Here is a 116,927-nt window from a genome sequence, read left to right on the forward strand (position 1 = left end):
AAAAAAAAATCAGATTTAGTGAACACAAATAACAGTGATGTAAGAAACACCATAAAAGATGTGGTGTGACAAATCCACAGGTTATTTTTGGAGGTTTTCCTGGGGAATCTGCTGGGATCAAGCTGGGGTTGACAGACACACTCCCATTTGCGTTTTGCCCTTGCAGTAGCAAAATATTCCCCAAAAAGGAAGGTCAGGCCACACTCACCAGGAGAGAGCAGCTGAGAACGGATGTGCCACAACATTTCTCCCCATTTTTGACCTTTAAAGCAGCTCCTTTGTGCCCAGAACCCATTAACCCTTCGTGGCCCAGCACAGCAGCAGGACCCCCCTCGGGAGGGCCCCCACCACAAATTCCCTGATTTTCACACAGCTGGGACACAGCCCAGCACCTCCTGCCCATGGCCAGCAAACAGCCCCAGCCGTGCTCTGTGCAGGAAATGTGATTCCTCTCGGATCCGTGGCTAACACGGTCAGGCCGTGACCACGACGTGCTGCTCCTGCAGCTGGATCCAAATAAAACCTCCCAGCTCAGAGCAGGGGCACAAACGCAGCTCCTGCTGCTGTCACAGGTGCTGCCCGCTCGCTGGGACAGCAGTGACACCAGCAGGGCTGGCAGGGACAGGGGGCACTGGGGCCACGGGGGGCTGACCTGGAACAGGGGCTGGGCACAGTTCGAGGGATAAAGTGGGGTTTGAAATAAATAGAGGAAGTTAAAGGCTGGGCAGAGTTAAAGGAATAAAGTGGAGTTTAAAGTAAATAAGGGAAGTTAAAGGCTGGGCAGAGTTAAAGGAATAAAGCGGGGATTTATTAAAAGGCCTTAAAAGGATACACCTTGGGCAGAACAAGAGCTTGGCTGAGGTTACGCCCAAGACGGACTCTGAGTCATGGTTTTTCACCCTTTTATAACTTTTGGTCCATTTCTATATCGGGGCTCACTGTCCAATTCCAGCTCCAGGTTCTACAGTCCCACTCTGCCAGTTTGCTCTCCTTCATTCTCTGCTGTTTGCACTTTTTGAGCCTTTTGGGCCCTTTTGTTGTTTACACTTTTTGGGCCTGAAGCTGCAGCAGCACCCTTGGTTCTGGGGCTGGAAAATGATTGTTCTGTGTGCCTGAGCTGTGAGGAGAACTTGCTGACACTTTATATGGAGTTCAGGGTTGCCCAACATCCTTTGGGGAAGAGCCTTTCCCTGATCTCCATCCCAAACCCTCCCTGACACAGCCTGAACCTCCCCTGGCTGCTCAGGAGCAGCCCCAGGAGCCAGGGCAGGGACAGTGAAGGATGCACCAGGCAGGATCCAATATCCAAGAAAATGTCTTTATTGTACACGTTGGCTTCTATTGCTTGTATCCCCTCCCCAGCCCCATGTAGTGCAAAAAATTCAGAGAAAACAGAGTTCCACATAAATAAAGGTACAGAGAAATCAAAGTGACGACGCTCGGACATGGATCTGGACCAGGTGTGCCCAGCAGGGAGGCCCAGGGAGCCCCAAACCAGGGCAGGGGCTCCAGCCTGGCCCTGCTGGGGAGGACCCCAGAGCCCGGAGCCCCCCGGTTTTGGGGATGCTCCTCTGCTGGGAGCTCAACAAGGAACATCTTGGGCGAGACAGCACGGACTGAAACTGGCAGGGAAGCCACAGAGTTGTTCTCCTCCCCTCAGACAGCACAGACAGACAGACAGACACAGACAGGCGTCCCCTCCTCCTCCTCCTCCTCCTCCTCGGCAGGGGACGGGCAGCACCAGGAGCGATCCCACCCTGGCACGTGCCAGGGCAGGCGCTGACACCTCGTGTCCACACAGTGTGGGTCGGGGGGCTGGGGACCCCCAGAAGGTGCTGGGGGGTTGTTTTTGCCCTTTCCTGCATAGTTTGGGCAGCACAGACAGGAGGTTCCCTCTCGGCCGGGTTCCCATGGGTCGGGCTCAGTGGGATATTGCTCAGGAGCCAGCCAGGGGACACAGGAGCCACTCTGCCCTGTCCCTGCTCCTCAGGAAGCAGCATCTCCTGCTGCCTGAGAATTCAGGCCCACAGGAACCACAGGAGTGAAATCTGAGCTCTGTGAGTGAGAAATGGGGAGCAGGGGGGGGAAAAAGGAGGAAGGAACGAGTTCCAAACAGTTGGACCATATTTCCAATGCTACATTTGAACATTTGGGCACATTGAGGTACCAGTGGTTGAGTCGTTCCTCTCTGGTGTGCAGAGCACCTGAGCTGCGCCTCAGCTCACGGCTCACACACACAGCACACCCTGAAACACCACAGCACGGGGCCCTGGCTCTGGACAGGCCTCACAGTGCTAATTTAGCCAAGCTTTAGCTCATTAGAGGGGTTGTTTAATTGCCAGGGAGTCGCTGATTGGAAAGGGTCCCTCCCGTGCTGCTTTTGGCATCTCACACATGCACACACCCCACCCATCCAGAGAGAACCTCCAGGGCACAGGAATCATCTCCTCAACAGACGAGAGAAGGAACTGCACCCCTCCTGCTGCCTGGAGAGCAGAGGGATGGGGAGTACCAGGGCAGAGTAAAAAACAAAGGGATATGGAGTCATATTAGCGTTCAAATAAAAAAAGGCAAATAAAAAAATTAATACCCAAAAAAGTAATGCCAGGCAATCCCTCTTGTTCAGAAGGCCGGACTGTTCTTCCTCCAAGAACTGATTCCTTTCCACAAACCCAGAGTCTGCTTTGCAGAGAGGGGAACAGCAAACCCAGGGAGTCCCAGTCCGGAGCCTGGGCCAGCAGCGATGGCAGCGGTGCCACCAAGGTCCCTGCGCCACCACGCTCAGCTGGGACCCCGGGGGAGCCCTGGGGGGCTCAGGAGCCTCCCCACACTGCAGGGCTGGGCCTGGGCTGGGCTTCTTCTCTTGCTGTGGTTAAGGCATCAAAGAGACGCCCTCGGAGCGGGGCAGCGTCCGGAGCGGGGCACACGCCTCGGGCTGAGCTGGCTACAGTGACATTCAGAGTGGGGGTCACACACTGTCCTCCGGGGCCACCACAGGGCTGGCAGTGCCACCACAGGGCCCCACAGGGCTGGCAGTGCCCGGTGGCACGGCTGGAGCACGGCAATCCCAGAAGCAGCAATGGTTTGGGGTCCCCCTTGCCCAGAGGAGCTTTTGGGGGTGCTGGATGAGTCTGGCTGCAGGCAGAGCCCCCTGTGCCCTGCCGGAAGCACAGCTGGTGGCCCCATGGGTGTCCCCAGAGCCCCCTGTGCTCTGTGCCCTCCTGGAAGCACAGCTGGTGACCCCATGGGTGTCCCCAGAGCAGGCAGAGCCCCCTGTGCCCTGCCGGAAGCACAGCTGGTGGCCCCATGGGTGTCCCCAGAGCCCCCTGTGCCCTGCCGGAAGCACAGCTGGTGAGCCCATGGGTGTCCCCAGAGCCCCCTGTGCTCTGTGCCCTCCTGGAAGCACAGCTGGTGGCCCTGGTGGCCCCGTGGGTGTCCCCAGAGCAGGCAGAGCCCCCTGTGCCCTCCTGGAAGCACAGCTGGTGGCCCCATGGGTGTCCCCAGAGCAGGCAGAGCCCCCTGTGCCCTCCTGGAAGCACAGCTGGTGGCCCCATGGGTGTCCCCAGAGCCCCCTGTGCCCTGCCGGAAGCACAGCTGGTGGCCCTGGTGGCCCCGTGGGTGTCCCCAGAGCCCCCACAGGGCCCGGCTGGCTCAGGCGCTGTCCCCAGGCCCCGGGGCACGGCCGGGCTCGCTGTCAAAGGCTCGTGGAGGACACGGAGAGCGTGGGCGAGGAGGGCGGGGGGAAGTTGAGCAGCTCCAGCACGGCCACCCCCACGCTGCTGCGGCGGGTGAACATGCACGAGGCCGCCACCCACTTGTTGGTGCGCGGGTTGTACTTCTCGATGGAGTTGAGGCTGGAGCTGCCGTCGTTGCCGCCCACGGCGTAGAGCCAGCCGTCCATGGCCACCAGGTCGTGGGTGCTCCTGCAGGGAGAGCAGGGGGTGAGGCTGGGGGTGCTGGGGGGGCTCAGCATGGCAGGCACCCCACAAACAGCCCGTGGAAATGAACTGTTGGGGCACCAACAGGCAGAGCACAGCACAGAGCCACTGATGTCCCCCTTCAGTCTGAGACTCTCATCCAAACTTCATCAAATACCAAACCCCATCAAATACCAAACCCCATCAAATACCAAAACCTCATCAAATACCAAACCTCATTAAATACCAAACCCCATCAAATACCAAACCCCATCAAATACCAAACCCCATCAAATACCAAACCCCATCAAATACCAAACCCCATCAAATACCAAACCTCATTAAATACCAAACCCCATCAACTACCAAACCCCATCAAATACCAAACCCCATCAAATATCAAAACCTCATCAAATACCAAACCCCATCAAATATCAAAACCTCATCAAATACCAAACCTAATCAAATACCAAACCCTCTGAGCCCAAAATCCTCGGGATTGCAGATCTTAATTCCTCCCACAGCCCAGCAGCAGCATCTCGGTGGGCTCAGCCAGCTCAAGCCCTGGTTCTTTACGGCCACACAAAGTGCAGAGGATAAATCCCTGTGCAGAACATCCCTGCTGTGCCCTCCTGGCTATCTCTGCAACCCCTCTGATCATGGCACGAGCGTGCTGAGCCAGCCACAAACCCCGACACCCCAATGTGCCTGTGCTTTGTGGCACAGCAAGGTGAGATCCCCGCTCCTGAGGCTCCACAGGGCTCAGCCCCTTCCTCACCTGCGGATGTTCATGGGGGCCACGCTCTCCCAGGTGTTGGATTTGGGGTTGTAGCGCTCCACGGAGTTAAGGCAGCTGGTGCCATCATTGCCCCCGGCCACGTAGAGCATCCCCTCGAGCACGGCCACACCTGCACTGCTCCTGCGGCTCAGCATGTTGGCAATGGGGCTCCAGGTGTTCATCTGGGGACAGGGAGCCCATCATTGCCACCCCACACAGCCGTGCCATGTTGGCAATGGGGCTCCAGGTGTTCATCTGGGGACAGGGAGCCCATCATTGCCACCCCACAGAGCCCTGCCATGTTGGCAATGGGGCTCCAGGTGTTCATCTGGGGACAGGGAGCCCATCAGCCACCCCACAGGGCATCTCCCACTCATCCCTGCCAGGTCAGTCCTGCTCTGGCCACAGAGTCCTGCCATGAAAACCCTTTTGGGGGCATCACTTTGTTCCTCCCCGCTGTCCTGCAGTTGGCAGCAGCAATCTCACAGCCTGGCTCAGAGAGCACAGCAGCAGCTGGCAGGAGCCATCCCAGGGGCACAGAGATGCCCGTGCCAGGCCACCAGTTGTGCCCCAGCTGAATGCCAGCCCAGCCTCAGGGACTGAGCTGTATCTATTTCCAATCTGTGTGAGTGCAGCTGGGGCTTTGCAGCTCAGGAAAAGCCTCCAGGACCTTCCCTTTGATCTCTCTGCAGTGACCGACCCTGGTGGGCAGAGCTGTGTCCCCAGCCTGCCACACTCCCAGCCGAGCTGGGAACAGCTCAGGGCATGGACAGGACCCTGCTGCCCTCAGAACCACGGGCAGTGGGGCCAGGGGCTGTTCTGGTATCCAAACCTCACAGGGAGCTCTCACAGAGCAGCTTTGGGTCACTGTGCTCAGGAATCCACCCTGGCTGCTGTGTCCCTGCTGATCCCCCTCCATCCCCCAGCCATGCACGGTGGCTTGAGGCCTTTCTGAAGAGGGGAGGAGCACAAGAGTCACCCAAACCTCCCTCCCACACTTACCTGGGGCTCGTACTTCTCCACCGTGGCCAGGTGTGACGAGCTGTCGTAGCCCCCCACTGCATAGAGGTTGCCTTCTGCAAAGACAGAGAACAGCATGAGCTAAAAACACATCCCTGTCCCACTCACAACGCCACAGGTGCCATCTGGGGTGCCCACACAGGTCCAGGCTGAGCCTCAGCACAGGTGCCATCTGGGGGTGCCCACACAGGCTGAGCCCCAGCACAGGTGCCACTCTGGAGGTGCCCACACAGGCTGAGCCCCAGCACAGGTGCCACTCTGGTTAAAATTAGGGAAGTTACATTTCGATAATTAGCACGGACTGAGTTATAAGAATTAAAAATACTTTTTAACACATTGTTAAAACAAGGAGAAGAGAATTTACTTTCTTTTAAAGCTTGACACAGTTCTTTTATATCACGGTGAGAAAGACTTTCAAATCGTGGATTTACATCATCACGATTATACCTTACAGGTAATGCAAAGAGTAGTTTCTTTGAATTTAAATATTTTTTAAAATTTTGATTAATATTAGACTAATTAGGTAATCGTAATGGAGGGTCAACTTTTAATTTAGATTGTTTTTTACTTTTTTTTTCTCAGTACTATTGTGTCTGAATTGGAGGAGCAGGTAGTATTACTATTAGCTGTTTTGGGAGTTCTTGGCAGAGGTGTTGCAGAGGGGGCAGAACTGGAGCAGAGCAGCACAAGGAACCCTCAGGAGCCTGCCCAGGACCCCCCAGCCCCCTGGCAGCACCCACCCAGCGTGGCCAGGACCCCCTGGCAGCACCCACCTAGCGTGGCCACGCGCACGTAGCGCCTGCGGGTGCTCATGGCAGCGATGGACGTCCAGGTGCCCGTCAGTGGGTCGTACCTCTCTGCACTGCAGGGACACAGGGACAAAGGTGGGACACTGGGAAAGCCCAGGGCAAAGCTCCTGGACACAGGGAGCTCTCACAGATTGGGGACAGACAGGGGAAATGCAGGGGGAGCTGCCACAGGCTGGGTTCTGTTGGGGCCGAGGGATACAAAGTGGGGAGAAGGAGGTGTGTCACAGACATCTTTTCATTAAAAATCTTTCCTTAAGATTTTTCCTCCTGAGAAGCTGAGAGGCCTCAGGAACAAAATGCAAACAATGATTATCTGCTGCTGTGGAATGCAACAGGTGCATCTGTGATTGGTCTCATGTGGTTGTTTCTAATTAATGGCCAATCACAGACAGCTGGCTCAGACAGAGAGCCGAGCCACAAACCTTTGTTATCATTCTTTGCTATTCTATTCTTAGCCGGCCTTCTGAGATGAAACCTTTCCTTCTATTCTTGAGTATAGTTTTAATGTAATCTATATAATAAAATAATAAATCAATAAATCTGAAACATGGAGTCAGATCCTCATCTCTTCCCTCACCCTGAGACCCCTGTGACCACCGCTGTCACAGAGGTGAGCTGTCAAACATCTGCTCAGGCTCAGGAGCAGGGAGGATGCAGGCAGGCATCCGTACCTGTTGAGGCACGAGGCCCCATCGTACCCCCCGGCAGCGTAGAGGAGCCCGTGCAGGGCTGCCACCCCCAGGCAGCTCCTCCTGGTGCCCATGGACACCTCGGGCTGCCAGCAGTTGGTGACAGGGTCGTAGGACTCCACGGTGGCCAGGTCAGAGGTCCCGTCGTAGCTGCAGAGGGGGAGAAGAGGCTGCTCAGGGAAGCTGTGCCTGCCCCTGGATCCCTGAAGTGCCCAAGCTGGACGGGGTTTGGAGCAAACCGGGATGGTGGAAGGTGGGATGAGATGAGCTGTAAATTCCAACCCAAACCAGTCTGGCACTCTGAGGGAAATGGGCAGTTCAGGAGGGGGCACTGCCCATGAGGAATGCCCATGGAGCAGGTCACTGCTGTGGGGTCAGTCCTGCTCCTGCCATGAAAACCCTTTTGGGGGAACCTCCCTTCTGTCCTCCCCTCTCTCCCACAGTTCCCAGGAGGAATCTCAGCTGCCTGCCCCAGAGAGCCATCCCAGTGTCACAGACATCTTTTATGGAAAATCCTTTCCTTAGGATTCTTTCTCCTGAGAAGCCAAGAGGCCTCATAAATGAAATGTAAATATTGATTATCTGCTGCTATGCGGTGCAACAGGTGCATCTGTGATTGGTCCATGTGGTTGTTTCTAATTAATGGCCAATCACAATCCAGCTGTCCAGACTGTCTGAGTAAGGCACAAACCTTTATCATAATTTCTTTTTCTATTCTTAGCTGGCTTTCTTATGAAATCCTTTCTTCTATTCTTTCAGTATAGTTTTAATATAATATATATCATAAAACAATAAATCAGCCTTCTGAAACACGGAGTCAGATCCTCGTCTCTTCCCTCATCCTAAGACCCCTGCGAACACATCCCAGGGGCACAGAGATCTGCATGATCAGACAAGGGGCTTTTCCAGAGCCACCCCAGACATCCAGGACCACTCTGCCCATCCATGCCCCCGTCCCCGTGCCCCCTTACCCGCCCACGGCGTAGAGCTTGTTCCCGATGGCGGCGACGCCGACGCGGGCGCGGCGCGTGGACATGGAGGCCACCATGTGCCAGCGGTCCGTGCGTGTGTCGTAGGCCTCGCAGTCGCCGTGGATGGCAAACAGGCTCCCTCCACCTGCTCGGGGAGGGCCAGTGTTGGAACTCAGGGCATCCCTCCTGTCGGGGTCTCTGGCTGCTCACAGTGACCCCAAGAAAAGCTGGAAAGGCTCTTTTCCCAGCCTGGTGCTTGAAGAAGGAGTCAGAGCTCTTAATTTCTCAGTCTCAAGGTTGTTTATTGTACCTGATCAATAAAATTCTTTCTCCTGCCCTGCCAAGGTCCACTCAGCAAGACAGTCAGAGGCACTGTGCCTGCCCCCGGGGCGGTGTTGTCTAACATAGGTGATAGGTATTGGAAAGTAATTGTAAATATTGTACATGTAGTTTTTAGTATAAAAAGATAACACATCCCTGGGGGCAGGCACAGTGCCTCTGACTGTCCTGCTTAGTAGACCTTGGTTGGACAGGAGAAATAATTTTATAGATAAGAAACAATAAGCAAACTTGAGAATTAGAACAGAAGAGCTCTGACTCCTTTGACCGCTGGGCTGGGAAAAGAGACTTTCTAACGCATCTGGGGGTCACTGTGAGCAGCCAGAGACCCGAGAGCTGAGGGGAGCAAACACAGCCCAAGCTCCCGGGCTGGGGCAGGGACTGGGGCAGGGATTGGGGCAGGGATTGGGGCAGGGATTTGGGGCAGGGATTGGCAGGATTGGGGCAGGGTTGGGCAGGATTGGGGCAGGGATTTGGGGCAGGGATTGGGGCAGGGACTGGGGCAGGGATTGGGGCAGGGATTTGGGGCAGGGATTGGGGCAGGGACTGGGGCAGGGATTGGGGCAGGGATTGGGGCAGGGACTGGGCAGCGATTGGGCAGGGACTTGGGGCAGGGATTGGGGCAGGACTGGGCAGGGACTGGGGCAGCGATTGGGGCAGGGACTGGGGCAGGGATTGGGGCAGGGACTGGGGCAGGGATTGGGGCAGGGATTGGGCAAGGGGACTGGGCAGGGATGGGGCAGGGACTGGGGCAGGGATTGGGGCAGGGATTGGGGCAGGGATTGGGGCAGGGATTGGGGCAGGGATTTGGGCAGGACTGGGCAACTGGGGGCACTGGGCAGGATTTGGGCAGGGACTGGGGCAGGGATTGGGGCAGGGACTGGGGCAGGGATTGGGGCAGGGACTGGGGCAGGGATTGGGGCAGGGATTGGGGCAGGGATTTGGGCAGGGATTGGGGCAGGGACTGGGGCAGGGACTGGGGCAGGGATTGGGGCAGGGACTGGGGCAGGGATTGGGGCAGGGATTGGGGCAGGGATTGGGGCAGGGACTGGGGCAGGGATTGGGGCAGGGACTGGGGCGATCAGGGATTGGGGCAGGGATTGGGGCAGGGATTGGCAGGTTGGGCAGGATGGGGCAGGATGCGGATTGGGGCAGGGACTGGGGCAGGGACTGGGGCAGGGATTGGGGCAGGGATTGGAGCAAGGATTGGGCCAGGGATTGGGGCAGCAGCAGGCCTTACCCACAGCGAAGAGCACGGTGCTGGCGCCCTCGCAGCGGCGCGGGCGCGTGCGGCTGTTGCCCAGCACCCCTCTCTGCTCAGGCATCAGGTGGTACTTGAGCGCCTCGATCAGCAGGTCCTTGCACTCCGAGTGGTGCCGCACCAGCAGCTCCGTGTCCACGTGGCTCATCAGGAAATCCCGGCTCAGCAGCGGCAGCCGCACGCACTTCATCAGCTGGGGGGACAGCAGAGCAGGGAGTGGGACAGGGGCACTGCAAGGGGACAGCTGAGAGCAGGGAGAAACTCCTGGGGCTGCCCCATCCCTGGAACTGGTCAAGGACAGCTTGGAGCAGCCTGGGATAGCCAAAGGTGTCCCTGCCCATGGCAAAGGAATGGGGGAACTGAAAGGGGACAGGCTGAGATCAAGGAGAAACTCAGAGCATGGCCCTGGGGCTGCCCCATCCCTGGGAGTGCTCAAGGACAGCTTGGAGTAGCTTGGGATAGCCAAAAGCGCCCCTGCCCATGGCAGAGGGTTGGAATGAAATGGGATTTAAGGTCCCTTCCCACCTGGACTGGAAGTGGTAGGAGAGGGACCTGCTGCTCCTGCCCTGTCCTGCCGCTTCCTCCAGCCCAGGATCTTGGAGATGGTGGGCACAAGCAGCCCCCTTCCAGCACTCTCATCTTTTCCCAGCCCACTCTGAGCCCTTCCCAGCCCACCCTCAGCCCGTTCCCAGCACCTCACCCTGGGCACGTGCTGTCTCCTGCTGTCCACGTCGTGTTTGACCCAGCTGAGCACAGCCCTGTACACCTCCTCCTCCGAGGGCACGTTGAGGCTGTCGCTGGAGATGAGGTCCAGCACCTGGGGAGGGCAGAGCTGCTCGGTGTGGAGGCACTGCCAGCTCCCAGCACAGCGAGCAGCAGTGCCAGGGGCACAGCTCTGCCTCCTGGACGTGCTGGGGGCTCCAAACAGCGACTGGGTGCCCCAAAGGCAGCAGGTGCAGCTTTGTGGGGACATCTCTGACCATTCTCTCTCCCTGGCTCTTCCTTTCCCCTCACTGTGGCTGAGGCTGCTGCAGTGCCTGACAATTCTCCCTGATGTCAGTGGCAGCAGGGAGATGACTCTACTGGCGTTTGTCCCTTCTGTATTTCCTGGGACAGACCCAGCAGCCCTGGCTGCTCCCAGCACTGTCCCTTCACCTGCCAAGGGCTGCAGAGCTGCAGCAGGGGCAGATGGGACCCTCCCCTCATTGTCACCTCCCCCTGCCCTGGGGATGGGTGACAGAAACCCATCCCCTCAGTGCACATCCCTCAGGCTTTATCCTCACACACAGAGCAGGACAAGCTGTGCTGCACCCTGACCTGCACATTGCCAGCAGGGCCTCTGGCACAGACATCTTTTATGGAAAATCCTTTCCTTAGGATTTTTTCTCCTGTGAAGCTGAGAAGCCTCAGGAATAAAATTATCTGCTGCTGTGGAATGCAACAGGTGGATCTGTGATTGGTCTCATGTGGTTGTTTCTAATTAATGGCCAATCACAGTCAGCTAGCTCGGACTGTCTCGGTCAGTGATTTATCATTTCTTATAATTTCTTATTCTATTCTCAGCTAGCCTTCTGATTAAATCCTTTCCTTTTAGTATAGTTATAATATCTATCATAAAATAATAAATCAGCCTTCTGAACGAGGCGTGTTCGCTCAATAACAGCTGCTTGTAAGGAGCTCGCTTGGATTTTGGGAGGGCAAACTTAAATTCATTTTGCTTGGTTTTTCTTGCTAGACCATGATGCAAACTTAAATTAATTTTGCTTGGTTCTTCTTGCTAGACCATGATGCAAAAGGCACAAGGGTTGTTTTTTGCTGTTTATAGCTCAGTTTTCATTATTATTTCATCTTTCCCTTACTGTACGCAGTCTCAATCGTGCCAATGGCGTCTTTGCATGGAGACAACACTCTCGTCTGTTCCCTCATCCTGGGACCCTGTGAACACCACTGTCACAGGCCTCACCTGTTTGAGGGGCAGCAGCATGAACTCCTCAGTCTTGGACACCTCCACGAAGTGCTGGAGCACGTACTTGTGGGCAGACTTGAGCAGGTCGCTGCACGAGTGGGTGTCAGCAAAGCCCCGGATGCCCAGGCAGTTGGAGGGGTCCAGCTGGCTGAGCAGGAACTTGCAGCAAGCATCCCTCACACCATTGAGCTGAAGCAGGCTGGCAGCAGGGAGAAGGGTCTGGCAGGGTGGAAAAGAACGGGGCAAAAGGGAGTTCCCAGGGCAAGGAAACGATTTCACCCTCGTCCCACTGCGAGGCACGAGCAGAGCAGGTTTAGTGAGTGAGCACCTCCAGGCACAGAAAGGACAGAGCACTCCTGGTTTCTAACATGAAGAACAGCTGGGGAGGACACCTGTAACACCCCCAGGGCCAGGAGAAGGGCAGGTGCTCAGGAACAGGGCTGGGAACTGCACAGAGCTTTAAGAAATAACCTCTGGGAAGGGAATCAACTCCCTGAGCACTGCCAGCCCCAGAAAGGACAGAAAGGACAGAGCACTCCTGGTTTCTAACATGAAGAACAGCTGGGGAGGACACCTGTAACTCCCCCCAGGGCCAGGAGAAGGACAGATGCTCAGGAACAGGGCTGAGAACGGCACAGAGCTTTGAGAAATAACCTCTGGGAAGGGAAGCAGCTCAGCTCCCTGAGCACTGCCAGCCCCAGAAAGCACAGAAAGGACAGAGCACTCCTGGTTTCTAAGGCGGAGAACAGCTGGGGAGGACACCTGTAACACCCCCCAGGGCCAGGAGAAGGGCAGGTGCTCAGGAACAGGGCTGGGAATGGCACAGAGCTTTGAGGAGCCACCTCTGGGAAGGGAAGGGAAGGAGCTCCCTGAGCACTGCCAGCCCCAGCTGCCACCACAGCACAGCTGGCAGAGCTGAGCAGGACAGAGGAGTCCCAAAGAGGAAAATGTGGAACAGAACAGCTTTGTGGAGCAGGGGGAACAGCTCCTACCTGCACATTGCCCTCTCCCACCACGATCTCAGCCGTGTAGGCGTACTGCACCAGCTGCTCCAGCGCCTGCGGGTCGATGTCGTGCAGTGTCACATGGGTCTGGCGGCTCTCACTCATCTCATCTGGGCCAAAGGACACCCAAAATGAGCAAAAACCCCCCAGCAGGGCTGTTCCCCCACAGGAGGATGAGTGGGAGCAGCTGCATCCACCTCTGCATCCCAGCCTAGGGAGGGTTTCTGTCCAGCTCTGGGGAATGGGGAGCAGGACTGGAGGGGGACACCAGGGTCCTGGGCAGGGAGGGACACCAGGATCCTGGGCATGGAGCTGTGGGCAAAGGGAATCAGGGAAGGGAGGGGAATGGAGGATTAAACCATGCATGGAACAAGTGGTTTGTTTCTGGAAGGTTTCCTGCCCAGCTCTAGGGATTGGGGGGCAGATCTGCAGGACGGGGGACAGGATCCTGTACAGGAGGGGGACACCAGGATCATGCACAGGGGCAAAGGGACTCAGGGAAAGCAGTGGAATGAGGAATATTCCTGCTCTTGCTGACACATGAAAGGGCAGGGCAGTGAGAATGGGAAGGGGACAGAGCAGGGAGGGGATTTGGAGAGGGGAGGGATTTGGAGAGGGGAGAGCTGCCAGCCTGTCCCTGGGGAAGAGAGGACTCTACTTGCTTGTGAACATGGCGTGGAAGTAGGGGCTGCACGACGCCAGCACCACCTTGTGGGCCTTGATCTCCTTGGTGGCCACGTGCAGGACGATGTCGCAGAGCAGCCCGCGCTGCCGCATGCGGTTCATGCACACGAAGGCGTCGTGGTAGTGGCGTTTGGAGTTGTGGGAGATGCTGTGCCCGTCGCGGTTCAGCAGCTGCACTGCCCCCTCCATGGCTGCGGCGGGCACCGGCGGGGGCAGCGCCCTCCCGCCGCCTCTGCCAAAGGGCAAACAAAGGGTTAACGGCGGCAGGGGGCTGCAGGGTGGGCGGGGGTACAGGGGAAACGGGGGATTCGGTAAATGGGCTCCAAAGGAGTCACCTTGGGCGGGGCAAGAGCCACAGCCAAGGTGGAGCCAAGGTGGACCCAAAACGGAACAAAGATGGGCACAAGGTGGACCCAAGGTGGATCCAAAATGCACCCCAGATGGACACAAGATAGACCCAAAATGGATCCAAGGTGGACCCAAGGTGGATCCAAAATGCACCCCAGATGGACACAAGATAGACCCAAAATGGATCCAAGGTGGATCCAAGATGGACCCAAGGTGGACCCAAGATGGACAGTGTGTCACGAGTTTTCAGACTTTTATAAGTTTTGCTCCATGTCCATATTGGGGTTCATTGTTCAATCCCAGCTCCAGGCTATGCAGTCCCACCCTCCCAGTTTGCCCCCCTCAATTCCCTGTTTGCACTTTTTGGGCCTGGAGCTGCAGCTTGGTTCTGGGGCTGGAAAAGGATTGTTTTGTGTGCCTGAGCTGTGAGGAGAACTGCTGACACTTCACATGAAGCTCAGAGTCACACACCAATGCAGCACGGAATGAGGAAAACATGAAAGCTCAAACTTAAGGCATCAATGCAGGCTCTAGCCCTGGGTGATCCCTGTGGGAGCCACCACAGCTCAAGCACCCTGTGCTGACAGCGACCCTGACAGCTCTGACCAGGCCCTGACAGGGAAATGTCATCTGCTGCAAACAAAGAGGGGAAATTCAGGCTCAATATGGGGAAGGAATTCTCCCCTGTGAGGGTGGGGAGGCCCTGAATGGATTTCCCAGAGAAGCTGTGCCTGCCCCTGCATCCCAGGCCAGGCTGGATGGAGCTCAGAGCCCCCTGGGATGGTGAAAGGCATCCCTGCCTATGGAACCAGATGATTTTCACACTCCCTTCCAACCCGAACCATTCAGTGCTTCTAGGAAAACAAACGCTGCCTGCTCAAGGAACATTTATTCACGCAGAGATTTCCTCCCCCTGCTGCTGTTTGCATGCACAAGGCCTTTGTGCTGGCGCTGGGGGGGCGAGCAGGGATGACTGAGCAGCAGGAGGAAGGAGGGGGAGGCAGCACAAGCAGCTTGAACCCGTCCCGAGGCTGCCAGCTGCCCCCGCATCCCTGCGGCGAGAGGATCCCCTCGGCCCCCGCTCCTGCACGCCTCCAGCAGCATCACCCTGAGAGCCCCAAAATAGCAAAGCAGCATCGTGGGCCTGCTCAGCACGGCTGCAGCCCGCCCTGCCTTTCTGTGGAGCAGTCATAGTGAGAGGATCCCCTCGGCCCCCGCTCCTGCACGCCTCCAGCAGCATCACCCTGCCAGCCCAAAATAGCAAAGCAGCATCGTGGGCCTGCTCAGCACGGCTGCAGCCCACCCTGCCTTTCTATGAGCAGTTATAGTGAGAGGATCCCCTCGGCCCCCGCTCCTGCACGCCTCCAGCAGCATCACCCTGCCAGCCCAAAATAGCAAAGCAGCATCGTGGGCCTGCTCAGCACGGCTGCAGCCCGCCCTGCCTTCTTATGGAGCAGTTATAGTGAGAGGATCCCCTCGGCCCCCGCTCCTGCACACCTCCAGCATCACCCTGAGAGCCCCAAAATAGCAAAGCAGCATCGTGGGCCTGCTCCTGCTCAGCACGGCTGCAGCCCGCCCTGCCTTCTTATGGAGCAGTCATAGTGAGAGGATCCCCTCAGCCCCCGCTCCTGCACGCCTCCAGCATCACCCTGAGAGCCCCAAAATAGCAAAGCAGCATCGTGGGCCTGCTCAGCACGGCTGCAGCCCGCCCTGCCTTTCTGTGGAGCAGTTGTAGCACGTACGGAGGCCGGGGGAGGAGTGAAAGATGAATAAACATCCTTTAGTTTCCTGTGCGGGGAGAGAACCTGCAGTGCCCTTTGCTGCTGGCATCACCCCGGTGCCATGAGGTCCCTGCTGCCCTCCAGAGGGACAGCAGGGTGGCACCGTGCCCTCAGGGTCCCTGCTGCCCCTGGCACAGGCAGGGCCTGCTGGTGCCCTCCAGAGGGACAGCAGGGTGGCACCGTGCCCTCAGGGTCCCTGCTGCCCCTGGCACAGGCAGGGCCTGCTGGTGCCCTCCAGAGGGACAGCAGGGTGGCACCGTGCCCTCAGGGTCCCTGCTGCCCCTGGCACAGGCAGGGCCTGCTGGTGCCCTCCAGAGGGACAGCAGGGTGGCACCGTGCCCTCAGGGTCCCTGCTGCCCCTGGCACAGGCAGGGCCTGCTGGTGCTCTCCAGTAAGAGCCCAGGAGTGTGGTCCTGTCCCCCAACATCCCATTTTGGGAAGCTGCAGCATCCCTGAGACATCCCATCTCCTAATTGCCATCTGCTGGCTGAGGTGCCCACAGAAAACAGGGTTTTTGTTATTTACATCCCTGCCTGGGCTCCAGAGGGGCAGGTTGAGCTCCAGAGGGGCAGGCACAGAGCCCAAAACATCTGTGGGCTTGATTATGAGCCATGAAAAAATTTACCAACCTTAGATGAAGATCAGCAAGCCACAACAGTTTAAGTAGAATAATAGTGAAGTTATCACGGGGTGAAAAAGCAGATTTTGGGGTTTTTAGAATGGGGGTTCAAGGGGGCAAGATGGAGGGAACTGGGTGTGTCCAGCCTTTCTCCTTCTTCTTCTTGGCCTCCATCTTCTGAGTGATGGTGGCACTTTTGGATTGGTTTAGAGTAGGAGCTCACTGTCCAACATAGGTGATACGTATTGACAAGGAATTGTAAACATTGTACATGTAGTTTTTAGTATAAAGACATAACACCACCCGGGGGCAGGGAGAGTGCCTGGAACTGTCCTGCCAGACAGACCTTGGCAGGACAGGAGAAAGAATTTTTTATAGATAAGAAACAATAAACAACCTTGAGACTGAGAACTGAAGAGCTCCAACTCATTCTTCAAGTGCTCAGGGTGGGAAAAGAGACTTTCAACATTTCTTGGGGTCATTCTGACAAGCTAGAAATCCTGAGACTGCTCCCTGTGCCCTGTGCCACCTCGCTGGCATCGCCAAGCATCCCTCATTTCCCTGGTAAAACCCCATTTGCAGGAAATGAGGCTCTGTGGGGTGTCACTAATGGGGAACACCGGGGACAGAGCAGCAGAGTCAGGGCTGCACGGGGGGCAGGCAGCACAAACCCATCCTGTGGGCAGCAGCAGCAGCACTGCACGTGTCCCCACGGGCTGGGACGGATGTGCTGCCTCCCCTGGAATAACTCTGAGCTTGTGGCACACAAAAAAACCCCAAAAAAACAAGAAAAGGAGGCGTTTGTTTGTCTCCTCTGCGCCAGAGCGTGGCCGTGCATAACAGCTCTGTTAATTAATGCAAATGATCCCTGCCCAAAGGGAGGCCTGTTCTCCGCACACAAAAACACCATATTTTGCTGGGAGCGAAGAGAAGTGTGCAGAGCAATAAACAGAGCATCCTCCAGGGAGAGGCTGCGAGGCTGCCCTTTCCCCAGGAAGGAATGCAGAATGGCTTTTTGTGGGCAGCCTGGAGGGGCATTCTGTGTCTGGCTAAAGAGCAGGGCTGGGAGGCAGCAGGGCCACATCCTGTGCAGCTGCTGCCGTGGTGGGGACAGGGAGCAGGGCACAGCCCCCCTGCCCTCGGGCCTGGCACAGAGCCAGGCTCCAACCCATCCCCTCCATCCCTTTGTGCCTCCTCCCTGCTGGAAAAGCAGCTCCCACTCAAGGGAGAAGGCACAAAGCCCTCGGTGGCACTCAGTGGCACTCAGTGCTCTCGGTGGCACTCAGCAGGAACCCAGCATGGCACAGCAGCACAAACAGCTCTGCCAGGTGGCACCGTGGGGCCAGGCCCCCCTCCAGGGCTGGACCCCCCAAAATGGCACAGCCAAACCCCACCTGGGATGGAGAAAATGCCTGGATCCCTGGGGAGGCAGAGCATCACAGTGCAGCAGCATTTCTCCATCAATAATCAAGTGCCAGGGCTGTTTGCACAGCCACAGCAGATCTGCACTGCCCTTACCCCTCAAACTGGGATATCCCAAATTATTCCTTCTTCCAGAGGGAAATAATAATAATAATTTCTATTTTGCAATTATAAAAATAATTTATATTTTACAATTTATTACAAAATAAATTTATTACAAAATTGCGCTGCCACCTTTCCCACAACCAACCCCAGCAGGGAGGATGGATGGGAACCATTCAGCTGTGCCTGTCCAGGAGCCAGATGCCAGGCAGGCACTGAACCCAGGCAGCTGTCCCCTGCAGGATGTGTCACCCAGTGCCACTGACACAGAGAACCAAACGCTCTGGGGTCCAGCCCTTGCCCAGCCTGCAGCCAGGGAGCTCCCACAGGCACTGACAGCATCAGCAGCTCCTTGTGAGCTCAGCCTGGAAAGCTGAGCCTGGGAAAGCGGAGCCTGGGAGAGGCAGGGCTGGCAAGCAGCAGAGGGAGGGAGCTGCTCTGGCACCAAGGGGATGCTCTGAGCTGCAGATCCCCATTGCTCCCCACAGCAGAGTTTTGCACCTGTGCAGAGCTCAGGGCTGAGATTTTGGATGGAAGTGGCAGCAAGGGAGCTGTTCCTCCTGGAACCAGCCCTGCCCTTGGGAGGGAGCAGGAACTGGGGAGCTGGCAGTGCCAGGGAAGCCGGGGACACAAGAACACACAAATGTGAACAGCAGGGGCAAGGAGCACAGCCTGGCCCTAAAAACCCCTCCAAAGCTCCTAAAAACCCCTCCAAACCTCATATCCTCCATCCCCTGCAGCTCCCTGGCACGGCTGTGCTGCCTCAAGGCAGGGCAGGGCAGCACAGACAGCGCTGACTCTGCAGCACTGAGAATCCCCAGCTCCCAGGAGGGCTGGGGCTTTTTTATTTTTTTTATTTTTTTTTTTTTAATGAATTAGGCATAACTGACACGCACTGAATCCTCCTGTCTAGACATCTGCAGAGAAGTGACAAGCTGCCAGGGAGGATGTGGAGCCTCAGCAAGGGGGTGGGGAGGACAGGGAAAAGCTGCACTCAGCTGCCAGCTCCAGGCACTGCTGGCTCCAGGCAAGGAGGGCTCTCGGCACCCTGACCTGGGCACGGCCTCCCAGCCCCTCCTGTAATCACCACACTCTCCTAATTACAGCCTGGCTCCTCGTTATTGCCTGGGGAGTGTTGTTGGGAAGCTCCAACTGCTCTCAGTCACCCCAAAAACTGATCACGAGGCAGAGGCTCAATGCCTTGGGATATTCTGATATATCAGGGGGATGAAGAGCACCCTCACCATCCTCATCTCAGTGCCCACAACCTTGTCCTCACCTCTCCCAGGCAGCAGCTCCTCCAAACTCAGCTTTTGTCCTCAGCTCCAAGCAAGGCTCCATGCTTGAGGGGTTCCGAGGCATCTGCGCCAAGATTTGGGTCATTTTCAAGTGATTGCTGGTGAGGGTCAGCACTGAGGAGGTTTGGGACTGCTCAACTCCCGGGCTGGGGAGGAACAAGGAGTGGAAATGGATTCCTGCCAGAAGGTGCAGGTGCCAGCTGCACGGGGTTGGACTGCAGCTCCCAGAGCCCAGCACAGAGCGCACCACAAGCTGAGCAGGACGAGCCCTGTGGCTCTGAGAGGAGCTGCAAATGTGGGTCATGTCCTGATTCCCCTGCCCAGCGTCCCCAGCAGCAGAGCTGGGCACAGCTCTGGTCACCAGTGGGCATTGCCTGGCTCAGCCCTCTCACACCAAGGGGAAGGGACGGTTCCCAAAGCCTCCTCCAGCCCACACAGACCAGCCCAGCCCTGCACCTCCTGCTCTGAACCAGCTCTGAGCTTCTCTGGAGCAGTGGGAAAGCCTTTCCAAGGCAGGAAACAAAAGGATTCCCTCCCATCTCCTGCCCAGCAGCAGCACAGGCCACATCCCCAAACACTGAGCTATGTGACACCATGGCCTTGAGCTCAGTGGCACAACGAGGGCCTGCCAAGGCCAGCAGGCCCCAGCCCTTGGGAACTGCAGCTGGAGGAGCTCAAATTCCTGTCCCTGGGGAGCCACATCCTCCAGGGATGGTTACAGCAGCCCAGATGGAGCCTCTCAGGCCTCCCAAACCCAGGCTGTGCCCACACCCAGGAGGCAGCACTGGGGCTTCAGTGGGGCTGCTGAAATGGAGCAAAACAGGGCCCAGAGCAGCTCCCCAGCAGATCTGGACGTGGTGTTCATGAAATACAGCAAAGAATGGGCCCAGAGCAGCTCCCTGGCAGATCTGGAGCTGCTGTTCCTGACATGGAGCAGGGAATGGGCCCAGAGCAGCTCCCTGGCAGATCTGGAGCTGCTGTTCCTGACATGGAGCACAACAAGGGTCCAGAGCAGCTCCCCAGCAGGTCTGGAGATGGCTGTTCATGACACAGAGCAGGGAATGGGCCCAGAGCAGCTCCCCAGCAGCTCCCCAGCCCTTCAGAGGACGCCTGCTCTGATTTCCAGGCCGTCTCCAGCACCAGGCTGGCACAAGGCAGCAGGGCAGATGGTCACTGTCTGTGCTGGCAGAACAAAGCCCACCCAGTGCCACCCCCACGGAGCTGCCCCGGGCTGGCAGCAGGCACAGGGACCCCCCCAGCCCCCCGAGATGCCCGGGAGCTGCTCCCTGTGCATGCTGGGCTCCCCAGCCAAGGGAGCAGGTGCCTGGTCCGCCTGCCAGCGCCTGGTGTGCTCTGAATTAGCTGCTCTCTGCTGTGATTCATTAATCACTCAGTGCTCAGGAAGGAAACTCGCATCTCTACACCCAACATCTCCCCGGGTCTTACTCACTGCTCTGCTGAATAAAGGATTTCCAGCAGATGTTCGCAGGCCAGGGAGAAACTCGGGGTGCAGAGGGAACGGGGTTTGCTTTGAAAACCAAAAGGTTTTCATCCCTGAGGGGTCAGTGAGCCCCAAAACACCAAACCCGTAACAAACCAGCATGAGTGAACCCAAAACACCAAACCTGTAACAAACCAGCACCAGTGAGCCCCAAAACACCAAACCTGTAACAAACCAGCACCGGTGAGCCCCAAAACACCAAACCTGTAACAAACCAGCACCGGTGAGCCCCAGAACACCAAACCTATGACAAACCAGCACCAGTGAACCCCAAAACACCAGATCTGTAACAAACCAGCACCAAACACGAAAGGCACCCAGAAACACCCCCGTGTGCTGAATCACCCCAGAATCACCTCCAGCAATGCAGAGCCCCCCAGAAAAATGCTGTGGGACAGCAGGAAGTGACAGCAGAGCTGCACAGAGAGCCACCAAAGCAAGGCCACAGCTCCTGCGGGCTGGCACAGCGCAGGGACAGTGCAGGGACAGCCAGGGACAGCCACCCTGTCCTTCCCTGCCGAGGTGCAGGGCTCTGCTCCCCGGAGAGGGAGGTTTTGCTCAGCCAGCAGAACCAGCCCAGCTGCCAGCCTGGCCTGAGCTGCAGGACCAGCTCCAGCTCCAGCAGCACAGCGATGCTGAGGCTCAAGGAGAGCCCTCTGCCCCGGCAGCCACTGCAGAGGCCACCAAAAAGCTGCGTCCCACAAGTTTCCAGGAAGGAAAACGCCTCTCCCCGTGCCCTTCACTGCCAGCCCCGAGCCCCCGAGGGCAGGGGACACCCCGGAGCTGCGGCTTTCCCATTTCCAACGGGATCCGGCAGCACTTGGCAGAGGGCAGACAGGGGAGGGCACAGGGATGCTGCCGGCCCGGGGTGATGCAGAGAGAGCGGCCGGACGGGCTGGGGAGGGCACCGGCCGCTCCGAACCCCTGCAGATGTTCGGGAACCACAGCGGTTGTGCCAAACCCTTCGGAAGGTGCGGCGGGGTACCCCGAAAGCAAACTCGCTCTGCCAGGAGGGATGTGCAGGGGCAGCGCCGGCAGTGATGGAGCGGCGGCTCCTCCGGGGTACCCCCATCATCCCCGGGGACCGCTCCGGTGTGCCCCCATCCCGTTATCCCTTCGGTGTGCCCCATCCCCGGTGTTCCCCCATCCCCGGTGACCGCTCCGGTGTGCCCCATCCCGTTATCCTTCCGGTGTTCCCCCATCCCGTTACCCTCCGCTCCCGCTCCTCCCGCGGCCCGGCCCTGCGGGAAGAGGGACAGCGAGAGAGAGAGAGAGAGGAGGAAGAAGAGGGAGAGGAAGAGGCAGCCGGAGAGGAAGAGAAGCGGAGGCGCGGGCGGCAGGGCCGTGCCCCGGCGGTACTCACGGCTCCGGGGCGGCCACGGCCCGAGCCGGGCGATGCTGCGGGTCCCGCTACACCCGCAGCGGCCCCGCGCCGGGGATTCGGGGCGGGCCGGGGGCGGGCAGGTGCGGCGGCGTCTCCGGGGCTGCGGCTTCCTCCGTCACCCGGAATAACCCCGCGGCGGCCCGGCCCGGCCCGGCCCCGCACGTGTGGCCGTGGGTCTGTATGTCCGTGTGTCCGTGCGCGGGCCCAGCGCTCCGAACCCAGCGGCACCGGCCCCGCTGCGGGCCCGGCACCGGCACCGGCACCGGGGGCGGGGCCAACGGGCGGGGGCGGGGCCAAACGGGGAATGAGGCGGGGCGCTAAGCAGAGGCCACGCCCCCGCCACCGAGCGCCGCACAAAGGGTGAGGGGCGGGGCTAATTCGGAGGCGTGGCCAGTGCTGGTGGGCGTGGCCTGAGGGGTGTCCCGAAATAATTTATGCAGGGAAAGAGTTTTGGGGTCATGGAGAGCAACCTGGGGCCAAGAGCACCGTGTCACCACCCAGAGCACCGAGTGCCGCCTCCAGGGATGGGGACTCCAACACCTCGCTGTGTAGCCCCTGCCAAGGCCTGGTCAGCCTTTCCAGTGAGAAATTCCTGCTGGTGTCCAACCTCAAACCAGCCCTGGTGCAGCTTAAAACTCTGTCCTTGTGTCCTGTCACTTGTTACGTGGGCAAAGAGACTGACCACTACCTGCCTACAGCCTCCTGTCAGGTTGGTGTGCAGGGTGAGAAGGTCCCATCTGAGCCTTCTTTTCTCCAGGCTCAGCTCCTTCATAGAACATGTGGTGCAGACCCTTCCCCAGCTCCATTCCCCTTTGTCAGACACACTGCAGCCCCGCAGTGTCCTTCCAGTGGACACACTGCACCCCAATATCCTTCCAATGGACACACTGCACCCTGATACCCTCCCAGTGGACACACTCCAGCCCTTCAATGCCCTTCCAGTGGACACACAGCATCCCAATGCCCTCCCAGTGGACACACTGCAGCACCCCCTGTGTTCTCCCCAAACTGAGGGGCCCAGAACTGGTCAGGGCACTCGGGGCACGGGCTCTGCAGTGCGGAGAAGGGAGACGATCCCATCCTTTCCCTTCCCTTTCTTCGCTGGCCCCGATCCTGCCCCGGAATATTCCCGGGACAGAGGGATCGCCGGGCGGGGCGGGGCCAACACAGAGGGGCGGAGCCAGTGTTGTTATGGGGCGTGGCTAAACATGAGAATGAACTAAAATTACATATTTGTGGGCGTGGTCTTATCGCCCCGCCCCGGCCGCGCTGCACGCCGGGACCGGAAGCGGCGGCCGCGTGGCGGAGGCAGCATGGCGGCCCCCGGGAGGAGGTGAGCGCGGCACCGGAGGGGAGCCGGGAGCGGGTCCAGGAGGGGCCGGACACGCCGGGATGGGCCTTCCCCTCACACACGGTCCTTTTTCTCCCCTCACACTCTTTTCTCCCCCGCAGAAAACTGGAGGAGCTGAGCCTGGACGAGTTCCTCGCTGCCGGCTCGGACTCGGAGCATGACGGAGGCTGGGAGGATGAGGAGGAGGAGGAGGAGGAAGGCGGCCGAGCCCTTAATGGCACTGCGAGGCAGAGGCGGCCGAGCGGGAAGGCGGCCCAGGGGCTGCAGGCACGGCCGGGCAGGTGAGAGGCGCTCAGCCGGGACAAAAGGAGATTTTTCTGCTTTCCACAAGTCCCTGACAGGAGGGGACAGCCCCAGGCGGGGCTCTGCTCCCAGGGAACGGCCTCAGTGTCACCAGGGCAGGCTCAGGGGGGTCATCAGGAGGAATTTCTCCATGGAAAGGGTAGTTAGGCATTGCCAGCGGCTGCCCAGAGAAATGATGTGGTGCCCATCTCTGCAGCTATTCTGAGGAACTGAGAAACAGATTTGTGATGGGTTTTCCATGTGTTTTCATCTATCCCACTGCAGTTTGGTATCTTGCTGTCAAGATTTCTTAATCCTTAATGAAATGTTTTTGTCACAGCCTCAGCAGAGCTCCGAGCAGTGAACAATTAATGAACAATTAATGAACCATTCCTTCTGTCCCAGCAGGAAGAAGGGAACGGCGTCAGAGCACAAGGACCAGCTCTCCAGGCTGAAGGACAGGGACCCCGAGTTTTACAAGTTCCTGCAGGAGAACGACCGCAAGCTGCTGGACTTTGATGCCTCGGACAGCTCAGAGGAGGAGGAGGCTCTGCACAGACCCCCTGACATCCTGGAGGTACCTGCTGGCATCACACACCTCAGTGCCATGGGCAGTGTTTGTGTTCCAGTGCCAGCCCTGAGTGATTTGGGTTGGAAAGGGCCTTGGAACTCATCCAGCTCCAGCCCAGGCTGCTCCGAGCCCTGCCCAGCCTGGCCTCGGGCACCTCCAGGGCTGGAGCAGCCCCAGGTTCCTGTGGCAGCCTCACAGGGAGGATTCATTCCCCATATCCTGGGCTGTCACCCCTTCAGGTGTTTATTCCATCTGAAGCATCCCTGCTTGGCACGGAGTGCTGGGGGCAGCACTCCCAATCAGCCCTGCCTGCTCACAGTGCTCAGTGAGAGCTGGGGCCAGCCAGGGCTTGTGGAAACCCTTCATCATTGATTCAGGCCCTCCTGCTGCTCTCTCTAGGAAGCCAGTGACGAGGATGAAGATGATGAGGACGAAGAGCAAGAAAAAGTCAAAAGGAAGAAAGTTTCTCTCATCCATGTGAGCTTGAAGATGGTGGAGGAGTGGAAGAAAGCTGCCCAGGTGAGCAGGGAGTGGGAGCACACAGCGCTGGGGAGTTCTCCTCCCTGCCTGTAAAAGGGCCAGCTTGGGGTTTGTTCATGTGGCACAAAGTTTATTTATTTATTTGTTCGTGTGGCAGAAAATTTATTTATTTATTTGTTCATCTTGCACGAAATTTATTTGTTCATCCAGCACAAAAAATTATTTATTTATTTATTGGTCCATCTGGCACAAAATTTATTTATTTATTTATTTATTTATTGGTTCATCTGGCACAAAATTATTTATTTATTTGTTCATCTTTCACAAAAATTATTTGTTTGTTTATTTATTGGTTCATCTGGCACAAAATTTCTGTCCCCAGCCCCCAGAGCTCTTGTGCCTTCAGCTTGACTTTGGGCTGTAAAATTCGAGTGCTGCCATCCCATGTGAGGAGGAAGCTGCAGAAATGTGGCTCAGAAGAGGCCAGAATGATCAAATTTGGGTTTTTTACCCTCTGGCAGCAGCTCCAGGAGCTTTCTTAGTCCCATCTATTCCCTCAGCACTCTATTTTCTTCTCTCCCCAGAGGAATCTCACCCCAAAGCTCTTCCATGAGATCACCCAGGCCTACAAGGCAGCTGTGGCCACCACCAAAGGGGACAGTGGTGGTGACCCCAGCAAGTTCCAGGTGACTGACACTGCAGGTGAGGGAAGGGGAATCATCTGGGGGAGTTGGGATGAGCCCTGGCAGGAGTTATTCACCCTTTCAGTGCATTGAGGAGCTTGTCCTGTTCTGCTGCTCTGGGAGCTTTTCCTTCAAGGGTGGCTTTGGTGCTGTTTCCTTGGGGAGGTGGCCCCTGTGCCTGCTGATCTTTGATAAAAAATGGAATGTGAGGCAGACTGGGGGTTTCTAGAAGGAAATGCAGGAGTTCTGCCATGGAAATCACTGGTTTCAGTTCCTCAGGGTCCCTTTTTCCCATGAGGAAAGCCAGAATTCATGGAAAATCACTTACAGTGCTGTCCTGCCTTGTTTTGCCCAGTGTTCAACGCCCTGGTGTCCTTCTGTATCCGGGACCTGTTCCACCACCTGCACAAGCTGCTGCTCCCCAAAGCCCCCAAGAACAAGCTCAAGTGAGTCTGGGGGGTTTGGGATGTTCAGGAATCTGGGGGGTTTCCAGAGCTGCCTTTGGACCTGGGGAAGGGGTGCCAGCTCATCCAAACTCTGAGTGCCTGCTGCTGCTCACAGGGCTCTCCTTTGCTTCCCCCAAGGAAGAAGGAATTGATCTCACTGCTCATTTTGCTGCTGAAATCTGAGTTATTTGGGGTTTTTTTAAAGCTAAACCCAACTCTTGCTCCTTTCCAGAATGGTTCTCCCTTCCACCAGCCCCCTGTGGGGAAAGCTACGACTGGACATCAAAGTTTATCTTGGCTGTACCATAAAGGTAAGAAACATGATCATTTTCTGTTTGTGGGTCACTCTGTGCCTTGCTGGGCTGTTTTGGGGTGAGGCAGGTGGGGTTTGCCCCCCTGAGATTTGTGTTCATTGTTTCCCTGGGTTGTTTTGGAATGATTTGGTCCAATTAACAATTTGGAGCTTCAGAGGATGCTTGGGTCAGAGTAGGTAAGGCAGTAAAGAAGGATTGAATTAACATTCTGGCAGCTCTCTCTGTTTTAATTTGTCTGGCAGATTAATATTTAATAGGCTTTAAAGGAGTTTTCAGTGTGTGTTCCTGCATTCTGCATCATTAATTCAGTTTTTGGTGCTGTGATCTCTGCACTTGAGGCAAACACTGAGATGTTCTCTTGGTGATCTCACATGAGGCATCTCTGACTGTGATAATGTTCCATCCCACCCATGCAAGATTTCTGGTGTTTCAGGGATGATTTATGGATTATTTCTAGAGGAAATTCCTGCCCCCACTTAATTTTATTTTGAGATTGCTTTGTTAGCATCCCCAAATTGGAATATTAAACCAAACCAGCACTGATTCTTCAGCTCTGAGGGAAGGGATGCCAGGAGTGACAACCAGGAGCTGCTGCTGTGCCTCAGCTGGGAGCTGGCACAATGACTTAGCAGAAAGAGCAATTGGATCAGGAGAGCTTTTTGCTTTTTCTTTTTTTTTTCTTTCCCCTCAAGCTGTGGTGCCTCTCTCCAGCAATAAAGCATTGCAGACAGGGAAAAGCTGGAGATGCAGTCCCTGGGAGCAATCCCTGCTCCAGGGCTGCCTCCTGAGAGCCCTCAGCCCCAGCCTTCACCACTGTGGGTTTTCTGGCACCATTTCTGAACAAAATCTTCTCTTTTTGGTGTCCTTGGCCAAGTCTGCTCAGTCCAGAATCCTTGCAGAGCGAGGAGGCAAATAAAATGTGGACAAAATGCCTGTGCTGCTTCCAGCAGCTGGGGCTGCATCAGGCAGAGCCTCTCAGAGTCACCTGGAGCTCACCTTGACTCCAGATTGCAATCTGGGTTTGCTGCAGTGAGCTGAGCTGGACAAGCTGCACACACACAGATTTGGTTCCTCACATTTTGTCAGAGCCTTTCCTTGAGGGAGAGGTGACCCAAATACCCAAAGAGCTCCAGCTTCCCACCCAGAAATCCTGGAGAAATCCAGCATGCTGCCAGGCAGCTCAGGTGATGTTTCCTTGTGCAGACTGAGGGGGAGTTGGGCCATTCTGGTGTCCTGCACTGCAGATAAATGGGATTTTGCAGTGTCCACGAGGGAGATGCTGTGAGAGGAGCTCAGGGGCCATGAACCATGCAGGGACGGCAGCCTGAGCCCCCAATCCCAGGCTGAGGGACCTGCAGGGCAGCTCTCACCCTCTGCCCTGGCCATTCTGTGTCCTGCACTGCAGATAAAGTGGAGCCCCCAATCCCAGGCTGAGGGACCTGCAGGGCAGCTCTCACCCTCTGCTCCTGCCCTGATCCAGCTGTGGGGTTTGTGTGAGCTCCTTCCTGGGCGAGCAGTGTTGGGAACCAGTGAAATGCAGCTGGCACAGGAGGGGGACAGCCCTGCCTGCCAACTGGGGGTGTTTTCTCTCCTCCACAGCTGCTGTCCTGCCTGACAGAGGCCTCAGTGGGTGCAGCAGTCCTGCAGCACGTCAACTCCACAGTCCCATACTACCTGTCCTTCCCCAAGCAGTGCCGGGCCCTGCTCAAGGTAAGGGCACAGCTGGGATGTGCCATTGGCCTCTGAGGTGCTTTTCCCTCCTTCAGCTGAACATTTGTGGTGTTTGGGCTGCATCCCCTCCAGGCAGTCCCCTGTAGTGTTCCCTGCTTTGCTGCTGTTCCTGCAGAGCATTCCTGCCTCTCTGCAGGTGCCACGGGGTGATGCCAGGCTGAGGTGGCTCTGGGGGTGGCTCTGTTTGATGCTGCTGCTCCCCAGGGAGGTGTTTTGGGAAGCTGCTTCCTCCTCCCAGATGGAGGAATCGCTGCCAGGCCCTGGGAATGCCTGTGCTGGGGGTGGAATGTTTCTGTGGCAGCTCAGTCTCAGCTGCTGAGCGTGAGCAGCAGCACAGGAGGTGTGGGGGACACAGGGGCAGCAGGGTGGCATTGACTGCAAACTGCAGCTCTGCTGGCAGCCAGGGAGCCTTTGGTGCTGGAGATGGCTGGAGCCAGGCAGGGCTGGAGGCTGGCACACCTCCCAGCTGCTGCAGGCATTTCTGAGAGGGCTTTTCCAGCCCTGCACTGAGCCCCCTCTCTGTGCTGGGCTCTTCACTGGTGCAGCTGAGCTGGCTGGGTGTGGGGGCACCAGGTGCTCCTGGGGGAGATGGAGTCACTCAGGGGAGTTCAAATGTGTGTTTAACCACACAAATGAAAGCTATGTATTGTTTAGAGATGCTGGTTTTGGACAGGTTCCTTTATTGATCATGGAAGCATCAGCCTGGGCTGTGTGTGTGGTGTCCCAGTGAGAGTGTGAGGACAGGAGGGCTGCCAGTGACTGGCTGACAGCACCTTGTGTCACCTCTGTGTCACCTCTGCTGGGAAGGACAGAGGTTCAGGCCTGTGTGTGGCTGCCAGGAGCTCTGTGTGCCTTCACTCACCTGTCTGTGTGGTTTGTCCCAGCAAGCCATCACTCTGTGGAGCACAGGGGAGGAGACAGTCAGGGTCCTGGCCTTCCTGGTGCTGAACAAGATCTGCAGGCACAAGAAGGAGGTTTACCTCAGCCCCCTGCTCAAGGTAAGCCTGGCTTTGCTGAGCTCTGCACCTTTTCTTCCTCAGGTTGTGTGCAAATACCTCAGAGCCTTGAGCTGCAGCTGAGCAGGTGCAGGAGGTGATGCAGGCAGCCTGCAGAGACCCAAACAGGGCAGAAATTCTGTCAGCTCAGGGTGATTCCTGCTTCCCACTGCTGGCAGCCTGCAGAGACCCAAACAGGGCAGAAATTCTGTCAGCTCAGGGTGATTGCTGCTTCCCACTGCTGACAGCCTGCAGAGACCCAAACAGGGCAGAAATTCTGTCAGCTCAGGGTGATTGCTGCTTCCCACTGCTGGCAGCCTGCAGAGACCCAAACAGGGCAGAAATTCTGTCAGCTCAGGGTGATTCCTGCTTCCCACTGCTGGCAGCCTGCAGAGACCCAAACAGGGCAGAAATTCTGTGAGCTCAGGGTGCTTGCTGCTTCCCACTGCTGCCCTTGCTGCTGGGGGCACAGACACTGAGCAGGGGGGTCTCTGGTGTTGATGAATCTGCACCCCCAGGTTCCTGGGTGCTGCCATCCTCCTGAGCTGCTCTGGCCTTCCAGCTGGGTGCCCAGGTGTATTTTCCTGCCTGCCACAGTGGCACTGAGCAGGAGAGCTGTGCCCAGCCATCCCCAGTGTCCACATGGCCTGGCCAAACTCACTCCTGTCTCCCCTGCAGAAGGGACAGGCTGGGTTACTCCTTGCTGTGATCAGAGCAGCACTCCAGCCTTGGTTTGGTGTTAAATATAAGTAAAACCTTACAGAAGAAAGGCCTTGTACAACCTAGTTTAGGCCTTACTAAGAGAGTATGAGTATTCTGATGGGAACTTATCTAGCTGAGCTAGCCTGATAAGTTCCCATAAGAATAAAATCCTATAACAGTGAAAATCTGCTTATTCTCCTAAAAAAGAATTCCAAGGCTGTAACTGTTAGCAGCACCTGTAAAAACTGTCCTGAGCCATTAAAAGAAAAATGCAAACAATATCTAGAAAGAGACACAAGCATGCAACCACCTCTAGTGAAGTAAGCAATCAGACAAGGTAACAACTAGTTACCAACCAACTAGAATTAGGAACAATACTTGTAGAAAAGTCTGTAAATTCAGACTATACTTTATATTTTTTATTTATATTAAATTATATTATTTTTATATTAAATATAAAAAATATTAAAAATTATATATTAAATTATATTTTTTATTTATATTAAATATTATTATATTAAATATTATTTATTTAAAATGCTTTGTATTTATTATTTATATTAAATAATAATATCTATTATATATAATTATATATTAAATATTTATCATAAATTTTCTTCTTAATTTATAATTAGTTCATTTCTTTCACTGCTTGAAGAAGAGTGTGCCTCATCAGTCTCTAACCTGAGCTCACAGTGACAGTTTGGTCACACTGGGAGGGGCAGAGGAGTCCCAGAATGCTTTTTACTCCTATTTTACACCCTCCTTTCTCATCCTCTTCCCCTGGCAGCAAATGTACATTGCCTTTGTGAAGAACTCCAGGTTCACCTCTCCCAACGTGCTGCCCATGATCAACTTCATGCAGAGGACACTGACGGAGATGCTGGCCCTGGACAGCGCCACGTCCTACCAGCACAGCTTCATCTACATCCGCCAGCTGGCCATCCACCTGCGCAGCGCCATGACCCTCAGGAAGAAGGTGGGCACCCTCCTCATCTTCATCCTCATCCTCATCCTCCTGGGGCTGCCTGCAGCGGGGCTGGGCACAGTTACAGCATAAACAGGGATTTATTGCTGGGCACCTTCCTCATCCTCATCCTCCTGGGGCTGCCTGCAGCGGGGCTGGGCACAGTTACAGGCATAAACAGGGATTTATTGCTGGGCACCTTCCTCATCCTCATCCTCCTGGGGCTGCCTGCAGCGGGGCTGGGCACAGTTACAGCATAAACAGGGATTTATTGCATGGCCTTGGCAGGGTACACCACGGGCAGGACAGGAGCCTGAGGGAGGCTCTGTTAGTGTGGAGGAAGAAATGGAAAATATTAATCACAATATATCACAATGTACAGCAGCCTCTGGTACGAAACAAGCAGGTAAAGCACCTGTGGGTAGGGTTATGGAAACCACAAAGCCCTGAGCTCCAGGCACGCTGCAGCTGCCAAAGGCATCCCAAGGGGAACACAAAATTGCCACAACATGGCTGCCTCTGTGGCTTTTTCCTTGGAAGCAGCCTTAGCCCTAGGCTGGTTTTACTGCCTAGGCCACTCTGGGGTGATGCAGATCCCCAGCAAATTCTAGGGCATTTAATGGACTTAACAAAGCAGCCCAGAGCATTGGGAGCAGCCCTGGTTTCAGGCACCTCCAGTGTGACCTGGGAAATCTGAGTCAGATTGCTAATCCTGGATTTTGTCCTGTTTAGCAAAACAGACCCCACAGATTAATTGCTGAGCTGCCCCCAAACAGGGCAGGGTTGGTGCCCAGCTAAATCTCCTGGCCTGTCAGACATGGGGATAAATAAGCAGAGATAAATGAAGTCTGGGCTGCAGATCCCCTAATTGGATTGCACTGGCTCCTTACACCCTCAGTTGTGGCCCAGACAAGGAGTAAATCCATTTGATTTCACAGCTGGGGGGGCTCGTGGCCCTTCAGATGGGCCTGGCACCACCAAAGTGTCCAAATGCAAGCACTAAGCCTGTCTGAATGGGCAGGGCCGGTGCTGGAAGGTGATTACAGAGCAGATTGCTCGTCTGCTCTGTGCAGGAGGAGCTGAGAAAATCTTTGTGGTGCATCCCAGTGACCTGGGGAGAGCTGGCACAGCCCTGCCACGTCCAGCTGTGCCTTGGCTCAGGGCCCTGCTGCAAGGTTTGCCCCAGAGGCTGCAGTTAAACATTCTGTGCCTGTCTCAGGGCTGTGCATCATCCATGCAGGAGAGATGAGCTGGGCCTTGGAAATCTGGGAAAAAAAAACACAAATGGGGGCTGAGGCACCTTGTGAGTGCAGTCTGCTGTGGTTTGGGCAATACCTGCAGAGCTGCAGGACTGAGGGAAGGGTTTCCTTCAGGGACTCCTCCTCCAGCTGGGCTTTTATATTTTATTATTATTCAGGATTCCCCAAAAGTGCTGGGCTGATATTTGCTGCATTGCTCAGCTCAGGATTCCCTGTCCCTGGCCATCCCAGTCCCTGCTGTGAGGTTGGGAACTTTTCCTTCTCAAAGCAGCCCCACTTGAGCACAGCAGCCTGGTTTTATTCACTTTATTTCCTTCAGGCACTGGTACCAGTGAACTTGCTGTCCTGGGGATGGCAGCTCCAGCGTTGTTTTTCCTCCCTGGGCAGGGAGCAGAGTGAGCACCTATCAAATGCCACATTTTCACAATTTTTGCCTTTATTTTTCCCCCCTTTTCCTGCAGGAGAACTTCCAGTCAGTGTATAACTGGCAGTACATCCACTGCCTGTACTTCTGGTGTCGAGTTCTCAGCACCATCCACCCCAGTGAGGTCATGGAGCCCCTCATCTACCCCTTGACACAGGTCATCATTGGCTGCATCAAGTGAGTGGGGTTCCTCATTCTTTTTGCTCTGCTTTGGTGTGTTATTTTACACTTCTGTGATTTGGATTTAACCATGAATGGTCTTTCAATTGAAATTTTTCCAGCCCAAGGTGTGTGTGAGCAGCTGTTTAGGGGGTGACAGAGTTGTGGTGTGGGTTATTCTTTCTTCTCTATACAAGAAAAGTCTCAGCCTGAATAACCTGGGCAGATTATCCTTGTAACTGCGAGGAAAATGATCCAGAAAATCCTCATCTGCAGCTCTGTAAATGCATTTAGAAGCTGCATTTTTGGTGCCTGTTTGTTGGGACTGGAAGAAGTGGGCCACAGTTGTTTTCAGGATGTCTGCTGAGAATTCCCTCCTCACATCAGCTCACATGGATGAAATGTTTGTGCTCTGAGGTGCCTGTTAACATTAGCATTGAGGGAATTTGGGGATCTCTGGTGATCTCCCAAATCCTGTTAGCTCTGCTAACCAGATTCTCAGCTCTAAAGCCAGCTCTGGAGGAGCTCCCCACGGTGATGGAGATAAGCAGATTTAAACGATCAGATAAGAGGATGCAAACATCCCCCTGGCACCCCTGCTCTGGGATGGATGCAGGCACCTCCCTCCCTGCCCAGCACATCACCCAGGGGCTGGGGCCAGGGCACGGGGTGAGGCCCAGCAGGGTTTGAGCAGCTTGGCATGAGCTGCAGGAACTGCCTGGCGAGGCTCTGGGGGTTTGGGAACCCCCCAGGAGGTTTGGGGTCACTCACTGTGCCCTTCCAGGAGCTGAAGGAGCTGCAAGGGAGATGGAGAGAGGATTTCCAAAGCATGGAGGGACAGGACACAGGGAGTGGCTCCAAACTGAGACAGGGGCTTCAGATGAGAGAGCAGGAAAACATTCCTGCTCCTGAGGGTGGGCAGGCCCTGCAATGGATGTCCCAGAGCAGCCGTGGCTGTCCCAGCCCTGGCAGTGCCCAAGGTCAGGCTGGACAGGCCTTGGAGCAGCCTGGCACAGTGCAAGGTGTCCCTGCCATGGCACTGGGTCAGCTTTAGGTCCCTTCCAACCCAAACCATTCCCTGATTCTGTGATTCCAGCATTGGGAAAACAGAGTCAGATCCCACCTGGATCCCCTCTGAGCCAGGCTGGGCTTGGAGGAGGCAGAGTGGCAGCTCTGGGGACTGTGGCTCTGTGGGACAGACCCTGTGCATTTATTTAATATTTTTATTTATTATGTTTATTTTTATTTAGTTTTATTTACTATTTTATTTCTTTTTATTTAATATTGTAAACATGTATTTTTATTTAATATTTTTATTACTTTATTTAATTTTTATTTTCATTTAATATTTTAATTTTAATTTAGTTTTAGTTAATATTTTTATTTACTATTTTCTTTTATTATTTTTATTGAATATTTTAATATTTTTATTTTATTTATATTTAATATATTTATTTTTATTTCTTTTTATTTAATATTCTTATTTTTATTTAATATTTTTATTATTTTATTTTGTTTAATATATTTATTTTTATTTGTTTTATTTAATATTTTTAATTTTATTTAATATTTTTAATTTTATTTAATATTTTTATTTCTTTTAATTTCATATATTTTTATTTATTTAATATGTTAAAATTTATTCTTAATATTTTAATTATTTTTAATTTTTATTTAATATTTTTATTTCTTTTAATTTCATATATTTTTATTTATTTAATATGTTAAAATTTATTCTTATTCAATATTTTAATTATTTTTAATTTTTATTTAATATTTTCATTTCTTTTTATTTCTCTGTTTCTGCTGCCCAGGCTGGTGCCAACGTCTCGGTTCTACCCCCTGCGCATGCACTGCATCCGTGCCCTCACGCTGCTGTCGCAGAGCACCAGGACCTTCATCCCCGTGCTGCCCTTCATCCTGGAGGTGGGTTGGTGCCCGCTGCACGCCCCCACAGCAGCTCTGGGGTCCCCCTCCCTCAGAGCCCTGGCAGGAAGCGCCACCATTGCTGAGGAAATAGAAAGCAGAAACTGGAATTCAGTTTTTACGGTGTGGGAGCTGTGCCTGGAGCCGCTGGGTGCAGCATGGCCCCCCAGGCACAGGGGGAATTCAGAGCTGCAGGAATTCCCCAGCCCCATCCTGCTGCTGTGGCCATCTCTGGTGAGGGCACAGTGGTTCCTGACTGCAGACAGCGGGAAATGGAAGGAGAAAAACACTTCAAGAATGAAAAAAACTTACACATATCTTCCTGAAGGAGGCCTGGGAGCTGAGAAAATGGAATTGCTGCATCCCAGCTCCCTGCCCACTCCCCACGTGGCAACTGGGAGTGCCAGAAATCCCTGAATCCCTCTCCTTCCTGCCTGTCCTGCCCTCAGTCTGCCTGTGGTTTCCTGGTGAGGTTTTGTGGCCGCTGGTCCCTCATTATCCCCTCCCAGCCTGCCCCCAGGGTTCCTGGACATCAGTGGGGCTGTGCCCAGCCTGGCTGCCAGCCCTCAGCGTGGGAGCCACCCTTCCTCCCTGCCCTGAGGCCCTGCCACCTCCTGGGCACTGCCAGCGGCCCTGGCTGCCCTCCCCTGCCTGCCTGGAGGGTGCCAGGGAGCCCCAGAGGCTGACCTGGGGATCAATAGCTCTGTTTGGGCACAGAAATAACTGTGCATAACGAGGTTTGTGCCATCGATCCCCCAGGCAGGGGCTCTTTGTTTGCACTCCTGTCCCTCCCTCCCAGAGAACCTGGATTGACAAATAAAATGTCAGGAATCAATAGCAGCCTCCTGCTCCTGTGGCCTGGGGGCACTGCTGTGACCTGAGCAGCCTCTGCCTCCTGTCAGCCTCCCTGTGCTGCATCCCCACCACGGGGATGGGCTGCTGATGGATCTGCTGCTGCTGCTGCTGCTGCCACAGGGAGGAGAAATGGTTCCCTGCTCTGGAGGGCAGTCCCAGAGTGTTGGGGCACTGGAGAGAGGAGCTGGGGCTGCTCACCCCTCTGTGAGTGCCAGCAGATGTCATCAGCTGGTGGCTTTTTTATGTTTAAATGACATTGGAGCCTCCCCTGATGGCCCCATGGGAGCTGCCTCAGAGCCAGTGCTTGGAGCAGGTGTCCTGGGACAGTGATTTCAGTGACAATAGTGAATTGGGTGTGAGCATCCCTTAGCCTTGCTTTGGAACTCTCCTCACCTTCAGGGACAGCTCCAAACCCCACTCCAGCTCTGGGGTGCAGCCTCTGACCGTGACAGAGTGGGGCTGAGGAGCAAACCCCAGCTTCCTGTGCCCTTGCTTGTGTTGGTTTCCTCTTCACACCCCAGCACCTTGCACAGCCAGGGCTCCACAGCCTCAGCTGGGGCTTTGTTTGCTCCCTCCCCGTCCCTGCCTGGGATGTTTGGGAAACCTGTGGGGCAGTGAGCAGGAATTGGGGTTCCTGGGTTGTTTTCTTGGCTCTGCCACCACCTGCCCTTGGCTGAGTTGTGTGCTGGTTGATTTGTGCTGTGATCACCTTTAAACTCTGTTTTTCTTCCTCTTTCAGGTTTTCCAGCAAGTGGATTTCAACAAGAAGCCAGGACGGATGAGTTCCAAGCCCATCAACTTTGCTGTGATCCTGAAGCTCTCCAATGCCAACCTGCAGGAAAAGGCCTTCAGGGTGAGTGGGACCTGGGCTCCCTGTCCCCAGAGGAACGTGCCCCATGTCCCTGTCCCCAGAGGAACGTGCCCCATGTCCCTGTCCCAAAGGCTGGACACACCTTTCCCAGGCTGGGTTTGGGTGCTGTAGGAATTCTGTGGGGTTCAGGTCGTTCCCAGTCCCGTGATTTGTGTTTCTCCTGCTCAGGATGGGCTCATTGACCAGCTCTATGACCTGCTGCTGGAGTATCTGCATGGCCAAGCCCACAGCATTGGCTTCCCAGAGCTGGTTCTGCCCACTGTCATCCAGGTAAGGGGCAGGCACTTCTGGGGGTGCCATGAATGTGCACAGGGTGGGATGAAGTGATTTAAACTAACAGTGACCTCAGGATGGCCCTCAGAATGACGGGAGAGTCACTTACCTCTGCTTAATTTTAATTTTAATTTGTATTTGCGTTTTGGGGCAGAACAGAGGCATCCCATCCAGTTAGGCTGGAGGCAGGGGAAGGTGCTCTGGAGTTTGCCATCTGTTGGGAGCCAGAGGCTGCAGAACTGCCCTGGGATGGGGCTGGGATGGGTAACTCAGCTGAGTTCTTGGGCATTCAGAGCTGTTGCTGTGGGGTCTGGGAGCAGAACCTGCTCTGTGCCCCAGCTTTTCCTTATGCTCAGCCTCCCCGAGGTGCTCTCCACAAGATGGCAATCTTCCCTGCCAGTCTGGCATTCCCAATCTTCCCTTCCCAATCTCTCCTTCCAGTTTTCCCTCCCCATTCTTCCCTCCCCTCTCAGGCTCCCTCACCTGGAGCTGCAGACAGCCCAGCTCAGTGTGCCACTGTTGGGATGTGTTCCCTCATTCCCTCTGCTGTAACTCAGGGATGGCTGCTGTCACATCCTGTGTGGGGACACGAACCTGTGCTTGTCCTGCTGTGTGCCACCAGCCCCTGCACACCTTGGGGTGTCCCTGGTGCTGGGGGAGCCCTGGCTGTGCCCCACAGGCGGGTTGGGAAGCAGAGTCCCTGCTGAGGGCTGGCATCTATCAGGGGCTGGCATGTGCCAGGCTCTTGGCTGTGTGCCCTGGGCTGGCACAGGGGCTGCCTTGGCTGCTGGGAGCTGGCAGAGCAGCTCCTGAGCCTGTGGCTGTGCCTGTCCCCCCTGTTGGCAGCCCTGTGCTGCAGCCAGCAGCTCTGGGAGCTGTGCAGGGCTTTGCTGCATTGCTGCATTGCTGCCTGGCTGCTCTGCCCACAGCCCCGAGGCGTCTGCCAGGCTGGGGCTGCCCTTGGCTCCCAAAAGCTGCCTGGGGAGAGGATTTTCTCCTGGAGAGCTTCCAGCCCAGCGCTGCTTCCATCCGTGTGTGCCCAGCCTGCCTCCCTCCCTGCTGGGCTGCTCCAGCTGCCAGGGGCTGTGTCCCTCCTCCTCCTCCTCTTCCTCTTCCTCTTCCTCTGCTCTGGGGGGAGCTGGGCTGAGCTTCCCAGGCTCAGCTTCCCAAATTCTCTGCTGCAAGGCAGGAAGCCCTGGCAGATGAAAGGAGAGCCAGTGGGGATGGGAAACACTTCAAAGCTGCTGCTGCTGCTGCTGCTGGCCCAGGGCTGACCCGTGGGCTCTCTGCCTGCAGGGGCTGGGGGGAGAGCCCCTGCCCTGCCCTGCCCTGCCAGCAGCTCTCCTGTCCCCAGCCCTGTCCCCAGGGCAGTGTCCCTGTGCCAGCAGGGAGCTGGGCAGGAGGTGCTGCCCTTTCCTGCCCTGCCAGCAGCTCTGCTGTCCCCAGCCCTGTCCCCAGGGCAGTGTCCCTGTGCCAGCAGGGAGCTGGGCAGGAGGTGCTGCCCTTTCCTGCCCTGCCAGCAGCTCTGCTGTCCCCAGCCCTGTCCCCAGGGCAGTGTCCCTGTGCCAGCAGGGAGCTGGGCAGGGTTTGGCTCCCCTGCAGCACTTCCAGTCAGAGCAGCTGGGGTTTTGCTCTGTGGGTTTCAGGCTGGCACTGGGACAGAAGCAGCCCCAGTAATGACAGGGCTGGGCTGGGAAGCCTCAGTGCCATGTCCACAGACACACGTGGGTGTGCTGAGTGCTGCACTCTGCTGAGATCCCCTTGTTCCATTTGGCAGAGCAGGGAAAAGCACACACAGACCCTGATTTTCCCCTCTCTGTCCTTTATCCTCTTCTGCTGCCCTGGTTGTGTCCCTGCCTCTCCAGCCAGGGCTGAGATCTCGTTGGGTTCCATTAATTTCTGTGCAGGGGTGGGACTGTGAGGGGAGCAGGGATGGAGCAGGGGCTGTGCAGGGATGGAGCAGGGGCTGTGCAGGGATGGAGCAGGGGCTGTGCAGGGAGCACACAGCTCCAGAGTGCCCTGGCAGAGCCCAGGACTCTGCAGGATTTCTGGTGACACTTGTGCAAGGGAAGAAAAATGATAATGGATGTGGCAGCGGATGGAATGGCTCTGGGGCTGCAGCTGGGGGATCAAGTGAGATAAATCCAGTGACAAATGCGTCTCTCAGTGGAGATAAATATGCAGCACCTATAAAAAATAAATATTTTAGGAAGGGGGGGTGAGGGCAGGACAGGCTTCAGCAGCAGAGGGATTGTGCTGATGGTTTCTTTGTGCTTTGGGGCAGGCAGGGAAGGCCTGGGTCTGCATTCCCATTTTTCTGGGCTGGTGCTGTGCTGGCAGCTGGGGTGTGCTGGAGGGACAGGGACATCCCTGCCATGGCTTCAGTTCTTCTGTCCCTTTCCTCCTGCAGCTGAAATCCTTCCTGAAGGAGTGCAAGGTGGCCAACTACTGCAGGCCCATGAGGCAGCTGCTGGAGAAGCTGCAGGAGAACTCAGCCCACATCTGCAGCAGGAGGCAGAGAGTGACCTTTGGAGTGGCCAGCACGGCTGCTGTGGTGAGCCTGGGGACAGTGTGGGGATGGCATGGGGACATGGGACAGCCTGGGGACAGCATGGGGACATGGGACACAGGGATGGCATGGGGACATGGGACAGACACTTTTCCACTTCAGCCTTTGGCTCCCTGTGTGTTCCCTGCAGTCCCCAGGCCTGGGGACAGTTCTCAGTGCCACCACTCCTGACCCAGCTGCTGCCTCAGTATCTGAGGCTCAATTCACAAATGCACTGAGTCCTGCTGGCCCCCACATTGCCCAGGAGCTGGGAAAGGGTCCCCACCTTGTGCCCCTGGCTGCCTGTGCTGGCTGGAAAGTGCCTGGAAACCCTTGGAATGTGTGTGTGTGTCCCTTTGTCCACAGGAGCAGTGGGAGAAGCAGCTGAAGGAGGAGGGGACGCCCCTGAGCAGGTATTACACACAGTGGAAGAAGCTGAGGGAGAAGGAGATCCAGCTGGAGATCAGTGGCAAGGAAAGGGTGAGCAGCAAACCCTGGGTGTGACCCTGGGGACAGCAGAGCCACAGCCTGGGGACAGCCAGGGGGTGCTGGGATAGGGGACAGCAATGGGGACAGGGGGACAGCCCAGAGTGGGGCCAAGCTCCTGCCCCAGACTGGCCCTGCTGCTGTGGGGGGACATTGCCCTGCTGCTGGAGCAGCTCTCTGCAGATTTGGGGGGTTTTTTCTGTTCAGAAAGGCAGATTTGGGGGTTTTTTTGCTGTTAAGAAAGGCAGATTTAAGGGGTTTTTTTCTGTACAGAGAGAGGCAGATTTGGGGTTTGCTGTGTTCAGACAGAGGCAGATTTGGGGTTTGCTGTGTTCAAAGAGAAGCAGATTTGGGGTTTGCTGTGTTTAGAGACAGATTTGGGGTTTGCTGTGTTCAGAGAGAAGCAGATTTGGGGTTTGCTGTGTTCAGAGAAGCAGATTTGGGGTTTGCTGTGCTGCAGGCTGCCCTGCAGCCCTGCTGGTGAATGGGGCTGTTGTGTGCCTCGGTGGGGACTGGTGCCTTAATGATGCAGCTTTGTGAGCCCCAGCAGGAGAGGGAACACCATGAGGCCCATTAGGGCTGGGAAAATCCATGTCCCATTAGCAGCCATTGGGGAAGAAAGGCAATAACAGGAGAAAAGAAAGGCAGAGCCTGGCTGGGAGCTGCAGCCTGCCTCAGACAGCAGCTCTGACCCTGCCTGCCCAGTCCATTTGCTTTTCCCAATGCTTTTTAATGGGATGGGGACTAATCAGCTTGGTGAGACCCTGCAGATAGCAGCCCTCTAGCTGGGGATTAAAAGGCTGGCCCCCAAATTAGCTAATTAGTGCTTGTGTGTGATGAGCACAGGGCTGTGGGCTGTGCCAGTGCAGGTCTCAGTCCTTTGGGACCACTCCAAAGGGTGGAGGTTTGGAGTGGAGTTGGGGTTTGGAGGGTTGGGGTTTATTTTGTGCCCATCCTGAGGGGTCTCAAGGGGGGAGTGTGCTCAGGTTGTGCTGATGTCCCCCAGAGCTGCCTTTGGAAATGGGGATTTTTCCCTGTGGGAATGTGGAACCCCTGCTGCCAGGACAGGAGCCTGCCTTGTGCCCAGAAATGGGGGCAATGATGGGAATTGTGGAAAATGCCTTCACCCCTTGGTGGGGCTGCAGCATAACCAGCCTGGGGCTGCCCCATCCCTGCTCGTGTCCAGGCCAGGCTGGGGGAGGCTCTGGGCAGTGCAAGGGGTCCCTGCCATGGAGCTGGGGGACATTTGGGGTCCTGTCCTGCCCACACCATCCTGGGGCCCTCTGACCAGCCTGGGGTGGGTGCCAGCCATGGGGGCAGCAGCCTGGCAGTGCCCCTGCTGCATTTTGCTTCCCAAATCTCCTCCCTGGCACCTCTGGGCTGTTTTTAAAGCCAGCCCTGAGCTGCTCCCAGCACAGACAGGGAGGAGCAGAGGCCTCTCCCCTGTGGCAGCAAGAGCAGGGGGAGGATGATGATGATGATGATGATGATGATGATGATTTAAAATGAGGCCCCTGCAATGGTGGAGGGTGATTTGTTCCCTTCCCTGCCATCCCTGCTGGGCAGTGCTCAGCCCCAGGATCAATATGGCCCAGCTGGGGACCATAACCCTGAGCAGGCTGGGGAAATGGCTGCACTTGGCTGCAGGAGCAAAGCCACAGCTCCATCTCAGGGTCTGCTGCTCCTGAGGTGCCCCATGGACGGATACCCTCATCCTCATCCTCATCCCTGCATGTGCCATGAGCTAAGGCAGTTTGTTAGGGCAGGATCAATGCAGAGCAGAGCTCTGTGAGCCTCCCTCACCCCTGGGACCCTCACAGGGCTGTGGCTGGCAGCTCACAGCCCCAGCTGCTCTGGGCAGAGCCAAGTTCTGCCTCTAAACACAGCCTTTGGCACTCAACAGCACAAGTGAGGGCTGCTCCTACGCTGGGGTTTGTTTGCTTTCCAGCTGGAAGACTTGAACTTCCCAGAAATCAAACGCAAAAGGCCGGACGAGAGGAAGGAGGAGGATAAGAAGGAATTCAAGGATCTCTTTGAGCTGGACAGTGACTCTGAGGAGGAGAATGGTGGATTCTCTGTGAAAGGTACAGGGCTGGGGCTGGGCTTGCCTTCTCCTTGTCCACAATCCCCTTTTCCTTGTCCACAATTCCAGTTTCCTTGTCCACAGTCCCATTTTCCCTTTCCACAATCCCTGAGCAGGTTCTGTGCATGGCAGGGGCTCCCACCAGCACGGGGACCTTTGCTCCTGTCCCTGCTGCCCTTCTGATTTATTATTTTATTTTATTATTCATTTTATCCTGCCTGATGCTCCCAAGGAGCCCAGAAATCCCGGAGAGCAGGGGCTGGTGTCACCTGGCTGTGACCACGAGAGGGCCACAGGAAATTGTGCAGCCTGCCTGGGAAGCTGAGCAGAGTTTGGGATAAACCTGGGAGTTCCTCTGGGGTTTGGGATGTTTGGGATGTCCTGGGTGTGTGAGAAGGGCAGGGAGGGAGGGGAATCTGCAGCCCCTCCTTGGTGCTGTGGATCAGGGGAGGTTCCTGCTCTCCTGTTTCCAGCTGGATTTCTGGCAGAAAGGGAAAGCTGGGAATTAGGAAAGGCTCAGGAGGAGGCGCTGGGCCCCTGCAGCACAGGGAAGTGCCTTTGGGGGGATATCAGTGAGAAATGAGGGGAAATCTGCCCTTGGGTGAGTCTGGCCCTCCTGAGCTCCTCCTTGCCTGTGCTGCTGCTCGTGTCCACTCACACCCTGAACCCTGCAGGGAAGGGCACGGCCTCAGATGACAGCTCAGAAGCCAGCAGCAAGGAGTTTGGGGAGGAGGATGATGATGAAGAAGGAAATTACGAGGTGGAGGAGGACGAGGAGGAAGAGCTGGAAGAGGACAGCGAGGCAGAGGGTGAGTGGGGATTCCTGACAGCACCAGGGCTTTCTGTCCTGCCAGGGTGCCAGGAGGGGCTGCACCGACCCTGAGGGCAGAGCTGGCAGCCCTGAGCTGCAGGGAGCAAAGGGTTAAAGTGCTCCCAGCCCCCCCAGCCCCTCTCATCTCTCCTCAGGGCCCTCCTGCCCGAGGCTCAGCCCGGCCTGGGGCACACAGACCCTGCAGGTGCCACCCCAGGGTGCCCTCACCCTTCACCTGGGGCACAGGGGCCTGGGGTAACCCTTTCCTTGCTGGGGAGCTCCCAAATTTCCCTTGGTTTTCCAGCCCAGTGGGGGCACTCTGGGCTCCTGTTCGTGCCCCTGTGGGGCACTTTGGGCTCCTGTTCCTGCCCCTGTGGGGACACTTTGGGCTCCTGTGCCCTCCTAGGCACTATTGCTGTGCCCAGCCCTGCAGGGCTCTCCAGGATGAGTTAATGAGTGCCTGGCATTAATCAGTGACCCCTGGCAGGCAGGATCGCTGACCCTGTGTCTCTCCCCAGCAGAGGAAGGCAGGGCAGGAGCCCAGGATGCCCAGGATGCCCAGCGTGCCCAGGGTGCCCAGGGTGCCCAGCAGAGGCGGAGCTGCCCCCGGGGCCTGTCCCGCTCGGACCTGCAGCAGCTGGCACAGGGAGGGGAGGACCTGGTGCAGGACCTGGAGTTTTCTGACGAGGACTGAGCTGCCCAGCCCTGTCCAGCCCGAGCCTGCAGCACCTGCAGCTGCTGTCAGAGCCAGGAGCCCAGCTGGGACCAGCCCCACATCCACAGCCTGGACTTTGCAGCTCAACGTGGACTTCTCCAGCTTCTTCTACCAGTTCTGCTTTTGGTACCAATAAACCCGAGGCCAAGTCAAGGCCAGTACAAACTGCTCAGCAGAGGGAATAAAACCCCATTAAAATCTGCTTTCAATAGCACAGGGTTCACTTCCAGCTCCTGCTGAGTGGGCTGAGCAAGGGCAGGGTGAGGGTTTGTCCAAGGTTCCCCCTCTCTGCCCCAGCAGCCCCCCAGATTCAGCTGTGGGGCCACCCCCAGACCCTCCTGGTGCCCAGAGTGCCTTAAGGCCTGCAGAGACTCTGCCAGAGCTTTGCAGCTTCCCTGGAAGCCTTGATCAGTTCAAGCTGCCCCAAGTGTGCTGCAGAAGGAAACTTTCAATTAAAGTTTCTTGGGTTAGGGACGTGCAGGCATGAAGGAATAAAGAAAGGCAGAATTGATAATGTAGGAAACACTGCCCAGGTGAGAACTGCACCACTTTAACTGTAAAAAAAAAAAAAAACCACTTTGTAGAAGATTTTAACTTACCTGTCATTCCCAAAGAGAAAGGAATTCCCTTTCTCTCCTGGCTCTAACTTGGCTGCCTTCTGCCAGCTGGGAGCCAAGCCTGGATGGGATTCCAGGCAGGAATGTGGAAAGGAAGAACAGAGACTGCTTGGGTAAAGCCAGGTACCATCTGTAAATTAAGTGTTTTTCTTTTTTATTTAAATTGATTGCTGGAAAGCATTTTTATCGTGATGTGATGGATAATGAATTTTTTTTTCCTTTTTTTACAATATAAAGAAGCTAAAGTACCACCAAAGCTATTCTGTAAGAAAAACGGCAGCACGTGCAACGTTTAAACAAAAAACAAACCCAAAAATAAAAGGGGATGGGGGGGAGGAGAGGGAGAGAGAGAAAAGTACCACATGTGATTGTTGCTCACAACTGTACAAGTCACGGGAGGTCACCCCCAGCAGTTCCCAGCTCATTCACAGTAGTAAAAACTCTGCCCATTGCTTCAGCCTGGCCCCCTCCCCTGCAGCCAGGGCTGGGGGGGCCCAGGGCTCGGCCTGGTGGTCCCCAGCAGCCAGATGTGCACTGATCCACCTCTGGAGCACGCGGCCAGATGTGCACTGATCCACCTCTGGAGCACGCGGCCAGATGTGCACTGATCCACCTCTGGAGCGAGCGGCCAGATGTGCACTGATCCACCTCTGGAGCACGCGGCCAGATGTGCACTGATCCACCTCTGGAGCGAGGCTGCACACACAGGAGCCTCCTGCCCCAGAGCAGCTGCTGCTCCTGGACCCAACCATCCCAGTGAAATCCATCCACCCCTGCGGGGCTGGGGCACGGGCACCGGCCCCTCTCTCTGGGCACTGCCAGGCCCCTGTGCCAGGGCAGGGTGGCTCTGTACCATCCGCACGAAGTAAACATGGACGGGAACTTGCCTTTTGTCCTTTTGTTTTTTTGTCTTTTTATCCTTTTTGTCTGTCTTTGGTATTGTTTTCAAAGTTGCTAGAGATGCATAGAACACCTGAATGAGGAAGTGAGCCCGGTTGCAGGGAGGAGGAGAGCTTGGCTGGGGTGCCTGTGGATGGGAGTGTTTGCTCGAGGTACCGGGGGAGCAGCAGAGCCCGAGTTCCTGAAGGCAGAGAGCAGCCTGTCCGTGCCTCCTGTGCAGGGCTCTGCAGCTCCACTGAGCAGCGTGGAAGGGACAGCAACGCTGCCTCCATCCTCCAGCATCCCTCTCTTCACTTGGCGTCGTCCCACGACAACATCTTTGGATCATTTTCCTTCCTTCCCTTTCAATCTTTTTTTTTTTTTTTTTTGACAGTTCAGAAATCTCCGTGGTTCTTCTTTTATTTTCCCCAAACAAATAAAAAAAAAAAAAAAAAACAAACGCATCCAAAATAAACAACCACCCAGAAGAGACCGTTCCTGCGGCGGGGGCGCTGGGCCCCGTTAGGACGGGGGCTTGGTGGTGTCGCCGAGCAGGGCGGCGTTGCCGTTCTCCTGCTTCGGGGAGCCCCGGCTGGGCGCGGCGGCGCCGCCGAAGGGCGAGGCCACGCTGCCGGTGGAGGCCGGGCGGAGCTCGCCCGGGGCCGCCTCCCGCTCCGGGGGCCGCAGCCCCGGCGGCTGCAGCGGCAGCGCCAGCGGGAACCCGGCCATGCACAGCACCCGGCCCAGGCGCTTGGCCACCTGCGGGGAACGGGAAAACACAGCGTGAGGGTGGGAGAGGGCAGCGGGGGAGCACCCAGGGGTGCGCAGGACGCCAGCGCTGGGCTCAGTCCCGAGAGAAGAGTTCAAACAGCCCTGGGTGTGTCCAAAGGCAGCCTGGACACGGCTTGGAGCACCCTGGGACAGTGCAAAGTGTCCCTGTCCATGGCAGGGCTGGCACTGGATGGGACTGATGCTCTATGGCGCAATTCCATTCCCAGTGCCCCTGAAAACCAGAGCAGGCACGGTTTGGTTTCCTCCTCTCCTTTCCTCAAGGATTCTGTCCTGCAGCCCTGCTCCTGTTCCTGGGCACGGCTGGAGCCCCAGCGCTGCCCTGGGTGTGCTGGGACAGCCCAGCTGAGGGGCCCTGGCTCATCCCTGCCCTTTCACCCATGGACACTTCACAGGGCCCTGCTCTCCCTCTGCCCAGGGCACAGCACTGCAGGAATTGCCCGTCAAAGGGCCAAGGCAGGGAGGGAAAACAAAACTGCTGAACCTCTCCCTGCTGCAGCAGCTCCTGCCTCCCTCCCAGCACCTCCACAGCTGCTTCCCATTTGAGCTTAACCAAAACCAGGGGCTGCTGCTGGACCCAGACAAGTGGGACATTATTCAGGGAGCAGCATCGGGGCTCTGCTCCCCCCGTCCAACCCCCAGCCCTGCCTGGCTATACAGCTTTAAACACTATTGATGAAATTGAAGGCATTTTTCAAGCTCGTATCTCACATTCCCCCCGCCCCAAGCCCCATCTCCGAGCTGTTCAGGGCTCTCTTGTTTTTTAAGGAACATAAGAGTTTTATTTCCTCCTGAATTGACCCACGGGGAACAATTGCCCACAGACCCTTTTTACGAGCCCCCTCATAAACAGGGAGGGCTGCAGGGAAAGCACTAAAGTCTCTCATTGTTTGTTCCAAGGCAGCACGAGCAGCGTGGGCTGGGGAGCTGTGCCAGGGCTGGCACTGCCACGGCCCTGCAGGACAATCCCAGGGCACACAGCACAGCACGGGCAGCAGGGAAAGGATCCAGCAGGGATGCTCTGGGTTTGAGCCCCCTGAGGGACTGGAACCAGCCCATTTAGAGCTTCCCACTGCATCCCTGGTACTCCCTGCCACCACTCATCCTGGACTAGCTATTTCTGCCCCTGGGCAGGGAATTCTGTCAGTGGTTTCTCCCTCAAACAGCTGTGACAGCTTTCAGGTGAGGCTATGGAACATTTTCAAGGACAAATAAAGCGTTCTTGAAACAGAATTGCAACTGAGTTATTGCTGAATAAATGACATTCCATAAACCACGTTTCTGGACACCCCAGGGACAGCTTCACCTGTTCGGGGAGAGGAGATTTTCCTACCTGTGACCTGATCTTCAGGGCAGGTCCCAGCTTGAGCCCCATGTTGTTCAGTAAGTGCTCTTCTGTCAGGAGGGGCAGGGTCTCCCCATCGATGGCCTGCTCTCGGAATACCTGAGGGGACACCCAGGGACACACCTGAGCCACCCGTGCTGCCCTGGCACCCTGGAAAAGGTGAACTCAAAACCCTCAGAGCCTGGATTCATCCCCCAGGGGTGTTTGCAGCCTTGTACCCATCCCTCTGGAGCCAAGGGGATTTTCTGCTCTTGGACCCAGCACAACTCACTGCACCCATTCCCTTCCCCTCCTCTGCAGGAGCCAAAACTTCCCTAAAAGACTCCACAAAAAGCCTGGACTTGGGAAAAGCATCCCCTGGGGGCAGAGACAAAGCTGAATCCCAGCCAGGCCAGGGCAACTCTGAGCTGTGCTGGAGTTCCCTGAGATGTCATTCTGCAATCACAGCATTCCAGGGAATCCTGCAGGACTCTCCTGGTCTGCAATCACAGCATTCCCGGGAATTTCCCAGCATTCTCCTGGTTCTGCAATCACAGCATTCCCGGGAAGCTCCCAGGCCCCATCCCACAGCTCGGCTGGCAGCAGGCTCAGCAATCCATGAGGATAAAACCCAGGAAAGCCCTCAGGGCTCTGAGATGCAGCTCCCAGGAGGGACAAGCCCAGCTGGGAGGGACCAGACCCCCAGGGAATGAGGATGCTCCTCCTGTGGCTGTACCTGAGTGTACTCGGTGCAGCCAGACAGGTTGGACACGAAGCTGCAGACGTCCTCCACTGTCCATTTGCTGATGTCCTCCAGCGCCGGGCTCTCCTCCCCATCCAGAAACAGACCTCCCATGGTGCCTGGGGTGTGGGAAGGACGGCAGGAGAAAGGAACATAAATCATTAAAATCCCACACGGACAACAAGCAGCCTGCAATCTGAATATCTGTCTCCAGCCACACATTCATCTTTAATGACCTGTCAATTAAAGCGCTGGGCAGGGTCAATTCATAGGCCTCTTCCTCCTGGAGGTCCCTGGCTGGGGGAGGGAAGGAAAAATCCCAGCTAATGCATTTCATGTGTGCAATGCTGCTCAGCTGCGGGGGAAGCGGGGAGGGCAGGGCAGCTCGGAGCCTGCAGGAGTTTGTGCTCACAGAGCACAGAGCTCTGCCTGCCCCGGGCTCCTGGAACAGCCCTGCTGCTGGAACGTGCCAGGAATGGCAGCAGGATCACTGGGGAGCTCCTGCTCCTTTGGAATGGCAGCAGGGATCGCTGGGCAGCTCCTGCTCATTCCCATTCCCATTTCCAGGGCTGGAATCCCACCAGGGATCACTGAGCAGCTCCTGCTCCTTGCCAGGGCTCCAGTCCCACCCTGCCCAGCCTGGGCTGCGCTGTCCCTGCCAGCCCTGTCACTGTCACACAGAGGGTGTCACACAGAGGGTGTGACAGTGGCTCCCAGGGGCTGGGGCAGCCTGACAGAACACCCAGAGAAATCCCAAAGGGAGCCAGGGACAGGCACAGGGGGTGGAAATGGGGACAGGAACACTCAGGAACTCAGAGCTGCTGTGGGGGAAAGGCGAGGACACAGAACAAACCAAATCCCACAGAACAAACCAAATCCCACAAACGCCTCTTTAGGGTGGGGAAAGCCAACGCCAGCCCCTGGAACTGGCTGCTGGCTGCTGTTTGGACCAGCAGAGCACAAGGACATTTACAGGGATGAGAACATCCAGGATTCTCAGGCAGGGAGAGAGTTTATGAGGGGTGTGAGCTGCTCTGCTCAGCGCATGGAGAATGCAATTGCCAGGAGAAAAATATTTCTCCCAGGAGCCTGTCATGACAGAATGATCTGTCCTGTGGGCTGGGGGCTTCTCCCTGGTGGATCAGATGGATGCAACCCCTGCTCCTGCCCACAGCTGTGGGACAGCACAAGGGAAAAACAGATAAAGCAAAGCCATGGAGGGCAGCACAGGCCAGGGAGCAGCCAATTCCCTGGGGAATAGCCCAGGGCTGAGGGAACAGGCAGGGAAAGGAGCAGAGCCACACACAGGGCCCCACACAGAGAGGCAGGGAAAGCTCAGGATCTGCAGGGAAGTTACGGTGCCAGGGAGATGCCTTAGGGCAGCAGGGCCTGCCCAGGGAGCAGGCACAGCCTCTGCAATCATTCCCACACATTTCCTTCCCATTTCCTGCTCCCCGGGCTGTCCCTGCAGCTGCACCCTCAGGCTGGGCAGGGGACAGCTGGGGCTGCTCCTCAGAGCCACAGCCCCCTGTGATCCCTGTGATCCCTGTCCCTGTGTCCCCTCCCTGCTCTGGCAGCCCAGACAATGAGAACAAATGGGGGCCAGGGGCTGCAGGGCCGCACCTCCCATCGCAGTAATGACCTGTCAGCTCCCTGCAGCCACCAAGGGCAGCACCAGAGCTCTGCTCTGCCTGGCTGCCTGATAAATGATGCTCCGGGGCTGCAATGGACTGGGGAGCGCTGCAGCAGCTGGGGCCGGGCCTGTGGGGCTGGGAGGAACCCACCGTGCCGGGACAGGGGTCCCCAGCACAGCCCAGACAGGGCCACCCTGGCACCACAGGGCACACAGGGCCGCCCTGGCACCAGCCCACCTCTGGGCTCCATCAGCCCTGCCCCTTCCCCATCCCTGAGCACCCCCTGTGTGCCCCAGTGAGGGCTGGGGTCAGGAGCAGCACAAGGCTGCGCTAATTGCTCTCCAGACTGCAATCAATAGAAGGATTTTAGCCTCCTGCACACTCCATCCTTCACCTCTTCCAGAGGACGGGGCTGCACAGGGCCCTGGGAGGAGGAGGAGGAGGAGGAGGAGGAGGAGGCTGAAACCTTGAGGAGATGAGGTCATCGAGCCACAGCCCCAGAAAGCAGCTCTGGGAATGGAGCAGGGACAGAGCAGGGACAGAGCAGCTCCTCCTCCAGCTGCCTCCAACTCCTCATCCTCCTCAGCGGGGTGCAAAAAGGGGTTCAGGAATTGTGTGGCACAGGGGTTCAGGTGGCTGCAGCCCTGCCTGCCTGCCCTGGGTGCTGTGTGCTGCCCCAGAGCCACAGAACACATTTGTCACCCATCCCAGGACGGCTGGATCAATACAACCCTCAATATTTCAGCTGCTGAGCTCCCACCTCAAGCCCTGGTGCTGCAGCCTCCACACCGCCCTGTCCTCCAAGGCTTTGCAGGGGGGAGGATTCACTCAAAGCCTCAGGGAGAGCAGCCCCACGCTGGGTGAAACCAGCCAGAAGCCAAAGAGCCCTCAGGAAGAGACCCCCAGCCCTGGACAGGCTGCACAAGGCAGGGGAGGAGAGCAGGGAAACCCAGCCCGGAGCTGTGCTGGCGATATAAATCCAAAGTGATGATAATAAATGGGCTATTACAGCATCTCACACACGGCTGGGGGAGGGCAGCCAGCCCCAGCCCAGCTCCCCACAGGGCCAGCAGCACCGCGAGCTGAGCCCAGCCCTCTCTAATGGCCGGGAGGAAAGGCTCCTGCAGCAAGGCTGGGCAGCCCGAGGCAGCAGGAATATTCATCATCCTGGCCACCTGCCTGCCGCTGAAACATCGCTGAAAAATCGCTGAAAAATCGCTTCCTCCTTGCTGCCTGGGAGGCAGCTCTAATGAGGGATGGGCAGCCTGCTCGCAGCAGCTCCTGGCGTGGGGAACAGCACAGCATGGCACAGCATGGCACAGCATGGCACAGCATGGCACAGCATGGCACGGCACGGCATGGCACAGCACGGCATGGCACAGCACGGCATGGCACAGCACGGCACGGCATGGCACAGCACAGCATGGCACAGCACGGCATGGCATGGCACAGCATGGCATGGCACAGCACAGCATGGCACAATACACACAGCACAACCCCCCTCTCCCTCCCCGTGCGCCCTGCCTCCTGCTAATTGCTCTGCCAGGTAATCAGCTGGGGCAGGTTTGGGTTCTGGGCTGGGCTGGCTGTGAGACCCCATTTGTGCCACCCCCAGCCTCTCTCAGGGCTGGCAGTGACCTCCCTGTCTGTCTGTCTGTCCCATCCAGCGCAGCTCCCCCAGGGCCTGTGACACAGAGAGCCACCACAAAGAGCCCCTGCCCTGGAACAGGGCACCTGGGAACAAGGCTGGAGAACCCTCCAAGGCCATCAAATCCAACCTCTGCCCAATGCCCACCTTGTCCCCAGCTCAAAGCACCACGTCCATCCTTCCTTGGACAGCTCCAGGGATGGTGACACCACCACCACCTCCCTAGGCAGCCCTTCCAACACCTGACCACCCTTTCCATGCACAAACTCTTCCTTTAGAGGCAAGAGAACCTCACAAAGCAACCACAACCATGAGCAGGGGGCAGAACCCCCATTCCAGCTCCATCAAACCCATCCCTACTCAACACCACCATCTCCACAGCCTCACCTGCATGGAAGTAGGTGCCCTTGGACACTTCCAAGGATGGTGACACCACCACCTCCCTGGGCAGCCCTTCCAATGCCCAACCCCCCTTTCCATGCACAAACTCATCCTTTAGAGACAAGAGAACCTCACAAAGTGAGGTGCCCCCATTGGCAGTGCCCCTCAATGGCAGTGCCCTCATTCCAGCCCTGCCCCACGCCAGCACCTCCCCAGCCTCACCTGCATGGAAGTAGGGGCTCATGGTGTAGGGGAAGCCGAAGGGCAGCGGCTGTGGGGCGGGCAGCGAGCTTGGAGGCAGGTATTTCACCTCGGCCTTGCCCATGGCGGGCCCCAGCAGGTGGCTGGGGGACTCTGCGCTGGAGGAGCTGCAGGGCACCGTGCCGGGCGCCGTGCCCGCCTCGCCCGCCTCCTTGGCGCCCTCGCAGGCCTTGCCCGCGCCGCCGTCCTTGCCCTCCTTGGGCTCCGCGGCCGCGCCGCCCTCGCCCTTGAGCGCCTCGGCCTTGTCGTCGCCGTCGCTCTCCGAGTCCTTCATCTCGTCGTCGTTACAGTCCTGGGCGCCCGCGCGCGGCTCCCGCGGCTCGCCGGGGCCCTGCGGCTCGGCCCGCGCCTGCGAGGGGCCCTTGCGGCCTGCCCGCCGCGGCTGCTCCTTGGGCGGGGTGGTGGCGGCGCCCGGCGCCAGCGACAGCAGCGGCGCGTTGTTGTGGCGCAGCACCAGCATGGCGTTGCGGCGGGACAGCTCGTCCCGCAGCGCCTGGCCCTCGGGCACGTCGTGCACGCTGCGCAGCGCAGGGTGGTCGGGGGGCAGCCCCGGGTGCAGGCTCAGCGGGTCGGCGGCCAGCAGCCTCTGCCGGTGCAGGTTCTCCAGCTCCTTCTGGCGGATCAGCTCGGCCGACATCTCCAGCCTGCGTGTGGGGAGAGGGCATTGTGGTGAGGGGCTGGGGGAATGTGGTCCCAAGCCAGCCTTGGAGGAGCCAGGTGTGACCTCCACACCTGGCTGACATCTCCAGTCTGTGTGGGGACAGCAGATTGTGGTGGGGAGTTGGACGAACATGGTTCCACACAGCCCTGCTGGAGCCAGGTGTGACCTCCACACCTGGCCAACATCTCCAGTCTGTGTGGGGAGAGGGGATTGTGGTGGGGAGTTGGACGAACATGGTCCCACCCAGCCCTTCAGGAGCCAGGTGGCACCTGCACACAGCACAGGCCTCACTGGGACCCTGCTGTGCCATCCCCACCCAGCTCAGCCCACAGCAGGACAAACCCAGCCCTTCCCACTCCTACCTGGCCAGGTTTTGCTTCCGTAGCATCTCCTGCTGCCGTGCAAACATCTCTGCCTGTGCTGGCTGCAGGAACCCGTAACCTGGGCAGGGAGAACACTGCAGGTTATTGCTGTCAGCACTGACCCCTGGCTGCCCCAGAGCCAGCTCCCCAGGAGGAAAAGGACACCTGAGTGTCCCACCTGAGTGCTGCTTTTTGTTCCAGAGCCCAGCTATCCCCCTCACTGCCATGGCAGGAACACAGGGCCAGGAAGAGCAGCCAAGGAATCTGCTCCTCTGGCTGCAGAACCAGAGGGAAATTGGAACAGCAGCCATGGGGAGACACAGAAATGTGTGTGGGGTGTGTGGCTGCAGGACTGACTGTCCCAGCAGGCACAGGGAGACACAGAAATGTGTCTGGCTGCAGGGCAGACTGTCCCAGGCCGCCCCTCTGCCCTGCCCTGGTGTCACCTGGGCGCTCACCTGGTGTCTGGCACAGTGCTGAAGGCACCCCGAGGAAGGGAGGTCTCAAGTGGGGCCCCAGGGCGATGTGGGGAGCGTTCTGGGGCGACAGCAGAGGCGGAGGGTGGGAGATCTCCCTGCGGGAATCACAAAATAAAGCCCTGTTGGAAACCTGGAGGCTCCCAAGGGCTCGGGAAGAACATCTTGGCTCCAGATGAGCTGCATCCTGCCCCAGAGGCTCTCTCCGCCTCCTCACCCTCGTGCAGAGCTTCTAAAGTGGAGAGAAAAAAGCAAAAAGAGCAGAACCAAAAGGGGAACAAAGCAGCCAGGACACCCACACACTTCCCACCTTTGCTCCTGTGGCCTTTCAGCCGGGCTGTCCAAAGGATTTGCCCTGGCAGCTTAAAAGGGAGGGCTGAGGATGCTCCATCTGCCCCTCCCTCATCACATTTGGGTTTCTGCCTCCATTACCTCACACCTGAGAAGGAATTCTGTGCTTGGGGAGTGGGTTTGGGAAGATCTGAAAGCATCACTGGCTTGCAAAAACACCTTTCCTAGCTGGGCTAAGGGATGACCTTTAATTGTGGAGAGGAAAGCTGAAGTGAGGCAGAGGAAAGTACACACAGGAGAGGGATGTGAGCAGGAAGGGCAGTGCGGTCAGGGGGAAGGGACCCTGCTGGAGAAGGGTGGGTGAAGCCAGGCAGAATGGGCAGAGCAGATGCCAGGGGCTGGGGAGACTCAGAGAGGCAGCACTGGGTGGTGGGAAGGGGACAATCCTGGAGAGAGGCAGGGAGCACTTGCTGCAGCAGGAGAGAAGGCAGGGGGAAAAAGGCAGGAAGGGAATAAGAGCCAAGGTCTCTTCCATTAGTCAAATCTGCCCTGGGAGCCTGCAAGCAAATCTGCTTTCCGGCTGCACGTCTCTTAATTCCTTTTGATGGCCACTTACAACATTATTACCTTCAGCAGGGCATCCAGAGGCACAGCCAAGTGCCGGGCCGTTTATTTTCATTTTACAGTATCTCCCTGCAAAAATCTGCTCTGGAGGCCAAGGCACAGGGAGGCAGAAGGTGCCTGTGACTGCAACAAACACAGCACGTGCAGAGGCGCTGCTGCGGGGGGATAACAACGGGAGCATCCTCGCCATCCATGGATCAGACTGTGGGCATGGATGGTTCATGGGAATGGATCAGATTGTGGGAATGGATAGTTCATGGGAATGGATCAGATTGTGGGAATGGGTAGTTCATGGGAATGGATCAGATCATGGGAATGGATCAGATTGTGGGAATGGATAGTTCATGGGAATGGATCAGATCATGGGCATGGATAGCTCATGGGAATGGATCAGATTGTGGGAATGGATAGTTCATGGGAATGGATCAGATTGTGGGAATGGATCTGGTCATGGGAATGGATAGCTCATGGGAATGGATCAGGATCATGGGCATTGATAGCTCTTGGAAATGGATCACCTTGTGGAAATGAGCATGGATCAGCTCATGGAAATGGATCAGGTCATGGGAATGGATCAGATTGTGGGAATGGATCTGGTCATGGGAATGGATCAGGATCATGGGCATTGATAGCTCTTGGAAATGGATCACCTTGTGGAAATGAGCATGGATCAGCTCATGGAAATGGATCAGCTCATGGAAATGGATAGGCTCATGAGCATGGACAGCTGATAGGAATGGATCAGCTCATGGCCATGGACAGTTCACACACAGCCAGACAAGGACTCCTGGGCACGCAGTGGGCGAGGGGAGCCCTTCCCAGCTCCGCTTTGCCCCATTCTGTGCATCCACTGCACCGCACCGACCCGGCTGCGCTCCCCCTCCCCAGCCCCTCTATTCCCGGTGCCCCCTCCCCTCCTGCCTGCCCGCCGTCCCCGTGGCCTCTCCGGCTCCGTGCCCCCCTCCCCGGCTCTGCCCTAACCTAATTGAGCCCCGGCGGTGTCTGGAGGCGCGGCGCGGATCGATCGCGGCTGCCGCAATGTTAATGCCGCCCGCGCGCCGCTGGCAGCTCCAATTAATCTCAGGTAACGCCGCGCTCGACCTTCGCCTCCGAGCCGGGGCAGCAGCCAAGCGATGCTTATGTAATTACACCGTGAAGTGTGTAATCACCTGCCCTAATCCCCGAGGCCTCGCAATTAGCCGGGGCCGCGGTCGCGGGGCTGCCAAGTGCTGCTGCCACCCGGGCCGGCCCGCCGATGAATGAGGGACAATTAAAGCGGCGTGACGGGGGCTCCGAGGTGTCCGCTCGATCGTAATTAGCTGTAATCACGGCGAGACGAGCCTGGCAGACGTGCTGGTCGTTTTATAAGAAGCAATTTAGGAAATCAAGCCGCTGTTAACCATCGCGTGGCCGTGCCCTCCTTCCCCGCCTGCCTTGGGGATGTGCAGGGTGCTGCGGGACAGCCAGGCTGCCAATGGAGAGCCCAAAAACAAAGGAGCTCCTTGGCTGGTGCCAGTCTGTGCCCAGGAAGCAGAGGGTGGGATGGGATCAGGGCTGGGAGCTGGAAAAGGAGACGTTCTCCCATGCTGGCAGCCCAGCGCTCTCCCCAGGTTGTTTTGATGCTTTCATGTTGTGCTACGGGCACGACTTTGATCCCTGAGGAATCCACATCTGCTCCAGACTCTGCAGTTCATTCCCTCAGAGCTTCCCTGCCTTCCTGGGCCGGGCAGAGCCCTGGCGAGCCCCTCAGCTGTGTGACACCAGGGACAGACCCTCTGTGCCAGCCCACAGAGCCACCCACGGGCACAGAACCTGTTGGAGCCTGCCCTGCTCCCTGCCAGCCCCTCTGCCCCATCCCTGGCACAGGAGGGAGGCAGCAGCACCAGGTCATGCCCTGGCACAGCCTGGGCACCCTCCCAGCCTTGCCAGCCAGCTGGGAAAAGAACTGGCAAGGCCAGAGCACAAAGCCCCCGAGACCTCAACAAAGGCTGCTGTGCCTTCAGCCAGGTGTGCAGCAACACTGACCCTGCATCCCCTCCCAGGTACCTGCCAGCCTCGGATCCCCCATCAAATTCCCAAATTCCTTCCTCCTCTTCCTCCTCGGCTCAGTCAGAACTGCAGTGCCCTGCTCTGAGGAGGTGAATTTAGCCCCTGGCAATTACATCTGATAAGCCTTGTCCTTCCCTGGAAGAGAGCAATTCTGTGCTGCTCACATTCCTCCCCCTGCCCCCTTTTCCTTTCCCCCCCTGAAATGCCAGCTGGAGGCTTGTGAGCTGGGTATTAGGGGATTTGCACTGCACGCTGCTAAATTTGATATGTCCTTTAACAGGAGACAAATGGTTCGCAAGGCTTAAAAAGTATCGACTTTTCTTTAACAATAAGCACTAATGGCCTTCAAATAATCAATATTTAAAGTCATTATGGGGTTACACATTATACTGTTAAAACCAAGCCTTTCACTTTAACCCCATGATATCCTCCCCAGGCTGGAGCAGAGCTCCCCCCTGGCTCGAGCCAGGCTCTGGGGGAAGGCTGGGAGCACAGGCTGTGACTGGAGATGTGAGAGGGTCAGGAAATGCAGATTGAAACCGGCAAGGCATGGAAATAAATTTAGAACGGATGGAAGAAGAGGGGAAGGGAGGGGGGGAAAGAATGCATGAAAGCTCTGCTTTCTTCTGCTCTGCATTTGATAGGAAGAGACACTTTAAACCCGAGGTAACAGGCAGGAGGCACAGAGCTCCTGGCTGCTCTGCCATCCCCAGACACTGCCAGCAAGGGAGAATAAATAAAATCAAAGGCCTTGCTAGAAATGCTGTTTGGGATTTCCAGGCAGGAAAAGAACATGTGCTGGCACTGGAGAGGGGCTGCTTTGTGCTGCCCCCTCAAAATGCAGACTGCTGCTGAAACCGAACTGCTTAAACCAGGGCAGCATCTTTGGCCTTTGCTCTGCAGCACCCTCAGCCAGGTGGGAACCAGGGAGGAGGGATCCTGGCAGGGCAGAAATCAGAACATCAGAGCCTGCAGAGAGGAGAGGGGACACAGGGCTGGGGTGGGTGAGAGCAGGACAGAGATGGTGCCCAGACAGGGCAGGAGATGGTGCCCACAGAGAGCAGGAGATGGTGCCCAGACAAGGCAGGAGATGATGCCCAGACAAGGCAGGAGATGGTGCCCGCAGAGAGCAGGAGATGGTGCCCAGACAAGGCAGGAGATGGTGCCCAGACAAGGCAGGAGATGGTGCCCAGGGAGGGCAGGAGATGGTGCCCAGACAAGGCAGGAGATGGTGCCCAGACAGGGCAGGAGATGGTGCCCACAGAAAACAGGATCTGAGCCCAAGGAGCCAGCAGGAAAAGGAAAACCTCCCCAGAGCAGGGAGGAGGAATGAGGCGTTGAAGAACAAACCGTAGCAACAGCAGATGGGAGGAAGGGAATCCAAAAAGCCAGGCTGGGTATTTTGGGCACATCTCTGCTGAGAGGAAGCCTCTGGCTGGTGCAGGGTGTCTGTCAGCCCCTGCAGGGAGGCAGGGGGTGTTTCAGGGGGTGCCTCTCTCGGGCTCCCAGCCCAGCTCAGTCCTGCCAAGGGGCTGGGCTTCCCAGGACCCTGTGGTGGGGGTGCTGCTGGCACCTCAGCCTGGCACATTCCGTGCTCCTGGCACTCCTGCTGCCTCCCTCGGCTCCTGAGGATGAGCTGTGCTGCCCCTGCCTGCTCAGAGCCACTCTGCTTGTGCCAACACCTGCCTCAGCACCTGCCTGGCTCTGCCCTCCTCTCCCCTGAGAGGGGCGGCACCCCCAGAGCCCACAGCTCACAGTGCAGGCACAAAGACCAACTCCCAACAGCTGCCAGCACAGAAAAATGCACCCAACGCAGCCAAGGAGCTTCACATCAGTGAGCAGAGAGGGCAGCACAAAAACCCAGCCCTGCCCCAGCTCCTCTCCAACCCCACTGACCACACAGAATCCAACATCTCACCCAGCCCTGCCCCAGCTCCTCTCCAAGCCCTTCTCCGTGCAGGCCATGAGAGATTTCCCCTCAAGAGGAATTTTTCCCCGCGCAGACAGAAGCAGGGACGAGCACCTCGGGGAGGAAATGCCAGGCTGAAGGAGCCCAGCAGAACTCTGCCAACAGACCCTGGAGGCGCAGCCAAGGAGCAGCATCCCAGCAGCTCTGCAGGGTACAGCCACCTGCCAGCCCTGCAGGAGAGGCAGCAGCGTGCAGATGGAGGAGCTCCAGGCTGGGGTGGTTACGGTGGCACCTCTCCGTTGCACCCTCTCCTCTTCCAAGTCTTTTTATAACACTGAACTCCAGCATCTTCCCAAGCAGACCGCCAGGCCCTGGCATCCCAGCTGAATCCATCTCCAAAGGATCCAGGAAACCAAAACCACAAAGCCAAATGAATTCTCCAGCAGACTGTGCCTTGGGTCTGCTTTTGGCAGGATGCCTCAGTTGCACTGACTCCAGGGAGCAAAGAGATGAAGGCACCAACCACTCTGCCACAACCACGACCTTGGCCCAAGAAAATCCATATCCGTGTGTTTGTGTGCCTCATCCCCACAGAGCCAACCTCCCAGCCTGCTTCTGACCAGCAAAAAAGCATTAATTAATTAATTAATTAATGGCACCCCTGGACCTCCCCAAGCTCAGTTCACCCTTCCTGCCAGCAGCACCTTCCCGTGAGCAGCCTCCAATCAATGAATAATTAATTAATTAATGGCACCCCTGGGTTCATCTGGACCTCCCCACAAGCAGCCCCTCCCCTGAGCAGCCTCCAATTAATAATTAATTAATTAATGGCACCCCTGGGTTTATCTGGACATCCCCATGAGCAGCCTCCAATTAATGAATAATTAATTAATTAATGGCACCCCCAGGTTCCTCTGGGCCTCCCCACAAGCACCCCTCCCCACGCAGCCCGAACTAATTAATAATTACTTAATTATGGCACCCCAGGTTCCTCTGGGCCTCCCCACAAGCACCCCTCCCCATAGCAGCCTCCAATTAATTAATAATTAATTAATTAATGGCACCCCCAGGTTCCTCTGGGCCTCCCCACAAGCACCCCTCCCCACAGCAGCCCCAAACTAATTAATAATTAATTAATTAATGGCACCCCTGGGTTTATCTGGACATCCCCATGAGCAGCCTCCAATTAATGAATAATTAATTAATTAATGGCACCCCCAGGTTCCTCTGGGCCTCCCCACAAGCACCCCTCCCCACAGCAGCCCCAAACTAATTAATAATTAATTAATTAATGGCACCTCTGGGTTTATTTGGACTCCCCACGAGCCCCCCTCCCCAGAGCAGCCCCCACCCCGCCGTGACGCTTTCTCAGGCAGCCCTGGGGCCGGGCTGGCTCCTCTCCAGCCCACACAGCGCTGGGGAAGGCGGCTGCAGGAGGCTCCTCCGTGCCTGCATTCCTCCCAGGTCTGCTCGGGAGCTGGGATTTATGGCCTGGGTTAGCCAAAGCACACGCTGTGGGAGAGACAGAGCCTTCCAGGGCTGCCCGGCCCCTCCACAGCGCAAAGGTGTTGCTGGGAGAGCAGGAAATCCAGGCAGGATCGCCAAGGCTCTGAATGGGGGGAATTCTGGGCTCAGCACATCCATGCACTGATGGTGCAGCCTGCTCTGCCCCCAGCCCGGCACAAAAGCCAAGAGAAGTGGAAATGCCAGAGCCTTTCCCTGCTCATCCCATGACATGCACAGCCTGTGCATCCCCACAGCCCCCTCCTGCCCCTCCATCCCTGTCAGGAACGCACACAGCTTTAATTTAATTTCCCTCTGAAGTTCTTGATTGCAGAGGGAATGGCTCGTGGCACAGAGCAAGATAAATGAGCTAGAATTTCCTGGGGGTGGGGGATATCAGCTTTCCAGCACTCCCGGCAGTGGGAGAGGCAAGCTGAGGCTCTTTTCCCTAACAAAGAAAACTTCTCTCTCTGTTCCACCTCAGAGCGTTTCTCCTCTCTCATTATCTGGGGATGCTACGAAATGCAAACTTCAACACCTCAACTGGCTCTGTGCCCACAGACAGGTGAGAGTGGCACCTCCAGCACAGGTTTGGGATCATCCCAGCCTGGCACTCGCTCCCCTCGGTGTGGATGTGCACAGAGAGAGACTCCCCCCTTTCCATAGAGACTCCCCAGAGTGGGGCAGGAGCATCCCCACCCAGCACCTGCACAACCCCCAGAGGAGACGGGCACACCTTGCCAGGGAAATCAGCTCTGCCCAGCTCCGAATTACACAGCCCCAAAAGCTGGAAAAACCCTCTAAAATCGCCAAGTCCAACCACCATGGACACCACCATAGTCACAACCAAACCACGTCCCCAGTGCCACATCCACACGCTTTTTGAACATTCCAGGGACGGTGACTCCCAAACTGCCCATCCCACTGATCCCATCCCATGGATCCCATCCCATCCCATGGATCCCAGCCCTCCCGGCCCGGCAAACCCCGCCCCGGGGCCGTGCCCGGTACCTGTCGGGGAAGTGGCTGTCGCGGTGCTGGGGCAGGCCCTGCTTCCTGCGCTGGCTGGACGAGTTGCTGCCCGAGGGGATGTGCGCTTCCATCGCGCCCGGGGTCCGCGCCGCCGCCGCCGCCACCTCCTGCCGCGCCCGGAGCAGATCTGGGGACACGGGGGAACGAACGGTCAGGAGATGCTGGAGCTGCTGCTGGAGCTGCTGCTGGCCGGCCCCGAGCCCCGCTCGGACACACGGACACACACACGGACCCGCTGCTCCCCGAGACCGCTGGACACGCGGACAGACACACGGACACACACACGGACCCGCTGCTCCCCGAGACCGCTGGACACGCGGACAGACACACGGACACACGGACCCGCTGCTCCCCGAGACCGCTGGACACGCGGACAGACACACGGACACACGGACAGACACACGGACCCGCTGTGCCCCGGGGCCGCTCCCGGCTCCGCTGCTCCCCCTTCCCCGGTCTGTCCCCCCTTCCCCGGGGCCAGCCCGCGGCTCGGGGCGGCTCTCGGGCGCCGGGGCGGCGGCAGAGCCCGGCGGGGAGCGGCGGCCCCGGCTCCGAGCGGCCGAGCGGCTCCGGGCGCGATCCGCCCCCGCCGCCCTGGGAGTTGGGCGGCGGAGGAAATTGTGCAACTACGGCAGGGGGGTGGATTTGCGGCTTAATTGCCTTCCTGCCGGAGGGAGGGAGGGAGGCAGGGAGGGAAGGAGCGGAAAAAAGGGAGGGAAGGATGGAAGGAGGGATGGATGGAGGCGAGGGGAGCGGGAGGAGAGCGAGGCATTCATTGCCCGCGCTCCCTCTCCCGGCCGGTCCCGAGCGGAGCCGCGCTGGCACCTGCCCCGCTCCCAACGTGTCCATCGGGGCTCTCTGTGCCCCGTGGGGCTCCGCAGCGCTGAACCCGCCCAGAACAGGGAACGGCTGCGCCCCGAGCAGCTGAGCATGGGGCACAGAAGGGGACCCCCGTCCCAGCCCGAGCAGCGCCCGGAGACAGCTGCAGGTGAGGGGGAAACGCAGCCCTCGTTCAGCCTGCACTGCTGGGACCATGGCAGGAATGTCACATGTGTCACCCTGCCTGTAATACCTGTGTCACCCTGCTTGGGACACCTGTGACACCCGTGTCACCCTACTGTGTCACCCTGCCTGTGACATCTTGCTTGGGACACCTGTGACACCCTGCCTGTGTCACCCTGCCTGTGTCATTTGTGACACCCTGCCTGTGACACCTGTGCAGTGACACCTGCACAGCCCCTTGAGGGGTCAGTGCAGCCCGCACGGTGCCCTGGGATGGACAGAGCAGGCAAGGTCAGAATCACACATGCACAAGGCCAAGGAGCCCCAGGGAAGAGCAGGTGATGCAGGTACAGCCCATGTGCCCTGCCCTGGCCTCAGGGACCAACAAGTGACATGGACACACCTGTGCCAGGAGTCCCTCGGTGCCGGTATCAGTGTGAAATCCCCCTGCACACAGCTCACAGCCCACCCAGAGCCTCTGCTGCCCTTCACGTGGTGCACAGGAAACCTCCCTGACACCATCAGCCTGCCACAGGAAACCACAGCACAGCTGGGGAGAGCAGCAGGGGCAGATTTACCTCCCCGAGCACACCCTGGGCAGGATCAGCTCCAGCACCAGCCCTCAAAGCCCTCACACCCAGCAGCACATGCACCTCATGCTCCTCTTCCCACTGTAAAGCTGCAGGAGCACTGCAAACCCTGGGAATGCCACACTTCCCATCTCTGTGCCTCCCTTTTCCCCACTGGGTTCTTTTCTGCAAATCCCAGCCAGCTCTCCTGGCACCAAGGTGTGCCCAGCCCAGCCTGAGCTCCATCAATCACAGCATCCAACACCGTGGTGATGCTCAGGGCTGGAGCCCCGTGCTGGGCTGGGAACGTTCCCACAGCTGCTGTTTGTGCTGGCAGCAAGGGGGACAGCAGTGCCCAATTCCTGCCCCGGACAGGGGGACAGCAGTGCCCAATTTCTGCCCTGGATAGGAGGACAGCAGTGCCCAATTCCTGCCCACATTCCTGCCCCAGACAGGGGGACAGCAGTGCCCAATTTCTGCCCTGGATAGGAGGACAGCAGTGCCCAATTCCTGCCCACATTTCAGTGCCCAATTCCTGCCCACATTCCTGCCCCAGACAGGGGGACAGCAGTGCCCAATTCCTGCCCGGGATAGGGGGACAGCAGTGCCCAATTCCTGCCCACATTCCTGCCCCAGACAGGGGACAGCAGTGCCCAATTCCTGCCCTGGATAGGAGGACAGCAGTGCCCAATTCCTGCCCTGGATAGGAGGACAGCAGTGCTCCAATTCCTGCCCACATTCCTGCCCCAGCCAAGGGGACAAGCACTGAAACCATTCTGAACTGCACGAGCACGCAAGGAACAGCCAAACACCATCAGATCACAGGAAAAAAAAAAACCCCGAGAATTCGCCGAGGCAGGCAGAGCGTGCAACCTTGCAATGTTTATAAATTAATTATCTGAAAAGCCCAGGTCAGTGCTGATTGCCACGGCGGCTGTAATTTAGAGGGCTGGCGTGCAGCCAGCTGCAGGAGCTGCATTGATCCTGAGTGACCGCAACAACCCCCGCTCACACCCCCTCCTCTCCCCTGCCTCCCCCTCCCTGCCTGCTGCCCGGGCCCCCCCGAGGATCTGTTATTTACAATCCCACTCTGACAGTTGGGAAATCAGATTGATTGACAGAGGGACGCTGGCGGATGGAGGTTCCAGGCACGGAGACAGACTGAATTCAGAATGTGGGATGAATGCCACTGGGAGAACGGGGGAGGAGGAGGGGAGGGGGGGGGGCTGGAAAGCAATTAAAAAAAAAAAAAGATTTCTAAATTATTAACATTTTTTAAATTATTAATGTTATTGGTGCCTCCGTGTGAGCCCGCAGATAAACTGCGCTTTGTACTGGCACTAATAATTTATAGCCCAACCAGAGCCCCGTGGTGTGGAGACAATCCAAAAATACACCAAGTTTTGTCTTGTCAATGTTCCCCCAGCCAGTGTGCCTGTGCAGGCTCCTTCTCCCCACAAACCCCAGCGTGACCCCCCCACAAATGCTGATGAGGGAATTTAATCATCACCACAAAAACACGCCAGGCTCTCAAGGTAATGAGCTCCTCTCGTTATTCTGGGGGCAGGGGTGACCCAGCTGTCCCCCAGCACACTCCGGAGGGATGGACACGTCCCTGTGGCCAGCAGCCACCCAGGGCCAGTGTCTGTGCCAGCCCTGGTGCCACCCCTCGCTCTGTGCTGTGCCCAAGCCCTGCCAGGCTCCAGTCTGAATATTCAGTGCCACTCTTTTGTCACCCTCTGTGCATCCCAGGTGCCATCCCGGCCCTGTGGCACACAGCTCTGCCCCTCAGCCACCAGAGCTGCGTTTGCAGGGGCTCTGCAGTGCCTGGCACAGCCCAGCCCCAGCCCCAGCTGCTGCCACCTCCCCACGGGGCCGGGGCAGGTTTGTGTTTGTGCCTTTGCTGATAAGCAAATCCTTCCTCCACAGCAATCCCTGCTGCCCCCAGAGAAGCCAATCAAATCAAACAGAGTGGAAAGAAGACAGCCTCTTCATTAACCTAACAAGGAGCCCTGGGGATTCACACTGGGAGCAGAGATCCTCCTGCAGCTCCAGTGATGCTCTGCTGGGGCTGCTGCTGCTCCTGAGGCAGGCAGGACGTGCCAGCCCTGCTCTCTACCTGTGAAGGGACGTTTTACCTGTGCAGGGATGCTCTACCTGTGCAGGGATGCTCTACCTGGATAGGGATGTTTTACCTGGATAGGGATGCTCGTGATCCTGCAACCTCCTGGTGCCCCCTTTAGGCACAGCCCAGGATGTGCTGGATGCAGCCAGCTCCCTCCAAAACATCTCCCAGACCCATCCCAAAGGATTCCAGGGCTCAGGACCATCTCCCAGACCCATCCCAAAGGAGTCCAGGGCTCAGGACCATCTCCCAGACCCATCCCAAAGGAGTCCAGGGCTCAGGACCATCTCCCATCTCCACCCCAAACACCCCCAGGGCTCGGGGCCGCCCCCATCCCACTCCCCCCGTGTCAGCAGCCCCCGTGCCCGTGCTGGCCATGCCTACCCCCGTGGCTGGGCACTGCCATGCTGTTGGCCAGCTGGAAGAGGCGCTGCTGCTGCTGCTCCTCGAAGGAGCCGTGCTCGTTGAGGGCTGACATCATGCGCCTGTAGTGCTCCTCGGGGGTCATCTGCGCCACCTCCTCCAGCGCCGGCGTCTGCGACGTCTCTGGGGACAGACGGACACACGGACACGCTCAGCCCCAGGCAACGGGGCAGCTGGGACACGGGGCCTGCCTGCAGGACAGCTGGGTGTCCGCTCACATTTGGTATTGATGGGGAGTATCAGAGGGGATGTGCTGGCTGCACCGAGGGGAATTCAGGCTGGAGGTTGGGAAGAAGGTTTTTACAGAAAGGCGATAATGTTCTGGAATGAGACCAGGACTCAGGAACATCTCCCAGACCTATCCTAAATGAGTCCAGAGCTCAGGAACATCTCCCAGACCTATCCTAAATGAGTCCAGAGCTCAGGAACATCTCCCAGACCTATCCTAAATGAGTCCAGGACTCAGGGGCATCTCCCAAACCCATCCCAAACAACTCCACGGCTCAGGAACATCTCCCAGACCCATCCCAAATGAGTCCTGGGTGCCAAGGTTTAGTTGAGGTGTTGGGGCTGAGCTGGACTCAGTGGTCTTGAAGGTCTCTTCCAACCTGAGGATTCTGAGAATTTGGGGGAATTCTGTGAATTGGGGGAATTCTTTCCTTGTAAGAACTGAGAAGCCTGTTGGTAATTCAGAACTCAGCAGACAGTGCTGCCATATACCCAAGGGTCAGTGCTGCCACCCACCCGGCCAGCCCTCAGCAGGACCCCTCAGAGCCCCAGCCCCCTGGGGGCTCCCAAAGCCCCTCCCTGCCCATGCAGTGCCCGAGGGATCCCAGGCTGGCAGGAAAACCGCAGGGGTTTGTGTTTACTGTAAGCACAGCTCTCAGTAATTACTGCTCTCCGCCCTGGCTGCTCCAACACTGCTTTATCTCGCATCTCTCCCACAGGCAAAGCCTTTTCATTACCCACAGAGGAACTCCCAGGCACAGGGAGGGGGTGCCAGGGCTGGCACTGACAGGGCCACCCTCCTGTGTGCCCAGTTCCTGTGCAGGGCTCAGGGGGTGGCACCGGCCACAGCATGGCACTGGAAATGCTGCTGGGGGCTGAGAGAGGGGCTCCCATCAGGAAAGGGGAGTGGGGGCAGCAGGAACAGCCCAGCACACACAGGGGCTCAGAAATGGGGCAGCCCAGGGGCTGGTGCTGCCTTGGTCTGACACCCAACCCACAGGGCTCAGCCTTTGGGGGTGAAATTTCCACAGGCTGTAATGAAACCACCACCCCCTCCCCAAAATATGGGAGGGAAACATCATCATCATCATCATCATCATCATATCATCATCATCATATCATCATCATCATAATATCATCATCATTATCATCATGATATCATCAACATCATTATCATCATATCACCATCATCTCATCATTTCATCATCCCAATAATGAATTATAACAATAATAAAATAGATATAATATAATACAATAATATAATGAGTAATATATTATAACTATAATATATAAATAGAAAATAATAACAATAATAAAAATAATAAAATAATAATATATGATAATAAATAATAATAATAATAATAATAATAATAATAATAATATAATCCGAGCTGCACAACATTTCCCCGCCCCAGGGCTGCACCCCTGGCTGCCAAGAGCAGCAGGGAAATGCCTCCAGCTCAGCCCAGCCCTGCAGCAGGGCCAGGGCTCTGCTCACACAGCACTCTGGCTGCCCTGCAGCCCCAGCCCGTGCCCCAGTGACCCACATCTGCACCCTGCTGCCTCCCTGGGCTGCTCCCGGCCCTGCTGCATCAGGAGCTGGGCTCCCACCCTGCCCTGGGTCCCCCAGCCCCACACCCAGACCCCAAGGGCAGGGCAGGGGCTGCTCTGGGAACAGCCCTGCTCCCCCAGCCCCATCCCAAACCTGCAGGACACCCTGGCAGCAGCAGGGGAGGGAGCAGAGGGCAGAATTCCCTTCCAGGTCTCTTTCCCAGCAGGGAGGATTCCCTCCTCCTCCTCCTCCTGCCCCAGGGATGCAGGAGCTCACTGCCTCAGCTCCCTCCTGATGCTCTTACCCAAAGGTCTCAGGAGCAAAGCCACAGACCTGATTTAGAAAAACACTGATTTATTTTTTTCCTTCTCCCCCCACAGCTGTGTCATTAGAGCAAAGAAAAGGGAGGGGGGAGGGGATTTAATAACACTTAATTACCATAAACTCCACGGGATCAGCCGCAGAGCAGATTTCAGGTGCAGGGAGGGGAGGGACAACGGGGGTGGCTGCGAGGGGAGGCTAAGAGGAAGGAGGAATCCAGGGAAAGGCTGGATTTCCACGCTTAAAACTTGGGAGATTTCACATGACTCAGCCAGCAGTAATTCCAGCTTTGCTGGAGCTTTGCTGTCTGCTTTTGTCATTACCAGGGGTAATGCTGGAGACTGATCTGCCAAAGCTCCCGCAGGCGCCAGGTGTGAAACGGACTCTGGCCAGCCCTGGGCAGGCTGTGAGAGCCAGGCCAGGCATCTGCTGGGCCCTCTGCAGCCCCAGCACAGCCCAGCCCAGCCTCCCATCTCCCACCACAGGCAGGGCAGCCCCTGGGCACTCAGCTCCTGCACAGCCAAGGGCATTTCCCTGCTGCACCAGGACCTTTCCCCAGGCTCATCCTGCCCAGGCAATGCAGACAAGGCAGGAGCACCCAGCCTGTCCATCAACGCACCCCTGACAGGCCAAGGTTCCCTTTATGGAACCCCAAGGACCTGCAGCAAACCCAGCAGGGCTGGCTCAGCAGCCTCAGGGGTTTTCCTGCCTGTGCCCACTCCTGGCACGCTCAGCAGCCTGGATTTGGGGGCACTGATGCTGTGAACAGGGCCAAAACCTCATTTCTTCCCCTGGCCTAACTGGGGAAACAGCTGCCAAAGCCACCAGCACGTGGATGTGCCCCAAAGGAGAGGGACAGACGGACAGAGGCTGGGTCTGAACCGCTCAGCTGCAGTCCAGCTCCGGCTGTGGGCTCCTCTGTTAAGCAGAGATCTTATTTTGGTTAAACTGGTCCCCAGCAGCACAGAGAAGAGGATGGCAGCAGCAGCAGCATCCTGTGAGCTCACCCCCATCCAGGGTGAGAGCCCCAGATCCTTCCCTGGGTGTGTTTCCCAGCCCTCCATCCATCCATCCATCCTGCTCCTAGCCTCCATCCATCCTGTTCCCAGCCCTCCATCCCTCCATCCTGCTCTCCCACCTCCCCGAGGCTCCCACCAGAGGGATTTTCCAGCTGCTCCAGCAGGAACTGAACGCTCTTCCCAATTTTCCCTTTCCCATCCTCCAGATGAGTTCCAGCCTCGAGGCGCAGGGGAAGGAGCTGTGCAGCCGGGCAGGAGAGCTTTCATTCACTGGGGAACCGTGTCCCCCTGCGCTGGCAGCCCAGCCCTGGCTCCAGAACATTCTGCTCCGTTTGGCAGGGCCCCGTTTCCCCAGCCAGGGCTCCCCTTTGATCTCTGGAGCGAGCTCTGGGGAGGCAGCAGGGCAGGCACGGGGGCTGTGTCCCCCTGGCAGGGTTTCCAGCCCCACAGGTGTTTTTGCACTCAGCCAGGGAGCAGCAGGGATTGCCTTGGCTGCCTCTGCTGCCCTCGGCACGCCAGGAGCGGCCGCGGCAGCGCCAGCAGGGCCACGGCCTCACTGCTCCTCCTCCAGAGCTCCTGTTCCAGAGCCTTCCCTTCCAAAGGCTCCTCTTGCACAGCCTTCCCTTCCAAAGGCTTTCCTTCCAAAGGCTCCCCTTCCAAAGGCTTCTCTTCCAAAGGCTCTCCCAGAGCCTCCTGTTCCAGAGTCTCCCCTTCCAAAGCCTCCCTTTCCAAAGGCTCCTCTTCCAGAGCTTCCCCTTCCAAAGGCTCTTTCAGATCCAGCCCAGCTGTGCCTGAGCCAGAGCTGCTCCCAGGGCCAGTGTGGGATGGAAAGGGGCAGATCCTGCTGGGATGGAGAGGGGCAGATCCTGCTGGGATGGAGAGGGGCAGATCCTGCCCTGGATCTCTGGGATGGAGAGGGGCAGATCCTGCTGGGATCTCTGGCACGGAGAGGGCAGATGCTGCCTGCAGCCCATCCCCACCGCAGGGATGCAGGAGGTGCAGCAGCAGCAGCAGCACCTCCAGGAGGCCCAGGACCCGCAGGCTGCAGGAAAAGGGGTGCCAGCCTCAGCTCCCAGTTTGCATTCTGCCTCACCTCAGAGTGGGAGCAGAAAACAAAACTTTGCTTTATTCAGGGTTTCCTGGAAACCCCTCTGTTCAAAGGCTGGGGGAATCCCTGGAGCCCTGGGAGCCACGGGGCAGGATTCAATCCTGAGTGCTTCCTGCAAAGCCAGGGCTCCTCACCCCACAAAAACAAAGGTGGGGAGGCCAAAGGAAAGGAACAGAATGAGATCCCATGCCCAAAACATCCACCTGTGCCAGCTCAGGCACTTCTTCAGGATGAATCCAAAGCAATCCCTTGGCTTGGGTGAAGTTCAGCCCATTCCCAGCCAGGCCCCACAGGTTCTGTTCCCTGCACTCAGCTCTCAACCACAAACCTGGGATTACCAGGGGCACAACCTCAGCTAAATATAAACCTAAATATAAATATAAACCTAAATATAAATATAACTATAAATACAAATGTAAATATAAATATGAAATGTGTGTCCCAAGGGCCTCGTGCCTGATGGAACAAATCTGTGCATGAACCTGTGGAAGCATCACCTGGAACTCACCTGCACAGCCACCATAAACATTTCAGAGATAACAGGAATAGAGCAGATGGGAAAAAAATCGAGGAAAACATGAGGAGGAGCAGTCTAAAGGGTTCCCAGCAAGATCTGAGGCATTTCTGCTGCCGTGAAAGAGTTAATGGGCAGGAGAGGGTTACATCAGAGGGAGGATTTGGTATTTTCCATAGTCCTCTGAGAGAATTCTGCCCCCAGAGCATCCTGTGGGCACGAGGAGGGCAGAGCCAGGGACGCTCTGTGCCACCAGGACGCAGGACAGGTCCCACAGTGGATCTCCACAAAGCAGAATGCGAGGCTGAAGGAGGCTCCAGGACAAAGCTGCCCCTGGACATGCCCTGGACGGGTCCCTGGGATGCAGCTGGGCTGGTCCATGGGGCAGGATCAGCCCCAGAGCTGCTCTGGGCGCTCAGGGAGAGCAGGTTTGGGCACAGGGTATGACTGACAGCTCATTAGCCCGATATTTACAACAAAGCCTTTCAGTAAACGGCCTGCAAAACCTCATTTACCCAACCTGGAGACAAACTCATTAACTGCAGGCTCCATTAGCCAGCCCACTTTGCCACTCGTAAAGAAAGTTTAAAAATCCTGTTTATAGGAAAGAACTGGAAGGCAAATCAAGAGATTAAAAAAAAATATAAATAAATAAAAAGACAACAAACCAAACCCTAAATAGAGAAACCTTCTGCAGATTCCATCTCTATAGGAACGGTGCCATAAATGCACAAGAGAAAACTCAGCAGCCCCATTCTCCCTGCCAGGCTCCCTTTTTCCCTTTAAAGGAGCAGATGCCAGCACGATAAGCCCGTGTGTACCTTTCACATTGAACATGTCACCGAGACATTTCTGCCTGAAGAAAGCAGGAACACCCCTGAAATCCACCTGCAAGGCTGCACCCTGCTTTTATTTATTTTTTTTTTAATTTTTTTTTTTTGATCATGAAGCAATTACAGTAATTAAGAGGCAATCCCTGTGTGCCCTGCCAGGCTCCCTCCAGCAGATAAAGGGAAGCAGAGCCTCCCCCTGCAGCCCCGGTGCCAGACACAGCTCCCACCCCACAGCCCTCCCTCCTCCATCTCAATTAAGTTCCACGGGGGGAAAGCAGAAGGAAGGGGAAGGGGATGGGGAGCAGAGCAGCACTTACCCTTTGGGGACTCACTCCGGGCTTTCTTGCTCTCCAGAGGACACTCACTGCTGCTGTTGGGGGAACATACTCTCCTCTTGCCTAGAATTTCATCTGGAGGGAGAGCAGAGAGCTGAGTGTCAGAGAGGCTGCACTTTGCAGGAGACACCAGAGACACTTTGCTGTTTTGCTGCTCTCTCTCTCACACACACTCTGATATTACGAGCAGAGAGAGAAAAAAATGAAAGTAAGAAAAATCATCATCCTGAGAGCCTTGATCTGCTTTCCTAATCACGCAGCCCAAAAGCACATAATGACTATTCATACTCTGATCAATGCAACGTTTTCCAGCCATAAATTCTGAATCCAGTTGATTTCCTTACTGAGTTTCATCATTTGCTCTGGTGCCTTTTGTCCCCCCGGTGTTTCCACTCCTTTCATGCCCTGATGCAAAGCAACTGGGGGGGGAGAGGAAGGGGAGGAAAAAAACAACACAGGGAAGGGATAAAAAAAAAAAAAAAGCACAACAGATCTCTGAATCTTCCTAGCACAGTATCTGTGTCTGTCTCTGTCTCTCCCTCTCAGTCTCTCCCCTCCCTCCCTCCTCCTCCTCCTTCAAAACCTCAAGGTCCTCAGCAATCTTCCCCCTCTGGATTGCACGGAAACGCTCGAGCCCTGTGCATTACTGCAGCCCTCGGAGCAGCCCCGAATCCCTGAGACACAATTACAGCGTCCCCGAGCAGCTTTGGAATCAATATCCTCCCCTAATAACGCCGGGGAAACTGAAAGCATGATGGTGCATATGGGCAGGAAGGAAGAGCCTGCTTGTCACTGCAAGCACCAAACCCTCGTCTATCAAGGGCTTGTTAAAGATGCAGCATCTTAAAGGAGAGAAAATGATAATAATAATAATAATAAATTGAGAAACGAGGAGAGAGAAAGGGCTGGATGTGCCTGGGCGCCCAAGCACTGCCAGGCTGCTGCAATGTGGGGGTTAAGGGAGGTTACAAACCCCCGGCTCCTATTTATAACAACAACAACAACATCCTCCTGTTCCAGGGGACATTTCCAGCCAAGAACTGTCCCCAGCACTCAGCATCACTCCCCAGCACCGGGGATGCAGCTGGGCAGCCCAGGTGCTGCCGTGGCTGGGATTTATTGGGGATGTATTGGGGAGCAGAGCACAGCAGCCCCAGCAGGTGCCTCTGCCCAAGGGGCATCTCAAGGCTTTGAAAGAGGCATTTCTGCCTCCAAACTCAGCCTGCCAGGACCCTGACACCAAATCCTGGACAGAACTGGCACTGGGGATGGTGCAGAGGTTTGGGATGGTGCAGAACCCAAAGGCAAAAGGGCACAGCAGAGCAGAGGGGCTGGGGAGAGCCAGGGAAGGACAGAAGCACCTCTGACAGCTCTCAGCACCCACATCCCAGCTGCCCATCCATACCATTGGGATTTTCTCATTCCTCCTGCCTCAGTTTACCCCTTATACAACTCCTGCACAGCCATGTCAGCTCCCCAAGCTTGGAGCTCGCAGGGAGCACACCCAGAGCCTGTCCACAAAATCAGAATTGTCTCAATCCTCCTGCCTCAGTTTACCCCTCAAAAAAACTCCTGCACAGCCATATCAGCTTCTCATGCTCGACGGTAGCAGAGAGCACACCCAGAGCCTGTCCACACAATCAGAATTTTCTCACTTGTCCTGCCTCAGTTTACCCCTTATACAATTCCTGCCCAGCCAATGTCAGCTCCCCAAGCTTGGGGCTCGCAGGGAGCATATCCAGAGCCTGTCCACAAAATGAGAATTTTCTCTGTCCATACAATCGGAATTTTCCCACTCCTCCTGCCTCAGTTTCCCCCTCTCCAAGCTCAGGGCTGGCAGGGAGCACTCCCAGAGCCCCCGTGTCCCTCCCCCTGCCAGCTCCATCCCTCGGTGCTGATTTTCCTGGAAGCCTTGCCCGATGCTGCAATCCCCAGCGCTGGAGGCCAAGATCACACATCCTGCTCCTCCGCAGCCAGGGCTGCTCCCAGCCAGGCTCTGTGGCTTTGGAACCAGCTCCAGGCTGTGCTCTGCTGGGCTGGAGGCAGAGGAGTCTCCAGGCACGGAGCTGGTGGTGGCAGCAGCACGGGCTCCATGTGACAGCCCTGGGATGTGAGCAGTGAAGATTCCTCGCTTTCACAGCTCTGCCAAGGCTCCTGTTCCCCCCTCGCGTCCCTCCCGCTGCTCCTCTCCCACCCCCCGGGCCCATCTGCCGGCAGCGCTGCTCCCTCGGGGCTGCTATGCACTGATATGCCCAGATATTCGCAGATATTCACACTTTGCACAGATATTCCCAGATATGCACTGATATTCCCTGCTATGCACAGACATTCCCAGATATTCACAGCCATTCCCTGCTATGCACAGATATTCCCACTTTTCGCAGCTATTCCCAGCCATTTTCAACTATTTACAGCCATGCCCAGATATTCCCACTTTTCACAGATATTCCCAGCTTTCCCAGCCATTCCCAGATACTCCCACTTTTCACAGATATTCCCAGCCATTCCCAGCTTTTCCAGATATTCACAGCCATGCCCAGATATTCCCACTTTTCACAGATATTCCCAGCCATTCCCAGCTTTCCCAGCTATTCCCATATATTCCCAGCCATTCCCAGCTATTCCCTGCCCATTCCCAGCCATTCTTAGTTTTCTCAGCTATTCCCAGCCATTCCCATATATTCCTTGCCATTCCCAGCCATTCCCTGCTATTCCCATGCCATTCCCTGATTTTCCCATACCACTCCCTGCTATTCCAAGCCATTTCCTGCACATTCCCATATATTCCCAGCCATTCCCATATATTCCCAGCTCACTCCCTGATATTCCCAGTTTTCACAGCCATTCCCAGCCATTCCCACACACCTCAGCCCCATCTCCCTCCCGGCCAGGGGCAGGGGCAGGGCAGCACCAGGATCCCGCAGAGCTCTGACCTGGCACCAGGTTATTGCCCGGCCGGGCTTCATCACTCTGCAGTTCCACTGATAACGTCTTTCACTCTCAGCTGTGATATTAAAACCTGCCCTGATCCGGCTCCCTTTCAGCTGCAGAGCTCTGCAAGGAGGCAGAGCAGGGATTGGGGAGCAGAGCCCCAGATGTGCGTGCCCATCCTCTCAGGTGATGCTCTGCACCTCCTGCAGGTGCAGGGATTGGGGAGCAGGGCCCCAGATGTGCCTGCCCATCCTCTCAGGTGATGCTCTGCACCTCCTGCAGGCGCAGGGATTGGGGAGCAGGGCCCCAGATGTGCCTGCCCATCCTCTCAGGTGATGCTCTGCATCTCCTGCAGGTGCAGGGATTGGGGAGCAGGGCCCCAGATGTGCTGCCCATCCTCTCAGGTGATGCTCTGCATCTCCTGCAGGTGCAGGGCTGAGCAGAACCTGCCTGGGGCTCTGTGCTGGATGAGCAGCAGGCACTGAAAGCACAGCCTGGCTCTGGGAGGGGGCTGAGACATCCAGAGCTGCTCTGCCAGCTCATTTGCAAAGCAGATTTGGGCTTGCTGCTGCTGCTGCTGCAAAGTGAGGGGCGATGGGCACGGGCTGCTCCCACCCTGGCTCTGTGCGAGTGAGGGCTCAGGGCAGCAGCAGCACAGGAGCTGGCACTGCCCAGCAGGCACAGCTGGCACGGCAGCCAGCCTGGGGATGTTCTGTCTCCTGGCTGCTCTAATCCTCAGGCTCCCCACCCTGAGCAGAGCCAGCCCAGCTAAGCAGCCCAAGGCTCTGATCAGCTTTCAGCAGAGCCTCAGGCTGGGGGGATTAGAAACCCTATCCCCAGGATCCCCAAAGGCACGGGGGGCTTCATCCCACCCTGCACAGGGATCTGCTCCAGGGACACCCCTGGGCACGGGGGGTCACCAGGCAATGGAGTCAGGGAGGGCTTGGCTGAAGGGGCTGCAAAGGGTCCCAGTTTGGGCCCAAAGTGCTCTGCCCTGCGCTCCTGCACAATGGGGAGGGATGGGGACCCACCTCACACTCCCCACCCAGCTCTGGGGCTGCTCTGAACCATTCCTGGAGCACAAAGTCCTGAGCAAACGGAGAATGGAGCCAAGTTCCACGGGAGAGCACCCAGGCTGGGCCAGCCAGCATCCACGGGAGCACAGCCCCTCTCCCATCTCCTCCTCATCACTTCAGGAGAGGGGAAAAAGGGAAAACCATCGTGCCTGGCTCTGAGCTGCAGCCCTGAGCAGGACAGTGCCCACTGGGATGCCTTGGCAGCCTCTCCCTGCCCTCCTTTGGCAGGGACAGCTCCCACAGAGCAGCTGCTGGGCCCAGCCCGGCCACTCCTGCTGTCCCTGTGCCACCCTGGGACCCCCTGTGCCAGCCACTCCTGCTGTCCCTGTGCCACCGACCCCTGGCCAGCCACCCTGCTGTCCCCTGTGCCACCCGGACCCTCCGCATCTGCTGTCCCTGTGCCACCCTGGGACCCCTTGCAGCCACTCCTCTGTCCTGTGCCACCTGGGACCCCTGTGCACCACTCCTGCTGTCCCTGGCCCTGGACCCTGTGCCAGCCACTCGCCGTGACGGACCCTGTGCCAGCCACTCCTGCTGTCCCTGTGCCCATCCCACAGCCCTGGGGACACCCAGGCCCCAGGGGTGACCCAGGGAGGAGCAGGGGATGCTGGAGCCATCCTGCTGCCTCTCATCCATCGGGGAATGTACCCCAGCACCCCCCTGGCTCCCAGGCTCGCCCAAAATTCATTTTTACAGCGAGCACCGAAGGCACAGGGAGGTGGTAAATATTCATAGTGCGAGAAAGGCTCGTGGAAAGGATATACTGCACTTAGGAGGGAGATGTGAATTAATTTTATATGCTGCAGAGAGGCTTTTTAGCAATCACAAACTTGTGAATCTCAACTTTCTTTTAGAAAAGCTCTAAAGGACGCAGCTGGGAGGGTGGGCTGGAAGTCCAGGCTCATTTCCCTGCCTGGAAAGGAGCAGGAACAGTGGGAATTCTGACAAACCAGAGGCACAGGCACAGCCAGGCTGTGCATTCCCCATCCCTGGCAGTGCCCAGGCCAGGCTGGGCAGGGCTGGGAGCAGCCTGGGGCAGTGCAAGGCGTCCCTGCCATGGCAGGGGGGGCACTGGGTGCTCCCTTTTAATTTAATTTAAATTAAATTAATTAATTGATTAATAAAGAAATAATTTTATTTATTATAAATTTATAATAAATGTATCAATTTATTATAAACAAATTTATAACATTTATTTTCTTTTTAATTTTATTTTAATTTTTCATTATTTTATTTTTAATTTTTTTATTATTTTATTTTTATCTTTATTTATTTAATTCCCTTCCCATCACTCTGGGGTCCCGTGAGCACAAACCTCTTGGGCAAAGCCTGTTTGGCCCCATGTCCCTGAGCCCTGGGGGTGTCACCTGGCCCAGGGACAGCATCCCTGTCCCCCTGCAGGCTCAGGAGGCAGCAGAGCTGCTCCAGCTCCCTGGAATTCTGCTTTTCCTGCCCCTTCCAGAGCGTTCCCTCAGCCCAGCCATGCCCAGCAGAGCTGCTGGTGGGGCTGGACCCCCTTAGCACCATTTAAATGTCCAATTGCACTCATTCAGCCCCTGAAAAAAACCCCGCTGCTCCTGCAGCCCGTGACAGCTTTGACAGCCAGACTCCTTAATTCCTTTTTCTTATTCCCTTAATCTGTCATCTTTATCAGGCTGGGGAAGTGCCAGGCTGCGAGCAGGAGCCCCGGCCCCGATCAATCTGCACATTACAGCTGACAGAATGGTGCTAATAACTTATTGATCTCATGTTTGCCAGGCCCCGGTGGGGCTGGAAGGCTCCCATTGATTGGCTTGGGGGAAGGAGGGTGGAAAACCTTCAAATTGTCTCCTTCCCCAGGAGCTGGGCAGGGAGGGAGGGCAGGGACCTGCTCGGGGAAGCCGGGAGGAGGAGGAGGAGTGCTGAGGAAGAAGGATGTGTGTGTGAGAGAGATGGGGATTAGGAATGGAAAAGGAATTGTGGGGAAAAGGGTTTGAGAAGAAAGAAATGCAAGGAGGAGGAGGAGGAGGAAGAGGAGGAAGAGCAGGGAAGGGGAGAGAAGCAAAGGAGAAAAGGAACTGGGAACAAAAAGATTGTGCAGAGCTGAGAAATGAATGAAAGAGGCAGCTGAGCCTCTCCTTGCTCGCAGCAAATCATGAATAAAACCCTTCCCATGCCCAGCCCTCCATCCCTGAATAACTCTTCCCAATCTGCTTTGGCTGGCACAAAGCAGCGCTCACTGCTGGGCAGGGTGGGAGCAGAGCTTCCCTGGGACAGGGCAGCAGCAGCAGGACGGTCCCCACGGTGACAGAGCCACAATCCCACCCTGAAATCCCAACCCAGCTCCTTCACTCCCCCTGAAGAGACCAAGAGCCGCCAGGGATGCTGAGCCCTGCCCAGGCTGGCCTTGGTCATCTCAGAGGTCTTTTCCAACCTTGAACTCCAAAAACAGGGCCTGGCCTTCCCCAGCTCCTTCTGCTCCAAAGCCAAGGGTAAAACCTGAGCAAAAACCCAGCAGAACCCTGCCCTGACCTGTGCTGGCACAGCCAAAGGAAACACTCCCTTCCACCTTGGCTCTCCCCACTTCCCAGCTCCTCTGCTGGTGTTACAAAGGCTGTTGGCTACATCCCACTCCTGCACTTTCAGGAGGTGCAAAACCAAATTTAAACAGAGCCCAGAGAGGGGAACAGAGCCCAGAGAGGGGAAAACAGAGCCCAGAGAGGGGAACAGAGCCCAGAGAGGGGAAACAGAGCCCAGAGAAGGGACAGTGCTCCAGCTCCAAGGGCAGGGGATGCAGGGCAGGGACACAGCCTGGACCCTCAAGGTAAACAATTGTCCTTCAGGGGAAAACATGTCAACAACAGGGCCTGGCCCTCCAGCTCCTGGCTGTCCATTTGGTGCTGATTTTCTGCTCAATTTAAGGCAGCAGTCCAATAAAGGCTGCTGCTTTTTTCGCCGTTGTTTGGCTGAGCTAAATGAAAACATGTCTGCAGCCCAGCTCATTACCCCAGCCCTGTGCTGGGATCCTGTCTCCAGCCATTAGCAGCAGCATCCCTGATCCCAACTCCTTTTCATGCCCAATATTAACTCCTCCTTAGCATATGAAAGCTCTGGGGCTCAGTGCAGAGGCAAACCAGGTCACTGCAGGGCCATGGCAGGGACACAGAGCCCAGGGCTAGGCCTGAGCAGCGAGCTGTGCATCCACACTGGGGATAAAAACCCCAAATTCTCACTTTTGAATCTCTTTGCAGCCCCAAAATTCCTTTTTTTTCCTTTGCTTGGCCAACAGGCAAAGATTGGACAAGAGGGTGAGCACAGAACAGATCCTCTCCCAGGGACACAGCTCAGTTCTGGGGTGTTTTTGAGGTAATAAAACCCCAAATTCTCACATCTGAATCTCTGAATTCTCACTTTTGAATCTCTTTACAGCTCAGAAATTCCTCTTTTTCCCTTGCTTGGCCAACAGGGCACCATGTGGAAAGACAGGACAAGAGGGTGAGCACAGAATAAATCCTGGGAGAGGTTTTTGCTGCGAAAGCACCAGGAACACAGGAGCACCTGGAAAAGCCTCTCTGGAGCTCTGCAAGGCTCTCAGGGCTTGTCATCCCCACTACACTGACCAAAAACCCTTGGAAAAGCCTCTCAGGTTTGTCACTCCCATCACAGTGCCCAAAACCCCTGGAAAAGCCTCTCAGGGTTTGTCACTCCCATCACAGTGCCCAAAACCCCTGGAAAAGCCTCTCTGGAGCTCTGCAAGGCTCTCAGGGTTTGTCACTCCCATCACAGTGACCAAAACCCCCTGGAAAAGCCTCTCAGGGTTTGTCACTCCCATGGCACTGCCCAAAACCCCTGGAAAGCCTCTCAGGGTTTCTCATTCCCATCACATTGCCCAAAACCCCTGGAAAAGCCTCTCAGGGTTTGTCACTCCCATCACAGTGACCAAAACCCCTGGAAAAGCCTCTCTGGAGCTCTGCAAGGCTCTCAGGGTTTCTCATTCCCATCACATTGCCCAAAACCCCTGGAAAGCCTCTCTGGAGCTCTGCCCTGCTGCTGCTGCTGCCTCCCCCCGAGGCAGGGCGGGCTCAGCCCCAGGTGCTCCTGCTCACAGTGAATTTCTCCCTGCCTGGGGCAGCACTGGGGCTCTGTCTCCCCTCTGTGCCCCCTCAGAGCCCCTCCAGCCAGCACAGCAGCTCCCGGAGCACGAGGGGCAGAAGGAGGAGAGGGAAGAGCTACCCACCTTCCTCTAGCATGAGGGAGCCTGAATCCTCCACTTCTATCCATGCAAATAGTCCTACTGCCACTGGAACCCCATGAAATCTGGCACTGCAGAACAGAGGGTGTGTGAGGAGAGAAAGAGGAGAGATTAACAGGATTTTTGGGCAGGACAGGGATGAATCAGAGCCTGGGGAGCAGGTGCCAAGGGCTGCCTCAGGCCCTACAGCAGCCTGGGGGAGGCACTTGGAGACCCCCAGGGAAGCACTGAGCCCATTCCATGCACCTTTCCTCTCCTCTGAGGGGCTTTTGAGATAAAACAACTCCCCTTCCATCCCCAGCTGCAGTGCAAGTAGCACCAAGGAGAGCACTCCCCACTGCACAACCAGCAGATGCGAGGTCATGACCAGCCCTGGGAGAATGCTCTGGCTGGTCACCAAAGGCTTCCGCGCCCATGGAGTGGCTAGGGAACACATGGCTTCAGTGGGGCTTGGGAAATCACCAAATTGGCTTTTCCTGCTACTCCCAGTGCAGGCTGGCTTGGGCAATCACCAAATTGGTTTTTTTCTGTTGTCCCCTGTGCAGGCTGGCAGTGCCAAGGGGAACCAACCTCAGCCCAGCCCCAGGCAGCTCTGCCCTGAGCCCTTCCTAAACTCAGCAAAGCCCCAGAACCACACACAATTATTTTTCACTCGTTCCAGCCCATTTCTGCGTTTCAAAGACCATCCAAATCCAGTGATATTGCTGATTTCCCAGCCCATGCTGCTGGAAACTACAGCACTGCCTCTAATCCAGGTTGTACCAACAAGAGAAGGAATTCCCTCCCAGCATTAATCACAGAGCAGCCAGCCCTGCCAGCTCCAGCCTTTTTGCTGGCAATGAGCAGATCTGTGCCATTTGTGCTCTCCTGGTGCCCAATCCTCCCTGGGGCTGGGGCAGGGAGGAGCAGGCACTGCTGGGTCCTGCTCCAGCAGCACCCTGAGCTCCTCCTGCCCTCCCATAAAGTGCAAATCCCACCCAGAAACCAGCACAGGAACATTTCAGCAGCACAGGAACATTTCAGCAGGACTCTTTGAACCCCAGCATCATTTATTCAGCGCTGTTTGTGTGCAGGTGCCTGCAGGAGAGGGAGATTCTCACACCCCAGCACACAGGGCAGTAACTGCGGGCAAAGTTCCTCTGCCCTTCTTGCTGGAACAAAATGGTTTCAATAACAGCAAGCAGCGCTTCACCACCCCTGAAAATTCTGTGTGAATTCATGATTGCCCAGCTCCCCTCCCAGCAGAACCAGCCCCAAAGCACAAATGGACCTGGCCCTGGGGAGAGGTGACAAAGTGACAAAGGGACAAAGCCCCCCTGTCCCCTCAGACACCTCCTGTGCCCTCCTGACTCTTCTGAACACCCCAAACCTGCCATTCCTTAGAGCTTTGTCACTGCCTTGGTGCCTCCTGTGTGCCTCAGCCTCTTCTTTTCACCCATGAACATTTCACAGGATCAGAAAGGTTGGGAAAGACCTCCAGGACCAGCCAGGCCAAGCATTAACCAGCCTTAACCAACCAGCCTTAACCATTAACCAACCCACGGCCCCGGGTGACCTGCACACCTCCAGGTGGTGACTCCACCCCTGCCCTGGGCAGCCTCTTCCCCAGGAAATTGTTCCTAATATTGATAATATTTCCCCTAAAAATTGTTCCTAATATTGATCATATTGTTCCTAATATTGATAATATTTCCCCCAAGAAATTTTTCCTAATAATTGCTCCTTATAATGATAATATTGTTCCTAATATTGTTCCTAATAATGATCATACTGTTGCTAATAATTGTTCCTAATGTTGATAATATTGTTCCTAGCATTTGTTCCTTTGTTCCTAATATTGATCATATTGTTCCTAATATTGATAATATTGTTCCTAATAATTGCTCCTAATATTTTTCCTAATAATTGCTCCTAATATTGATCATATTGTTCCTAATAATTGCTCCTAATATTGATCATATTGTTCCTAATATTGATCATATTGCTCCTAATAATCGTTCCTAATATTGATAATATTGTTCCTAATAACTCATCCTAATATTGTGCCTCTGCTGGCACAACTTGAGGCCATTTCTTACAGTTTCCTAATTTAAAAACAAACCAGAGCAGCTCAAACAGCAATTAAGAGCGAGGAGTCAGAGCTCGTACACCTCATCCTTTCTCCTGGTGGGAATGAGAAGAACCCCTTGCATTTCTGGGATGCCACGGGTCCCAGGGAATTCCAGCAATGCTGATCAGGCCCAGCAGTTTCTCTGCAAAGCAAACAAGACTGAAACCCACTCTGACACCCAGGGTCAGCTGAGCCACGCAGGCTGCAGCAGGGTCACGGGGAAAAATGGATTTATGGCCAGATTGGCTCCTGGAGCTGTGCAGGGAAAGGGGCTTTGGGAAATTGTTAATGATGAGATTGGAGATTCAGCTGTGAGAGCAGAGTCTGGGAGCTGCCATGGCTGATTTACACACACCACAAACCCCTCCTGAGTCCATCCTCAAGATGTGATTGAAGTTTTCACCCCATTCCCAAAGGGTGTCAGGTGTGGGGCTCCCTCTGCATTTGGGGTTCACTCACACACTCAGCAGAATGACTGACAAAACGCAAGAACACAACCAGACAGACTTTCTGAGAAGGCCTAAAACAGCACACGGAGAGATGCAGCTCTGATTTGGAAGGGCAGGACATTAAACTGAATAAAACACTATAAAAACTGACAGAAACCCCAGCTTTTCCTCAACTTTCATTTCTAATTGAAGGATCCTTCAATCAACAAGCAGATGTTGGTTTATTTATCCCAGACTGTCACTTGTGGACCTCTGCACCACCAGACCACCCTTCCCAGACCCCCACCCAGGGCAGGATCCCACAGGAGCATCTCTGGTTCCACACTGGGAGCATTTCAAACCAGGGAAATAACCCAAACCCTGCCCAGAAACCCAACCCACCCTGCTCCCAGCGAGCTGGCAGCCCTGCAGCAGTGTGGGGAACCCGAGATTAATGAAATTACAAATCCAATCATGCTCTGTGCGAGGCCTTTCTGCCTCACTTGGCACCAGCCCTGGGGACGGTGCCGTGTGCCTCAAGCTCCTTTGACACAGCCCACTGGGTTTGGGGACCTCCAGAGGGCTCCTCCAGCACCACACAACCCTTCCCACCCTCTTTAGCCACCCTCCCCACCCTCCTCTTTAGCCACAGCAGCACAGGATTTCCTCCAGCTGAAATGCAACACGGAAAATCCAACAGGACAACAAAGGGACTGGGGGGCGACTGTAGCCGTGATATTCTATGAAAAATCCCTTTGCCAGGATTTTTCTCCTGAGAAGCTGAGAGACCTCAGGAATGAAATGTAAACAATGGTTATCTGCTGCTGTGGAATGCAACAGGTGCATCTGTGATTGGTCTCATGTGGTTGTTTCTAATTAATGGCCAATCACAGTCCGGCTGTCTTGGACTCTCTGAGAGTCACACGAGCTTTTGTTGTCATTCCACTTCTTTCCTTTTGATGAAACCCTTTCTTCTGTTCTTTTAGTATAGTTTAAATATATATTAATATATATATAAACTATTACATATATATAATATATATCATAAAATAATAACTAATATATATCATAAAATAATGTATATCATATACAATAATTATAATATATAATAAATATAATATATAATTATATATAATTATAATTATATAATAGTAATAATAGTAATAGTAATAGTAATATAATAATAATAAATAATAATAATAATAATAATAATAATAAAAAATCTATCATAAAATAATAACTCAGCCTTCTGAAACACAGAGTCAAGATTTCCATCTCTCCCCTCGCCCTGGGACCCCTGTGAACGCCAGCACAGGCGAGAGGGAGAGCAGGGAGGGAGCCCACGAGCCCGGGGCAGCAGGGGCGCCCCAGCCCTCACCTGCTGCCGCCAGCCCCACGTCCAGGGCGTTCCTCTTGAGCTCGCAGCGGCTCTGGCTCTCTGGCATGCCGAGCTGGCGGCCCTGCTGCAGGCTGGAGATGATGCTGGACAGGTCGGTGTCGCGGCTGCGGCAGAGCACAGAGACCCCACGTTAGGGAAATCCCACCTCTGAAAGCACCTGGAGTACCTATTCACCCAGAATCGATTCTTTCCCCAGCGTGAGCACAGCTGGGAGAGGCTTTTGTGTGCTGCAGCACTGCTGGATTGCAGGATTGCCCCTTCCTTCCCTCCCTCCGTAACCTCTCCCGGAGTTTTGAGGATTCCAAAGCCCTTCCCAAACTCCCCTCTCATTTCCCATCAAGGGCCCTGCAGCTGCCAGAGCTGCTGATTCCTGATCCCAGCCCTGCCAGAGAGAACTTGCGTGGGCCAGGACTCGCATCGACGATGGAAAATCTGCAAGCGGAGGAATTGGCAGAGCTGCTCCAGAATGAATAGGAAACTTGAACTGAAATAACTGATAGTTTTCTATCAGCTGCCACCCTTCTATTCTTGAAAACCCAAGTTTTTCCATTCCATCAGTGCTGGGACAAAAGGCTGTTTGGTTTGATTGAATGATGGTTTTTCTCCTCAGAGAGGAACCCACCACGAGCCCGGGCAGCAGCGTTCCCCAGAGCTGAGGGCACAGATTTATTTACAAAACCCATTTTCAACTCCCCCTGCAACAGATCCTGAAACAATGCTCTTCCTTCTGGGAAAAGAGACCGTGTTAGAGCAATTCAGCATTATTTTGCCTGCTCTCCTTGCATCACACTGCTGCTAACTAGGCTGGGTTAGTCCTTTTTTCTATTTTTTTTTCCTTCTATGGAAAGTAAGAACACAACAACCAATTCGCTGTAGCAGATACTGCAGCTCAGTGGTGAACTCTTTTGCTGGCAAACCACTCTCCAGTTGCAAAATATTCCTGAGTCAAGGATCTGCAAGGAGTGAGGAGGAAGAAGAAGGTGGCAGGAGCTGGTGGTGCAGGAACATCTCCCTTCGGTTTGTCTGCTGGCAGGAGATGCTGAGCTCCCCATCCTGCCAGCACCAGGGGCTCGCCCCCAGTTAAACAGGACAACTTCTCCTGCCCTGCCTCTGAAGGGGAGAGGAGAGCCAGGAGAGCCAGAGACACTTGGCAGAAAGGACAGAAATGAGGAATAAACGAGGAATAAATGAGGAATAAACGAGGAACGCTGCCCTCCCTGCCCAGCCACAGCTCCCTCCCTGCTCCCACCCGGGGTGTCCTCACCTGGGCCCGGCAGGGCAGCCCGGAGGGTGCATTATCTGCAGCATTACCCAGCCCTGATCTGCCTTAAATATCCCCCCGGTGCTGCTGCCGGCCCCGAGCAGCTCCGGGGCTCCAGCCCAGCCCGGCTGCAGCAGGGACCGAGCTAATCCGTGTCTAGCTGCTGCTGCTAAGCTCATCAGCCCAGGACAGAAAGTCTTTAGGTACTTTCAGCGGGCGTCTGGCCGCAGCTTGCAGGGGAGGCTGCGGACACAAACAGCCCCTGATTCCCTCCAGGATCCCCAGCCCCGGGGGGATCAGCAGGAGCAGGGATGCTGGGCTCCCAAATCCCCTGAGCAGCCTCCCACCTCCCCCCGGAGCTCCTTATGCAAGCACGAGGCTCATTACTTAAGCAAGCCCACAGGTGAGTGGGAAGCCCATTTCTCCTGTGCCAAGCAGTTTTGGGTCTTATCCTCTTTTAGCTGCCACCTTTAAGATGCATTATGCAAATATTTTGGTGTCTTAAGTCATTTATGGGATTAATGTGAAGTGATTATCAGTTCTTTTTAATCATGCCAATCAATAAGTGGCTGTCAGGGACAGAGGACAAATGCAGATAAACGCTGCCATCAGCACAAGGCCCGGAAAGGGCGGAGGAGAGGAGCCACGAGAGCAGGGAGTGGGAAGAGAAAAATGGGATAATTACATCTTTGCATTTGCACGCTGCCTCGCATCCCAATGGAGCCCAGAGCAGGCTGCTGGGCAAACACCTTCAGCTGCAGGGCGGGATTGTTCCACCCAGCAGGAAAATGCAGCTCTGGAGCAGCTCCTGAGAGCCCAGAGAGGGCAGAACACCGGGAGGGATCCAGGGAAAACAGAACCCAGGGCAGGGAATCGTCCCCACCAGCACCAGCAGCGCTGCTCTCCTGCCCCAGAAAAACCATCGCGGTGTGCTGCTCTCCTGCCCCAAAACCTCCTGCTGTCTGATTTTCCATGGTTTAAAATAAAAACCATCGAGGTGTGCACAGGTGCATCAGCAAATCCACGCTCAGGGGGCCACAGGGACACTCCAGCCTCAGTTTACCCATGGAATCAGGCAGAACCCAGTCCCATTCTCCACCCCAATAAAAACCATCGAGGTGTGCACAGGTGCATCAGCAAATCCACGCTCAGGGGGCCACAGGGACACTCCAGCCTCAGTTTACCCATTGAATCAGGCAGAACCCAGTCCCATTCTCCACCCCAGCCCCTCTCAGCCTCAGTTTACCCATGGAATCAGGCAGAACCCAGTCCCATTCTCCACCCCAGCCCCCCGGCTGCTGGCCTGTGACCCCAGTGGGCACAGAGGTGCTGACAGATGTCCCCGAGGGTCACAGCCACCCCCAGCCTGCCCAGGCAGACCCAGGCTGGCACAACGCCTCCCAAATGCGCTTCATTTGCAGCCATTAGCAGCGAGTGCATGTCTGAGGAGGAGAGGGATGAGCAGACTAATGGCTGGAGACAATTAAGCAGAGGATAAATCAGTGTCAGGGCTCTGCAGAGCACAGGCAGCCAGGCGCCCGCAGGCTCTGCTCGCAGACTGCACGGGGGAAGGAGACAGCCCGGGCAAAATGGGAATAACTCCCACCAGGGGCTGCCCTTCCCGGGCAAAATGGGAATAACTCCCACCAGGGGCTGCCCTTCCCGGGCAAAATGGGAATAACTCCCACCAGGGGCTGCCCTTCCCCTCCTGCAGCTCCCTCTGCCCCCAGTGAGGAGGTGCTGGGGCTGCTCCCAGTGCCTCATCCTCCTCATCCTCCTCACGGGTGAGGCTGAAGGAGCCGGGCAGGGTCTGCCACCCTGCTGGCACTGCCAGCTGTGCCCTGCCCTGAGCCCCAGGGTCACTGCAGAGAGATGCCAGCCAGGAGAAGGGCAGTGCCAGGCAGAGGAGCAGTTCCAGCCAGCTGCAGCTCCGACAGGGCTGCTCCAGAGTGAGGTGTGGGTGTCAGTGTGGAGCTCCAGAGTGAGGTGTCAGTGTGAATTTGGAGCTCAGGCTGTCCTTGCCCTGCTCCAGAGTGAGGTGTTGGTGTGAATTTGGACCTCCAGAGTGAGCTGTTGGTGTAAATGTAGAGCTCCAGAGGGAGGTGCTGTGTAATTTTGGAGCTCAGGTTCCCCCTGCTCTGCTCCAGACCTCACTGGGCTGGCAGCTCTGGGATGCCCAGGAATGGAGCAGACAGCAGAGCCCACCTGGCCCTGCAGCCTCAGGAGCTCCAGAGAGAGCTGGGACAGAACCTCAGGGAGTCCCAAAGCAGCAGGGACAGAATTCCACAGGTCCAGGAACTGCAGGAGAGCTGAGGGAATGGGGAACTTTCCCTAAAGCTCCATCAAATCAAAGCAAAGCTGGGAAAACACTCAAAAATCTCTGCAGGAATGCAAAGTAGGGAACTGGAAGAGAAGAGAGACTCAGAAAGTGAAATAGGAAGGAAATAAAATGGAAAAACATTTCTTTTAGAACACATCCCAGCGGCTCTCCATCCCCTTAACGATCAGGCAGTAAGTGCAGGGATTATATTAAATTTTCCTGATCAATACAGCAGCCATAAAACTGCCCCGACCCTCTGCCCCTCCCTCCAATAAAGAAAGGGAAAATCCAATATGCAAAGGGAGGGATGTCAGGGCTGCAGGGAGGGGACAGCAGGGCAGGGACCGGGGCAGGGGCAGCTGCACCCAGGGCCGTTCCATGGCTCAGGTGCAGGCTCAGGGCATTCCCTCTGCAGCAGAAACCCTGTGTGTCATTGCCCCCGACCCTGCCTGGCCAGGCGGAGGCACCAGCAGGAATTCTGAGCAATCCCTGTCTCCAGCAATGGAACAACTGTCCCTGCCTGTGCCCTGGCACGCCCCGAGCAAGGTCAGTGTCCCAGGCCAGCGTTAAGCCGGGCTCCTGAGTCAGCAGAGGCAGGGCTGGGATCAGGGAAAGCCTCAGCTCAGCCCCAGCGGCCCCTCCTGCCATGGTCACCTTGGGCAGAGCCCCAAAGCCACCCAGGGGCACCCGGGCCAGGGATTGGGGTCAAGGGGACAGGGCAGGGTGGGGGCAGCAGCCTGAGCCCTCCGGCAGGGCTGGCACCTGCCCTGCAAGCTGGTACATGTCCTCAGCACTGGCACCTGCCTGCAAGGCTGGCATCCTTCGCAAGGTGGCATCCCCTGGCTGGCTGGTACAGTCTGCAGCATGGCACCTGCCCTCAAGCTGATCCTTCGAGGCTGGCATCCTTCTCAGCTGGCACCTCCCTGGCAGGGCTGGTACATGTCCTGCAGCACTGGCACCTGCCCTGCAGGGCTGGCATCCTTCCTGCAGGGCTGGCATCCTTCCTGCAGGGCTGGTACATGTCCTGCAGCACTGGCACCTCCCTTGCAAGGCTGGCACCTGCCTGGCACAGCCCTGGCACAGCCAGCCAAGGCAGCTCCTGGAAATGCCCCCCGCCACAGCAGCAGGATGTTCCCATGGGAATGAATTCTGTTCTCCAAACAGAACCCAGCAGGCAAAGCTCAGGGAAAGCCACCACTTATTATTATTCTGATTTGTAAAATATATTTTTATATATTTATAATATAAATATATTGTGTACTATATTTATACTGTATATTATATTGCATATAATTACATATTATATTGTATTACTATATATTATTACACTTATTATATATTATATTTTATATTATACTTATATATTACATTGTTATACTTATTATGTATTCTATTGTATTATTATATATTATTATACTCTATTATATATAATATTGCTATATGTATTGTATTATTATATTTATCCTATTTATTATATATAAAATATATTATTAAATACAAGTATATACTATAAATACATTATTTCTTGTGTATTATAATATTATGTATATGTATATTATGTTTCATGCATTATATTGTATAGTGTGCATTATTATTATTATTATTATTATTATTATTATTATCATTATCATTATCATTATCATTATTATCGTTATTATTGTTATTATTGTTATTATTGTTATTATTATACCCTGTGTGTCACTCTGTCCTTGTCACACAGGGATCTGCCAGAACAATTCCCCAGCCTCCTTCTCTGCCTGCCAGGGCCCTGCACCCCTGAGCTTCACCCAGGGAGGGAAGGGGACATGAGGAGAGGAAAACAGGAGGATAAACAAAGTTTTCCCAACTGGAGGGAGCAGAGAGGCCTGAAAACCCCAACCCTCCCCATGGGCAGCACAGCCCTAAATCTCCCTGCAGCCTGAGCCTGGAAAAACAAATTAATCATCCTGCAATGTCCCCAGCAAAATGCCCATAAAATTTCATTAATGCTCATGACAGTTCATAAAAATGATCAGTAGGGCTGGCAACTCCAAAATAAGGTGGAAATAAGTATGAAGATGTTTTCACTGTAAGCCTGCTCTGTCATTCAGCTCCCTGCAAGCTCATAAATAAAAAGCAGCACCCTGAGAGAGGGAGGAGAGGGATCCCTGAGAGCGGGACCTGCCAGGAGATTTCTGCTCAGCAGGGCCAGGGACGTGGGGCTGGCACAGCTCATGGGGCTCAGGCCTCCTCCAACACCCCAAATTCCCCTCATTTTCTCCCCTCACCAAGGGCAGCTGATGAAATATTAAAATAATATTAAAATAACGCAACGCGTGGAATAAAATAATGGGAAAAATGGAAAATAAAATGAGCAGCTTTGATTGGTGCCACTGACAATGTCACCTGTGTCACCCAGCAGAGCTCTGCTGAGTCAGGAGCAGCCTTGACACCTCCACCAGCAGCTGCTTCTCAATCCTGCCCTGCTCTCCTTTCCAAAGCACGGAGCTAAATCACCGCAGTTCCCATTTTCTCTGCTTCTCCCATCTCCTCTCCCAGGTGTTTTTCACCTCCTCCTTCCCCCCAGGCTGATTTATGTCCCTTTTCCCCTGTTCCATTCCCCTTTAGCAGCTGCACACCCAGCAGGGCAGGTCTGTGACAGCACCTGAACCTGTCTGCCAGCCCTGCTGGAACTGAAATCTGCTTTACAGGGCTGGTGCTGCTCAAATACTGAAACCCCCAAATCCTTCCTCTGCCACACAGCACAACCAGGTTTGTTCCCTTTTGAATGGGCTGGATGGGCAGCTTTTGACAGCTGGGCTCCTCAGGAAAAGCAAAACTTCTGCTCCCAATAGGAATTACTGAGGTTTCTCCCAGGACAGAGCTAAACTGAAGGGAACAGTCAAGCTGAGGAAGACCAGGAAATGCATTTGACATAAAAACCAGACCATTATTTTATTCCACACACTGCAAGCTCAGAATTATTCTTCTAAGACAGGGATTCTAATTTCCAAAGGTGTTGGCACCCTCAGCTGCCATTGTGCAGAATCATTGCTCACAGGGCCATTAATTAAGGCACTGTCAGCACTTCCATCCCAAACCTCTGCCTTTTAGGAGTTTATAACAGCCATAAAATTCTGCTCTGGGCTGAAATTTCACATGGAAGGAATCCATCCCTTTGTATTTGAGAGTCCCAGCAGCTTGGAGCAGCCAGGCAGGGTTTGCAGTCTAGGGCTGCCTTTCCCAAACCTGGTTTTATGGTGCTGAGCTGCTGCACTGGCTCCTGGTGCTCACTGTGGGCTGGGTTTGTGCTCCTAATGCTGAAAATTTGGGAATTGTGGGGGTTTGTGGTTCAGAGGCACAGCCTGAAACACCAGTTAAACAGCAGAGAATTGCTCTGCCCTCACTGCTCCCTGCTGGAGGATGAGCCCACGTGGATTTCCCACCTTCATTCCCATGGCCAAGGCTCAATTCCTCTCCAGTTAAAGACATGGACATCGCTCCACCTGTGGCAATCATTTCCCTTTTTTCCACCTCTAACTGAACATGGCTCACACAAAACATCAAAAACTCCCTTTAGCAAAACCCCAACTTCCCCCTGGCAGATCCTGATTTCCCCAGCACCCAGGAGTGGAGGGAGCCCCTCAGACCCCACCCTGCCTCCTCCTGCTGCTTTCTCCTCCCTGAGAAGTTTCCCAGCTCAGATTTATTGCTCTCATTCCACAAATCAATCCGTTTTCTACAACTCAAGGGCTGCATCCTGATCAGGAAATCCAGAATGAAAAAAACCTTTCAAAATGCCAGGTTTCAGTGCAAATTTCTGGGTTTTTAAAGGATGGGAAGAGTTTGTGACTGCTGGCAGCACACAAAGATAATGCACCACGCCCAGGATATCAGGGGTCACAGAGGAATATTCAGTTTGCAACTGGAGAGCCTCAATTCATGAATTTCCACCTTCGTGGGACCAGAGTAAACTCATCAAAATTGGGGTTCCTTTAGAAATCTCATCAATCCTCTCTTCCAATGTAAAAGGGACTGTTTGCCCCAAAACTTCCCCCAAAATAACAACAAAATAGAGGCTGTGTGGGAAGGGGAGGATGAGGAACAAAGGGAGGAAGAAATAAACCCCAGAAGTGGCAGAAATGTTCATTTACATCCATCAGCACCCAGGAACAATCAGAAACTCTCAGCCCACCACACAGAGAGGGGCCCAAAAACGGTACCTGCAAGAGCTCTCTCGGAAGGAGATGTTCAGATCCCAGTGGGTGTGAATCCTGCAACAACAAACAAACCAAAAACAGAGCTCAGAGTCAGGGCTGAGCACTCATGTCCTGCCCCTGAACCCTGCTCCAGCCTGGGGACCCCCAGAGACCCCCAGCCCCAATTCCTGCCTTGTTCAACCCCAATTCCAGCCCCAATTCCTGCCTTCTCCAGCCCCAATTCCTGCCTTGTCCAGCCCCCAATTCCAGCCCCAATTCCTGCCTTGTTCAACCCCAATTCCAGCCCCAATTCCTGCCTTGTTCAACCCCAATTCCAGCCCCAATTCCTGCCTTGTTCAACCCCAATTCCAGCCTTGTCCAGCCCCAATTCCTGCCTTGTTCAACCCCAATTCCAGCCTTCTCCAGCCCAATTCCTGCCTTGGCCAGCCCCAGTTCCAGCTCCAATTCCTGCCTTCTCCAGCCCCAATTCCAGCCCCAATTCCAGCTCCAATTCCAGCTCCAATTCCAGCTCCAATTCCTGCCTTGTCCAGCCCCCAATTCCTGCCTTCTCCAGCCCCAATTCCTGCCTTCTCCAGCCCCAATCCCAACCCCAATTCCAGCTCCAATTCCTGCCTTCTCCAGCCCAAATTCCAGCCCCATCCCAGTTTAACCCAGGTTTGCAGAGGCCTGGCCCAGTTCCCCATCCCAGTTTAACCCAGTTCTGCTCTCCGTGGGGGCCAGCAAAGCCCCCCAGCCCGGGGAGGCCACAGCAGGTGAATTAAGGCCGGAGCAGATGGGGCACAGCCCCTGCAGGGCCCAGCTGTCGTGTCTGGGCTCTGGGGCCGCTGCTGCTCCTGACGTCCCCAGGGCCATCACAAGGGGGTCAGGCTTCTCCTGATGCCCCCAGAGCCACCCAGGGCCATCAGGAGGGGTCACTGGTCCCCACTGGAGCAGCTGAGGTGATGAATGCTCAGGGATGCTGGGGCTGGGAGCAGGAGATGCTCCCTGGGCACTGAGCACTGCATTCTTGGTTTTCCCCCAGTTCCTGCCCTCAGGGGAATTCTACCTGTCCCACCTGCCCCCCACACTGCAGCACAGGTCCCAGGGAAGGAAAGAACAAATGCACAAAATCAGGGAAAGGAAAAGAGCAAGGGCACAAAATCAGGGAGAGCTGAACCCTGCTTCCCCCAAGGAAATCAAAATTAACCAAGGGGCACAAACTGCAGGAGAGCACAGCCCTGGCAGGCTGGGGATCACTGCCTGGGAGCTGCCACACATTCCTCCCTCATTTCCCAGCAAACCAGGCACAGCAACTACAGTAATTAAAGATTTGAGATAAGGGCGTTTTGTGTTTGGGGGGCCCAGCGTTATCAATTGCAGTTATCGCGTTGTTCTCTCCCTAATGAGACAACCCAGCACTAATTCTGCTGCATTAAAAGCACAATTAAAGGGGCAGGAGGGGCAGGGCAGATCACCAAAGCTGCCTGGGAGGGCTCCCTGAGCTCCTGAGCAGCCCAGGTGCATCCCAAAACCCCTTTCCATTTCCAGCAGCACCCCTGGACAGCTGCAATGATAAAATTAATTACAGGAGGCTTTATGGGCAGAGCTGGCTGCTCCTTCCCTGAGCTGTGAGGGTACCAGCATCTGTCTGAGCAGGGGGAACAGCTCCTGCACTGCCAGCCAAGGAGCACATAAACCACCAGGAAAGCAATTACAGCCCTCAGCTCCCTCTGCTCTGCTTTTACAGCCTTGTCTCAGGAGCTGAGCCCTGCTGTGCATCACGGGGAGGGGACAGCCCAGGGGGATGGGGCACAGTCCTTAGGGGCTGTGCTCTCTGGGGTCACAGATCCTCTGAAATTCCTGCTTTTCCAGAGGGCTGGCAGCACCTGGAATCTGGGAGCTGAATATTGAGGAGAGCCCAGGTGAGGGTCACCACTCACTCAAGGCAATCCCTTCCTCTAGGACTGCACAGTCCCATGGCACTGAGAGGAACAGGACCAAAATCCAGCAGCTCCTGCTCCCTGCTGCAATTCCAGCATTGTTCCCCTGCTCCCAGAGGCTCTCAGGATGCTCTGAGGCTTGGAACCAAACCTCAAACCCCACAACACCTTGGCTCCCAGGGGCAGGGCTGCCTGTGCCCAGGTTCCTGTGGCCGTGTCCCCCCAGCCCTGCCTGCAGGTACCTTCTTTTCATGATACTGATGTGCAGATCCTCCTCCTGCTTCACGTGGGGCTGCTGCTGCCCATGGCTCCTGTCGCTGTCCTGGCTGTCCTCGCTGGGGGACAGGAGGGGGCCCAGCTCCTTCTTGGGGACCCTGCTGGGGGGCAGGGGGATGCTCCTCTTCTCTGCCAGCCGGCCCCGGTTCTGCCACGGGAGAGACAAAACCACAGGGTTTGGTGAGGAACCTCAGCATTTCCACAAACCCCAAACGCCACTGAGGAACGTCAGCATTTCCACAAACCCCAAACCCTACTGAGAAACCTCAGCATTTCCACAAACGCCACTGAGGAACCTCAGCATTTCCACAAACCTCAAACACCACTGAGGAACCTCAGCATTTCCACAAACACCAAACCCCACTGAGGAACCTCAGCATTTCCACAAACGCCACTGAGGAACCTCAGCATTTCCACAAACCCCACTGAGGAACCTCAGCATTTCCACAAACCCCAAACCCCACTGAGAAACCTCAGCATTTCCACAAACCCCAAACGCCACTGAGGAACGTCAGCATTTCCACAAACCCCAAACCCTACTGAGAAACCTCAGCATTTCCACAAACGCCACTGAGAAACCTCAGCATTTCCACAAACACCACTGAGAAACCTCAGCATTTCCACAAACACCACTGAGAAACCTCAGCATTTCCACAAACGCCACTGAGAAACCTCAGCATTTCCACAAACACCAAACAAAAACTTGTTCATCTCCGTCAGAAAGCTCTTCCCGACCAGCCAAAGCTGTCACACACGGCTCACAAAGCACACGTGGCTCACACTTTGTCACTTTTGAAAGGACTCTGCAGCTCAGGCACTTCTGATTGTGATTTCTCCAGTCCTGACCAAGCCCTGCCCTTCATCCCCAGCCTGCCCCTCATCCTCAGCGAGAGGAAAGGAAGGAGGCAGCACAGTCAGGCTCCAATCCCTGCCTCCAGAGTATTTCCCACCAAACATTTCCAGCTCACCACTCAGTGAAAGCTTTCCCAGGGAATTCCTGACCCTGCCAGCAGCAGGAACGCCCTGCAAACCAGAGAGCTGCGCTGCCACTGCCCCACAGAATCTGCAATTTCAGCCAATCAAACGGAATTGGATTTCATTTTTAATCCAAGTCCCAGTGGAACTGGGACGGGAACCCCAGCGAGGCCAAGAATTTGAAAATATCAAAGCTGTTTGCAAGGTGATTCACGTGCCTGTGATTCAGCCCTCAGAAATAATTATCATTGGATAAAAAGCTGCAGGAGAAAGCAGCCCCTGCTCCCAGGTAAGGCTGGGAAGCACAGGGAGCAGCCAGGGAATGCTGGGGCAGCTCTGGGAGCAGCAGCATTCTAAATCTCTTCCATATGCGAAGGAAATCCTCAAGCCCAGACAGCATTTTCCCCCTCTTTTTATTGATAATAAAGATAGGGGAGAGGAAAGGGGGGAGGCTCAGAGAGCCTGGGATATTTTCCTTTGCTTTTCCCAATAACAAACGTGGGGAATGGCTTTAATTAGGGCGTTACAGAGCAGTGGGGACACATCCCCTGCAGGAGTGGCAGAGTTTGCACTCCCCTCAGCTGTGATCAGTGCAAACACCTCCCAGAGGGCCGGGATAATCCTGCCCTGTCCCTGTCCCTGTCCCCTGGGCCTTCATTAGCCCCGAGTGCTCCAGGGAAACATCCAGCAATTATTAAATAATAACGTAAATAATAATATAAACAATAACAATGAAAATAATTAATAAGTATAACTATATTTATAAATATAAAACTACTTCTAAAACTACTTATAAATCTACATTATAAATATAATATAATATATAATATATAAATATATAAATATATAATATATAAATATAAATATATAGATATATATACATATAAATAAATTCATAAGTAAATATAAAAATAAATAAACTATAAAATATAAATATAGATATAGATATAGATATAGATATAATATGGATATAGATATAGATATAGATATAGATATAGATATAAATCTAAATATAGATATAAATATAAATATAGATATAGATAACTGTGAATAATAATTATGGATAATAAATCTCTATTTTAGATTTAAATATCGAAATAATACATAGAAATAATACATAGAAATAATAAATAGAAATAATAAATAGAAATAATAAATAGAAATAATAAATAGAAATAATACATTAATTTTTTTCCCCTGAAGACATTTCCCCAGCTCTCAGGGAGCAGAGGGTGTGGATGCTCTCAGGCATTTCCCCTCTGTTCCCAATCCCAGCTGTGGCACCTCTGGAGCAGCAGAACAACAGGAGCAGCTCCCAGGGCTGTCCCTGTCCCCAGCACCTTCCCTGGCACCACACACAGAACGCTGCAGAACCACCCAAAAATGCCAATTCCCCTCCCTGTGCCCTTTCCTGCAGTTTTACTCCTGTCCCAGCCTCCCGTCCCTCCCACCCCACACAACCCTGAGCCTGCAGCCCCGCTCTGCCATTTCCCTGCCACACCTGGGGGATTTCCCAGCAAATTGTATTACTTTATTTGGTCAATTGGCCTACAAATTGATTTTCCTGTACAAATAATGAACATTTATGGTTATTTTCCCCATAGACTGCTTTATTTCACGTGTAACAAAGACTGATTTCCTGCAGGTTTCAGACCTGAGCTGCAGTTCCTGTGACCCCTGGCTGATGGATGGCAAAGGGCTCCAAGCACAACTGGAGGGTTTGGGGCTTTTATTTCTACCCTGAGGTGGCTGCTGGAAGCAAATGTTGGTACCAGAGCGAGGCATTCCACAGAATAATGGGAATAAATTGTTTTGGAAGAGATTCAGTGCTGGGACCAGGCCACGGAAATGCAGGGGAGGGAGATGGGGATAGAGGGCAGAGCTGGACTGCCCATCGCAGATTTTGGGGGACTGGGCACATCAAAAATCACCAGAACACACAGCCAGCTGCAAAGGATAAACCCCTGCACCCCAAAAATCACCAGAACACACAGCCAGCTGCAAAGGATAAACCCCTGCACCCCAAAAATCACCAGAACACACAGCCAGCTGCAAAGGATAAATCCTGGTACCCCAAAAATCACCAGAACACACAGCCAGCTGCAAAGGATAAACCCCTGCACCCCAAAAATCACCAGAACACACAGCCAGCTGCAAAGGATAAATCCTGGTACCCCAAAAATCACCAGAACACACAGCCAGCTGCAAAGGATAAACCCCTGCACCCCAAAAATCACCAGCTCTGCACGCTGGGAGCCCCACCAGGTGACACCACACGATTTTACAACATTTGTGTTCATAACTAACACTGGGAAATGAGTGACCAATAAATGCAGTGGCTTCCCAAGGAGCACAAGGGAGGCTGCAGGGGGTGTGGGGAGTTGTGTGTTTTGAAGGTAAACACAAAGAGAATATAAAAAAAAAGTAATACTAGAGAGGTAAATAATTCATCAAAAGACTGGAGAACAAGAAGCTGGGAGGGAAGAAAGGAAAAGGAGCAATGCCAGAGGGAAGAGTCTTCTGAGAAGGTGAAAAAACCCCAGTCTCACATGGGAGTGGAACCAGAACCAAGTCAAGTGGAGTAAAACAGAGGGGAAGTTTGGAAATTTAATGTGGAAATGGCCTCTCCCCTCTGGGCACTGAGGAATTCCAGGGTGGGAAGCAGAGCTGGGGTCTGACACCATGGACAGAGCCCTGCAGCACTGACACCACTGCAGGGCTGGGGATGCCTGAAGGAATTCCAGAATTCCAGCAGAAATCCCATCCAGAGCCCCAACCCTCATCTGTGACACTCTCAGCAGAGCTGGGAATTCCCTCAGGAATTCCAGAATTCCATCAGCTCCTTCCACCCAGAGCCCCCAGCCCTGACCTGCTGCACACAAACCCACACTAACACACACAACCCGGAGATCTCCCTCATTTTTGAACCACAACCTGCTGCACAGCTGGGTTTTGCTGCTGGCCCCTCTGCAGCTGCTTTAAGCCCCAGCAGATCCGCAGAAAGCCAAGTGAAACCACCCAATTTCAGAGTGAACACGCTGGGTCTGTCCTGCACCCCAGGCTGGGATGACGCTTGGAAAGGCCCAGGCTGGGGTTCCACCTGCATGAGCTCAGGTAAAACCCACCTGTGCTGGGCAGGGGAGCTGTGAGAGCACAGCAACCTCAGAACCCCAATTTAACCTTGACCTGCTGATTTCCCAGGCCTCTGAAAACAGAACAGCCCAGGCAAACAGGAGCTGCACCAGTGACACTGCGGCAACCCCAAATCCCCTGAGCTGCAGCAGCCTCGGGCTCCTCCTGATCCTCCTGGGCTCTGCTGAGCAGCTCTGGGTCACCCCTGGGCACTGCAGCAGGCTGGCACAGGGAAAGTGAAATCACACCTGGGCCTGTTTTCCACCTCATCTTCCTCCTGCAGGAGCCACCACCTGCAAATCACAGCTTTGGATTCACCCCTGCAGACAGCCAGAACCAGGGTGGCACCTGCTTCACAGGTCAGGGAGGAATCCTGCTCCTTGGGATTGGGGATTTGGGCCATGGAGAAATCCTGCTCCAGGGATTCGGGCCATGGAGAAATCCTACTCCATGAATTCTTGTTATGGACAAAACCTGCTCCATGAATTCTTGTTATGGACAAATCCTGCTCCAGGAATTCTTGTCATGGAGAAATACCGCTCCATGAATTCTTGTCATGGAGAAATCCTGCTCCAGGAATTCCTGCCATGGACAAAACCTGCTCCAGGAATTCTTGTCATGGAGAAATACTGCTCCAGGAATTCTTGTCATGGAGAAATCCTGCTCCAGAAATTCCTGCCATGGACAAAACTTGCACCAGGAATTCCTGCTATGGACAGCCCTGCCATGGAGAAATCCTGCTCCAAGAATTCCTGTCATGGACAAATCCTGCTCCATGGATTCTTGCCATGGACAAATCCTGCTCCAAGAATTCCTGTCATGGACAAATCCTGCTCCATGGATTCTTGTCATGGACAGACCCTGCTCCAGGAATTCCTGCCACAGAGAAATCCTGCTCCAGGAATTCCTGTCATGGACAAAACTTGCACCAGGAATTCCTGCTATGGACAGCCCTGCCATGGACAAATCCTGCTCCATGGATTCTTGTCATGGACAGACCCTGCTCCAGGAATTCCTGCCACAGAGAAATCCTGCTCCAGGAATTCCTGTCCCCAGCCCTGCCATGGACAAATCCTGCTCCAGGAATCTTTCTCAGGATTTCCCTCACTCCAGCTCAAAGCAAAAGTAAAACACCAATGTCAGAGCACAGCACAACATGCCCTGCACTCCACAGGGTGTGCAGTACCACACCAATAATAATAACTTTTATTTATTTAACAGGGTCATCTCTGCACAGGCAAAACCCAGCACAAACCCAAATTCCCATGGAGAAACGGCCAAAGTAAGGGTTAAATCAAACCAGGGTCAAACTCCTACACCCTACACTTATTTCTGGAGGCACCAGCTCAGGTGTGAGGCAGCTCCTGAGCAGCGAAAGCCCCATTAAAACAAACAGGATCAGGAGCACAAATCCCTGCAGAGCCAGGGGAGCCCTGCCCAAACACTGCAGCAGCACCAGGCACACCCCTGCCTCCGCTTGGACACTGCAGCTGCAGGAAAATCCCCCCTGAAATCACATTTGGGGTCGGCAAGGCAAACAAAGGACAAGAGCAGGATTGCAAAAACACAAATTAAAGGAATAATAACTGCAGGTTCTTCCACCCAGCCAGCCAAGGGGGGATTTGGGCGAAGGAAGTGATTTAGGGGGAAGCAGGGATTTAGGAGGTGTCCAAGCAGAAATTTCCAAAATTATTCGGGTTTAAATCAGCAAACTTGGGTACTTTGCTCTCAAAGACTTGCAGAATTCCAACCCAGGGAAGTTCTTGTGACACTTCAGGTTTTTAATGAGCCTCAGAACAATGAGGAAATACAAGGTGAATGGGAAAACACAGCACTGTGACTGTATTTTAAAAAGCTTAAGCAGAATAATCCCAGTAATTTTATAACCCCCAGGAGAAATAATGAAATAGAGGAAACCGAAGAAGTAATAATAAATTAACAGGGGGTGATATAATTTATGCAAATTAAAGCTTGTTAATGGAAAATATGTTAAACCAATATATCTTTTTTTGCTGGGACAATCGTGCCAACACAACGTGCTCGGGTTTCTGCGAGGTGTTTGCTCTGACAGCACAGAACTCTCTGAATGTGGGACCAGAGCCCTGCAGGGAGAATTGTGCCCCCCTGAACCCCCAGGCAGCCCGGGCTGGGGAGCTGTCCCTGCCCAGGGCTGCAATGAGATTTAAGGGCTTTAAGGTCCCTTCCTAAACCATTCCAGGATCCTAAAAATGAGCAGCTGGTGCTGTTCTGCTGTTCAGGGTGGGGTTATCCCCTGTGCAGATCAGTTTGCTCTGCACACCCATTTCTCAGCCTCCTCTGTCCCTCCCTCTCTCTCTTTGCTCCATGTCAGAATTTCCTCATGATATGGAGGAATAAATGAGTTTTCCCTCCTGTTCCCATGCCTGCCACGAGCAGCAGTGCAGGGCTGGGGGGTCCCAGCACACCAGAATCACTCCCAGGATGGAAGTTGTGCAGCCCAAGGAAAAGCTCAGCAACTCGGAGCCCATCATTTCAAACATCCTTTAAACACACCTTGTGCAGGTCCTGCAGTGGTTTAAAGACAACAGCACACACATCAAAGGCAGAGCTAAATCCTCCCAAAGCAAGGATGATTTCTGCCCTCTGCACACGCCAGGGGACAGAAATGCTCCCCAGCCTTTGGAATTACTCTGAACTGAACTTCTGCCTCAGAAATCCATCACAGCAAGGTGAGACTTCAAAAAAACCCAAACCCAGATCCACAGTGCTGATAGAAACCAGCCCAGATCCTGACCTGCACCAGCAGCTCATGAATTTCAAGCCAAAGATGCTGTAAGAAATCACACTGCTAATGCAGGAATTAGAGAATGAATTGGATTTTAATTCTGAATTAAAGGCATTCTGCAGAGGAGCTGTGATTTCTTGTGTTTTCATGTATTTTTGTATTTTCGTGTATTTTGCCATGAATGTTGCCATGAATTTTCCATTATTTCTTCCATGAATTTTCCATTAATTTTTCCATGAATTTTTCATTATTTCTTCCATGAATTTTCCATGAATTTTTCCATGAATTTTTTCATTATTTCTTCCATGAATTTTCCATTATTTCTTCCATGAATTTTTCCATGAATTTTTCCATGAATTTTTCCATGAATTTTTCCATGAATTTTTCCATGAATTTTCCCATGAATTTTCCATGAATTTTCCATGAATTTTCCCATGAATTTTCCCATGAATTTTGTATTTATGTATTTTCATGTATTTTCATTTTTTTTCTTTAACTCTAAAACATTGTAATAGCTAAGAGTGATGGTGGGCAGTGTTTAAGCAACCCCAGAGCTGTAAATTCCAGTGCACTGAATCATCCCTGGAGAACCCTGCAGTGCCTTCCTCTGCAAGGGCACCTTAGGGTTAAGTGGGTGAATCACAAGGGGAAAATAAAAGAGGAATTGATATTATTTGTCCCCTCTGGGAGAGGAAAAAAAAATAAATTAAAAAAAGCAGGTTTGTGTGGCTCACTCCGTGCCACAGAAAAAGAGATCTCAAGAACCACAGCTGTGACGAGCAGCAGGGAAAGTTATTGATCTGAGAGAATTCATTTTTATTATAAGGGCTGGTACTTTTACTTATTTAATAAAGGCCTGGCGTCAAATCAGCGAGAATTCCAGGATTATCTAATTCCATCTAATCTCATTCAATCACCGATGCTGCAGAGAGGAATGTTTGCCCTTTCCTGTCTGCAGGGGCCATCCCTGGTTGTCCTGGCAACCCAGCAGAAGCAGCAGCAGCAGCTCCATCCCAGCCCTGGCACCCTCCCTCCAGCTGGGATAAAGGGGATAAAGGAGGGCTGGGGTCCCAGGGGGCTCTGGGATGGGATGGGATGGGCAGGAGCTGCTGGGGTGGGATCCAAACCAGCCCCAGACCCAGGCAGGGAACAGCCAAGAGCCCTACCCAGGAGCTGTGCTGGCTTACAGCTCCTTTAAAGTCCTTTAAAGGTCCTTTAGAAAAGTCCTTTAGAGGTCCTGGAGTCCTTTAAAATCCCAGAGCTGCTGCTGAAACCAATCCCAGCACTGAACTGGGCACCCGCTCCAAGCAAACACAACTTTTCTAAAATAATACAGAAAATACAGAAAATAATATTTTGGGTCAAGGAATAATTAAATAAGAACAGGGAGGATTTCTTTTCCAAACCCAGGGCGAATCACGAACCCCCAGGCGTGGAAGGAACCCTAAATGCCAGCTCATGGCAATGGCAAATGGGCAATTCCAGCCCTAAACCCCTGTCCCACGGTGGCAGGTGCCCCATGGCAGGGACAGCTCCAGCAGGATCCCAGCAGTGACCTCCTCCTGCTCTCCCTGTGCCACAGCTGGGCCACAACGAGCCCTCTGCAGCCCTGACCCGATGGGCAATTCCAAATTAATGAAGTTTCTGAGGGCACCCTTTGCCTCCCGGCTCCCTTTGAGCCAGGCCAGCGAGCCTGGACACACAGCAGAGCAAATTAACACCAGGTGCCTGTGCCCTGAAGCACCACAGACAGCCCTAAGCACTTTAATGACATCTCTAAATAATTCTGACAGCAAAATTACTTCTCCTGTGTCACCTCTCCGCTGCCCTTGACACGGCACTAACGAGGTGATGCTGCTTCCCTGCTCCCCCACGTTTGTCTGTCTTTGCTTCCCTCAGAGCGGAACTCCAGCAGCACTGCCGCTCTCCTGGGCTGCACTGAGGGCTCAGGAATTGCCTTTTCCTGCAGCAGGGCCCAGCACACTGCAGGGCACGCTGGCACTGAGGGCTCAGGATCTGCCTTTTCCTGCAGCAGGGCCCAGCACACTGCAGGGCACGCTGGCACTGAGGGCTCAGGAATTGCCTTTTCCTGCAGCAGGGCCCAGCACACTGCAGGGCACGCTGGCACTGAGGGCTCAGGAATTGCCTTTTCCTGCAGCAGGGCCCAGCACACTGCAGGGCACGCTGGCACTGAGGGCTCAGGATCTGCCTTTTCCTGCAGCAGGCCCAGCACACTGCAGGGCACGCTGGCACTGAGGGCTCAGGAATTGCCTTTTCCTGCAGCAGGGCCCAGCACACTGCAGGGCACGCTGGCACTGAGGGCTCAGGAATTGCCTTTTCCTGCAGCAGGGCCCAGCACACTGCAGGGCACGCTGGCACTGAGGGCTCAGGATCTGCCTTTTCCTGCAGCAGGGCCCAGCACACTGCAGGGCACGCTGGCACTGAGGGCTCAGGATCTGCCTTTTCCTGCAGCAGGCCCAGCACACTGCAGGGCACGCTGGCACTGAGGGCTCAGGAATTGCCTTTTCCTAGCAGCAGGGCCCAGCACACTGCAGGGCACACTGGCACTGAGGGCTCAGGAACTGCCTTTTCCTGCAGCAGGGCCCAGCACACTGCAGGGCATGCTGGCACTGAGGGCTCAGGAACTGCCTTTTCCTGCAGCAGGGCCCAGCACACTGCAGGGCACGCTGGCACTGAGGGCTCAGGAATTGCCTTTTCCTGCAGCAGGGCCCAGCACACTGCAGGGCACGCTGAAGCGCTGCGGGGTGAGGGATCCCTGGGAGCATCCCAAGGAGAAGGTGATGTGCTCCCTCCATAGGAACCCTCCCACACCAAGCTCAGCTGGGATTCTCCTTCCCACTCTCCTGGCCTGGCTTCCACAAGCCCTGACCTCACACACGGCCCCTGCTCTGCCCCTCCATTCCACCAAAGCTTCCATCCCCATTGTCTCCTCTCCAGAGCAGGGATCTTCACCCCAGCCCCTGCACCAGGGCAAACCTCACCCCTCTGGAGCCCCTCAAAGTCCCCTCTGAGATAAAATTATTTCCTTAAACCACAGCTGCTCCTACATCTCCGCTGTTCCCTCCCAAGCCTGCAATCCAATTAATATTTTCCTTTCCAGAGGGTATTTAATAATCCACAAAATTAAATCCTTCAGCATTGTGCTGGCACTGTCAGTGCCATTGATCTGGGCTGGTTGTGCCTCTGTGCAGAACAATAACTGCTCCTGCTGCCCCCAACGGGGGCAGCTGCTGCTTGTGCTGCCCAGGAGCAGGGCTGGGACCATCAGCAACAACTCCCATCCTGAAAAGCCTTTCAGAGCCACCCTGATCCCCATTTCCAGCTGTTTGCCATGGGAAAAGAGGATGGGGAGCAGAGCTGGGACTATCAGCAGCAACTCCCATCCCAAAAAGCCTTTCACAGCCACCCTGATTCCATTTCGAGCAGTTTGCAATGGGAAAAGAGGATGGGGACCATCCCATGCAGAGCTGGGACCATCAGCAATAACTTCCACCCCAAAGAGCCTTTCAGAGTTCTCTCAGCACCCGATCATTTCCAGCTGTTGCCATGGAAGAGGATGAGGCAGGCGGACCATCAGCAACTTCCCCAAAGCTTCAGAGCCTTCAGCTACCTGATCCCATTCCAGCCGTTGCCCCAAACCCCCCTCTGGAATGCTCCCTGGCCCCACAGCAGTGGATTTTGGGGACCTTTCTGTGGCAGCAGCAGCACAGGGGCTCCCACTGCCCCCAGAGCAGGAGCCCTGGGAGCTGGACCAAGCTCAGCACCCCAAACTCAGCACTGAGGGGGCTTTGGGGGTCGCTCACCCCATTACAGAGCAGGATTCACCTCATCTCCAGTTCCTCCATAGAGCTGAAATCTGACAGAGATTGAACCAACTCTGTTAAGAATTCACCCTGCAAGTCTGCAGAGCAACACAGGTTAAAATGAACCTGGGCCAAGTCCTTTAAAACAAAACAGAACCAAAACAACCCTGCAAACAAACAGAAAAAGCCCATCTATCTCCAAAACCTCCAACAAACACTAACCTGAACTGAAACGAGCTGGATTAAAAGCAACAAGCCAAATCAGCATGAAACCACAAATAAAAACCAACAGACTGTGCCGAAGTCCTTGGGGGGATTTGGAGGTTTCTAAGTCTGCTTTACAGAGGGGCTTTTTCCACATTCATGAGGCTGCCCCGAGGGCACAAAGGCAGAGTTATGGAAACAGCTCCTGCACACAAACCCCAAATTCTCCAGTCCCATCCTAAGCCCAGAGCAGCTCAGAGAGGAACCCAAATCTGATCTATTCAGTTAACAGTGAAATTTCAGAATTAATCCTGCCAAGGAAACTCTCCAGCAGGCAAAGTCCCCTTGGCACAGCAAAGTTCTCCTGGAAGACTCGTGCCTGGTGTGGGAGATTCCCTTTTTGGTGAAAACCTCTGAATTTGGATCCCACCACGCCCAGGAACCCCAGGATGTCCCTTCCTGGCCTTGCTCTGCTCCCCAAGGAAACTGGAGCAGCCAGGGAAGGAGAGAAAGGAGCCCAGCACCAGGAATGACACAGAGCCACTCTGGGGACACTCAGAGCTGCCTTCCACCCAAAACAGGGCCCAGGAGGAGGCTCAGGAACCTCAGGGCTAACAGACAGATTTGCTCCTCACTGGCATTGTTGAAGTTAGCAGCACAGAGTTCCTCCCTCCATCCCTGACAAAGTCTTGGACTGGGGCCTGAACCTCAGGGCAGCAAAGGAAAACAACAACCACGATGAGGAAAGCAAAAAGCAGTAAATAAAGGAATCACACATAAATCAAACCAAGAGCAAAACACAGCCCTGCAAATGAATTCCCACTGTCAGTGCTCAGCCCTGCACAGCCACCCTGTGCCTCTGCATGGGATGGACAGGGCAAACCCAAACATCATTTATGGCTCCTTTTGTTTGTTTGTTTGAATGTGGCCATGCCACAACATGGGGAGATGGGTTTTCTCTACCTGAACCCCCTAAGGGCCACGTTTCAAACAGACAGCCTGTCCCACAAACCAAATATCCAAGGGAAACAGAGGGAAAAGAGGATGAGGAGCAGCCAGCCCCCAGCCCTAACTCCCCTTCAGAGGCTGCACCAGAGAATGGAACACACAGCAAGGGCCACACTGTGTCTGTAAGGGAAACAATCCAGTGGTTAGGTTTGTCCTTCCCAAAGAGAAGGGAGGGAGGGGCAGACAGAAGGATGGAGGGACAGAAGGATGGGTGGGCAGACAGGGGGATGGAGGCAGGGATGAATGGAGGGACAGAAGGATGGATGGAGAGAAAGACAGATGGAGAGAAGGATGGAAGGATGCAAAGAAGGATGGAGGGATGGATCCATGGATGGATGGATGAAAGGGCTGATGATGGGTGGATGGGTGGATGGGTGGATGGATGGATGGATGGATTCAAGGATGGACGGATGGAATCTATGGATGGATGGCCACAAGGACGCAAGGATGGACGGACGGCAGGCACGCTGGCTGCCGGCGGCCCGGGGGCGGAGGCGCCGGCGGGGCCGCTCCCCCCAGGCTCGGCGCAGGAAACCGGCGGTCGGTGCGGAGCGGCCCCGGCGCCGGCCCCGTCTGCAGCTGCAGCACGAGCGGCGCGGGCGGCGGGGGGCGGGCGCCGGGCCCCGGGGCCGCCGGGTCACGGGCGGGGAACGCGGCGCCAGCGGCGGCCGGGGGGCCCGGGGGGAGCGGGGGAACCGGGAGGATCCGGGGGGAACCGGGGCTCGCAGCCCGGCCGGGGGCGCTGCCAGCCCGGGGCTGCGGTCGCTGCAATTTCCCCAACAGACCGAGCGCGGCCGGAGCCGGGCAGGGGCTCGGAGCTGCCGGCGCTGCCCCGGGGCTGACGGGGGACACGGGACACACAGGGGACTGGCAGGGGGTACACACAGAGGACACACAGGGACTGGCAGGGACACACACAGGGGCACACAGGGGACACACAGGGGACTGGCAGGGGGTACACACAGAGGACACACAGGGGACACTGTCACCGCTCCCGCAGGGACAGCCGGGCTCAGCCCGGAGCACAGCGCTGCCTTTGCTGCCCGCGGGGAGCAGATGGATCGGGCAGAGGTGCCGACCCTGCCTTGCCCCTGCCACGGCACTGCCCGGGTTTTGCCGGCCCATCCCCGCTGCCCAAGGACCGACTGCAGAGCGTGGAAGCAGCTGCAGACAGGACCAGCTCCCCATCTGCACACCCCCATGATCACACCAGGACCGGGCTCTGCAAGTCTGTCACTGCACTATGAAATATAAAACATTTCTACTTCTGAGGAGAATCAGCCCCTGGATCTCAGTGCTGCTCGAATGGGCAATCACTAAAGGGGGAAATAAAAACCATGCCCAATTCCTAATCCTCCTCCTTGTGTGGCTGCTCTGGATGTGCAGTGGATGCAGCTACCACAAAGAATTCAGGTTCAAAATGTGGAACTGTCCTTTGGTCAGGGACAGAAGCTAAGTACAGCACAGAAAGTGCAGGGAGCACTGAGAAACAGCTCTGACAGAACTCCTCACTGGGCTCTGGCCTTGCTGTGCAAATTCTGACATCCTAAACCCCTTTCCCAGCTGGGGAAGCAGTGGGAGGCAAGTCCAGAAAGATTTATTTCTCCTTGCCCAAAGCTGCACCAACCTTTTTTTTCCCCTCTATCTCTACTTTCCAAACCCAGCTCTCAAATACTGTACCACACACTGGCTTCATGCAGAGCTGTCTCTGCTGGAAATGCACCTGAAAACCCTGAAAATGCTGCTGCTAGGAAAGTGCATCGTGAATTTTGGGTACTGCTAGCCCAGAAAATGACCAGCAGCCTGCATCACCTGGCCAGGCACTGCTCACATCCCACAGCATCACCTGGCCAGGCACTGCTCACATCCCCAGCATCACCTGGCCAGGCACTGCTCACATCCCCACAGCATCACCTGGCCAGGCCCTGCTCACATCCCACAGCATCACCTGGCCAGGCCCTGCTCACATCCCCACACAGCATCACCTGGCCAGGCACTGCTCACATCCCACAGCATCACCTGGCCAGGCCCTGCTCACATCCCCACAGCATCACCTGGCCAGGCACTGCTCAGCATCCCCACAGCATCACCTGGCCAGGCCCTGCTCACATCCACAGCATCACCTGGCCAGGCACTGCTCACATCCCCACACATCCACACAGCATCACCTGGCCAGGCCCTGCTCACATCCCCACAGCATCACCTGGCCAGGCCCTGCTCACATCCCCCCAGCATCACCTGGCCAGGCACTGCTCACATCCCACAGCATCACCTGGCCAGGCCCTGCTCACATCCCCACACAGCATCACAGTAATACATCCCAGTTATTGTACTTTATGGTTATTTTTACACACCATGAACTGTTTTAAGGCCTTATTTTACTACAATTCCAGTCACCTTTTATTTATACCATCAACATCTTTCCCATGAAAATGCTGATGAGAGAATTTGAAATTCTTGGGATAAAAGCAAGAATACACAAGGAACCCCAAATATGGGAAGGAAAGGTCTACAAAAGCCATAACTGAGCTATGCCATGAACGATGCTCAAGCTGTCAGCATTTGAGCTGTTCCTCATGCAGCTCACCTCACCAGGGTTTGTACAACGCCTGCTCTCACTCTAACACGTGGGCAACAATTACATTTCCCTTTTGCTTTATTTAGCCACTTTCACACCTGTGCACAATGCACAGAAACCAGGGGGTGGGAACACCAAAGAGGCTCCTCAATGATTTGCCTCTGCATACACACACAGAGCTCCCCCTGAAAACCAAAAAACCCCACCGAGTGCTGCTTCTCTCAGCTCAAACACTGCTCAAAAAATGCCACCGAGTGCTGCTTCCTTCGGCTCCAACACTGCTCAAAAAATGCCACCGAGTGCTGCTTCCTTCGGCTCCAACACTGCTCTTCTTGCCGTCTGCTCTGCTTCCAAGCTCCTCTCTAACACTGCTGGAACCCTCCCAGGGCAGGCAGGGCTCTGGCAGCCTCCACGACCCTCACGGTTCCACCAGTACAGAAGAGCAAAGGGAATTTTTCTTATTTTTCTTTTTCTTTTTTCTTTTTTTTTTTTTTTAAGGGAAGGAGGCAGAGGAGAGGGAAGATGTCTTAACCAAAGCACATAGTTTAACAATAATCTTACCACTGGAGACGAAATTCGACACCCAGGGCAATCACAGATTGGAGGATGTACCTGTAAGATTCCTTTGGACATAAGAGTCTTCAAACTTTTCCCTATATGCAGAAGAGGAGAAAAAGAACAAGAAGAAAAAGAAATCAGCACGTTTACAAAAGGAAAGCATTTAGGGAAGGAGGGACGGGGGAGGCACGCGTCTGCTTCCATATAAACACAGCCCTCCCCTTGCCTGCCCAGCAGCACCATCCCCAACTGCAACGCAACCGAGTTTGTGCCCCGAGGGTCCCGGGGAAAGGGAGCCCAGCACAGCGCGGCACGGCCCCAGCAAGAACCGGGGAGAGGAGCCCGGCACAGCCCGGCAGGAACCGGGAAGGGGAGCCCGGCACAGCCCCCGAGGGTCCCGGGGAAGGGAGCCCCGCACAGCCCCCGCAGCCCCGCCGGGCTCGGTGCCGGCGCTGCCGCAGCCCCGGGGAAGCGGAGGCGCTCCCGCAGCGGGCACGGCCCCGGGCACCTCCCGCCGCTCCTCCTGACTCACCCCAGAGCGACTGAGGCTTCCCGAAGGCAGCGGGAGCGCAGCCATCAAAGCGCCGGGCGGCGGCAATTAGCGCTGCCCCCGCTCTCCGGCGATCAATACCGCGCCGAGGTGTCAGTCACCTCCTAATCGCTCCTCAGCCCCCCGGGCCGCCGCCTCCAGCTCCGCGCTCATTAGGAGCCGCCCGGGCCGTGCCCGCCCGCCCCCGCCGCTCCCCCCGGGCCCGCTCTCCACCTGCCGCCCGCAGCAGCAGCAGCAGCGGAGCCGCGACTGCGGCGCCGGCTCGGGCGGGGAGGGGAGGGAGGCAGGGCAGGCGCCCGTCAGCAGCCGCCGGCGCCGCGGAGGGCCCGCACCACCCAGCTGCGAGGGGAACACCCCCGAGCCCCGCCCGCCGCCCCGCCGGTGCCGGCCCGGGCCGCGCTGCCGCTCCCCGCGGCGCCGCCGCCGCCACCGACACCGACACCGCCGGCGGCGCGCAGGGAGGGAGGGCGGGCGGGGGGCTACCGACAGACCGACAACCCCGGGGCACCGAGCACCCCGATCCCATGGCACCCCGAACCCCGGGCACCGAGCACCCCGATCCCCGGGCACCCCAAGCCCCTGGCACCGACCGCACCGAGCCCCCGAACCCCGGACACAGACCACCCCAAGCACCGAGCACCCCAAGCCCCGGGGCGCGCACCCCGCCACCCGCCCGCTGTTCAAATCTCTCTCCGCCCGCGCCACATCAAACTTCTCTCCGGCGGAGAGGAGCCCCCCAAATCCCCCCCGCCTTCCCCAAAAGCCAACCCCACCCCAAAGGGAAGCGTTCCCAAATGGCTCGGAAAAGTTCGGCGGTACCGGGGCGCGGGGAGCCGGCAGAGAGGGGCCGGGGGAGCGGGGAGGGGGCTCGGCTCTCCCCGAGCACGGGGCGAGAGGGAGGATGCGAGGAGGAGCGGGGCGGCGCGGGGACCCCGGCGCTGCCTTTACCTTTGTGCCTGATGCTGCGCTTCCAGTCCTTGGCCGTCTCCCTGCCGCTGACGAACTGGAACTCGTTGGGGGTGAGCCACTCTCCCCGGTACCGGATGGAGGGTCCTTTGCTGCCTTGGCACAACTTATTGATGTAGAGCAGCGCCTTGTTCTCCCCGCACTCCACCTCGATGCAAGGCTCCCCGTTGTCAAAGAAGGGCTGGAAATCCGGGATGGAGGAGAACCTCTCCAGCATCAGGTCCTCGGGGAGGTGCTGGGGGTGGTGCGGGTGGGGCTCCTGGAAGCCCAGGTACGCGCGGTGGGCGAAGATGTGCTCGTACGCCGGCGGGTGCGGGGTGACCACCGGCATGGCAGCGGCGGCCAGGGGCGCCAGGTACTCGGGTAAGGTTTCCATGGGCTGGTTGAAAGCCGCCAGGGCCATCTCCTCCCTGTCAAGTCGCTCCTTCTTGATGGCCGGCATGGTGCCGCCGCGCTCCCCGTGCGCCCCGGCGTCTCCGAAGCACAGCGGCTCCAATGCCTCCGGCTCAACTTGCCCTGGCTCCGGCTGGAGTTTGGCTGAAATGCGCCAGCAGCAGCAGCAGCAGCAGCACAGGCACCTTTGGCGCTCGGGTGCCGGAGGCGGCTGGTATCCCCCGGAGCAGCCCGCTAACAAATCTCCTGGGCTGGCTCCCCAGCAGAGCTGTCTGGGATCCCTCTCCCACGGAGAGCCTAATGGACCGTAGACCCGGGAGCTGCCGTGTGCCTCGCAGATCTGCCCCTCCGGACTAATACCTGACATCTCGGAGAGGTCTCTGCTGCCGTAGACATTATTTTGGTTTAAGGAGAAGAAAAAAAAAAAAAAAAAAAAAAGCTTATTGATTCCCCTAGATCAACCCACCTTCTCGCCAGGCTGGAGGGTTCCCCGCCGCCCAGCCAGCCAGCCAGCCAGCCCCCTTTCACCCTGCCCCCCTGCTTCCTTTAAACTGACACCTGGTTTATTTATTTATATGCAATAATTAAAATTAAACGCTGCGCCCCCGCCGCCGCCGCCGCGCGACCCCTCCCCGCCCCGCCGGCGCCCGGCGGGAGGACGGAGCCGCGGCCGGTGCCGGCTCTGCCCGCGGGGCTCCAGACGCCCGGGCGGCGGCGAACTTTCCCCGGGGCCGCCGCCTCCCTTCACCTGCGCCGCGGCCTCGCCCCGCTCCCGGCGGAGCCGCTCCGCTCCCCGCCGGCCGCGTTTGAATCCCCGCTCCCGCAGGAAGCGTGCACCAACGCGGGGCTGCGCTCCTCGCCCCTCTGTGTACACATATATAAATATATATATAGCTATAAATACAAGCGCTCCGCACACGCACAGCCGCACGGACATCTACAGAGCCGTCCCCGCCAGCGCTGCGCTCCCCGCAGCCCCCGGGCCGGGCCGGGCCCCCGAGCCGGGACAGACACGCATTGATCGGGGCTCAGAAGTCACCGCACAGTTCGGAGACTCCGACCAAACAAGATTTCCCTCCGCCGCCGCCGCCGCCGCTTCTCTAACTTGGCCCATTTAAACAGCGGAGGCGCTGGGAAGCGCCGCGCCGGCGGCGGCGAGGGGGTGAGCGACGGACGGCGGGGCCAGCACCGGCTCAGCCTGCCCGGGGCCACCGGCGGGGACACAGCCCCGCGGGGACACGGCCGGGACTCGCTGTGCCACCCCCGGGCACCGGGCTGGCAGTGCCCGGCCGATGGGAGCTGGATCCGGGATGAAGGGACAGGGAGGGAGGGATGGATGGATGGATGGATGGATGGATGGATGGATGGATGGATGGATGGATGGATGGATGGATGGATGGACAGGGATGGATGGATGAATCCATGGATGGATGGATGGATCCATGGATGGACAGAAGGACACACGAGGTGAATTTGTTCTCTGTCACAAGCTGTGGCAGACACAGCGCAGTGTCCATGTGGAACTGCCCCGAGAGGACGAGGTGGCCCAAAATGAAGCTGTGTGGTTGTCACAGGGATGTATCACCTCAGCAAGATGGAGTTCCCTGCCTCTGGATGCCAAAGTGGGTTCCAATGGGCAGGAGGAATCCTACCCAGGATAGGAACAACAATAAATTATCCCCCTAACCACGGGATAAGAAATGTGCCCACGAGTCTCTGGCAGTGGCAGAGCAGTGGGAGCTGTGTGTGAGCTCTGCCTCAGAGCTCCCAGAACCACACAGAGCTCCCAGTTTGTCCCAGGCCGTGTCCCCTGGCTTACCTTCCTGCAGGGTGGGCTGGGGACAGCCTGACCTTGCCCTGCAGCCGGTGAGGAGTGGCTTTGCTGTGTGCCAGCAGCCCCTGGCAGAGCTGGCAGGGCCATTGCTCAGCTACCTGACACCATCCTTGTTTTGTGCCATTTTATCCTCAAGGAGCTCCAGCTCTGGGATCCATCTTTGGCTCTAATGAAGGAGGCACATCCACAGACCCATCAAACCCTCTCATTGAGGCTTTCAGGCTTAGGCTCTTATTCTTAATGCTCCTGATTGCTCGAGATGACAGGGGGAAAATCACTTTCTATTATCACCTAATGATCCAAGGAGAATGCTTGGGAGAGGCTGTGGGAGACACAGACATTTCTGTGGCAGCCAGAGCACCCTGGATGGAGGGCAGAGGGGCTGTGTGGTGAGAGGGGCTCACTCAGCTTCCAAAACCCTTCATTCTATCACATCCAACTGCCTGGGCTCTTGAGAGCCTTGGGTTCTTCCTCAGCCTTCCCTTGACTCCACTTCTTCGGAGCTTCCTGGGCCTGAATTCCTTGCACTTTTTAAGGGAGTGGGGATTTTTTCTCGAAGCTTCTTTCCTTTACAGCCATCAGGGCTGTTACCCTTCCACCTCCATTCCAGAGGGCAGGGACAGCTTGGCCACAGCCTCTCCAAGGGAAGGCCCCGTGTTTGCTCCAGGAGGGGTGACAGGAGAGCAGGACAGGAGCGGCCCCCATCCTGCAGGAGCCTCTCTGGCAGATCTCAGGGAAGTTTGGGGGTGCAAGAGGCACAGGCTGGGACTGATGCCATCCCTGTGCCAAGCACTGGGGTCGCTGAGGGCTCCTGCCTGCAGAGAACAGAGCTCTGAGCTCCCAGCAGAGCCTGGAGTTGCTCAGCTCCAGTCTCTAATAGCAGAGCTTTTGGGATTAGTGTAAACAGATTCACCCCTGGAGAGCAGATCAGAGAGCAGCACGCAAATCCATGCACATGTGGAGAGAGGGGAGCCAGGTTTGCTCTGCACACTCCCCAAACTGGAACAGGTTCCCAGTCTGGGGCAGGGATCTCTCTCTGAGCTTTTTGTTGTTGTGTGTTTCCAGGGCAGCAGGCAAAGTGAAAGCATGAGTCTTAATTTGCTCACAGAGCACTGCAAACAGAGTAAATAGTGATCATTTCTCAGCATTCCTTCCCCACCTCTGGGATACATCACCTGGGATTGAAACAAAACCTCTCTCTCAGGTCAAATGTGTCAACAACTGCCAGGAGTTACCTGTGCCGGAAAGTGCTTCCTAAGTGGAGATAATGCTCCAAGCACAGCTCTTACACTTAAGAAAGAAAGATTTTCCTCCACATCCTATCACCAGTTTCAGGGAGAAATTCCTTATCCTGGACATTCCTCCACTATTCAACCAATAAAAGAAGGGAAAACTTCCTAGATGTGACTTGTTTACATGTGCTTCAGCAAACCCCCGAGTTTCTAACTCACATCAAAGGTCCTTTGAGCTGTTTTAAAACCTGATTGCAGGGGCAGGCCCTCATGGCAGATACAGGAAAGACAGGTTGAGGCTGGGAGGAGAGAGAAACCCAGCTACCTGTGAGGTGAGCAACCTGAGCCCAGAGAGGGATCCAGAGCTCCTGGATCTGTGCAGGATCCAGCACAGATTCCATCCAGAACCACACGATTCCTCCATGCCATGACCCACCAGGTTCCTGTGCCTGCAGACCATCGACTCCTGGATCCCATCAGACGGCACAGATCCATCCAGGCTCTGGATCCAGCACAGATTCCATCCAGAGCTCTTGGATCCTTGCAGGATCCAGCACAGATTCCATCCAGAATCCAGCACAGATTCCATCCAGAGCTCCTGGATCCATCCAGAGCACCTGTTTGTGCAGGATCTAGCACAGATTCCATCCAGAGCTCTTGGATCCCTGCAGGATCCATCCAAAACTCCTGGATCCCTGCAGGAACCCAGCACATACTCCATCCAGAGCTCCTGGATCCATCCATAAACCATTCCACAAACAGATCCCATCCATAAACCCATCCACAAACAGACCCCATCCACAAGCAGACCCCATCCACAAGCAGACCCCATCCACAGCCCAACCCTCTCCCCAGCAAAGCACAGGGAGGAGAGCAGGGAGCCGCCCCAGCAGCTCCTGAGGCAGCCAGAGCCACCCCTCGGGCTGTCCCCAGCTTTGGGGACACCAGGGCTGTGCCACAGCCGGGCTTCCCGGGGTTTGTCCTCCCCTCCCAGCTGCTGCCAGGGATGGGGAGAGCAGCAGGAGCAGCCCCAGGCCAGACTGCTTCATTAGCAGAGATGTTGTGACAGCCCAGCTGGGGAGGGCACAGGTGGCTCTTCAGGGCAGGGCGGGCACCAGGAAGGGCTTTGCCTATAAAAATGCTTTTCCAGGAATTCTGGGCTGTTCCCTTTAATCCTGCTGCTGCAGAACGCTGCCTTTTGTTGGGGTGGAAATGGGGCACCGTGGTCCCTTCTGCACATTTGTTGTATTGGAACAAACCCCACCAAAACCATCCTCACAAACACAATCCCAGAGCTCTGTACTCAGCCCTCACTCACTCCCGGGGCAGGACCACACCAGGGCTCCTCTTGTTTGGTTCCATTTTCTTTTAAATCCTACAATCCAATAAAAACAGTCTGCTGGATGTAAACCATGGCTGCGCTGCAACAGAGGGCTTTAATCAAACAGAAACTTAGATAGGAGATAAGGAAGGGATAACCAAAACAAAACAAAGGGAATTTCAAAAACCATGTAAATAGGCATTTGCATATTTGGATCTTCTCGTGGTGATTTGAGTTTCTCAGGAGAGGAGCAACTTCTGTGCTCCTTCACCAGAGCAGAGGGGAGAGGAAAGCTGCTGCTGCAGCTGCTCACCGCTGAGCTTTATTTGTTGTCAGACTTCCAGAAGGGATCTTTTCTACGTGTGGAGTCAGGAATTCCAACCTCTGCCTGCTCTGCTTCACTGTGGGACTGCAGCAGCACCTGGGGACTGCAGACTCAGGTGCTTCACTCTCCAGCCTGGGAGCAAACACCCCTGTGAAATCCTGAGGCGTTTCCAGCCCATCCTGGGGATCTGTTTCTCCCAAGTTCAATAACTCAAGCACTGAGCAAAACCAGGGAATTGTGAGCAGCAGCACAGCACACGTGGCAAAGGCAGAAATGTCAGAGCGAGCTGCTTACAGATCATTTTAATGCCTAAAATTATTATCTGATCTCTCTGGCAAATGCAAATCACTGTTTTGTCCACTGTTTTGTCACACATCCTCCTTCAGCCAAAACTGCTGCACCCAGCCCTGGGTTCCAGCACACATTTCCTCCCTGATTACCTGGGAAAGGCTGGCCGGGAAGGTGAGGCCCAGCCCTGAGGATGAGGAGCAGAGGAAGGAGATCTTTAGGAGTTCCTGTTGTCCCTTTTAGGTCCAGCAAGCAGCAGCCGCTTCTCTGCACCCATCAGCCATAAAGCACTGCTCGGGGGTTAAAGCGGCTCTGACCCCCAAATAAAAGAGCCTAATGCACTGTAAATATCCAGGAGACCCTCGAGTCTATTACAGCCCAGCTTTTCAGGAGCCTGTCTCTCTGCTATGGTCTGTGCTCACAATTACAGCAAAACACTGATTAGGGTGCACATGGGAGCAGCACAGGAAGCAAATATAAAATTGTCCTAAGCAAGTAACTGCATTTGTAAGGATGGCATTGCTTTTAATTAGCTTTAATTTCCAAAGAATTATTGCTTGCTCAAAAAAAAATATAAAATCTTTATGGATCCATGAATTATTGAGCACAGGGTTCTCCCCCTGCCTCCTGCTGATACCTGGGGAGCAGCCCCAGCATAACTCACCAGGGAATTCTGTGTCTGACTGCAGGAATGCCTGCTGCTCCAGCCCATTCAGTATTTCTGTCAGAACCCCAAGGACTGGATCAGCTCTGGCTGAGTGAAAATGGAAATCAAGTCCCAGCCTGGATTAACCTCCAGAGCAGCACCGGTGTGCTGTGTTTGCTGGGAGAGATCTGTGTTTGCACACAAGAAAAGGGGACTGTAAGGATGAATGTGACAAAGAAGAGTACATTCAAGAGAAAACAGGAATAAATCTCAGCAGTACCTCAGCAGGGACTGGGAGGTGAGCGGTGTCCCCAGCATTCCCTCAGCAGAGCACTGGAAACACCTCTGGCATTGTCCCTTGACTCAGGACACCTTCTTCCCTCCCTCTGGAACCCCCTCCAATTATCAGATGAAATGCAGGAGGATCAAAGGCAGAGTCCCTGCTCTCCCGAGGATAATCGGAGTGGGGGGTAATTAGTAATTAGTAATTAGCAGCCCTGAGTGTGCTGAGCACCTTTCCCTCGTTAGCGATGCCCGGGTCCCCTCCTGTGTCCCCCTCACCAAGAGCTGCCCTGACCCGGCCCCAGAGGGACCCCTGGGTGTTCTGGGACTTGGGTTCACTGCCTGGGACTGGGGACAGGAGGGGAGAGACGAGTCCAGGAGCTCTGGGGAGCCTGGACGAGGCAACGACAAATAATAAATATACAGTTAAACAATAGCTAAATAACATTTCCATTGCTGCCTGCTTTCCCTTGTGTCCCTGGAGCTCTGGTCAGGGTGGGAGAGCTGTTCCCCCTCTTTCTCACCTGGGCAATGCCCTGCAAGCAGCACACAGGTTTCAAGTCTGAAAGGCACCTTAATGATCACGGGATCAGCTGTCAGGATTGAGGCTGAATTATGAGTTCCTTGTCCTTGCAGGAGAAATGGGGTGGCCAGTCCGTCACATGTGGGGGCCCTGGAGCTGTCTCAGAGGACCAGGGCTAGGTGCCTGTGCTTTCCAGCAGCCAGGAACTCTCCTCCATCCAAGGCCAGAAGGTGCAGAAGGGAAAGCTTAGCCTGGAATCCCCATCACAAACAGAATTCCCCCCAAAAATGGGGGAGTTTCCAGCCAGCAAATCAGGCCTTGCCCTGATGTCCCTGTCCCAACACCTGGAGCAGCCTCATGTCCCAACACCAGGGACAAAATCCATGGGAGGACACACAGCTACAGCCAGGGGAGCCAAACTGATGGGGCTCACGAGGAATTTGCATGCAAGGAATCATGCGGGCTGAAATGAGGCTGAAATGTTAATGAACATTGTCTGGAAAGCACTGGGAAATCCTTGGATTAGAGGTATCCTAGGAACACAACACAGCCTGTGACAGCAGATAAGGTCAGCCTGGGGACTGCATCCAGCTTTATCTAAAAACCCAACTTTGCATACGGTGACTCGACAAAAATGCAATAAATGTAAATCGTGTAACAGTGCTGCCCTGTGGATTTTGGGTCGTTTTTCATCAGGATGCCACAGCTCTGACCCCACTGCCCAGAGCCCGGGCTGGGCACTGCTGGAGCCCAATCAGACAAGCACAACCCCAAGGCTGTCCAGGCAAGGCTGTGCCTCACTTTTACCGTCTGATCTCAGGTATGGGCAAGAGCCAGAGTGAGCCACAGCCCCTGGTCTGCAGTCCAGCTTCCAGAGCTGAAAACCCACGGAGTGCAGGCTCTGCCAGCCCTGCCCGGCTGGCACTGCTGCCCTCCCTGCAAGCCTGCAGACCCACATTTCCCGTGATTAAGCAATGGCTGAGCGTGTTTGGGGAGCCGGGAGCCTCAGCCCAGCGAGACTGGGATGCTCTGCTGGATCCTGTCTCCATCAGCACCGACCCAAACCACGGGCACGGAGGCACCAAACTCCCCTTGCCCGAACTTAGCCGGAGAGCTTTCCAACATTCAACATCGGTCTGCAGAAAAGCCTTTCCCTGCTGCCTGTCCCGTTCCGAGCAGCGCCGGGAGTGCCCCGGGGATGCTCCGGGATAGCGGGGGCACCGCGGGCCGGCGACGAGCGGGGACAGGGACGGGGCACGGCCAGGCTCGGAACGGTTCGGAACGGCACGGCCGGGCCAGCAGCAGCCCTGCCAGACTCGGAGCGGTTCGGAACGGCAC

At 55.5% G+C, this 116,927-nt stretch overlaps 3 protein-coding genes across 11 annotated transcripts; 1 reads left to right on the top strand and 2 right to left on the bottom strand.

The window, feature by feature from the left end:
- Nucleotides 1–1,304: 1,304 nt before the first annotated feature.
- KLHL17 (kelch like family member 17) lies at nucleotides 1,305–22,155 on the bottom strand. Of its 4 annotated transcripts, XM_064730546.1 has the most exons (13): nucleotides 20,459–20,987; nucleotides 18,990–19,072; nucleotides 13,417–13,670; nucleotides 12,743–12,864; nucleotides 11,748–11,969; nucleotides 10,485–10,601; nucleotides 9,764–9,977; nucleotides 8,185–8,329; nucleotides 7,196–7,363; nucleotides 6,489–6,577; nucleotides 5,698–5,771; nucleotides 4,696–4,877; nucleotides 1,305–3,923 (listed from the first exon to the last, which is right to left on the bottom strand). In XM_064730546.1, the coding sequence occupies exons 1-13, from the start codon at nucleotides 20,609–20,611 to the stop codon at nucleotides 3,695–3,697; spliced, it is 2,052 nt and encodes a 683-aa protein (XP_064586616.1). In that variant the 5' UTR covers nucleotides 20,612–20,987; the 3' UTR covers nucleotides 1,305–3,694. The 4 variants fall into 4 exon arrangements, with proteins under 4 accessions (XP_064586616.1, XP_064586617.1, XP_064586615.1 ...); XM_064730547.1 differs by lacking the exons at nucleotides 18,990–19,072; nucleotides 20,459–20,987 and adding an exon at nucleotides 21,873–22,155; XM_064730545.1 differs by lacking the exon at nucleotides 20,459–20,987 and having other exon boundaries at nucleotides 18,990–19,938.
- A 1,020-nt stretch (nucleotides 22,156–23,175) lies between these two features.
- NOC2L (NOC2 like nucleolar associated transcriptional repressor) lies at nucleotides 23,176–43,028 on the top strand. 4 transcript variants are annotated; one of them, XM_064730397.1, is made up of 19 exons: nucleotides 23,176–23,226; nucleotides 23,346–23,525; nucleotides 23,932–24,103; nucleotides 24,497–24,616; nucleotides 25,162–25,279; nucleotides 25,616–25,706; nucleotides 25,939–26,017; nucleotides 27,620–27,730; nucleotides 28,636–28,749; nucleotides 30,239–30,427; nucleotides 32,136–32,275; nucleotides 34,072–34,183; nucleotides 35,778–35,891; nucleotides 36,078–36,179; nucleotides 38,593–38,736; nucleotides 39,097–39,210; nucleotides 41,165–41,300; nucleotides 41,974–42,108; nucleotides 42,629–43,028. In XM_064730397.1, the coding sequence occupies exons 1-19, from the start codon at nucleotides 23,207–23,209 to the stop codon at nucleotides 42,802–42,804; spliced, it is 2,367 nt and encodes a 788-aa protein (XP_064586467.1). In that variant the 5' UTR covers nucleotides 23,176–23,206; the 3' UTR covers nucleotides 42,805–43,028. The 4 variants fall into 4 exon arrangements, with proteins under 4 accessions (XP_064586467.1, XP_064586469.1, XP_064586470.1 ...); XM_064730399.1 differs by having other exon boundaries at nucleotides 42,632–43,028; XM_064730400.1 differs by having other exon boundaries at nucleotides 23,935–24,103.
- A 1,302-nt stretch (nucleotides 43,029–44,330) lies between these two features.
- On the bottom strand, nucleotides 44,331–115,187 carry SAMD11 (sterile alpha motif domain containing 11). 3 transcript variants are annotated; one of them, XM_064730394.1, is made up of 15 exons: nucleotides 115,065–115,187; nucleotides 108,728–109,521; nucleotides 107,284–107,324; nucleotides 92,153–92,334; nucleotides 89,995–90,045; nucleotides 82,191–82,315; nucleotides 70,019–70,111; nucleotides 64,088–64,249; nucleotides 59,987–60,134; nucleotides 52,582–52,697; nucleotides 52,124–52,202; nucleotides 51,062–51,744; nucleotides 47,171–47,295; nucleotides 46,444–46,554; nucleotides 44,331–45,080 (listed from the first exon to the last, which is right to left on the bottom strand). In XM_064730394.1, the coding sequence occupies exons 1-15, from the start codon at nucleotides 115,100–115,102 to the stop codon at nucleotides 44,844–44,846; spliced, it is 2,985 nt and encodes a 994-aa protein (XP_064586464.1). In that variant the 5' UTR covers nucleotides 115,103–115,187; the 3' UTR covers nucleotides 44,331–44,843. The 3 variants fall into 3 exon arrangements, with proteins under 3 accessions (XP_064586464.1, XP_064586466.1, XP_064586465.1); XM_064730396.1 differs by lacking the exons at nucleotides 108,728–109,521; nucleotides 115,065–115,187 and adding an exon at nucleotides 107,762–107,957; XM_064730395.1 differs by lacking the exons at nucleotides 108,728–109,521; nucleotides 115,065–115,187 and adding an exon at nucleotides 107,762–107,957 and having other exon boundaries at nucleotides 107,233–107,324.
- Between the last annotated feature and the right edge of the window lie 1,740 nt (nucleotides 115,188–116,927).

Source organism: Zonotrichia leucophrys, chromosome 21 (assembly GCF_028769735.1).
Source record: "Zonotrichia leucophrys gambelii isolate GWCS_2022_RI chromosome 21, RI_Zleu_2.0, whole genome shotgun sequence".
Lineage (NCBI taxonomy): Eukaryota > Metazoa > Chordata > Aves > Passeriformes > Passerellidae > Zonotrichia > Zonotrichia leucophrys.

Bases quoted from the DNA above. Each gene is read 5' to 3' on its own strand.
- KLHL17 (XM_064730545.1), bottom strand. From the start codon at position 19,312: ATGACCCACATTTGCAGCTCCTCTCAGAGCCACAGGGCTCGTCCTGCT. The intron at 13,671-18,989 runs GTGAGGACAAGG...GCCCTTTGGCAG, and splicing joins GGAGCTGCTGCCTGGGAGAG to AGGCGGCGGGAGGGCGCTGC. The intron at 10,602-11,747 runs GTGAGGCCTGTG...TGCCCTCCCCAG, and splicing joins TGCTGCTGCCCCTCAAACAG to GTGCTGGACCTCATCTCCAG.
- NOC2L (XM_064730397.1), top strand. From the start codon at position 23,207: ATGGCGGCCCCCGGGAGGAG. The intron at 23,526-23,931 runs GTGAGAGGCGCT...CTTCTGTCCCAG, and splicing joins CTGCAGGCACGGCCGGGCAG to CAGGAAGAAGGGAACGGCGT. The intron at 27,731-28,635 runs GTAAGGGCACAG...GGTTTGTCCCAG, and splicing joins AGTGCCGGGCCCTGCTCAAG to CAAGCCATCACTCTGTGGAG.
- SAMD11 (XM_064730394.1), bottom strand. From the start codon at position 115,102: ATGCTGGGGACACCGCTCACCTCCCAGTCCCTGCTGAG. The intron at 51,745-52,123 runs GTAGGAGTGGGA...CCCCACACGCAG, and splicing joins CGGAAGCAAAACCTGGCCAG to GCTGGAGATGTCGGCCGAGC. The intron at 45,081-46,443 runs GTAGGAAAATCT...CGTTCCCCGCAG, and splicing joins CCCTGAAGATCAGGTCACAG to GTGGCCAAGCGCCTGGGCCG.